This window comes from Cyprinus carpio, chromosome A14 (assembly GCF_018340385.1).
Source record: "Cyprinus carpio isolate SPL01 chromosome A14, ASM1834038v1, whole genome shotgun sequence".
NCBI lineage: Eukaryota > Metazoa > Chordata > Actinopteri > Cypriniformes > Cyprinidae > Cyprinus > Cyprinus carpio.
The window spans coordinates 18,115,177-18,237,072 of record NC_056585.1 but is presented as its reverse complement, the minus strand read 5'-3'; the positions used below and the strand labels follow the sequence as shown (position 1 = coordinate 18,237,072).

Below are 121,896 nucleotides of genomic sequence, written 5' to 3'. Positions count from 1 at the left end.
TTTGGACCATGTTTTTGTGTTATCCAGTGAAGTTTATTCCATATTTAAATGATAGTGAATCCCTTGCAATAGCTATGAGTGAAAAGCGACACAGACCCTCACGGAGGCCACAGCTGGTTCCAACTGGAGCAGAAAATCATCTAAGCTCAGACGGTAGCCATGAATGCTGAAGAAATATGTTTGCCTATGCTGCTGCTTGGACTCAGTGTGAGTGTTTACACAAGAGACAGTGGCACTGAGTTTTTATTTTAATATGTGCGTAAGGTTGTAAACAAACACACTCTAGACCAGTGCATACTGTTGCCAAAACCAAGTTGAATTTCACCTTCATATGACAAAAAGAAAAAATTCAAATGTTTGGTCCCACTTTATATAAAGTGGCCTTAACTACCATGTTACATCAAAAAATAAGGTACGATGAACTAATTGTATTCATATTGTATTGTAAAACACTTTTGCTGCTATTGAGGTGGGATATGGGTAAGGTTGGGGACAAGTTTGGTGGTATGGGTAGGTTTAAGGGTGGGTTAAGGTATAAGTGATGGGTCAACAGTGTAATCATAAATGTAATTACAGAAATTAATTACAGATGTAATTACATGCAGGTATTTTTTAAATATAAGAACAATGTAAAAACATGTATGTACACAATAAGTGCATTGTACCAAATGTTTAATTAAAACAAAAATTTTTATTTTTAGATAAAATCAGCTACAGCATACTTTAATTTTCCTACAGCAAATTACATTGTGTTAAGTAGATATAATAATATATGTATCACAGTTCTGAGTGAAGAATTAGCTCAGTTGGTGAATAAGACCCAACTGAGCGAATTCTTAGCTCAGAACTATGAAGAATAGTGCTGTTGGTTACCTTGGTGAAAAAGTAACAGTTGCAATTACACTGTGATCTTTTTGGTGAAGCGACCTCTTCATCTGCCCCTTTAAACTAGCACGCACGCGCTTCGAGGCTGCTATGCTGTGGGACCTGAGTGCGCGCGCCTGGATGGATTCTCTCTAGGAGTGATCTACCCCCAACCTCTGCTTTTAACAGCGTATTTCCTGCAAAATAACAACAACAAACTTTAAGCGATTGTTTCGAAAAGTTGTTTTTAAAGAGCAGTTTTGTTTAAACTCATTTTACTTAGTGCCAGGTCAATTTCAAATACTTTGTCTGAAAATGACGCTGGCAGTCATCGTTTTTTTTACTCTGTTTACCAGCATCATCGCCACCATGCCTGGTAAGTGCAAACCAATCATTATCTCTTTCTACCCTGTAAAGGACTTTCGTAATAATGTTAATAATACAAGCTTTTTTGTTTGTTTTTGAGTCATAGATTATAATGCATTTGACTAAAGCATTGGGAATGTTGGTTATCTTATTATCTGATAAATAATAAATTTGCAATGGTTAATTGTTTGAAGTCTGAGTGATTTATGTGATTTATATGATTTATGCCTTGGGTACCACACATCTCGAATGAGTCGTTAATCAAAGTTTGGTTAGTTGTGTCTGCAATATGTTTACAAATTTTAAGAAATCTTATCATCGATCGATTGATCTATTATTTATTTATTATTTACATAGATTTCTCCACAAAATGTGTTCCCTATGTGTTGCTGAATGTACTTATCCTCAGTTGAGGTCAGTAAACAATTAGTGAAGGACGCAGTGAGACTTCTGCTGACTGCCTTATCTATGAAGTGTCTGGTTTCTGTTTGTCCTTGTTTGTATGTCATTAGTGTACTCCATTCATATGACTCACTTTTAGAACACATGTATTTACAAGTTAATTAAATCACAAATACTATTATTTTAATTAATAGAAGGTAACATTAATACATGGTCAGTTAAGAATAGTAGTATACGCAATGATTGTAAGCTATAAGAAATAACATTAAGAATGTAATAAGATGATAATGATGTGTGTGTTTTAGCAGCTAGAGAATTTGTATCTCTGGCAGAAAGAGAAGATGCGCTGCTCAGGGATTTGTTTCAGGGGTACCAGCGCTGGGTCAGGCCTGTTCAGCATGCAAACCACTCTGTGAAGGTCCGCTTTGGCTTGAAGATATCTCAGCTAGTGGATGTGGTAAGACAAACAAAAAGATTCATCCTTTTAAAATTTTATTTGGAAGCCCAACTTTAATGGCTGTGGGTTCATCTCTGTCCATGGTTCTGAAACCCAACAGATGGAGCTGTCCATGGTTTTGAAAGCCATTGACTTATGTAGCCAGTCTATCTCTTTATATTAGGCATATATTAGGGGCATCTGAGTCTATATATAGTAAATATTGCCTTACTGCAGGTCCCCTCCTCCATCTTTTTTCCCATTCTCCTGGTTTATTTTACCTCGCTCTTTCTCTAAAAGGATTTTGTTGTTCAGAAGACTCACATGAAGGGAGGCTGAATTATTAACAGAGCAGAGATCATGTGAGCTGTAGCATTTTTAACCGTGTGCACCCTCAGAAATTCACTGGTGTACCATTTCTTTCTGTGATTAATTATGCAAACTGAATTGATAGGAATTCAGCATATTTTGTTGAAAATGTATTTGCTCAGCAAATGCTGCAGGTATTAATTTCATCTCATGTGCTCAAGCATTGGACAGACACGCACACTAACATTCAGCACAGTAGTGATCCAAGCTGATTTGAGCCTAAATGAGCCTAAATGAGTATATTATGTATTCTATGCATAAAACCTTCTTCATTGTGAGATTTCAATTTTGCAAGAATCTGTCAGGTTCAAAATGCATTTTATAATGCATCAACACAACTAATTTGTAATAATAATCACCCAACCTACAAATAAAGTGCACCATCAAGGCTTTGTTCCTCCCGATAATAATAATAAAAAAATGATGACGTCAACTTACTGTTGTTACATGTACACCTTGCAATGTAATTTACTTGATAAGGGCTCAGATGTGCCTTTGTTTGATATTACTGATTTAAAAACTGCCTAAAGGCACAGGTGCCCAACTGCCTTATAATTCACAGTTGTAGGTGGCTTTAAAAGTGGTTATGCTGGACATTTATCAAACGATATAGCCAATGATTTTGAGGGTTATGGAAAATAAATAAGGACAGCTATTATTATACGGGCTGAGTCACCCCTCTCAGCACTGCTCTTTCTCAAATATCTCATAGTCTCAAGAAAAATAAAAAACGAATGACCAGGCTTTTCCTAGTATGGTTGTTTGTTTGTTTGTCAGAATTTGTTAGAATCCAATCACTAGAATTAACTCTTAACTATTAGAGTTAAGACATATATTGAATCTATTGAGTTGTTTATGGCATTATCTTTCTTTCTTCTGTTTATGAATTTAGGATGAGAAAAACCAACTCATGACCACTAATGTATGGCTATGGCAGGTATGTAACCACAAACATCACAGTAAAAATGCTTTGTCTGGGAAATTAAGAATGGGCTATATGTGGTAATGTCTAAATTAATGGTTTAATAATAATAAAAATAATAATAATTTATTCTATTTTATTGTTTTTCAGTTTTTTAAACAGTTTAAAATTGTGCATAGAGGAAAATTATAGAAAATAAATGCATATGATGCATAAATGCACCAGGGTTATTATTAAATGTAAACCAAAACCATAAATTTTTTTTTTTTACTTTAAATTCAATTTAACTGAAAAAAGGTCACTTAATTTATTTACTTATTTTCTTGCTTATTACCTACATACTTATTTTACTTTATTTATTTTCACTTTTATTTCAGATGTTTGCCAGGGAAAAAATTCTCATTTTCATTTAGTTTAACTAAAATACCAAAAAATTATGAAAAAATAAATAAAAAATAATACTAAAAATGATTTAGACTTTTTAACAACAAAAACTCAACTAAGCTATAACTGTATCTCAATGATACTAAAATAAGATAGCATCTCTCTGTGAATGCTTTCTGACATTGACAATAGTACAGTAATGAATTAAAAACTGGAGAAAATCAAACATTGTTGTCGTATTGAATTCAAAATTATAATCTGGGTTTGAAGGAATGGCTGGATTATAAACTGCGTTGGAACCCTGAGAATTATGGTGGTATCACTTCTATCAGAGTCCCTTCAGAGAGCATCTGGCTCCCAGACATTGTTTTATATGAGAAGTAAGTTTGTATGGCAAAATCAGATATAAAACAATAATTCATAATTTTGGAATATTAATAAACATAATTAATCCTGTGATCTTTTTAGTGCAGATGGACGTTTTGAAGGCTCCCTTATGACCAAAGCCATTGTGCGTTACAATGGCATGATCACTTGGACACCTCCTGCCAGCTACAAGTCTGCCTGCACCATGGATGTGACCTTCTTCCCGTTCGATCGGCAGAACTGCTCCATGAAGTTTGGCTCTTGGACGTATGATGGAAACATGGTTGATCTAGTGCTCATCAACCAGCAGGTGGACCGAAGCGACTTCTTTGATAACGGCGAGTGGGAGATTCTTAGTGCCACTGGAGTCAAAGGCAGTCGGCAAGACGGCCACCTCTCCTACCCTTACATCACATACTCATTCATCCTAAAACGTCTTCCTCTCTTTTACACACTCTTCCTCATTATTCCCTGCCTGGGCTTGTCCTTCCTAACAGTGCTGGTCTTCTACCTTCCCTCTGATGAAGGGGAAAAAGTCTCTCTCTCCACCTCCGTCCTGGTGTCCCTCACTGTCTTCCTTCTTGTCATCGAGGAGATCATCCCTTCTTCCTCCAAGGTTATCCCACTGATTGGAGAGTACCTGCTTTTTATCATGATCTTTGTCACTCTCTCCATCATCGTGACAATTTTTGTGATCAACGTACACCACCGCTCTTCAGCTACTTACCATCCTATGTCTCCATGGGTGCGTTCTCTGTTTCTCCAGCGGCTGCCTCGTTTGCTCTGCATGAGGGGAAACACAGACCGCTATCATTACCCAGAGCTGGAGCCTCACAGCCCTGACCTCAAGCCCAGGAAAAAGAAAGGGCCACCTGGCCCTGAAGGAGAAGGTCAAGCTCTGATTAATCTGCTGGAACAGGCCACCAACTCAGTTCGCTACATCTCACGCCACATTAAGAAGGAGCATTTTATTAGAGAGGTAAGGGCTTTAAGAAGTTCTAAGATGAAGGTAAATTAAAAATCAAAAAAAACAAATACAAATAAAAATAAAAATAAAACTAATATATAAACAAAAACTAAAATTCATAAAGTCATTAAACTAAAACGAAAATTATTCATAAATCAAAAAATAAACATTAAACAAATTTTCCACAGTGACAAATTTTCCACAGTAAGGAATACACAGTATTTACACAGTTGTATGGAACAACTTAAAACTTCTCTTACAGGGATAGTTCACCCAAAAATGAAAACTAGCCCATAATATACTCAGGGGTAGCTGACATTCCTCTTTCAGACGAACACAATTGCAGTTATATTTAAAATTGTCCTGGCTCTTTTAAGCTGTATAATGGAGTGAATGGTGCCCCTGTTTTTGAAGCCTAAAAATTGCAAGTCTAGGCCTGAATATGTATCATGCAACAGAGCATGATACAAATGCGCCTGTATTATGGTAAAAAGCAAAACATAATCAGACATGAATAAAAATGTTTGTTAGCACTAATGACTTGTTGGTGTTGACCATTATTTGATTACGAAAATGCAGGTCATGATAGTTATGATGATGATGAACATTCTTTGCCTCTTCCAGGTAGTACAGGACTGGAAGTTTGTGGCTCAGGTGTTGGACAGGATTTTTCTCTGGGCATTCCTCACTGTCTCTGTGCTCGGCACCATCCTCATCTTTACACCTGCCCTCAAGATGTTCCTGCACACACCTCCACCTCCCTCTCCATGACAATTGAGTCATTCCAGTCAAATCCGTCACATCACAAAAGGGAGTTCTACTCCAACAATATTACAGACAATGCACATTACTGTATAAAAGTAATTTGTTCTTTCACTGCGTTAAAAACTCATATTTATGATTTAACATTATAAGATCACCAGCAATGTTAATCAAATGTGATATGTGCAGAGTAGCATCCTTTGTCCTTAGTGATACAACATGCTGTTTACAACTTCTTGTTTGTAGATAATTTAGTTATTCATTCTTAAATTTAAATTTAAGACAACATAAACACTGTGTAAAAAAAAAGAAAGATTTTTTTTTGACCTGTGCAGGAAAAATTAAAATCTCCACAAAATCGGAAAACAGTTTTGTCCATTTTCCTGAGGAGACACAGCTCTGTTTGGTTGTCATATGTTGCTGTCCCGATTCTTATTATACTTTCTTTCCTTTGGCACACATTCCACAATTCAAGCATTCAAACTGAGGAGCAAAAAAACAATACAATTCAGCCAAAAATCACAGCAACTTAATACTCTATTTGCAAACACGTGCAACTCTTGCTCTTATCTTTCTGGTAAATCAAATATTATAATTAGGTTAGAGATGACGAGGGTCACATTACCTTCCATAATAGGTAAAAGAGCAGAGCCATTAACAGCAGTGCAGTCATTATGCTGAAAAGAATGACCCACCATGGGACTCGACTGAGCAAAGCAGGCTTTCTTTCACGAAAAACAGTTAGCTTAACCTATAATAGTCACAGAAACATTATTTCAGTATACTACTAATATATCTAATAAAAATCGTATAAATGTGTGCTAATTTACACTTAACCTTAGCATCAGATTGCTGCATCCCAATATTCTCCTGAGTCCCATTAAGAGTCAAAAATGCATCCAGTACAATATCCAAGTAGTTCAATGAACTATACTCCTGTAAAGAAAAAAACATCTTGTCAATATGCTCACACTGTAAAACCGTCATGTAAATGTTGACAGAATATTCATTTTTGGGTTAACTATTCCTTTAATGCAATACAGTGTGAAAAAAAAAAAAAAACTGAGGAAACCATTTGACAAACCATTTAAGGTTATTTACAAATGCATTTAATTTATCAGTTTGAATTTTGCTTAATATAATCAGTTGGTTTGAACTTTCTACTAACTTAAACTTTCATTAATATTTTAGTGAAATTAACTCAATTCTTATAGTGCAGAGAAAAGTGCAGCAACTGTACCTCAAGAAAAGTATTGTTCCATAAGCGTGCATGAAGAACAACGGCTGTAGTGCTGTTCACTGCCTCAAGAGGGCACTTTATATCCACACATCTCAAGTCATCAGCACATGTCTGGGGCGGCAACATCAAAGGTAGAAAAACATTTGCAAGAATGACAAACTTAAGTACCTTAAAACCTTTGATATATATTTTAAAGACACTAGTGTAACTACTGATAGTAGTGAAAAGAAAATAAAGTAGTGGTCGATGAAACTGTATTAAATCTTTTGTTCTGTGAAATTACCAGGGTTTTATACTTTCTTTTGTTGCCCAAAAAGGGGAAAAAATCCGTAGTGGAAACAAGAGCCTCCAGGCCTGGTTCACGCTCTACTTCACGCCGCCTTCTGGATGACGCCTAAAGAGTGAGCATAGGAAACATTAGTGACCTCTCCAACAATGCCAGAAGTCACACTGTGTCTGAGTCTTAGGGATTTATCATATATCAAATACAGAAAGCTGCAAAGTAGAACCAGTGACAGCTGAAGTTTAATGATCATTATTTAACTTTATATCCCATGAAGGAACCACCTTGATAAATCGGAGTGGGTTGATGGCCTCTGATGGTGTGCAGTGAATAATATTTGTTCCTTGATCCTTGATCTGCACAAGGTACAGGAGCCGTTTTCCCTCCTTGGTTGCTTTTGGCCACTGAATGTTCAGCACAACAGAACCAAAGGACTTCAGAGGCCGACCAAGGTTAATGATCTGACACAGAAGAACATTTGCACAAAATCAGCAGGCTTTAATTGTACTGGACTCGCTATATAAATAAAATATACTGCCAAATACTGTACAGTCACAGACAGAAATTCACTACCTCTCTCTGTGAAAAGCAGCTGATTTATTTTTAACTAAGGTATAAATATGCTAATACACATGCTACTATATGCAATATTTTATTATAATCATTCATTTGTGATGTCTAGTAAATGATAATGAATAATACAGCATAGTAATTCATTACCGTAGCTTTAAGGAGACTGAAATACCAACCCTGAATTCATATTGGACCAAAGAGCCAATATCATCTTCTGATTTCATTGCTTTCTCATCTTTTACTTTTCCTCCAAAGAATAATTGGGAAGGTTTAGCAAGACTACGAAGACAAAATACATCAGAAAAAAAAACCCCCAGCATTCCCTTAATAAGAGAACAGCAGTATTTTAAATCACAAGAACTTTCAATCATAAGAGTTGCGGAATCCACATTAATAATTAATTATTTTTTATATTTCAAACATTTCTTATAATTCATATTGAAAACAATATTCATCTTTGATGAACAGAAAGTTCAAAATAACAGCAATAATTTTAAATATAATTCTTTTGTAGCATTATAAATGTCTTTATTGTCACTTTTGACTATTTTTGTGTTCTTGGTAAATAAAAGATAATTTCTTTCAAATAAAGAAATGAATTCTTTTTATTTAACAATTAACAAGACTTACCCAGCGATTTTCAGATGCATTTTAAAAACAATTTTTGCTTCTGCAACGACTACTGGAATATCTTGAATGCTGATCCTATTGCCAAAAAATAAAAATAAAATAATCAAACATTTAAAATTACAAACCCATTCGCTTGTAAACTGTTTTTTATGCTGTCAAACTTTATATGACTTCTATAAATGCATTATGTTGATTAAGTGTTAAACTAGAGGTAAGATATCATTACAGCTAGAATTGTCTTACGTTTTAAGGGACATAGTCACATTAGTGCTTTTTATGCTCAAGGAAAGCCTTTCTGTGCTAAGTATCAGGAAGAATGAAACCTAGAAGTGTTGAAAAGAACCTGAATTAGGAGGCTGACAAATTTGATTCTAGATTGAAAATGTGCTTGATGGTGTGAGTAAAAATTGAATTATTCTTCATACCTCTGAGTCTCTTTTAAAGGGATTTCCAAGTTGGCAGTTGGCCTGTGTTTTATTTTCATTGGGGTTACACTGCACCTGAGTTTCCTGCACCGTGATAAAAAAAAAAGTTATTTGAAAACACCACCTACGTATATGCAAAATCTGAAACAATGTACACAAAAAAATTAAATAATAAAAAAAAGTACACTTCATTTAATGCATTTCTTTCAATGAAATTAAAATGTTTTGTCAGCTTCACTTTGCTCAGACATTATTCAGTAAAACTGACAAATTGCTAAATATATTGTTGGAGAAGTCTGCAAGGTGTGTGGGCAAAGTTTAAAATGTATAAGAACCAAAACAATTAATTAAGTTTTATTTAGCATGCTAACATGCACCACTTGTAAGTAGTTATCTGAACCTGTCTTTAGTTCAAACAGTTTAATTGAGGACAGTAGGAAAGACTTTACACAGTTGTTTGGAACTTGAGACTCCTCTTAAAATCCAACATTCTGTTTTTTTAGATGCAATAAATGTAGATGCATATGCAATAAAGCCTGATACAAATGTGCCTGTTTTATGGTAAAAAGCAAAACATAATCAGACTTGTCAAGAATTACAAAGAAATGAAATAGAAAAAGCTTAGATTTCTTCGGATTTCAGTAAAATGGGACACTCACACTACTCTTCTTCAGTTCGACTGATGATAGGCGCAGAAATTCTGGAAACGTCACAGAAAGTTGACTCTGGTGTGCATCATCTCCACCTATGTTGGTTACAGTGACCTCCAGGGCAATGTTCTCATCACCAGGAGAAATGACCGGAATATCATTTTCCTCAACATACAAAGATACACCCCATTTCAGGAATGCCAAAGAAGTTTTTTTTTTTATCTTTTAAAGCCTATATTACAAGATGGCCAAAAAATATGTAGCTAATATGCATATTATATGGTTTTACATGGCTAGAGGGTCACATTTGTCTCCTTGTTGGTCTTTGGTGCAAAAGCTATACTGGAGCTGCAGGTTACTTTGACAGATGTTGTCACTTCCACAGCCGGCATTTATAAAGGTGACCTGGGAGACAAAGTAAGCCATGTTTGAGACAAAATATATACAACAACAATACAGCAAGTGAAATGGTAGATTTTTGCAATTTACTTCTGCTTTGGTTGCATTTTCTTGCAGAGTGTTCAAAACTGGCTCTAAGCCAGGGAGGTTTCTGAATGTCTGTTTTAGATTGTTGGACTGCAAAGAAACAGACAGGCTGATGGAAATGATGGTCAGCTTGTCCTGGATATCTCCCTAAAATATAATAAAATGTTTTGCATCGTGAATTCTCACTTGTAATCCTTAAAACCAGCAAATCAGAGTTTGAGTTGACAGTACCAGCAGCCTGAGCTTGGTCTGAATACACTCTTGTTTGCCCTGGACAGACAGTTCCTGGTCTCCCTGTGCAGCCTCAGAATTCACAAAGACCACTCGTGAAGGTAGACCCCTCTCTATCCGCACTGTATCAGCCATTAGTGTGTACTTGATCCCTGAAGAAAGGTGACTATCAGATGCGATTCAAATGCCACAAAAAGTTTCAAGAAATTGCTCTGACAAGAAGGTGTTTGCCCAGTTATATTATCACTAATCAAACACACCCATCTGGAATGACTCATAAAGATTGCTCTTGGACATTCATTATCATTTTGATATTTAAGCATGTGGTATGAAGAACAAAGAATGGACTCACTCAGTTTGTGATTGTATGTAGGTGTCTGGACAGTGTAAGTGAAGCAGGACTGAGCTGTAATATAGCTAAAAGATTTTCAAAATGCAATAAAAATAAGAAAAAAAAAATTAACAACAAAATAATTTAGATAGTTATATAGATAGATTTTGCTGTTATCTCACCATGAATATCTCTTGCAGTCCTGAGCCTTGAAATCAATAGCATTGGGTGTTAATGTTAAGGTCTTTTCTATGTTTACCACTGGTTTAGACTTAAAAACAAATACATTTTATAAATGTAATTAATTATATTAAAATATAAATAATTCAGTATTCTGAAATGTTCAGATCCTACAAAAAACATTTAATTCAAGTATTTTTATAATGTGGGGTGTTTCTGGTTACATGGTTAACCTATCACTTCATATGAATTATATGATTGCAAAACACCCAAACAACATTGAATCTATGATTTTATGAAAGTAGGAAGCATCTAACCTATAAACTTGCACAGTATCTGAAAGTGAACCCACAGCAAGGTCTGGATAGCCATTATCATCTATATCCATGTTTCCAGCCAATGAATAGCCAAATGATTTGATACCAGGGTGTCCAGAATCTAAAACCTATAAACACAGAGAGTCACTTTGAAATAAGTTTCAAATGGAAAAGGGCATAGAAGATCTCCATAATGATTCATGCTGGGAGTAATAATATAATATAATATAATTTTTTTAAAAAAATGATCTCAGAATCTAATGCAAAAATAAAAGTTTATAAATGTGATTCCTTTTACAAACCTCTGGTTTTTTATGAAACCCTGCAGCTGAACCATGATATATGTACACTCGACCCCTCCCTGTATCCTCATTAGGAGCACTCACTGCAAAATCTGTTAATCAGAAAAGATCATCTGTCAGATGCACTACAAGGCTGTGGCCCCAGACTGAAGTAAAAAATAACCTTTTATTCAACCTTGGTATCCATCTTGATCGATATCCCCAATATGTGCCACTGCTAGTCCAAACATGGAGTCCCTTTTCCCGTACAGACACACTGGTTTGATTTGGTTCCAGCGTTGCCCTTTGGCTTGGTTGATATAAACGTACACAGCCCCTCCTACATCTTCATCCATGTTTTTATTGGAAAATTCAGGTGCACCCACAACAAGATCATCCCACCTGAAGCATTGAAGATATGAATTCCCTGATACATAATCAAGTCTCAAAATTTCACAATTACATCCCGTTTAGTCATAATTGTAATTGGTTAAGTGAAGACTCACCCATCTGAGTTTATGTCAAGAATAGTGAGGTCATATCCAAAGGAGGAGGCCAAACCTGGGCCTTGAAGGATGTACTCAGCTTTCAAGTTCCTTATTTCTGCCTTTTCTTCCATTCTCAGCAGCAAAACCTCCCCACTGTGGTTTGAGCGCGGAGCCCCAGCAACGACATTCAGCTCTCCTTTCTTCATTAGGTTCATCCCAGTATCGACAACAAAGCCTGACAGAGAAAAAAAGAAAATGTGTTGATAAATAGATTATATCAGATATAAAAGTGTCATTGCATATATATTTTATAAATTAATTTTCCCCTGGGGTCCACATATTAGTACATTCAAAATGAGTCATTTTTTGCTGCTTAGTTTTAAGAAATGTCTTTTTTAGAACTTCTAAAAGTTGTGTTTTCACAGTACATCAAATTCCTCAAGCATTTCTAACTACTGCATCACACAAGATTAAGCATCTATATTTACAGTAATATACTATTTTGAATAGATCTGCATTCAAGACAGTTGTACTGTAGGTTGGCCTCTGGTACACAAGAGGGTGATCCTAATCACCTAAAAAGCTGCTGATGTCCACAGGAATAAGCTTGTGTTGACGCTGATTATGATCTCCCGTTTCAAAGGTCTCTATAAAGAAGTTATCAACAGGCTCCATGTGCACAATGCCTAGTGTGGAAAAGAGGTTATAAATGATAGACTGTAATACTCAATATTTCATACTTAAAAATGTACAATGAGTTCTATTTTTTTTTTTTTTTACATTTTAATAAAATACCTCCTGCCTATAAAGTTTTGCAGTACCTTTCCAGTCATATGCTCCTGGAGCTCCATAAACAAGATATCTGTTGTCTTTGGAAAATGCTACGGAGACACCTTGTTGACAGTAGCCAAAATTGTGCTTATCTGGTTCCCGATTCTTACAAATTGTTCTTGTGGACTCTCCATCCTTCACCAAGGTAAGGTCCTGTTCCAGGACAAAACATCTGCCCAATAAACGCTGGTTGTCAAAACTCCAATCCTGGTACCTGTGGGCACAAGTCTAGATAAAACAGAACACGACTTTACACATAGTGTCAGGAAAATATTACGCTATTACATGTACAAAAATATATAGATTTATAGTGTTTTCACAATGAATTAGAACTAGCTGAAATTAACAAAACACAAGACATTTCATTACCACTACTTTGCCTCCTCGTCCCTGACTTCGGACACGGACGCCCAGCCATTGTTTTTCTCTAAAGTCTTTTCCAGGATTGTGCTTGGAACGTTCTTTAAGATTAGAATAAGCTCTTTAAGATACTTAAACTTCTTGCATTATTAAATAATCAAGTATTTACATATTCAACACTTCAACTGAATGAGAAATATGCACTAAAGTAATAATAAGTAAAGCACAACCAACCTTTTATATCAACTTTAATGCGTTCACAATCATTAGATTGTGTGAATTTACATCTGTACAGACCTCCAGATATATTGGCATTTTGATTGGGCAATGCTTTAGCACGAGGGGCTCCTATCAGCAATCTGAAGATGCAAGTGATGTCATTTCATTATCAGACAGACAGATAGGCCACCATTATATTTTGTGTAGCAGATGATTATTTAATATTTTAAGAATATTAATAAGTTACGTTATTATTAATGATGTAATGCGGTTATTATACAGTGTTAAGGTTTGAACTGTTGGATATTTAATAGAAAATCTTAATGTAACACAATGCAGTGTTTTTATTTTGTATTTGTCTTAAACATTTATAACTTGTTTAAATAAAAAAAAAAAAAAAGGTTTCTCACACGCGCTCCTCTGAAGGTTTGAGCTGATGATGCATGGCCATAGAAAACCCAAACAAAGTGTCAGCTTCCCCACTCTTCTTCATCACGTTCTGCGTGTCCAGGTTAAAAGAAGAAACCTGCTGTGGCCGAAGCATCCACACGGTCAAGAGAAGAGCCCACTGACTGAACAACATGATGATGAAGCTGTCTGGAGCTGGATATGGACTGAGAGATTGTCATATAATCCAGAAGAAAAACTCTTACTGCAGGAGGGCGAGGCAATGTGGCACATTACATAAACCTTGGCTGATTTACCACCTTAGGGTGGGGATAAGGCCAACTGTACTGTAAAGAGAATTAATGTTTACCTGAAAAGGAAACCTGAACAAATGCCCTTTCATCCTCAATCATTGCCTGGCAGGCGTAGTCACGTTCAAGATAAGAATCAACGTGTTACAGCAGTGCAATTTCAAACGAGAAAGATCAACACGTGTAGCTGGGATAGACAAACAAAACCTTTGTAGGTATGCAAACCACAGAGCCATTGTTAAAAATAGACATTTGTAAAACTTATATATCTACCTCGAAGCCAAATGAAATTGTGCTATTTATCTGAATCATAATGGAAATCTGATTTCTCCGGTCAGAGAAATTACAGATTACACCAACAGATGGCGCTAGATATTTACAGTGTGATGAAGAATATTGAGTTCCGTTTATTTCAGGTTGAATATACAGCCTTGGCCATATAAAAGCTATTGAATATTTACACAGGTGTTAGAAGTAAAATCCACAGTACAGTGAACACGTGTTGATTTTTGTGACAACACGCACCAGTAGCTGGACATAGTTGTTACACTACATGATGTATTTTGTCACAGACAAAAAGTATTTGTTATTAACAGCTTGTTAGCTTTCCAACCAAATTCAAAAATTGTAAATTGTGTAATTTAATTTAATTTATAATAACATGATTAATAAAAATGTGACAACTTGCCCCAACTCAACACACACACACACACACACACACACACACACACACACACAGCACACACACACACACACACACACACACACACACATATATATATATATATTAGTATAGTATATATAATATATATATATATATATATATATCTATATATATTATATATATATCTATATATATATATATAAAGGTTAAAATCTAATGCTTTATAATCTAAATCATTATAGTTGATTCTGGTCTGAATGGATGTTAATGTGGTTGTATTGTGTTCACTTTTTTACCCAACAGCTGTAGCAAAACTATGATTTTTATGTAGCCTATTTAGGTTTGGACAAATTCACAAAACAAATTCTAATTTTAGTGGATTTTTGAACTAGCGCTTTGAAATCATCATACCATACCACTGCTAGAAAAAAAAAGATAACACTTTTTTAAGATTACAGATAAGAAAGTTTAATTTTGTGACAAATTCCTTATGTGACGGCTAGTCCTGGTCTGCATGGCCATTGTTTTTAATCACCATATTGAGCAGCAGTACTTGTCTCTGCACATAGTGGCCATGGTTTGGAAACTTATTGTGCATGGTTTGGAAACTTATTGTGCATCACTGTGGTTTTAGCACAAAGAGCAATAAGGTCTCACAAACTGTCTTCCTGATTATCAACAACATATAATTCAAAAACCCTTAATCTTGATTGTACCTTTTGCACAGCGTTTTAGCATTGATCATATTTATACATTTCCACACACAAACCAACACAGAACAGATATTCCATTCAAAGACCAATACAACATAATTATTTTTAAATGCAATATTAATTTTGTTGCAAATGTAATTTTACTTTAATTTCAAATTAATATATAAGCATAAAAATATTCTTGATTAAGTGCTTCCTAGAGATGACCTTTTTGAGTATTCCCTTAAAAAAAACATGCATTTGAGCACTACTAACTTTAACAGTGACAAAAATAACTATACATCCTGTGGAAATTTTAAAAGCTGTTGCGTCAAGTGAGTTGTTTACTGAGAAACCCACTGAAGATTGTGTAAGTCGGTAGATATGAGTGGTCATGGGTAATTTAAGCGAGGATGGAGGTTACAGGAGGACAGGAGTGGTACAGAAAAACCGCTTAAAATAACAGGTCTCACAGTCTGCACAACACCTCATACACACACTCACACATTTAAGCACAGATGCACTCCTGCACACATACATGCACATAAAAACTCACACATGCAAATCTATTCCAACACTGCAGACTAAACACAAACACAAGTTGATGCATCTATATCTTTGGCACAGATGATAAATTAATGGTCCCAAGAGATACCAAATCTCTTATTAGTGTGTTTTGGAGCCTGAACTAATGATGTTCATACACAGATAGAGGGATGGATTTTTTTTTTACAATTTTAACTAACATGACTATTCTGATGTCTTTTTCTCTTATATAAATTCCATTTAATAATGGCCTGTCTGAGAAACTCAGGACAGGCAAACAAACATAGAAAAGCACTTTTTGAAACACTACAAACCAACATGAGTGTTTCAGCCACTGTGTTGGAGGAGGAGTCTAAGTCTAGACTGAATCTTATCCCTGCCACATATTATTATAAATAAAGTCTACCAGTCCACACTCTGGAGGCATATTGTGTAAATACAAGCATATGCAGGAAAAAAAAAAAACCTCTAAGAGGAAATCTATAATCTCTAAACTATACTGGAAGGTAATTTTATCCACTGGGAAATTACTGAAATTAGTTATTTATTTAGGGTTTGGACAGTATATGCTGCAGGTTATAAGGTGAGGAAACATTCTTAATTCTTTATTTTGTGGAAGAAAACATCCCATACAAAAAAATTAAACAAATTTGAACTACAATAGCTTGCACGATGTAACATACTTAAATATAATTTCTGAGTACGAAATTGGAACTCACTGTAAAAGTTTAGTGAGTTTAGTGCAAATGCTTAGTCCTGTTTAGTCCAGCTTTTTGCTACAGTGGAATACACTATTACCACACAATTATCCATCACTCAGTTGTTGCACAATAAAGTGAAAGTGACGTGACATACAGCCAAGTATGGTGACCCATACTAAGAATTGGTGCTCTGCATTTAAGCCATCCAAAGTGCACACACACACAGCAGTGAACACACACACACACACACACACACACACACACACACACACACCGTGAACACACACCCAGAGCAGTGGGCAGCGATTTATGCTGCAGCACCTCAGTCATGGTATTGCCGGCCCAAGACTAGAACCCACAACCTTAGGGTTAGGAGTCAAACTCTCTAACCATTAGGCCATGACTTCCCCCATAACACATTCATGCTAGCTTTTACAGAGCAGAATAAATTCCATCCATGGCTACATCAGATGCTGAGTGTAAAAAGCACTTAATAAAAAGTATTTGTGCCTAAATCTTATCAGCAAATATGACATTGATTTTGGAGAGTTGTTAGTTGTTAGTCCCCTTCTCTTTCCAGTGTATTGTTTCAATAAGATGCATGTTTAATTTACCTAAAATCAAAAGTAATCTTTCAAATGCATTTTGACTTTAAAGAACAATGACATTTATTTCTTATACTCGTCCTGTTACCCAGCTCGCTACATATTTACTATTAGCAATGAATTTCAGCTTACTGTCCTTTGGAAATTGTATACACACACACACACACACACACACACACACACACACACACACACACACACACACACACACAAACACACACACACACATATATATACATATTTAGAGATATAGCCCTTGTGACGACTAGTTTCCATAGATAGATAAAATAACAGACTCACTGTAAGTACGTAGACTGGATTTAAACTAGAATTAAATAATTAAATTTGCCAATGAGACTTTTAAAATATAGTGGATGATAAATTAATGGACAGGACCAAGAGTAGCAATGAATAACTTAATGTTGTAATAATCTCAGTGGAATATTCACAATAAAATAATCTGATAGATATTTATTCAACTCACTAAGAAGCAGCACGAAATAAGAAATAAGAAAATTAACAGTAATTGGTTAAATACAATTTTGTTGTTGGAGCTGAACAAAACAGAACACCCTGCCTAGTTTGGCAGCACAAACTAATCAAAATGAGATTTAAAGCATTGTTAAAAGTATAGATTCTTCTTTAATAAAGACAGCAAAATCATCTTACCTGAGCACTTGACTGCCCTCTCACTTGGTTGTCTTGTCCAGAACAACCTGTAAAAATAGATGCATTACAAAAATAAGCATTTTCAAAGATAAATGCAATAAGAAAACAAAACACTACCAGACTCCGTTGATATACTCAGACACCGTTCACACATACTTCTCTTGACTATGAAAGCCACAAGAGCAAAAGCAAGAACTCCACAAAGCCCTAAAGTACATGCCAACCCAAGCACTGCTGGACAGAGCCTTTCTTCTGAAATGTATGCACAATAAATGTTTCTAGATTTAGTATGAACACATAAGAGTTTGGTATTCTAAATACTTATGTCACAAAAGTTATTAAATGGAAGCAATGCATGTTTACCATTCTTCACTTGTTTCACAGCATTTTTATTGACATTCTACGGAGTCATTTAGATGATTAAACTAAACTTTTTGACCTACAATCATTCAAAGGGTTTAAAAAATTAAGGAATCTGGATATATTTTAGAAGTATTGTTTTAGAAATGCATAAATATTCTTTATTTTAAAATTTACAGATAAATGATAACCACATAAAAGGATAAATAAAATGTATAATTAACTCATTATAACACAAACATTATTTTTGAATTAGGACTGACAGTCATGCCTGAAATTGTCAGATTGGAGCTGCTGCCCAATCTCTTTGCCCTGAATCATTTTGAATTCATTGTAAAATATGGGATCTTGCAATTTATAAAATGCTGATATGACATGAGGTTGTTGTCCAGTAATTTGCTTATACTAAAAATGAATAACACTACAGAGTCACAGAGTTGCCAAGTGCCACAGTTATGACTTTATTTGTCTGCTGAACACGAGGATGTGCAGTACTTGAGAAAACAGCACAACAATCATTTAAAATGAATATTTAAAAAGTGATATTTTAAATAAAACAAATTTAAATAAAACATGACTTATGCAAAATACAAAGAACATTAACAAATGTCTAAGGAATCATTATAAAAATAATATAATTTTTATTTTTATTTATTTGCATTTTTTTGCTGTCCATTTACTTTATCAAAATGGAAACAGTTTTATTGCAAAGCAGGAGTTCCTTATATGCTTCCTGGACTAACCACACAATCACTCAGACAATAGCCATTGGTTGAGATACTAAAAAAAAAAAAAAAGTTATCTTCTAAACTATAAAACAAAGGTCTGTCAAATTTTGTTTTAGTTCAAAAGTTCAAAACAAAGAACAAAATCATATTTGGTGTAAAAATAATGAAATATAATTTACATTAAGAAGGGGTGAGCCAGTGGCTCAACTTACCCCAGGACTTTTGGCTCAAATTACCCAGCTCCTACCAATTTAACAAACTTGTATCATCCAGCAGTTTAGAGCTAACATCATGCTAACATTATAGCCTCATATTATAATAAATAAAAATCACTTTGAACAGTAAACAGTAAAAAAACCCAGTTTTTTTTTAACCTAAATGTAATTACCAAGTATTCCATGGGCCCCTCTCCATCACAGGGTGAGTATAATGCTTTAATCTTCAAATATGTGGGACCATATCACCAATTTTGTTTAAGGTTGTCTAGAAACAAGGGGTAGCTCAACTCCCCCCGCTCTCCCCTACTCACTAAAAACAGGTCTGACTATTCTCCTATCATATATAACTGTGGTGTTCTGCAAAACAACAAGCTTTAAATGCTTTTGTTCTTACAGCTGAAATTTTGCTCACTTAATGTAAAATCTGTTATCTTAAAAGTAAATACTAACTACTAAAACAAAATACTCATACTACATCAACATTGTCAATATATCATAAACATTGTCAAATATCATACATTTTGTAGGTTTACATCAAAAAATCTGTTTAACTTTAAATAGGCTAGTGATTATTTTGGGAGAAACAGTAGGGAGGGCATTTTCCTCCATTATACCCTACTAGGACTTAATTGGGACTAGGGTTGGGAACCGAGAACCGGTTCTTATTCAGAACCGCTTCTGTTTTTTGAAAAGAACCGGTACCGTAAGAAATTTCTAAGTTTCGGTTTCAAAAACGGTTCCGGTGCAACACGTGATCAAGCCCTGTGAGCAGCCTTGCGCTGGTGTTCTAACGATTCGGCGTTTCCCGTAAAGGATGTCACAACAACCAAATAACACAAACGTCACCCGCCTCTTTAATTACTGAGCACATTTTTTCTAATGACGCACACTCCACAGACACGCGCGCCACGTCATGTCTTTAACTGCCGAATACATGTTTCCTACGACTGTACTGCACTCGCGCCTTTGATAACTGTGCACGTCGTTTTGTCTGACTGTACATGTACCGGCAGCGTGCAGCAACTGCCACAAAATTACATTATATTTGTCCCATATTGTCATTAATATACATACTGACTTTAACTTGGACCACTAAATAAATAGACTGCTATTGTTAGATTATTTAGTGTACAGGTCTAGGGCTGTGACGGTGGCAGATTTTTACCACCGCGGTGGTAATGGACCAACAACCGCCGGTGGCGCGGTGAAAAAAAGCATGTGCTTCAAAGGACATTTGTGTCTACACAGGACATTTGAACTCTGTGTCAGTAACTCATAAATAGAAAGAGTCAGTTTACTGTCGGGGATTTCTCATGTCGTGTCGTGTCCGTCGTGCCGCATCCAGTGTAGAATCACTGATTATAATGAGGCCTACTTTGTCGCGCTGCGCTGCTCGCGTTCGGCAGACAGGGTGTATTTAACTTTCTTATTTAGGCTACTTTCTTGTTTAACTGCATTATTTCTATGATATTTATTTTAGTGTTCAGGCTGCGTATTCACTGACAGAAGTGCTAAAGTAAACACGAGCTGACAAGTTAAATCAGGTGCGTTAGATGAGTGAGACAGTGCTGGACTGCTCCAGGACAGTTTTGAAAATCATTTCAAAAACATGTTCTTAAATGTGACTCATATAAAATATATTGCATGCATGCAACAGTTTTAAGGCAACTTTATTTCGCGCTTTGATATGAAAGGATAAAGGCTACAGCGCGCCAGTGCCTTTGTGCGTGCAATTGAAGAGCACGCGCTGTCAGCACAGTCGCCCTCGCTTGACTCGCGCCTGGCGCTGAAGTGGAGCGCGCGTCTGAAACGTCTCCAGTTCTGCGACTGAATAAATTCAGCTCATGTCAAGAGAAAAAATGACAGAATATATTATATATATATATATATATATATATATATAATATATATCTATATATATATATATATTATATATATATATAGATCAGTTTACTGTTATATATATATGTATATATAACATATATGCTATATATATATATATATATATATATTATAATATATGTGTAAAATAGGGGCTTTATGGAGTGTGTGTATATATGGTTATAAGTATAACAGTTTATATTTCATTAATTTAGGGAAATGAACAAGTGTCTTAGCCCTCAAGGGACTATTTGGCCAACCGTATTCCTGCTTGAAAAGCAAAATGTTATTGATAGTGTAAAAAACATCAACATTGAAGCACATGCTGATTGATGGACTTGCAAAACACTCAAAACATTACTCAACATTACTTACTACCTTCCAGCAACACTACATTCAATGAAGGTAAAATAGTAAAAAAAACATTAATAAAATAATAGTTTATTTAAATGGAATCGGAACCAGAAAATTTGTATAGGCTACTGTAATATATATGTTGAATTTTGACATTGACAACCTTTAAATTAAGTTGACAGTAAGTAATAAACAGTATTGAGCATTGAGTTTTTGAGTATTGTGCATTTTTCCTTACCACTATTTAATAGTTGTTTAATGATTTTAATGGAATTGGAACCGGAACCGTTAGGCGGAACCGGAACCGGAACCGGATCCGGAAAATGTCTAACGATTCCCAACCCTATTTGGGACACAGCAATATTCCTGCCATTAATCATGTTTTTATAAGGAAGAAGTTCAGGTATTTCCAGCCTTGTTCTTCCACTACTTTCCTCTATGTCCTGTATTCCGATTCTTTCCATTTCTTTTGTCATGTCATTTCTCTCCATTATTAACTGGAATGTTCACAAAATGTATCCTTATAAAATGAAATACTTTTACATTTAATGTGTCCTATTCTGGTCATGATGGTCTCACAGATTTTATTATTATTATTATTATTATTTGCAATAAGTAGCTATAGATGCCTTCCTTTTAATTCTCGGCCCCACTATTGTTAGATTTTTGGCAATAAATATAGATGCCTTCCTTTTAATTCTCGATCTTACACTGTTGTTAGACACAGAGATAATGTTAAATAACATAAACTGACGGTTTACATACTGTGTTAGCGCAGTATACTGTACATTTGCCATCATCAGCAGGCTATAAGCAGCTTTCTCCACATTTTTCCATTATTTGTTGTCTCGCATTATAAAACCTCAAATAAACGCAAACGCTGTTTTCCCTATGATGCTTAACAAGTGGTTTACCACAGACACATTTCTCCTGGAGAACACGGATTATAAGAGCACGAGTGACGTTATCATAGAATTGATAAGATTGCGCATGTGCGTAAAGGTGAGGTTGCCATCTTTGATGTGTAGAAATACAGGATAGGAAAAGGGATATATGGATGATGCCCGGGCTCGATTTCCGCGGTACTGATCAGTTAAACCCGCTTTTTGGTTGCCATGTAAGCTTATACCTTCTTTTCACCACTTGCATTTTCTCCCTGTGCTGTGGTGCTAATTTCTCCGCTTTGATGTCCCACCTCTTCCTGTTGTTTTGTTATTTGTTTGTTAGTTTGGGCCTTTGGGTCTCCACAACAGCTAAACCACTTTCTTTTAAATTCAGTTTTGTACCTTGGATCCAGAGTTTTCGTAGTAAGTTTTCCTCTAGCTTACTGCCTTAGTAAGTTCATCCTGCAAGCCTGCAACACAACCCAAGCACATGCACAGAGTCCCAAACCATTGGCTAGTGACTATAATGAGCTGACCCAGATAGACAGAGCCTGGAGGACTTCTTGTTTTTATTTAGGCTCAACGACTTTTACAATATTTCTTGAATCAAAGTTTCAAGAAAGGTTTTTTTTTAAACCTCTGGCCAGTTGTCTTTACTAGATGCAGTAAATATTTATGTATATTTAATGTAATTGATCCTTTTGTGTATTTGTGACTGTTAGAGCAGACTGGTAAAAGTCTTAATTTTACAATGTGATCTTCAAACATTACATCTTGTAAAGTTTTTTTTTTTTTTATTATTTTTTTTTTTTTAAACAAAATATTTTACCTTTTCGCTGGTGTACTTTTTAAATTGAATAAAAGTTTGCAAATTGTATATCAAACTGTTTTTTGGTGGTTGCTGTTCACTATATATATATATATATATATATACACACACACACACACACCACACACACACACACACACCACACACACACACACACACACACACACACACACACACACACACACACACACACACACACACACACACACACACACACACACACATATATATTTCAACATACTGAGATGGTTCTTTGAGATTATATCCTGACTGTCCTACAAACAGCAGTAATGTTCACAAGAAAAGGTTACAGGAAGTATGTGATGTCACAAAAAGTCAATACAGAGGTGTACAGTATAATCTTGCAGTAGTTTATCAAGCTAGCTGATCATTCACAGACTGCCGAGATGATGATGATTATGTGGATATCTGTCATGCTTCTAAGTGAAACGTGTAAGTGCAATACATATACTGTATCTAAATGCATTTCTTTAATAATTATCTTAAATGGTAACTCACCTCCAATTTTCTATTTCCATTTTATTTCTATCTTTCTCTATTATTTACATGTTATTTCATCCCTTTAGAGAACTTTTATCACATAATCATTTTGAACAAATGATTGATATAAATTTAATGAGGGCTGTATTCTTCTGTCTACTGCAATAATTTTAATCAAAGAATGTATTACCTTAAACTAATGATTTTCTTATTTACTCTTTTTTTCTCCCCCTCTCCCTACAGACCCAACACATTCTAATCTAATTCATCAACAACAACCAGATACGATAATCACAGGTTCTCTACAATGTCACTCTGCACAACTTCACACTCCGTTGCTTTATTCTGATGGATCACAGTGATCCAATTACTTGGTACAAGCAAACTTCTGGACACCAACCACAAGCTGTTGCAATGGTGCAGAAATTAGCCAAAACTCCTCATTTCTTTGACAACTTTGAATCCTCACGCTTTAGCATTGATACAGACACAGAAAAATGTAATTTAAAGATTTCAAATGTCACTTCATCGGATGAAGCAATGTATTACTGTGGCTGGAGAAAGTATGAAACTTACTTTGCTGGAGGCACATATTTGGCCTTTGAAGGTTTGTGTTTTATCCTTGAGAAGTAAATTTATTGAAGATTTAAAAAATGTAGTCTACTTGTTAAAATTTCTTACGACATTATTTTTACATTGAAGGGGGAAAAAAAATCCCCAGTAAATGAATGCATTTGAAAACTGGAATTCTATGAACGTAATTATTTGTTACATATGATTATTTGCAAAAGTATAGTCCACATTATTTTATATTCTAAAATAAGACCTTTGCTTAAACGTGTATTTTATATTTCAGATATAGTCCTCTGCATAAAATGTCTCCATGTCTGTTTAGGGGAACATAACCACCGATATGAATCCAAGGTGTCTGTTCTTCAGCATCCCGTATCAGAGTCTGTGCAGTCTGGAGATACAGTGACCCTGCGGTGCTCTGTGCTGTATGAACACAGCACCACAAATATCAGCATGTTCTGGTTCAGATCTGATTCAGGACAATCCGTTCCAGAAATCCTTTACACTCATAATCATTCTAATCAGTGTGAGCCTGATTCTACACGGAATTGCACATTCAAACTGTCCAAAAATATTAGCAGCCAAATGGACACTGGCACTTACTACTGCGCTGTAGTCACCTGCAGAAAAATTCTGTTTGGGAATGGAACAAAAATAAATATGGGTAAGTGCCTTATTATTTTCTTCTTAGGTCTTAATATTTTGTAGGCAACTAAAATAAGTTTTTAAATATTTCTGTATGCATTTTTAATGGAGAAAACATCTTTGTTGTATAAAACAGACAATACAGAGCCTCTATATGCATATTCAGTAAATATTGGAAATGTTTTCATTTTAATTAATGTATAATGTAAGATTCATGTAAGTCTTTTCTATGTTTAATATGAATCATGAATGTACATCTCTGCAACCGACACTTTACATTAACATACGCACAATTTGTTTTATCTTACTGTCCTGCAGTAAAGCCAGTGGATCCTCTCGTGATTATCTTGGGTGTGTTATTGGGCATTTGTGTGGTTGTGATCACTGCTCAAGCTATTTTAAGTTTTAAAAAGGAAAGATACTACAACAGCAAAGGTGAGCTTTTTGAATAAATTTGTCTACTTAAAAAAGGGCTTAATTTAATGGGCATAAATGAAAATCACTCTCTTTGTGGGTAATGTAAATGAGATTAAAATGACTAGTTAAACACACTTGCAAAATGTTTTAAGAATGTTTCTGCCTGATCTGAATTATTAAAATCTATGTGGTAATATATAGCTTTTTTAGTTACCTGAAAGGCTTCCATTACAACAGTTTTTATTTTCTTTCAACCAGAAAAAAGTCTACAAGACACTGAAAAAGAGCATCCCTCCAGTCAGGTGTGTTTCATAAATTAATTTCAATTCATAGTGTATTTTTCCAATTTCAAAAGTTCTGGTTTTCATGGCAGTATTAATAAAGAACTTTAAAGAAGTGCTCAAACCATTTCATTTATAATCTGCAAAGGAGCAGAAAAGTATGTTCAAGTACTTTATCTAATGTCAAAGAACTTTACATACACGCAAGTTTACAAATGACCTTTTTCACAAAATCTGTAAATTTACTGTTGCTTGGATGTGGTAAAAACCCCACAGACGTAGCAAAATCATTTGCCTTCTCTTCTGTTACTGGCCATATTTCTAACATTGAAACCTTGAGGTTACGCATAAAATTATGACTTCAGAATCATCCATTCATGTGAAAATCATCTGAGAATTAAACAAATGTAACCTGGCTCAGAAAAAGAAATCTTTGTGGGAGTTTACTTGGGAATTCAGGGATAATACAAGACCTCTTCAAATTACAAATGGTTGCAGGGCTGTGCAGAGACATTTGGAGGGGCAGGTCCTCAAAGTATAAAAAGGGCACATGGAACATAGCTTTTAATAGGGCTGTGTTATAACTCCTTGCTGGTATGTGTATTGAAACAGATGCTTCTGTATTGATACAACAACAAATGCCGTGAAGCAGGTTTGAAAAAGAGACACAGAACAGAAAAGACCATTTTAAGTTTAAATGTTAAAGAATTGTTTTTTTTTTTTTTTTGCACCTCTTAATCTCTCTGGATTAACTCTTAATAAACTCTGGAATTAGAAACTGAATTATTTTATTGATATTATTATTATTGAGTGTACAGGAATATACAAAAAAATAAAAATAAAATAAAAAATTGCCTTGACAAAAGGGCACTTTGGGCCTCAAGGGGAAAAAGGAATCATATTTTGTGAGCAAAACAGGTACTATTGGAATTAGCACCCCAAAATTATAAAGAAACAAGTATTGGAATTAATTTAACAAATATGATGCAGGGCAGTGTAATTTCTTATTATTTAATTATTAAACTTTATTTTTCAATCCGTATTTTCTATTTTTAAGTGTACATTTAATATTAAATTATATTAAATAATAATATAAAAAGATTTTTATTTTTTATTTTTCTTTTAATTGTGTCTTTCTGTCTATCATGTGTTAATCTCATAGGACCATGATGCAGTGACGCTGAGTTATGCTGCTTTGCATTTTAAGGAGGGAAACAACAAAAGAGTGCGAAGGAAAGGGCAAACACCTCAAGACAGTGTGTACAGCCAAATCAACAACCCCAGTGTGACTGACCATACTGTGACTGAGTACAGAAGGGTGTAGAATCTATTAGACAGCAAATTTAACTACACTTGCTTTGTATATTGATTCTTGTGATTTATTTACTAACTGTGTCTTTCTGCAAATTCCATTACTGCATCTAATTTTGTAACAAAATTGTGTACATACAACATTTTTGAATTTATACAATTGTGATTACAGAAGAAAAAAAATTATTCCCCCACCATCCCACCCCCACAAATTTCATTTAGCATACACTTTTAAATGGAACATAATGTCATAACACATTTATTCAAATTGTAGATTCGACTGAACAAACAATGTTGTATTGTCAAAGCATATACAGTGCTTACACAAATATGTTTTATTAAAGAAATATTTTTATTTTTTTGACCAAGATGTTTCATTCTCTAATGATCTTCATTATTGGGCGTCACTGTCCCCTCAGGGTTTGATCCTGATTAGCTCAAAAGCTGGATCTATGACTCTGTTTAAAAAAAAGATAAAAAAATTAAAAATAAATATATATATAAAAAAGAAAGAAAGAAGAAGAAAAAAAGGTTAGTACCGAACCATATATATATATATATATATTTGATTTTTATGAAGTTTTATGAAGTTTTTGTTCCTAGCAATTGGAAAACTTTGTATTTATATAATGTCTTTTGATTGCACAAACAGCAATTTGAAAAGCACAAAACAATTACTTTACCTTTGAATCAGACACTTCAATATGGACAGGTATGTGTCTTCTATGACGCTGGCTAGGGATGGAAGAAACTGGACATAAAGCTATAAAAAAGATATAAATAATTTTTTAAACACTGATTAAGGATTGCCTTTCTAAATAATATAAATCAACAACAACAAAAAATCATTATTGCAAATATGATATATATTTTATATAATGTTGCTGTTCATACAATATTTGTCAAAATATGGTCAATTTACAGATATAATATTTGAGGTTATAGGAATGCAGTATAGCAAAACAGACCCTTTTGTTGTTTAATCCTGATGCAGAGAAATATGATCCACACAGCACATATTCCAATAATGTTGCACTGAAAGATGACAACTGCTTTAAGATAATCTCTGTCTGTTGGATCTACAGCTGAAAAACAAACAGAACAGTGCAATTGTTTAATATTAATTTTATGACTTAAAATCACTCTTACAACATGCCCACCAAAGAGCTTAAGAAATTTGAATGTATCTAATTTTGTTTTCATGGGAATAAACTGACAAGTTCAGTAATACAAACACAGCCAATTTAATGTCAGCAATTATTTTTGTTTAAAATTGGGACATAATTTCATTTTAGCTCAAAAGACAAGAAAACAAACAAACAATCACCTGCAGAGTTAAAGGATGATACATTTAAAAAAAAAAACCATTTCCAAACTCAATATCAAAGCAAATCTCCACTCCTCAGTAACAGACTGCCTCGTCCCAGTTACTAATGTTAATGATACTAAGATAAATTATTTTCTTTGACCTGCTGATACTGAAGCGTTTGTTCAAATACCCTTTATGAAAAATGGGATCAACAACTGCTCCTGCCTTAACTAGCAAATGGCTGCTGGTCCTTGATTTGCTTGTACCAAAACATGTCATACATGCTGTAGTTTTCTGCGAAAAAGCACTGCAGAGTCACGTTGGCACCAGGGTCAACTGGGATAACAGAGTCAGGCTGATGGAGAACTGTGCAGTGAGTAAAATCTGAAACAAACAAACACTTTAAAAAACAAGCCACTGATTAAAATGCATTGAAGTATTTTTTTTCAGGTTTAAAAGTGTATGCTGTCCAACTGAAATATTTTGGCAGGCTAAAATGTCATCACACATATTAAGATAAAGTACCACAAATGCCTGGATAATCTTGACAATCATCATTTGTAGCACGGCAATAGTTTTGAGACAGTATAATGCATGCCTTTGCTGCTGTGGGCTTCCTGTTCTCACAGACCTTTCACCAGGCCTTGGTCATTAGTCAAGGTGTGATGGAGGTGGTAAAGTGAAACCACAAGTTTCCACTGTACACATCTGTTGCTATTTTTTTATTTTTATTTATTCTTTAAGTCTGAAGATCCTAAATCTAAAATGAGAACGGTACAACAGTTGAAAAAAAAAGTTGATCATTTATTATTACTGCTAACAAGGTTTCTTTACCATCTAGCCTGGGACTGCATATGAATTTTATCTATTAATTTAAAATTAAAGTGAGCCCAGTTGCCTCACTGAAAATAAACAAAGGCTGACATACCACCACCACATATTAAAACATAATCTTAGTATAAAAAATTCTTGCAAGTGATATTTTTAAGAATGGTGTGAAAAATTGTATATATAATTTATTCTGTAACTGTGATATGAGCACATACTGCATATGTTAACATGTCTGTCATGTCTGTGGCAGCTTTGAGGTCAACCATTTTTTTCAACCGTTTTTAATTTAGTGAGTTTTGCTGCCCCCATAAGGTGAGCTCTGAGATTGCAGGTAACGACAACCCTTGGTTAACCTGTGGCAGGGTCACCAAACTCGGTCCTGGAGGGTTCAATTTAGCTCCAACCCTAATTAAACACACCTGAACCAGCTAATAGGTCTTACAAGGTACACTAGAAACTTCCAGGCTGGTGTGTTGAGGAAAGTTGGAGCTAAACTCTGCAGGACACCAGCCCTCCAGGACCAAGTTTGATGACCCCCGATTTATTTTGTTACCCCTACCAGTACAAAAACATGATCATTTCAGTAAGAACACATAACATTTAAGTTTAAACAGCTTTGAATAGACCTGTTTAATTGCAAATTAATATGAACATCATTAATACATTAAACTTTGCGTTGGCCTAGATGAATTCAAATTTTCAGATGCACATAAAAAAAGATCAACACACAAGAAAACAAACCTACATCACATCAAAGATTACTTCACACAAAAGTTGAAAAAAAAAAATGCTATGTTTTGTACTTTTGACATCAACCAGTTTCTTTGAAGTACATACTTCTCATGTAAGTAACCACATATATTATATATATCTGGAAACCAAAAAAGTTTAATCTGTTTATTATAAAACTATACATTACAGATAGACTTAATGAAAATTGAGAGAGAGAGAGAGGGGGAAAAAAGCAGAATATATCACCAATTTTAGCATATGTTTATGATGAGGTCTCCTCTTTTTTTAACGTTTCACAGCAGAGTACACACACTCAATGGGTTTCACTTCTGACTGTTCCTCACACTCCCTTTTCTCACTGGAAGAGTATTGTGTGTCATTTGGAACCTGCAAGTAAACAGTAAATCTGTTCAGTAGTATGAGGCTTGAATATAATACAAAAAGAAATGAAACATTTGTGAATTATGAACAGATATAATGTATTTATTATAATAGATATTCACAAATGTTTCATATGAAATAGAGAACTGCTTGTATTTCTTCTTGTATATTTCATATTCATCAATCACATCGAGATCTTTGAAAACAAAAATTGTAAATAATAAAAAAGTTTGCATGTGCTAAAATTTTTACCAGGTCATCTGATTGCTCAGCCTCAGTTGCGGTTCCACTACACCAAACAGCAATATAATTATCTTTAAAAAAGAACAGAAAAAAAAGCATATGATAATTATTGCTATTTTTTATTTTAATAATGACATTTATTTTGTAGTGGTGATAAAATAAAGTTACATACTGTAAAAGTTCTGGCACGAGTCTCTGTATCTTGTCATGCAAATAAAGTAGATATTTACAGCGAAAGAAAGCAGTAATGCATTACAGAGAATTACGATGATAGGAATGTAAATGTTTCCATTGCAATAACCTAAGACATAAAAAAATGTATGTGATTAAAATGATGAAAATAGTTTCATACTTGCAAAAATAATCATATTAAATTGAAAGTTATCACAAAGATAGATGGAAAATAATAACTGCTTGAGTAAAAGGGTTTCAAATAAAACACATCCCCAACCTGTCTCACATGTCCCAGCATCTGAAACAGAACATAGGTTTGTCAAGATAGATAGATTTTTATATAAATACTTCTAGAATTAAATTTTTCCTTACCAGAGCTGGTGACCTGAGAGCCTAAAAAGAAAACATATTTTCTTCATAAGCAAGTTATTTCTCATACACAGAATGTTTCAGCCCACTTATAAAAACATTTGTAATATATAAAGTATAAATAGTGCCTTTATATGCGATATGTAGTGCTTATATAATACAAATATTATATACTGAGCCACTGGTCTGAGAGCCATCTATCAGTCCAAGCGTAACAATATTATGTTCTAAATGTATAATGTACCATGAATAAATCTTTACTTTGTTTTCCTTTTGGTCTAAAGCATTATAAGATGATACTTACAAACAAAGCTCAAAAGTAGAAGAACATAGAAAAGTCTCATATTAAAGATGCGTAGATGTCCAAATGTAAGTCAAAACTTGAAACCCCATCCTTTTTCCACTCTAGACGAAAAGTTTCATAGCATCACATGACTATTAGCTGTATCAGACCAAAATAAACATTTATGGAAATCTAATATTAATACTAATAATGCATTTAAAAAAAAAAAAAAAAAATATGATACCAATAACATGCTACTGCTCAACGTGCTAAACATAACCCTAAAGTTTTATAAGTGAAAGGCATGTTTTTAATGGTCATTTTGTAAAAGGACACATCAAACCCACAAAAAGGAGGAGTGTTCTCTGTGATGACCTATTAAATCTTAGCATGAGGTGCATTTTATTTTTATCTATACAAGAGCAAGATCAAGGTCAAACCCATGTAGCACAGCACAAAAAGACCACAAACAAACAAACAAATATAGAATAGATATAAATAGAAACTATTCAAGAATCAATATAGCTTTTATTGTTTGCTCTAAATAAAAATGAAATGCTCATTCATCTGTCTCAGATGTTTTCTGTTTATTCTTATACTATCATTTATTAACAGTATTTTTAATTTTTTTCTGTTAATCCTGCCTGAAATACCATAATCACCATTAAAAAAGTATATGTTTAAGCCAATTCAAAGAAGCACTTGAGACACCATCAATGCTAGTCTCTCTTGAAATGCAATGGGAAGCATCTTATTAGCACTTCTAATTTTTAGTATATAGACAAATTGTTGAGGTGTGGTTGTTAAACCTCTGACAAAGGCAGCATAATTTTACCTACTATATTCAGAAAGCCACAGAAGAAATACAAGCTGTTCCTGTTGAATGCTTTCAAGATGAAAAGCTTGAAAACATGCAGGATATTGATCTACATGTATCTCTCTACACACACACACACACACACACACACACACACACACACACACACACACACACACACACACACACACTTTACTTGCAAGACCTATGAACTGACAGAAATTATGAATAATCAGCTATAGTTAAAGTCACATTAAAGATGCCTATAGCTTTACATCTCAAATTGAAATTTACATGACTTTAGTTCTGAGCTCAGAGACCGTTTTAGACGGATGTTGATTTATAAAACATTTTTGGGGAAGTATTAATATTACTACAAGGCACTATTATTGCACATTGAGTGGTACCACTAATTATGGCCTCTAGATGGCAGCCTAGCTTTTTCTTGTCTATTTTACTGTACAATTGGCTTGGCAGGTACTGACAGTCCCTCAGTTCACACAACTGATTCATCACATTTAAACAGTCTAAACGTTTTTCTTTTAAAAGTTCAAATGTCCAGTGCTCAGTCAGTGCTCGCCTCTTGGGAGTTTGGTGTTACAGGAGAGTTTTTCTTTCCTTTGTCATCCACAGGGAACACAGAGGAAACAGCCTTAAGAACTCTAGCCCCCTCTTTGTAACCCTCTCCGAATATTAATACCCATCAAATCCTGCTGGGAATATTTCCCTCCTTTCCTGGTGTCGAAAAGAATAACTTGATTTTCTTATTGCATTCCTCAGCCTGCTGAACTAACAGTGGTCTGAGGCCATATTAGGGAGGGTGAGGAGCGTCAACTTTCAATTCCCATTGAAAATACGCACGCTTCTGGGGTCAAACTGTAAACACATAGGGAAAAATAAAAAATTATTTATTTCTTACAAAAATATTATTAAAACACACTTAAATGAGCACCAAAGTAAAAATCGGAGCATGCAGTATCTCAAATAAACATGTTGTCACATTTACAGATTTTAACGAGATTTGTATATCGGCTCACAGGAGGTTTATAAAGACCTGCTGACTAGTTTTTGTTGGAGTCTAAAAATATATTATCATCAAACAGAAATGCCATGTTTACAGATCATCTGTAATTTGAAATGATACACAATGTGTTTGAAATAAAAGTTTCCTTGACTGTAATTAGCAAACAGTGAGACTGCACTGACATAGATAATGTTACATAATACTGCAATCATCAGAAAGTAGAGCTGAATACATACATACATACACACAAAGCACCTTTTAATGGCAATACAACAGAAGCCCTTACCCCCTTTCCATTTAGTTATCCGTCTATTTTCCCTGACATTTCCTTGCATCATTTCTTCACATATAAAGTTGCAAAACAAAAACAAACAAACAAGTAAAAGAAAACACCACATCTTTGCTAATTTCTTGACATTAATGTTCAGAACACATTGTAAACAGGGCAACCAGTATGTTTAACACACATCATCACAGTTTCTCCAAATATAAAATATCTCTGCTCTACTTCCTGTGTAATGCTTGGCTTTTGAATAGCAGAAAGGTCCAAGTATTGTTCTTGGACTGTTAGCACTTGCTCAGGTTGCCTTTATTCAGTGTTATTTGTTTTTGCACTCAGAAGAATTGAGGTCCACTGCAGCTCTACTGAGTGTGAGACATTGTCCTTGACCTGAGACATTTCAAGGTAAATGGGCTCCATCAGAACAGTATGGTTGTGGTCCTCAAGTGGTGGCCCTTAGCTCATGAGAACTGAGGCAGCAGCATGGGTAACCTGATGGTAACCTGCTAACACTGGTAATGGAAATGCTGGTGTACTTTTCCCTCCATGTGTGCATGGGAGTGTGTGTGGGTGTGCATGTCTGTGTAGACCTTGGTATAAATCTTTGGTGGACCGCTGAGAGCTGGGGGCCCCATTCCCATTAGTCTCTGGTTGGGCAGGTCAGGGTTGGTGCCGTTGGATGAGCTGGGCTCCTTGTCTGGAATGTGGTGGTCTCGATAGGTCATCGGTCGGGGAGGCAAAGCACTCTGGTGTCTGCGGCTGTGGCACAACCAGAGCACGATGGCTCCTACTATGAGCAGGGCAGCAGCTGGGATCCCAATAATAAGTGGCCAGGGAAGACCGGGGCTGATGTGGCGGAGAATGATGTCCTTATCCTTCTTGGGATCTGCAAACAAATAGAGGCATTTATTCACTGCTACACAAAAAAGTTACATTTCAGGTAAAAATGGCAGCTTTGGTTGACGTAACTATATCATAAGAATATGGTAGCAACATTTTCGTTTTTACAAATTGAACTAATATATATATAACCTACTAAAGAACAAAAATCTGTTTTATACCTTTTAAAATATTGATAAACTCCAAAGTTCAACAAAGTTCATCACAAGTTGCATTTCCACAAGCTGAGGTAAACACTATATATATATATATATATATATATATATATATATATATATAATATATATATATATATATATATATATAAATGATATATATATATATATATATAGTACAGGTCAAAAGTTTGGAAAACATTACTATTTTTAATGTTTTTGAAAAAAAGTCTCTTCTGGTCATCAAGCCTGCATTTATTTGATCAAAAATACAGAAAAAAAAATGTAATATTGTGATATGTTATTACAATTTAAAATAATTGTTTTTAAATTTATTATACTTTAAATTATAAATTTATTTCTGTGATGCAAAGCTGAATTTTTAGGATCATTATCACATGATCCTTTAGAAATCATTCTAATATGATGATTCATTATCAAAGTTGGAAACAGTTCTGCTGCTTAAATATTTTTTCAGAACATGTGATACTTTTTTTAGGATACTTTGATGAATAAAAAGTAAAAAAAAAAAAAAAAAAAAAAAAAAAAAGAAGCTATGTGTTTTAAAATATAAATATTTTGTAAAACAATATACACTACTGGCCAGTAATTTGGGGTCAGTCATTTTTTTTTTCTTCTTTCTTTTTTTTTTTTTTTAAATAAAATCAATACTTTTATTCAGCAAGGATGAGTTGAATTGATAAAAAGTGATAGTAAAGAAAATATATTATTAGAATGTTTTTTTTTATTTTGAATAAATGCAGTTCTTTTGAACCTTTTATTCATCAAATATATTAGACAGCAGAACTGTTTCCAACACTCATAATAAATCAGAAATATTAGAATGATTTCTAAATGATCATGTGATAGACTGGATGTTACATGTGACACTGAAGGCTGGAGTAATGATGCTGAAAATTCAGCTTTGCATCACAGGAATAATTGTATTTTTTTTAAGTATATTCAAATAGAAAACTATTATTTTAAGTTGTAATAATATTTCACAATATTACTGTTTTTTCTGTATTTTTGATCAAATAAATGCAGGCTTTGATGAGAAGAAGAGACTTCTTTCCTTATATATGTATATACAAAAATATCCAAACTTATAAACACAACAGCAAACACACACAAACACACACACACACACACACACACACACACACACACACACACACACATACATATATGCATACACACAAACACACACATAATTATTATTATTATTAATAACTAATAATTCTATTCGTTTTTGTACCTTTTTCCTTGAGAGTGAAGGCACATAATGTCATACAAAAACATGACACTAAAATAATGCAATAATCATTTATCTAGCAACATAAGACGTAACGTTAATGTGCATAAATGATGAAGAAAAAACAAATAAGAAACTGTTATTTTAATGAAAAGCCATCAAATGTGAATTGTCACACAGGGAATTCCAGGAATCTCAATTTTGTAATTTTCTTTTTACTGTAAATTAAAAGATGACTTGTTCTTTCTCATTTCTAAAAACTGTAAATTATTTACAATAATGTACTGTAAATTTACTTAAATTGACTTTTTCAAAGAATATAGTAAGGGAACTTACAGTGAACCAATTAGCAGGTTTTTACTGTAGCATTTTTAGTCTTTTATCATTAATATTATGATAATTTTTACAGTGAATTTTAGTGCTGTAAAGAGAACTAGATTTGAGTGGCGAATTACAGGAGCTGACCTGAGAGAACGGTGAGGTAGGCGCTGCGAGAGTTGTAGCCCATGGTATTAGCCCCTAGACAGATGTACATTCCAGCATCCTCGTCACGTGCCTTGACGATGGCCAGCTTGTTGAGGTAGGAACCGTCAGGTCTGGACCACACGTCCCCAGTGGGCAGCACAACAAAGTGCTGGCCTCCTACCTCCAGTGTGGAGTTATAGCGCCCCTCTGTGCCCGGGTCAACTCGCTTCAGCCACTGTATTACTGGCTTCACATCACTGTGGACCTTACACTGGAAGGAAGCTGTTCCACCAAACTCCACAGTTGTGTTGACAGGATGGGTACCTGTCAGAATGGGTTTGGAGTTGGTACGCTCTGTGGAGAAAACAGACTGAAACTTAAAGCAGTGTGAATATTTTGTCTAAATGAGATTACCTATGCACATCACATTTGTAAGTGATTATGGTGTAATTGTAAGCAGAAACAGTGAGTGGAACCATGGCATACTGGAAACTTATTAAGCTGAGATGCTAATATATGACATAAGTCTGACCCGCAACATTTCCTGATTAATTTATTCATATTCTACCAACCCTTTTCTTTCATCTCCAAACTATCCATATCAATAATAGTAGCAAAACATTTTAGAATGTGAACTATATATTTGTATAAGATTTAAAATAGTATTTATTATTGATTATATATAATTTTTAACATTTTGAATTATGTATAATTTGAATATAAATATATATCAACAGATAAATTCAAATGTATATTATATATATAATTTCATTTTATTCAATTAATATAATACTGAATTAAGTGGCAAACAGACTCTAAGAAATATAGTGTAAATATTTTTAAAGAAAAAACATTTCACAAAAAATATAGATATATAAAATTATATATAAATATATAAAATATTTCTATATATATATATATATATATATATATAAGCCACATGTAAATAATCACGAATATACTTGCATTGGATAACAATATATCAATATCAATTATTAAAATGACAATTATTATAAATTATTATTATTGTTGTTTACATTTAATTACTAAAAATAATGCAAACCACAAACATTTGTTTGTTAGGTTAAAAATTATATATATATATATATATATATATATATATATATATATATATATATATATATATATATATATATATATGTTATTTAAACTCCAATTTGTTAATATTATTATAATCTATATAAATATGTAAATAAATAAATTTTAATATTCAACTAATTGTGATTTAATTTTTCTACAAATAATAAAAAATACAAAATTTTTAATTATATATTATTAACAAATGTATTCCATTGCTAAACATCCACTTTGGGTTCCAAACTCACCAATTACATCCACTTTGTAGGTGGCATTGATATGGCCAGCTGCATTGGAGACGAGACAGGTGTATTTGGCACTGTCCTGAGGCTGCAGGTTCTTCAGAGTCAGCGTCCACTGTGGGCGTTTACTTTGGTGAGGGCTGGGCAGCCTGCTCTGGTCTCTCCACCATGAAATGACCGGTGTTGGATTGCCACTGGACAGACACTTGAGACGCACCGAGCTGCCAACGGGCTGCTCTAGCACACGCCTGCGCATCTTTGTGGGCTGAGTGAAGCGTGGCTTCACTGCGGAGGAAATAAAACATTTACAGCATGAGGTTACAGCTGGATGACAAAACATATTCTGTTAGGTAGTAACACAACAGTGATGAATTGAAGCTCTTTTAGGATGCGGCCCCGTTCTGATGACCTCATGCACTGAGTAACGTAGAGTGAAAGATGAGGAGGGTATGTATCAGATGCGTACCCCATGGCTCTCCGGTAGGGTCCTTCAGGGTGAGATCTGCGTTAGGTTCTGCTTCATCTGGCTGAGGCTGGTTCTGAGTCACAGCTGCATCGTCTGAAAGACACAAATAATGATTCATGAGAAATATTTGCTGTTAAGATATTCATCACGCTTCACTTCAGTGTTCAACATATGCAGATCCAAATAATCAATAGGAATTGTGGAGGAAAGCGATTTTTAGAAATGAATCATTGTGCATTTCTACCTAACTGTAACATCAAAATATACAGTGGCCCTTAAAGTATTCAGACACTTAAGCCTAGTATAAAAAAATGCATGAATATTTTCACATTGGATAACAAAATATCAAAAGAGTGAACTCAGCGAAACTTTAATACAAAAATGACTTGCTGACAAAAGATTTCAGGCAAATCTCTGCTACTCAGTGAGCAATTTAAATGTCAGCTTGTTTCAGTGTTAATGGATTAAATTCAGTATGAAAATGCTTAATTTTTAAAGCAAAGTGAAACCACTAAAACTTGTTTAAGCACCCCAGCCTAACTTGTCAATTTAAAAATCCTCATGATTTCAGGCATACTTTAAAAGATAGTTTACATATTGGTCCATAAATCAGTGGTCAGATGTTTCTCTAGCAATATGAGCTCTTTCATCTTCATACCGACTATTGATGTCTGCAAATGGTGTCATGTAAAGCATGTTGAATAAGCGGGTCAATGCAAAGGCCAACACTTGGCGAGATTTATATTGTAGTGCTTTGAGAGCTAACAGAACCTCTCTTTGCCGAAAAACGACAGATTTCACTTGGAGATCAGTGGTGTGTGAAGGATTTGGTGTTTTGTTTCGGAACCGGTGACATTTCAGAACTCCATGGGAACAATAACCAGGCTGAACCGACAAATTATTTTAGATGGGATTGTGCGCTGGGGGTGAACAAACACTGCTATATTGTTTCTTCTCTCCGGTTTCCACATTGTTTAAGACACAACACCTTGTTGACTTAACCCTGGACAGGAAACCAATTAACTGACTTTAACCTAAACTGTGCAGACAGAGCTGAGAGCCCTGCTTTGTTTGGGATGAATTTCTCTGACTTGGCTCACAGGAATGCACAGAGAACCATCTCACTTCCCTGAATGCACAGCAGACCGATCATCGGCAAACACACAAGTGTGTACATGAACCCAGCACAACATCTTGATGTACACAAAATTACTTATTCTGAGCAATCCCAAATCAACAAGCCATGAATCAACACTGGCAACAAATGGTTCTCACATGGGTAGGTGATGAAACTACTTAATAAAATGCCTTATGAATACTTTCCTTATGAATACTTTCCATCCCCAGTGGTTGGTACGGCTAGTACCTCACTTAGAAAGAAAAAGTGAAACCAAACATTTTACAAGGTTGCTGTTCTCTCTTCCATGATGCAGAGGTTAAAGCCCATAGCAGTGTCAATATGATTTTGGTACCAATATAAACATTTGGATACCATATACAGTACACTGCTTGGTGGTATAGTAAAATGTTTAAGTAAAATAAGCAATAAATTGCAAAAAAAAAGATCTTCTAGGTGGTACCACTGGTTAGTAGATTTTTTTTTTTAAATGTTATGCTAACACCACTACCACCAACATTTGATAGTTTATTTGAAGTATAAAATTTATCCAACAATGTATTTTTTATTTATATATATTTCACTTACAACTTTAAACACACTTGACTAAAATGATTATCATGGTCTTAAAAATCTTTTGATATAAAGGAAAGCTTTTAAAGTTGGTAATGGCTCTTCAGCTAGGAACGCCTTCAAACTCCCTGTCTCTCTTTCTATAGTTGTTGCTGTCCTGAGGCTGTGTGTGTAGCTGCTGTGGAGTAAGCACTGCACCTTTGTCCCTGCTAATCCTCATATGCTGAGCTCAGGCCTTGCATATTCAACACAGACAACCAGGCCAACGCAAGCAGAAGTGCTTTGACCGGCCTTCAGTCCATTGTTACCTTTGGCCCTGGGGTGTAGGAGCAAAAGTAAGCCATTGCTACTCTATTCAGCAGCAGCAGAGTGGAATCAGTGGAGCTTTATATGGGCTAAAGTAGTCTTACTGAGAGCCCGACCCCAAACTCCCTGTTCTCTGGTCTGTGAAGGGCGAGTTCTTTAAACAGGTGTCTAAAAAGACAGGTTCTTTCCGACAGAGCATTCTTTGGCTTTATGGGTATTACTGTGCATGGTTCTCATGGAGTCATTTCACAGTTCACACATAACTCTCAGTGATGTTTTTGCGCCATTAGGACAGGAAAATAGCAGAAAAGGAGCCCTGAAGCTCTGGAGGACAGGGGGCTCCTTTTCCATTGCAGCCACATAGAGATACATTTAAAGAGGGGGCTGCCTTGAGAAGTAGGGTTTGGTACAGAGAGGTCCACATGCAACCCCGCAGCTTGGCTTACAAATGATCTTCATGTGGACTGAGTGTTAATAAGGCTCACATGTTATTTTTTTCCAACCTGGACGGAAAGCAGCGCCTTCAAAAAGGTTCATTCTCCATTCATACCTGTGTGAGCAAATATACATTCCTGTAGATCTGTCATGGAGAGCTCCACATGCTTGGAAAAAAATCAAAGCAAAACAAACATGGAATAGAAGGCGGGCTGAAACGTTTCTACTGATTTTCAGCGACATCTAAATAAAATAAACATCAAAGGAAAAAAGGTCTTGTTACCTTTTTTTTCTATCACAGATGTAATGAAGATTGAAGATCCTGGAGAAACTTACTGAGACGTTTGGCTGAGAGTGATGCTGTGTTTTTAAGGTAATAACCTATCACTAACTAAAACCATGTCTGTTCCAGTAAATCAAAGGAACACACTGCCAATGCTGTTTACTATAGTGAGATTATAGTACTCAGTAAGTTCATTAAGGATGGAAAAGGTATGAACTGGGACATGTTGCGCTTCTGAGTGCTTTTCAGTCCTTTTGCACTCTTCCAATCATTTTTCTCTTGGTGAAAACATTACAACGTTCTTATCTTTCTTGAAAGAAACACGCTTATGTGTTTTCATGTATTCAAATGTATTCATGGAGAGAGATGAGAGGGAAATACAAAAGAATAGACTGGACTGTTAAAAAAGCAAGTGCTTTTCCTGCCAATAAAATTAAAACACAAAATCAAATCAGATGGGTAATGTATTTCATGCCTTTTGAAATATGATCTGGCACTTCTATTTTTTGATAGCTTTACACATACACCTCATTTCAGTTTGTATATTTGGCATATCTCTATGTGTTGACTGAAGAGGCAAATTAGGGACGGTTATTGGATTCACAGCAGGGAAAGACAGATAGAAGCAGAGGAGAAAGGGTAATTAGAAGTCTCCTTGTATCTTTTATAGAGCCATAAGTGGTTTGCAGCAACAGTCGTATTGCGACCCGGGAGGAAATTGGCTAAACCTTCTCTGCTGTGAGTGGAGTGCGCCCGGAGCATCCTGCAGAGGGCCCGGCTTAGCTTCTGGCTCCTCTAATGAGGTGGATGAAAGGCTCTTTAATGTGGCTTTCTGATGAAGGTGGGTAATTTGCATCCTTATAGTTTAATTAAAACCTTTGCTCCCCCTGCAGCTCAAAGAAAGCTCAGTTGTACGCCAGGAAACCAAAGCCATGAAGTGATTAGGTTCTGGTTTGAATTGCACATATAAGGAAAGGCAGGGTGGGCATGAGATGCATCAGAAAAATACTGGAGTCAAAATATTTAGTGCATTTACTGGATGGTATAATTTGACATAAAGTGGGTTCTAAAAGTTATTTTTTTCTGCAATGTTCTATTTGTCCTAATGTCCTAATGGTTAGAGGCTCGAACTCGTAATCCAAAGGTTGCGAGTTCGAGTCTTGGGCCGGTAGGAATTGTAGGTGGGGGGAGTGAATGTACAGTGCTCTCTCCCACCTTCAATACCACGACTGAGGTGTCCTTGAGCAAGGCACCAAACCCCCAACTGCTCCCCATGCGTTGCAGCATAAATGGCTGCCCACTGCTCCGGGTATGTGTTCACTGGTGTGTGTACACTTTGGATGGGTTAAATGCAGAGCACAAATTCCGAGTATAGGTCACCATATTTGGCTGTATTTCATGTCACTTTCACTTTTTATATATATATATATATATATATATATATATATATATATATATATATATTTAAATGCAAATTATACATTACTGTTCAAAAGTTTGGGGCCAGTAAGATTCTTTAAGTTGAAAGAAATTAATACATTTTTCAGCAGGGATGCATTAAATTGATCAAAAATTATAATAAAGATATTGTGTTAAATGCTGTTCTTTTGAACGTTCTATTCATCAAAGAATCTTGAACAACTAAAATATTAAGCAGCACCACCAGTGATAAAAATAAATTAGTTGAGCACAAAAACAGCATATTAGAATGATTTAATAAGGATCATGAGACACGAAAGACTGTAGTAATGGCTCCTTAAAATTCAGCTTTGTCATCATAGAAAACAGCTATTTTAAATTGTAACAATATTTTACAGTATTACTTTTATTTTTTCAAAAATATAAAATCTTACTGAACCCACATTTTTGAAAGGTAGTGTATACAATTTGAGTTTCAGAGTTAAATTTCCCTTTTTATTTAATGAAAGCTAGTCATTCTGACCTAGAAATAGTGCCGTTTTTTTTTAACAATAGGATATAAAATGAATAAGAAATATTAGTTCGTAATTTTTTTTTTCTTCAAAATATTAACAGTTTTCAACATTATTAATTCCAGATTTTATACTTTGGACTTCATTATAGGTGTGAAATGGTAATCTAAAAAAAATAAAGTTTCTAAATAAAGGAATTGTCTAAAGCACTATACAAAAAAAGGTGATGAAATATGATCAATATTATTATATCAAAATATAATACTATTATTATTAAATCAGCAGAAACTGTTTCCTCATCTTACATTTTCATCTTAATTCCCTCATCATCTGTTATTTTATGCCCTTGTGCTGCTGAAGTTACAAACTGTTGTTTCTCAGTTATGCTTCTCACTTCTCCGCCTGAACTCATTCTTATGTGCCATTTCAAACTCTGTATGTCTCTCTATTCAGCTTAATTTCATGTGAGTCCAGACTGGTTTCAATTCCATCAAGCAACCTTTAATCTTTCCCTTTTTTCAACCATGACTTTTCTTCAGCTACTCACAAGCATGAATTCATTTGTGTCGATGTGTTTGGTCTTTGAACTTGCCCAAGCTTATTTCCCTACAATAAAAGAAATAAAACAAACACACTCTTGAGAGCCTAAGTTGTGAAGCTCTGTGTCAGATTACAAGTAATCAGAATTATGAATTACATCAGTGTTACAGAGACGCATGATCAAATTAGTGCTTTAAAAGCATTTTCTAGTGCTTATGATGGTTCTTGTGATGTGTTTGACATCAGACAAATAAATTCTACTGTATTCTAGTCTTTTCTTATAAGATACTATTAGTCATTCCACAAAACGGGTACAAAAAAAAAATACTTCACTCTGCATATTAAAAAGTATTCACAATGAAAACAAAATACATGAAAATAAAAGCTAGCATTTAGCCAAAATCTATTATATTTTAAGATTTTATAGTAAAAGTAATAATAACTTCCAGGTCCCAGTCTCCAAGTCAACCCTGCTACATCATATATTCACTTCTATAAATTTAATTCTATACAAACAAACAAACAAACAAACAAAAAAAAAAAACAATTCCATAAATAATAATAATAAAAATAAGATAATTTATTTTTAAATCACTTTATGTTGTGTTATGATTGCCAGCAGGGTACAAACAATCTTAAAATTACAATATAATTACAAATTAAGTGGATATTTGTAGAATTATCAGAATTAAATTCCAAATTTGTTAGGAGTGCCTTTTTGAAGCAATAATATTATGTAAGGACAATCATACATATACAAATACATATAAACTGATTAATTGCTTAACTTAATTAATGGATGATTAAACTAATTATATATATATAAAATCAATCAAATATTTTACCATTCAGCTTATAAAACTGGTAAAAGTGCCCATTTAATAAAATGGCCCAATTCATGTTTTTTCCCCCTTGGACTGTTTAAATAGGAGAGAAGCATTTCCCAAAAGCTGTCGTGTTAAAAAAAGGGTAAATCAGACTAAACATAAATACTGCAGCAGTGAAGCTGTTCTGCACTCAGACCAGCCATGGCAAATTAGTAAACGCACGTCTATTGGAATGGAAAAGAGCTTGTGTTAGAGTTAGTAGCGGGAAAGGTTATGAGCAAATCATCTTGAATGAATGAACATCAGTGCTGAGATTCCCACTCAAGCCAATCCTGGCCACGGTGGCATGACCCAAAGACTGGAAGGCATATCCACGCTGTCTCAAACTTGCCACCCCTCCCTTATCCCACCTACCGTGTCCCTCCGCAGTCTTGGGTTGGCTTACGAGTGTAATTTTGATACAATTATCCATTTAGGTGAGGAGGATGCTGGCTAAACTGCAACACATGTAACCCATGGCCTGCAAACAAAGAACAAAAGGCCACTGCTGGAAGCTCTCCACCAGTCCCCTCATAAAACAGGCAGCCCAAACCACCGTCTGAGTAGAAGCCACAGTCTCCCTCCGCTGCGTCCGTACACAGTACGGCCTCCTATATGATAGGTGAAGAACGCAGACAAGAGGGAGCCAATGCCCGGGAACCAGGACTCTACAACAGTACAATTGTGAGCAGAGTCTGTTACTTTTCTCTACTACACTCACAGATTCATACATCCAACATAAATTTAAACTTTCTCACAATATAGACAATTGCATTAAGGAGAAAAGCGTAAGTTCCCTCACCCTGGACTCCTGCGGAGCAGGGCTGTGAGAAAACAATGCTGGCAGTGTGTGGAGCTCTTTAGAAGCAGCAGGGGTGCAGGGTCTGGGACCACTGCGGGGGAAAGAGGGAGAGGGCCCAGGTGCTGTGGGACATTTTAAAGTACAGCGTTTTATGACACGGAGGCAGCCTTGACTCTGACACTTTAGTGAATGTGAGAATGGTCAGTGTGAGAAGGTTGTGAAGCATTTCTTCAACAGCTTCCAATACCTTCTGGTAGACAACACCTTTACTGTGACCTTTAAAGCCCAATATGCCATTCTCATTCTTCATCAAACCCAAATTCCCAGAGTCCCCCGTGCCAGACTGCAAAAAAGCACTGAAAATGTGATCAACATTGGAGAGCAAGTTAACAATCCTATTACAATGCCTTAAAGCTGTAAAGCTGCACTAATCTCTGTCTATATTTAAAACTTGAGTTGTTGTTCTCATGTACAATTGCAGACATGATTTTGAAAAAAATGTGTTTCTATTTACGCATGTGAAGAGCACAAAGACTTTTCGGCGACTGTGGTCAGGAAAAACTGAAGGCTTAAATTATAGCTGTTATCTCAGCTTAGGTTTATTGCCAACTGATTACAACAAGCCATCAGCTGCCTGATTTGATAGGGGCAGAATATCAACTAAAACCTAAAATTACACTTTCATGAGGAAATAATTGGGGTATAGATTGCACACACATTAAAATATGAGGGCACGCTTCTGCCCGTGCTTGCCATGAACGCAAATCCTGCTACAGATTAGACTCGCTCTGATGACAACAGGTGCTATTGAATGTCACCAGCTTCCTCTCTCCTCTCTCCTAGTCAGTCCTGGCTAGAGTTCCCCTATTGTGTTTTTGTTGTACATTAATTTACATTAAGTAGCTGCTTAAAAAAAACTGTTAGGTCTAATTTTGTAACTCGCTATGCTATCAGATTTAAATTATGACAAAACCTTTCTATAACAATTTTATTATTATTACTTTTACTCATCAGTGTTTCATGCACTCTGACATGCACATTATTTTTTCTGAATTTCTGAAAATTTGTGCAGTAATGCACGCCAATTCATTAATTCTGTCCCTGAAAACAGCACATAAGAGCTCAATAGCATACTGTAGATAGAAAAGAAAACTGATGGCAAAGATTTTTAGTTTTTTGGTACGAAAGAACTGGAAAAATGTTCTGTTCAAATGTTTCACTTCTCAGAGATGAAAATGTCAGATTAGAGATGGTAAAATAAAATCAATTTTGCTTGAAAGAGGCCTAGTTAAATTTTTTATGAACATTTTCATAAAAATGAAATATTTTGCCTCACCTTCATGTCATTTAAAATCTTTATGACTTAGTTTCTGCTGTGGAATGGAAAAGATGACACTTTGAAAAATGAAAAAAAAAAGACTGTTTTGTCTGTACAATGAAACTATGTGGTCAAGCGTTGTTCTAACAGTGGAAACATTCTTCAAAATATCTTCTTTTGTGTTCAGAAGAAAGAAAGTTACACAGGTTTGTCACAACATAAGTTTTTGATTGAATTATCCCTTTAACTCGGCTGCAGGGTCTACTAATCTTTACTGAAAACAATGACACTTCTTAACCACTCTCCGGTTAACTAATAGTGGCACTCCCCTCAGCAAAATTCACAGCTTTAAACACTCAAACACTGCAACCGGAGGTTCTAATGGGCCTTTTGTTCAGGGACTGTTGGTCATTGCAGTTAATGACTTTAGTAAACTTTACAGCTATATTCCAAAGGGAGTGAACCAGTCCAATGCACCATAACTCTGAGCTCCACAGAGCTCTCGGGGATGAAACAGGAAAACAGCAGGCTGCCATCACTCCCCATACAGGAGGCCCAGAGCAAAGACATCAAGGGGAGAGAGCCCGAAAACACTGGGTCAGCCAATTAGTCAGCTGCCTTGCTCTGAAGAATAATCAAGCTTTGCATCTGCACACTAGTTGCCTCAACTGCCTCCCCAAATGTGGCAAGCTATACAGGAAGAGCCAAGGGCTTCTGGGCCCTCCAGGCCTCTCAACTACACTGAACCAGTTCAGATTTATGGCAGAGAAGGCGGCAGGTCGTCTCTGTTTCGTCTCCCTGTACAGAACATTTTGGCTGGAAATGCCTGCCCCACAGTCCCTCAGCAGTCATCAGGAGAACCACACGCTCAAAGCTGCAAGGATCCAACACAAACCCCCCATTGCTCCAATCAGCCTCACAACAGCTACGTGCTTCTGCACATTATTTTCTTTCTCCTTCCATCCATCCAGGTAGGTGTGCATTAATTTCCTTTCCTGTCAGGTTCTAGTGGGAAAAAAGTCTCCACTACCTAGGTAAAAGTACCAACATGGTATTAAATTACGGCCTACATAAACAACTGCAGGTATTGTGTGACAAACGATATGAAGCCACCCTTTGTTCTCTAGATTTGATAAAGCAAGACGGCATCAGTGCCATATGCTCCAACAAATGCTAACAAGTCATAAATTTCCATCAGCACAATGCTCTCTTGTGCTTTTTTCAGTTAATGTTACGTTCATGAAACCATGGCTGCTTTAAAGTACATTGCCAGTCATGTCAGTTTTGTCAAATATGATTTGGGAGCAGCTTTACATGAGCCCGACTGCCTAACTGTGCCACAATTAGCCTTTTGTGAGGGCATCTGAAAGCTGCCCTGCTCTTTTTGGACTGCAGCTGAAAGCTCATACTTCAGCTCTACTGTTTTGAGATGCCATATGTGTCATTAACCACCTAAAACATTACCTCAAACTGTTGTGCGTGTGCAATGGTGCAGGTTTTGATTAAGCTTGGAAGACTGATGTGCCCTACAAATGCTCTGGGTGAGCAAAAGTATAAAAAACTGAGATATAAAGGGTTGTGGTGCTAGTGTGGGAGGCAGTCTTTACCAATTACAATGAGTGTGAAGTTAAGGGCGAGGCTGCCAAATCCATTGGTGACGCGGCAGATGTACACGCCAGCATCTTCCAGTTCCACTTCTTTGATTTTCAGACTCTGCTTTAGAACCTTGTAGCGGCTCCAGCCTGGATGCACGTTCCGCCCATCCTTCACCCACAAGACCAGCGGAGGGGGGTCACCCTCCACCGGGCATGGTAGTCGAATCGTGCGGCCCAGTTTTGCTGTCTGTCTGTCCTCTACCTGGCGACTCACCCATGGAGGACCTGGAGCAAAAAACATGGTCTTACGTAACAGCACAGCAATTCTCCATTTTACATAACAAACAATAACCACACACACCATATGAGCTTAATGCAAAAGTGCACATTAAAATTAGAAATACTGTTTTCTTTATGTTTTATTTCTTCATAAAGGTCACACACACACACATTTTATTGTAATAAAATATACACTTTTTGAGTGTTTTGCTTTAATGCAAAAAAATAATAATTATTATAAATTTTTCTTGAATTAACATTTTCTGCTTTATTTAATAAACTGTATACAGTATGTAATGTTCCAGTACCAGGAGTTAAGTTTTCCTCTGTTTATTCTTGGAATACTCGTGCTATGGGAAAAGACTAGCAAAGTATGTGAAGATTCATGCTCCCTACAGACTAAAATGTTCCTTTGCAAGTCTTATGGCACAATAAGCACAACAACAACACAGCCAAAAATGTCATGGGGACAAAATCTGTGATATGAAGACTTTTTTTTCCACCAGCTCCTAATACAACTTGTCTCACAAAGAAATGTTATGAGGGGGAAAGGTAGGCACAGGCATTTTATGGGGAATTTCTTTCCTTGCATGCACAAGGTCCTTTTCATCCCCTCCTTGCAGCTTGCAAAGACTCCCATGAGCACTGCTTTCCATTTCCTTTAGACTGGCATGTGTGTACGTTGGAAGGCACCTCTCATTCATGGTACTGGTACTGTCACATCCTGTTGCTGCTCTAGCAGCTGCTGTGAGAACCACCAAGATTATAAACTGAAAAATGACACTGACCCTAAATGTACTTTTTCATTCTTTTTTTTCCTTCTTCCCTTCAAGTCTCTCTCCTGGAGTGAAGTGTTTTCACCTGAAGTTGCTGGTTGCCATCCAGGAAAGTGCCATGAGAACACGTTGGAGGGAAAAGAAAAGGTTGTTTTGGTGCAGGAATTAAATTACAGTAAAATCCAGAATGTTAGACTGAGAAGGGCCGAGAATGGCAGAAAAATTTCTCTCTGGAAATAGAGCAGAAAAAGGTGGAAATGAACATCACAGCTGGAGAGAAGTCTTTGCTAGATTAATCATGCACTTAATTCACAAATGTAAGTGTATAAAACAATTGGTGGCTTAATAAACATTTGTGAGGCTTTGGAAAGGAAAACAGTTGTGTGTTTATAATGAAGATTTAATGTAATTGGTGGGCTCCTTGAACAAACAATGGATCTTTTCACTAGCAGAGAGGAGAGAGATTGCATGAACCATGTGAGATAGATCTGATGAACCTGGTGGGTGAATGAATAGAAAAGAAGTGGGTAACTCTTGAATGTTTGCTTAAGGATATTAAAACAACCTGGTGGATACCATAAAGCAGAAGCTGAAATAGCTCATTCCCTTTCTATCCACAGGCCACGCTTTACACACAGCATACATCACGCACAGATAAAGAATGTGTTAGAAGAAAGATGTGACTCAGAGAGACTCTGGGAAAGAAAGCTTGGGACTGTCATTTAAAATTGCTTCCTTCCATCATGCACAGCAACTATTTGTCACAGAGCCGTGTCTAAACTGACCGAAAAGCTTTGATGTGAGGCAGAGAGAGGCGTCATACGTGCTGACAGACAAATATTGCCCATAACAGTGGAAAAGACAAAAGATGACTGAGGCCACACACACGCCCCATACAGCAAAAACATGTCTGGTTGAAGCTGATGGCAGACAGGGTGGCAAAAGAAATCTCCTACACGAGGTGAAAATAAACCCACTGTGTGCTGAGAGATTATTTGTCTTTGTCTTTTTAGGCAGAATATTAAGTATTTTAGATTAAGGTAAGGGTTTGTTGTTTTGCACGCAGACAGTAATGTATGCTTAATCACAGCATGCTAAAACACTTGTAGAAGTTGCATCTCTGAATTCATGCCCTTTGCACCACATTTAAAATAAATATTAAAGCTAACATTACAAAAAAAAATCTATAAACTAGCTGATATCAGTAATTGTAATAAATTAATACTCTTTTACCCAATATCTGTGTATTCTAAAATAAATAATTTTGGTGCTAACAGATTTAGCTTAGCCACACTAATGTGCATGTCACATTATTGGTAACAATTTTGAGTCTCTAGAGTCTAGACAAAGAAAATGAGAGCAAGACAAAGAGAGAAACAAAGAGAAAGAGAGACATCATCTTGCATCCATGTGGAGGCTTTGAATGCAATGCATTTTTGACAGACCTCCCAGGCAACACCCTCACCACATTTGTGACAACCTTGAAGACAAGATCAATAGACTGATGCTCCATAAAGTTCATACACATTTATTGCCACCCTGACTGTACAATAAATGACTACAATGACATGAATCTCTCATTACTGTCTGCATCTATAGACTGGACTAGACACATGACCGGTTAAATCTCTACTATGTCAAAAAGAAGTCCAAACTATGTGAGTTACTAGCTACCAAGCATGCACTCGTTCACTGGCCTGTTTCGTCTCAGACATCTTGATATGTTTTTTTGATTTCTCAAAGGATTTATGAACAGGCCTTACAGACCGCAGTGGAAGTACTTTGAAGCCTGGGCAGCCTCCACAGCTTTAGATGAACATCACTGGTGTCACAGGGAGAGCTTCAAACGGACCTTGACAGCATGCTGCATGGATAAATGATTAGAATTGAGGAAGTGACATGACCATCAAAGGGTGTGAGGGATAGAGAAAGAGAGATATGCCGCGTTTCCACCGAAATTACCCGGAATATTTGTACCAGGAACTTTTTTCCCCAGGAACTTTTTCCCCCCCAGACCTGTTGCTTTCTGCATTTCCACCGTGGTCTAAAGTACCGGGAAGATTAGGCAAATAGTCTGGTGACGTAGGTCTGCACGCGTTTCTTAATACAAAAGCCCTGTCCCAAATGGCACACTACGGACTTGTGGACTTCCTCAGAGTCCACACTTTGGTGACGTCATGTAGTGCAGAGCTATAGGGCCCTTGGCGCGAGTCCACGAGGGTGCATTGAGAGGTATTTTTGGGACAGACTCGATCGTCACGCCGGAAATAACGGTTTGGTTGTTTTTTGGTTCTGGGGATATGCTGCCTATGTTCCATTTGAACTAAGATTACAATTTTAACATAACAAACATGTGCGTGAGTTTCAGATGAATTTACAGGTTTAAATATAAATACTAGGTTTACATATGACTCAGTAAAGCCCTGACATTCGGTTCTATTTATTTAATGAATCATAATGTAATCGTATTATTATGTTTGAGATATCAAATCAAATGTTTGTATAAACTGTAGGTAACAACTGGTAAATGTACTCCTAGGTCATAAAAACCGTAATGATACCTACACTTAAATATTTTCTTCTCAGCCATGTCATCAATTGCTCTTGAGCGAAATCTCCTCCCATCCGTTGTCTGATTGGCATTTCGCAAGGATTCCTGGGTAGTTAAAGTGTGCGAAGCCTGCATCAATGCGGGCTTCGCGGAAGAAGGGGTGCTGCTGAGCACACTTCAGAGTGTTAAAATGCTGAATGGGACGGCCTACGGACTCATAGACTCGGCGAGCACGCGCAATTTAAGTCCACGAGACCGAAAGTCCACATGAAGTGCGCCATTTGGGACAAGGCCAAAGTACGCTGATTTTGGACTTGCAACCTCGGTAGTTCGGACTTTGCGCATTCGAGTGTGATGTCCGCGACGACATAAATCCGGTAATTCTGCAAACAGCAGCGTACTTGATAACATCAGTCAGCTCGCCTTGGCTACTGCAATTTTCCTCAATGTATATTTACAATAAAACAAAATAGGATATAAAATACCACTACCTCCTTTCGTTTTCATTTGAAGATAATAATAGCCGCAGAAATGTGCTTAGTTCAGGGAAATGTGTATATATACAACAATTACAATGAAACGAAATATTATATCAATTTGCCTTTTTTATTTTCAGATAAGTTGAATACAGACCAAAGATTACCTGTTAGATTTACTCAAAATGAATTATATTTTATGTATAACCACTAAAGAGACATCAGAGCCAGCGGCACATATCAGAAGGACTAGCCGAGTTGAGAGTGCTCTCCGCGGATACATGATCACAGAGCTCCCGCTGATCACGTGGAGCTGATCGTCTCCGAAATCGGTGAAACACATTTTTAAATAGGTGCTGTCTTTATAAATAAACCACAGATTTGAGTTTTAAACAACTATACTCCATCAACAAAAACAATCAAAATAACATTTCATGACATAATAACAGTAATATTTTGAAAATTATCCGAATAAATGGTGGTTGAAATCACAATGCTGCGTGAACTCAACCAATCAGCATGTTTAGCGCCCAAGTCCCGCCCCCGAAAGTTCCGGAACTTTGAAAAAGTAATACCTCGTCAGCAGGGACTTTCTGAGGGGCATTCTTTTACCCAGAACTTTATTTAGTTCCTGGTTCCTGCGGTGGAAACACATCGAGTACCAGCCCAAAGTCCCTAGTTCCTGGGTAAAGTTCCTGCGGTGGAAACGTGGCTATAGAGAGAAATAGAGGGGAGTGTGTAAGAGAAGAAGGTGCAAGAAGAAGACTGAAAGACTCGGATGAACAGTCCAGGCATGGCAGCCAGTTAACTAACTGCCGCTGTCAAAAGGACACGTGTACACAACATATAACAAGCCCAGCCCATTATGAGAGCAAGAGACTGCGCTGCACATTTCTGTCAGCATTCCCAGGGATTATTTCAGCTGTAAATCACCTGCTGCTGTTACAGATCTGCTCAATGTAGCCTATGACCGCATTTAAAAAATATTTAGTAGGAACTGAATAAAACAAATAATAGCATTTTAATTAGCACATATTAATATATTTCTAACATTTCAAGGTGTATAAATAAACTTATATTTTATGAACAAATAATAAGTTAACATTTTTTTTTTAATCTTTTTACTTTTAAATATGATAAATATGATACTGTTTTAAATATGATATATAATGCATTGACTGATGTGAAAGGAATAGAACACCCCAAAATGATAACTCTTTCATCATTTAGCCTACTAATCCTCATGTCATTCCAAACCTCTATGACTTTCTTTCTTCTGTGCAATGCAAAAGAAAATATTTTAAATAACAACATGAGAGTGAATCGGTGATGATTTTTATTTTTGGGTGAACTATTCCTTTAATAAATTTAACCGTATTGTGAAGTGTTACCAAATAATCCAAAAAGAAACTAAATGCAATTCTTAGTATGTTGTGAACATTGTTTTAAAAAAATGCATCTAGATGTTCTGATAAAACATTTTTTTTCCTCTATGAAAAATACAAATAGAACTGGCAGCCAATCAGAAGGCAGCTTCTGCCAGGTCATCTAGAGTTTGATCTACCACTGTCATGTGATCTACATAGCAGCTTTATCTTCTCTTATGATGAATCTCCTGAAAAAGTGGAGGAGAGCTGCTATAGGACTCAGCATGTGATCAGTGATAGAGACAGATAGACCAAACACTGCAGTACTGGTCTTGGCAATGGAATGTGACTCTTTTATCAGGAAGAGAGATAGTGGGCAGAGATTAAGGCCTGATGCTGTTTGCACAGAGCCTCCTATGCTGACACAAACACAGGATTGCTAGGTAAACAGGTTCACTAACACTTCTCCCTTTTAGTTCTGGTAATGTGAACGCAGAGCTCTGGTTCTGTTCACAGCTGTTCTTCGCCACTGCTCACAGCTGTCTCTCTACTGTGTGTAATCAGATCTTGAGCCAGACTTTGTACCTCGACCAACTGCTGCCTCTGGAGCCAACCTAACTCAATAAGGCACTGCCGAAGTCTGACATCATGTGTACGATTCCACACAAACTTCCTTGTAGATTTTGGGCCGTTCTTTGTGCCCTGAAGAGGACACAGAGCAGCTGCCCGTCATCCACTGACCCATTAATTAAATTAAACACAGCGAGGGCCAGGCCACCTGGTCTTACTTTGTCTTAATTCTGATTAAGTACCAAATTTAAATTAAGCACCAAGAGGTTGTAAGTTTTGCATTTGCAAATTTTATTTTATTGCTATGTTTAAAGTTGAAGTGTACATTGCCATTCAAAACTTAAAAGATTTCTTAAATATTTTAAAAAGTCTCTTATGCTCACAAACACTACATTTATTTGATCAAAAATACAGTAAAAACTATGAAATATTATTAAAATTTAAAATAACTGTTTTGTATTTTAATGTATTTTTAAATGTAATTTACACCTGTGATGAAAAGCTGAATTTTCAGCAGCCATAACTTCAGTCTTCAGTGTCACATGATCCTTCAAAAATCATTCTAATATGCTGATTTGCAGTAAAAAAACACAAATAAACAAACATTTCTTATCATTAATATTATTGAAAACGGCTGTGCTGCTTAAAGGGATACTCCATCACAAAATGAAAATTTTGTCATTAATCACTTACCCCATGTCGTTCCAAACCCGTAAAAGCTTTGTTCATCTTCTGAACACAATTTAAGATATTTTGGATGGAAACGGAGGCTTAAGACTTTCCCATAGACTGCCAAATAAATAACAGTGTCAAGGTCCAGGAAAGTAAGAAAAGCATTGTCAGAATATTCCATCTGCCATCAGTGATTCAACTGTAACATTATGAAGCAACGAGAATACTTTTTGTACATGAAGAAAACAAAAACAATTCCTCTTCTCTGTCTCTCACCAAATCACTGTTGCGCCATTTTGACAATTCTGAGCAGTACGCAGGCGGCTTACACTCTTCTGTGTCAGCCACACCACAAGGATACGTTTTTTACGTGTATTTACGCTTTGGTTTGAATGAAAACAGCGCATCGTTGCAACACGGCTGACACAGAAGAATTGGCAAAATAGCGCTATGCTGATTCAGAGAGACACAGAGGAGAGGAATTGTTGAATAAAGTCGTTATTTTTGTTTTCGTTGTGTACAAAAGTATTTATTTATTATAAAATATATAAGTTTTAATGTAGTTAACTGTATGATAGCTTTACTTAAGCTTACAACAATAACCCTGTTAAGCCCATTTGCTAGAAAGGGGCTGATGTCAAGGATCTCAGATGAACCCCTGACATTTAAACTGCTGGCTGGGGAATTTGGTTCGAGATTCTCCAGCCTCATCAAGCTCGCCAAACCCTCATCCTGGCAGAGATCCATAGCTGTATATGCACCTAAATTTTCGCTGTCTGTCATCAAGCTGCCATGCCATTTCAACAAAATGATCTACAATGAAGGATATGTTAGATTATTGCTAATGGTTTCAAACCATAGATTGCCACCATATATACAGTAGAAAGGGCCCTATTCAAGCATGACTGTTGTTTCATTCTGGGGTATAATTACAGGGAACCAATATATATTACAATTCATTAAGGATACAAAACTGATCTGAGATTTTTCTTGCTCAAGCTGGCTGAAATTATGATGGTTATCGGCATTGTTATTCACTATTTCAGACCCCCCAAAGTGAGGTTGCGATCAAACAACCTCAGAAACCCAATGCAGGACAGCATCTCCAATTTCTCCAGAGTAGGACAGCATTCCCTATTTGTTTCCTCCTCACATGGACCACCAGCAATTTGGACCACAGGGAAGGGCACTGCAGCATGCCAAACCCACCCTTATAAATAGAACCACAGCTCTGAAGGGTTTCAGGGGTAATGTTGAGTAACCTGGTCTCCAGCACCTTAATGAGCACCTGCTTATTAAGCTTGGCTTTTGTGTCAAAAAACCCGGCTGACAGCCATCACACGCAAGGCCTCTAATTCTTCTTTGGCTCTCTTTTTGCTGCTTCTTTTTTTCTGTGTTTCTCCCTCTCCTTTCTTTCTCATGAGTGTTTACATATTGAGTTATGCCTTGCAGCGTGAACTACTGCTGTTGCAATGACACTAACAGAATCGCGTGCCAGAGCAGACACAGCTGTTTGCAAAAGACAAGACTACACACAACACATTTGCCAAGCTCATGTTATTAATCACATCTGACCCTATGCTACATTAAGAGCACAAAAAGTTCACCCATTTCCTTTTATGTTCCCTTTTATTTTCCAGATGCTGAAACAAACTTGAGGTCACTGATCTTTGTTTATGTTCCTGCTCTCAGTGCTTTTCCTATCCTCAACCTTTGACCTATTGCAATGACCCTAGGAAAAGTGCACCCGAGTTACCAATAAGTGTAAAAAAACATTAAAAACAGCTAGGAAAAGAGGCCCTTCCATCCAAGTTTTAAATTCCTGGAATGCTAGAGCTCACAAAATGGGATCTTGGATTCGCTTTGTGACAGTGAAGTGCATCTCTGACAGCTGAGGTTGAACCTGGTTGTGTTGGACACCTGTAATCCTGTAAAACACAAGCTAATCCTTCTTCTAAACAGGGGATAAAGAAACTCCCAAGAAGCCTCCTGTATCGAAATAGTGAACCTCCCATTCAGAGCAAATTGCACATGATGAACGCATTGGCCTGGTCTTGCATGGGGACACTGCTCCAACAAGCTCAGTCCACTGGAATGGGGAGAACAAAGGTGGGATGGCAGCTCTCAATCTCTCATTCAGAGCAAGTTGCCCTCTCCCACCTGTGCAAACACTCCAGCTCGGTATGTCATATTACATAGACAAGAAGGGGATGAAACACGGTTGAACTCCCTGAACTATTCAAGCACTGAAACTTTTTAACTAAGCTTAGATTATAAAAAAATGTTCAAAGGCTTGGCATGCTTCCTTTGTGTTTTAATACCTCCTCCATAAATACTGACACTCAAAGAGCCGTGTTGACGCAATACAGCACCGACAAATGCAGCTCATTAGCCGCTTTGTTTACGCAAATGGACTTTTCACCCACAAAACCGATGGCTTTTGTGATGGGAGTGCACGTTTAATATAGATCACAAACTACAAAGAAAAGCCCTCAGACTTCAGAGGAGGATAATGGGCTAATGGTTCTGGTTTGCATCTGAGATGAAAAAATATGGGGTAAAATACAGCATCAGTTTTTTTTTTTGCCAGGCTGGGTTGATGCTGTCCTGACATTAATGTTCTAGTGTGTGCATGTGTTTGGACTCACTGCAGGACCTGATATTATGAACATCGTGTTCAAATTTAACAACTGCACTATTTCCCGATTGAAATGTGCTGGTTAACTCGCTCAGCATTTACAATGCCAAGGAACCGACGCACATGTGCATGTGTGTGCACGTACACACACGCAGACAGCGGTATTTGCCAAATAATCCTTTTTTGAAACATCAATTTCCACATAGGTGCAATTAAACAATACTCAGCAGAAAAATGTGTTAATAGTGAAATCATCTCCATCAAACATCATAATTATCTCTGAAACCAGGCCAAATTACAAACACATGTACACATGCATGCAAACACACATGTAATATAAAGTTCCTCTCTAAAGAACTCCATACTGACATTTCCAGATTGTTTTTTTTTTTACGTTTTCTTTTACAAGAGTGCCACATTTAGCTGATACAGTCTGCAGTTCTTTCAGACAGACAGGCAGACAATAAGTCTGTCTCCAGTGCACACAGACAGACAGGTAGATAAGAACAGCTCTGGTTACAGCTGTTTGTATCCTTAGGCATTTTTAACTCTGTGCCAAGTACATAATTTATCTAACACAGGATACATGTACAACTTAGTGCTAGGTGCAGTTCATTGAAATTACATAAATGTGCTTGTAGTAATATGCAAGTAAAGTTATTGATCATTTATAAAAGGAAGGAATAAAAATAACTACACCAAAGATGTTCTACATTACAGAGATGCATCACAGTGAACATACAATATGGATGTCCAGTCTTACCTTGTAACTATCAAATCTTATTTAGGCAATTTGCATATGCACACATGTAAATTTGATGGTCTACATCTGGTTGCAAAGCCAATAAAATCTAAATAATGTATTAGCAATATTAGAATGATGTGTGGTTTACAAGATTAAAATTTTGGTCTCTTCCTTACACAAATATCCTATGGCTTTAGAAGACTTGGAATATAGCACACAAACACTGACTAGTTTTATGCAACCTAGGTGCATTTTTTGTAATTTATTCAGAGCTCACCATTCATATTTTGCTAAAGTTTGGAAGAATATAGTGATACAGGTTTGGAACAACATGAAGGCGAGTGTAAATGTTTACAAAATGTTTAATTTTAGGTGAACTATAACACGGTAAAAATGATGGTAAAAAACTTTTTGAACAGAGGTGAGAGTGAACAGAGTCTTAAAGCCTGTTCACATTGATAGCTGCAAATATAACTATAATTAATAACTATATTAGCATCCACACCAAAGGACAATGACATTGTTTATTATAAGTGTGCACAGTTTTGATGCTTTAAATCCTTAGTCAGCTTTTTAAAGTCAGGGAGATTCTGATCGGCTGTCAATGTTTTTATCGTTCATTAGCTGGGAAAAATCGTTATGAAAGTGATTCCAATGATATTGTTCCTCTATGTCACTATTTTTATACAGTAGTTGTGGTGTGAATGTCCCTATTCTTATAGAATTTTGAATGATTTTTAAAACTAAAACTATTTTTATAGTTGTAATCTTTGGTGTGAGTGGGGCTTTGCTGCTTTTGGTAGCTTATAATAAATTGACCAAATATTTAATAAACAAACACATAAGCAGCACAGAATTTGTAGAACTTTGTGAATGACAGCCATTATAATTCTGCATTTAAATAAAGCCAAGGTCTACCAATCATTCAAAGCATAATATATGAAGCAGCCTATGCTTTTCCATTGCGTTTGGCTTCTTTGTAACTTGGTCAAAGCAGTTAGAGACTGACGCCTGCATTACTGTTGTCCTGCAGAGGCAGATCACAGACACAGCATGACTCCAGCAGAGCTGCTCCATTATCATTTGTTTGATAAGCAGGGCCCACCTGCAGAGCTGCATTATCTGTCTAATAAACCCAGAGATCCTGACACCTGCTGAGAGACCAGCTGAAGGGAAAGCTGCACAACTGAAGCCTGTTTTCCCCGTTCTTATCAAAGCTATCTGTACTTTAAAAGGTAGATCATTGAGGTAAATGGGGCATGAGGGCCAACATCTCCTGTTTACAACCCCAGAGTCTGGAACTGATTTAAATATCTGAGAGTAGAGAAAAAGAAACCCTTTTCTGATGTTCCTGTGGCTGCAAATAAAAAATATACCACGTTTTACTGTATCTGACCTCTTTAAAGATTCCAATCAAGGCCATGACTGTTGGAAACACATTTCTGTCTTTCATCAAACTCTACGACCAGTAGAGTGCGTAAATCGCAGAGGTTTATTTATTAGCTTTGATACAGTTTGTTTCACTTCTACTTCAAGCACATGCTCTGCAGCAGCAATCATCTGCCAGATCAGATCAAATGTCCAAAAAAAAAAAAAAAAAAAAAAAAAAAATCAACAACAGACAAACATCAAGCTGTGCTGCTCATAACAGCCAGGTGTGGTGCCACAAGAACTAATTTTCTTGGGAGAAAGCTTCTTTCCACCAGCAGGAAAGTTAGTGAGAAACAGGAAATATCTGACTGCACGAGAGAACAGGGATGCAAGAGCATTTCTCAAACTGCTATGTTCACACTTTGTCTGAGCTGACTGCTGTGTTTGTGTGTGTAAGGATTGCTGTAGGAGTGTCATGCCAATCTGAGCTGACCATACTCATACAAACCAACGAGGTACTGAGATTAAAACAAGCCGCCTACACTAGTGTACACTTATCCCAGCTGTGATTTGATTCTTGAAATATTCAAGATGTAAATGTAGGCATTTTCACATATTTAGGTGAATAATGACAGAAAAATCTGAATGACAGAATCCTGGTCAAAGCTATGGATTACATTATATAATTCTATGAATTATAGACAGGAATATATTTTAATAATTATTAAATCAAATAATAAAAACACTATATTGAGAAAAAATAAAAATCTGCATGGCTGCTTTTCAACAGGATTTTTATAAGGAACAACCAAAAACAGCCTCCCAAAAAAACTCTTGTGTGCCTTGTGTGTATTTCTGTAATTATGTATGTTTATAATTAAGTATGTACATTTCGGAAAATGTATTATGTAACTTTTGTTTATCTTGTATTATCAAATCTAGTGAAAAAGTGACATACATCGGTTAAATATGTATAAAGGGTAGACTTAATAAGCAAGGCTTCTGCCTACACCTTTTTCTGAAATTATGTTCATTTATTTTTTGTGAAAAGGTGTCTGTGAGGACCGAAATAAACAGAATTGAATTGAACTGAATTGAAAAATTGGCTGAACGGATGATTCAGTGACTACAGTGATGGATGATTCATAAAGTCTGTTTTATTCTTGAATGAATCACCAATTTTGAATAAACTGGTTGATCTAGTGGGTCAGTGATTCACTTTTATGCATTTTTTTTAGCAGACGCTTTTCTGACACTTTTCTATTCACTTAGTAAGTTGTCGACAACTACTGAAGAAACAAAGTAACCTGCAGAAAGAATCACTAAAAAGCCACACAATTAATGAAAACTGAATAAAATAAAATAAAAATAAATATAATGAAATGAATATGGTTTCTGTAAAAATCTACATTAATTACTTAAATAAATTTCAGAAATATTGGTTTTCAGATGATAAGTCAAGATTAACTGACCGCTCAGTAAATATATTCAGCGACATCTATGACCAATGGCAAAATCTCTCTGCATCTCTTTGCACTTTATCTTACACAAAAATGTTGTTTTTTTTTTATTATTATTTTTTTTTTACTTATTTATTTTAAATAAATAGAAGTCGCGGCCTAATGGTTAGAGAGTCGGACTCCCAATCGAAGGGTTGTGAGTTCGAGTCTCGGGCCGGCAGGAATTGTGGGTGGGGGGAGTGAATGTACAGCGCTCTCTCCACCTTCTCTCCATGACTTAGGTGCCCTTGAGCAAGGCATCGAACCCCCAACTGCTCCCCGGGCGCCGCAGCATAAAATGGCTGCCCACTGCTCCGGGTGTGTGTTCACAGTGTGTGTGTGTGTGTTCACTGCTCTGTGTGTGTGCACTTCGGATGGGTTAAATGCAGAGCACGAATTCTGAGTATGGGTCACCATACTTGGCTGAATGTCACGTCACTTTCGTCACTTTCGTATACTTTCGTATTAATTTTATCTCCAGATAGTATTATACCAACTTCATTTCTCACAAGTAAAACAGGTACAGGCAAATAAAGTAATATTGAAATCTTATCATATAAGATATCTTATCAATCTTTCCTGAATATAATCAGGAAAGACCTGCTCTGCTCAATCAGTTTTTTCTTTCTTTGTCTACAATGAAGTCATTTATCTGCTCTTCCAGAATTCTAGGGAAACAAGTGTTTGTCACAAAATAATGATCTTGATACACAGTGCCAAAAAGTCACTGGAAACACATCCAGTAACTGTCTTGCCTTAAGCTCCATATTGTGTTTCTCCACAACATAATAGTCACTTCACCCAACAATGAACCCTCTTAAATGAACAAAGTGCAGTTGTGTCTGACAAAATCTATTAAAGCAGTTTCACGAAGGGTTTCCTCAAACATTTCCGAATTGTTTATTGAATGTTTCAGCTTGAGAAATCTCACTGTTTTAGCAATTTCACCAACATACACCTCATTCAGCAGCCACAGAGAAGCTGTTTACTCACATGCTATATATCTCACTCCTGTTTCCCTTATTCCTCACTTTTAACACACAGAAAACTGGGGCCCAGAATTCCAAGAATGGCTGATAGTGGAAAAGGAAGAGCAATCCAAGGACAACACAGATTAGGAACCCCCTCAAGAAGAGCTCATAGCACACAATGTCAAGTCAACAAATGGACCAACAAACAGAGAAGACAATGGATTGTTTACTTAGTAGAGGCCAGGCTCTGATTTGTAGATTAACCTGGCATTCTTATGGGTGCAATAATAGTAATCACCTTTAACAGAGTAAACACCACAGTTAACTCATCCAGATTTATTATACCAGACCCAATAATGTTGTTTCAGATAATAGTGACATAAATGAGACCATAAATGACTAATCCACCATAAAAGATAAACAGGACTGGCATCCCAGTATGAGTCAATGCATTACATTTAAAGGAATTTTAATCTAAGATAATACAAGATAAACTAAGATATTGCACAACACACACAAATGGCTTTTTCTTTTAAATGCATTCATTTATTTTCCTCTAAGAGACAGTAAAATGTCCTTTGGGCTCACAGCAGGATGATGGCACATGTGGAGAAGGTCCACACCATTCTGAATCAACTCTCCGATACACAATCTCCGGCACAGTTAGTTAGGCTTTGATTTATGTAAATTTCTTTTCAACTTGGCAGGGAACACTGAATTATGTCCCTCTAAATTTCTGTTACAGTTCAAGGAACAGGGACCTCTTGTTTGGTCCGAGACACCGCAGTGCAGATATAGATGTCGGACTTCAAAAGAATAACTTAGTGTGTGACTGCGGTTAGTCTGCTGTGTCAGTAAACACAGAACATGGCCGGCCCATTCCCCGATGTGCTTAAAGTAGTTAATAAAAAAATTGGGCCGCAAATGGTCACTTTTTAATGTTTACACCATATAACAAACTAAAATTGGTTCAATAGCACTGTAAAAATGTTTTATAGTTCTACTACAATAACATCTTTGATTTCATCAGTGGTAACAATAATAATTGGCCTAATACTTGACTCATAATTTCTACACATTTTTATCGTCAGTTTTAACTTCAAATATGTTGAAAAAGAAAAAGTGCATTGAATTTCTTACTACAGAATATTGTTTACATTTATTACAAATAATAATAATAATGCAACAATTAAATTTCAATTAAAGTAAAGTATAGTTTTACAGGGAAAAACACATTCACCCCCCCAAAAGTCCTGTGTAAAATATTGAAAAATTTGGTGCTTTTACTGATGTATTTATTTGTAATAATATTAAACACTTCTGGGTTGTTTTCTTGAATTTCTTTTTAAGTTGAAAGAGCAAAAGCTCAAGAGGTAAAAAGTGAAACATACAAATAATGATTTTCTAAAAGTTACACTTAAATGCGTTATTTATGAGCCAAGAATATAAAATCCGCATTAAATTTAGCTGGTATCGTCAAAGGAAATGGCCTCTAATTATGTCTTAATGAATGGATAAAAGACTCGTAATAGACAACATGACTCACCTCTCGCTTCACATGACAGCGTCACGATCAAAACCACAGTGAGAAAAGTCAAGCTTCCTCTCTCTGGAAACATTTTATGAGGACCCGCCACTAAAAGAAACCATGAGAATCATAACGATGGAGTTTTACACTACATATAAACTGCGACTCGAAAACACACTAAAACGCAGCGGCTTTCCTGATGATAATGAGCGCGTTAGTCGCGTCGCGTTTAGGAGTTCGTTTGCAAAGTAAATGCATAAATCACACCTCATATAAATCACACCTCATATAAATCACACCTCATAGTAATATAGATCCTGATGAAATGCAGTGTTACGGGTACTGAGTAGCTACTTACATGTCCGCCGAAAGCGATTTAATATTACGAATTAATCAGTTTCTTATAGAGCGATATATAGACGAACACTCTTGAGCTGCAAAGTCTTCTTTGAAATGTCTTCCGATTTATCAGTATACTGTCCAGGAGAACAAAAGTTCAGGAGTACTTAGGTTCCACTCGCCTCTTCTCTTGACATGACCCGTCAGCATCCCTGACCGTGAAGAAAACTGAAGCTCTACAGCTGTGAGTCACAGCAGCGCTTCTCCAAGCCAACATCTGGGGACCGGCAGAAATTAAACACGAGCGCCCCCTGTATGCGGACAGATGCCAACACTACTCCACTACACCTGTGTGGGGTCCATGGCAATAAATAACCATTAGAGAAAAACAACAAATCAATTAGACTTTTAGTTAGATTTTATACTAAATGCTTTTTTTATACTAAAAGCATTTTTAAATCTGTATTTGCAACATTTGAAACATCTCAGCAAGTTCAGTTACAAAAAAACTTGCTGTGTGTTTGATTGGTAGTCTAGTCTCATTTACCTAAAAAAGCATTACCAGCACCTTTAAAGCAAATTCAATAGATAACTGCTATTTATTTAACGTAAACCATGTTGCGTGTGACTTTTTATTTTATTTTTTATTATTATTTTTTAACTTTATGGCCTTTGACCCTCTTGGCCTACATGTTCAATCTTAACCCTAATCCAAGTCCATCCACCTCTGGAGTATGTTCTGAGGCAGAGTAGGGTTGGTTTATAGTTTATTACATCTCTCCGCCACTAGATGGTGCTCAAACTATGCGTGATATCTCTAATCTCCATCAGAACTCCTTCCCCATCAAAATACATTACATTTCATATTCCTGGACCGCCCTGAAGAGCTTAGATAATTAAAAAAATTAACGTATTGTAATATTTTAGCCTAAGACCAAATTTGTTTATTTCATTGGCTTTTTTTGTGAGGGTTGTATAAAAAAAAAAAATCCTAGATTATACTGAATTCTAGCTTAAACAACAAACACCAAAAACTCTAAAATGTTAAAGGTATAGTTCACCCAAAAATGAAAAATCAGTCATTATTTACTAATCCTTGTGCTTTTCCAAACCTGCATGACTCTCTTCAGCACACAAAAGAAAATATTTAGAAGAATATTGCAAGCAAACCGTTTTGGTGACCACCGACTTCCATTATATGGACAAAAATGTCTTCCTTTATGTTCCACAGGAGAAATAATGTCCATATAGGTTTGGAACAGCATGAGGATGAGTAAATGACAGCAGCATTTTCATTGTGGGTGAACTATCTCTTTGATCTGATTCTAGGAGACAACGTGTTTTGACTGCAGTTTTGATTTTCACAAATTGATTTTTTCACTGTTGCTGACTTTTCAAGAACTGTTATGTTCAACTGGTTTGCTCCATTTCTATCTCAGTAGCCGTGCAATTCAATATTACTGCAACCTCTTCATAAATCAAAAATGAGATTCTGTGGTGTGCAGAAGCTCATGGGGGTGGGGGAAGGTGCCTACGGTTTCCTCTCCTCCTTCCCTTTCCACATGATGCGGATTCCCAAAGCGATCTGGCGCTGGATGAGAAACCTCACATTGGTCTCCCACCACCCCCGTGGCCCCCTGGCAGTCCTGCTCAGATATCTGGGATGAAGATGTCCTCAGCATCCACCCACTCTGTAGTCTGATGGTGGGAGGTGATTTAACAGTGCTTTGTAGCCATAGGACAGTCTGGCTCATTTCCTCTCTGGCCTCATGCAGTTTTCTCCTTGTGCTTTTTGGATCGGCCAAAAAATTGCGTTTGGAGTTGTATGACTCTCAGCAAGTGGTTGCATGGCTTGGCACCTTACAATCGAACACAGACACACATGCACACACACACGCACACACTTATATTGTCTGGCGTTGTTACAATGGTGTTTAAATGGCTTTTCAGAGGTGTTTTGGTAACACAAATCACATAAGGCTGACTAGACACTCACTGAAAAGAACTATCTGCTCTCCTGACATGTTCGATTGAAACTCTGTGGCAATACAGCACATAGACACACTGAAAGGAAAATGTCATAACTACCAGACGAACACAATAATTTGAGCTGTTTGAAGGCATTTAAAACCTTGGGTTTGATTGCAGACTGATCCAAATTATCACAGGCTTGGTAAATATTGACAGTGCTCCCACCAAGACCACCTGAGAGAAACTTTGGATTGCAGCAGCTGAAAATCACCAGACAAAGGCATCTTTCTAAGTGAGCTAATGTTTTATAATGTAGAGAATGAGCAGCCTTGGCAGTGAGTGTGACAGGAGCTGCTGTTCCATTTAAAGGTGCACAACTGATTGATGGCATGAGATGGCTTGAAATGTTCTCTCCCATGTTGATGCGTGAAGTGTTTACTTGTAAAACAAATAAACAAATAAAATGCGAGAATAAAAGTGTGACAAAAGATCAAAGCATCACATATCTCGGCTTGAGCCACTAAGGAAGAGAGGGAATGCAGGGTAAATCAGGTTAAGATATTTGAGGCGCAGATAAGAGAGACTTGAAGATTGAAATCTCTGCAGTGTGTCTGTGCATGCTTAACAGCAAAGTCCAGACAGACATAAAGTGCTCTAATCTAATACACTGTTCATCATGTAAACCAAACTGAAATATATAAAATGTTTGCTGTTTGTTTATGTGCTAAATTTGGATATGCTGACATTTGTTTGACACACGCACATATATATATATATATATAACACACACACACACACACACACACACACACACACTTTTTTTATCAAATAAATGCAGCTTTGGTGAGCATAAGATAATTAAACAAGCAAACAAATAAATGTACCAACACTAAAAGTTTGAATGGTAGTTTATATAACTTCTCTAAGGTCATTTGACAATATCAAAACACAGAGGGACAGAGATTAAGAAAAGGAATTATATCTCATAATCTACTTGGGTTCAAACAGTAAGAAATAACTAAGACAGAGTTAAGAAAAAGGCAGTAGCATGTGTTTGTGCATGTGTGTCACTCAGGGCAGAGAACAGCAACTCTCATAGTTTAGATATAGTCTTAGCTTCACATGCTGGGTTCACAGGCGACAGGTGTCTCTATCTGCCCTTTGTGATAAATCTGAACTTTACAGAGCTTTACTCTCATCCCCAACAAACCCCCTCCTGTGTCCTCCATATACACCCTTCCTTCCCTTGTTATGATGATCTACCTCATGTTGAGAGTCGCTGGCTGATAAGCATTCCATTTTGTCTTTCAACTTCTGAACCAGTTATTTTTTTTACCACAGTTTCTGAAAAAGGTCTCTCGCTCACATTTAAACATTGTCCTTAACTTCAACTTCACTGTGTCCTCTTGTTTGCTATATCTCTTCCTCTTGCATTCTTGCTCCATCGTTCATGCATACACAATCCTGATTAAAGAAAAAGAGAAAACATTCAACAAATACACAAATGTGCATGAATCCATGCAGCAGAAGTTAGTTATGACCTCAAGAGCTCTCATGCGCTTGACCCGATAGCTGGCATAACTCAAGTGGGCCATTTTACTTTCTTTTTCCAGTTGACACTTTCATTATGAAAACTCATTATGACTAGTTTGTATTGGGACTAAGTGTAGCATTTGGCAGATTTCAAGTGCTCGTTCTGATTGCTTTAATGTGATGAGGGAACAGCATGAGGATACAGACTTTTCTGTAATAATTAATTTGCTGCTTTAACGCTCATCTTACACCTCAAGAACATTGTTCATATTATTTATGTTCAGTATATGCAATCATTTGTTTCAAAAAGTGAAACAAATGTCTTCTTGGTTTTCCCTTCTCTATGTGCATGAAGACTGTGCCTTTTTTCAACATACCATTCATTTAGTACTGGACAGTGTTCCACTACTGGACTTTACATAGATATAACAAGAAAAACCAATAGAGACAAGACTGAGATGAATTACAGAAAACACACACCCAAAGCAAATTTCTTTCATAAACAGACAAGGCAACAGGGGTAAAACCACAAAATAACAAGCAAAAGACATCATACAGCAGACAGCGCATTTATTGACAATTTATAGTCTATCATCCCACCAGTAGATGGCACTGTTGGTCCATGTGGCGATTTGTGAGTTTGTAAAGTCTTGTTAACCCTTTTTCAGGGCTGCAGACACCAGGTGCATAACTGGGCATTTATACCAGATTACCAGTATGTTCTTAGGCAGAAACGCAATAACAGAGACAGAACAAAACGCCAGAGATCCTCTAGATTAATAGCTTTGTAAATCTCAAGCACTTTTTTACCTCATGCCATTTAGAGAATGTGAGATAATAAATGACTCTAAACCCATAAATAGTTGGTCATGTACAATGAATGTGGAGCTATCTCTTGAACTAAACCCTTTCGTTTTTTCCACCTTGAAAATGTAATGTGGGACTGAAAATAAAGCAAAAGTCTGGACCCATCCGCCAATCTCTCTGCTATCCCAGGTTTATTGGAAAAACATGCTTATGGTGACATTTCTGTAAAATTATATTATGTTGCTTCAAGCAAGTTTCATGAAACTTTCAAAGTGGAGATTTCCAGTGAGTGGCACTAAAAGCATTTCTGTTTTATTCAAAAAAGACAATTATGAACGTTTTATTACATTGGTTGTACATATTGCAGCATTTTGGAAATGAAATGTCCTATGAATGGTGCTAAAAGCTTAAAAATAAGGTACCAGCTACACTAAACCCTACCCTAATCCTAACCTATACTGTCAGCAACAGCAAACATGAGATAAAAACACAATTGCTGAAGTAACCATGTAATTTTAACTTGCTTCTACAAGTCTTTTCTCTCTCTCTCTTTTCTCTTTTTCTCACAACTTGTTTTTCAGGACACATAACCGAGCACTGGCGTGGTGTACCAAGTGAGCTGCTGAACTTTACTGTGTCAGAAAAGCCATAAATATGGAGCTGGTCATCACAATGTATATCACAATCACAAACATCACAATGTACTAGGTTAAAAATCATGCACTATGGTAGAAACATTTTGAAGTGGTAACATAGTATTGTGCCAGAAACCACATTAAAATCTTTGACAAATTATCTGCCCCTGTACTCATTATCTGTGTGAAAAAATAGAAGTTTCTGTCACAAACAGTAACAGAGAGAGAACCAAAATGCAGGTGAATAATAATAATAATAATAATAATAATAATAATAATAATAATTATTATTATATGGGTTTATCTGAAAGAGCAAACTCAGCAAAAAAGCCCAATATAGTCAAAACAATTAATCCATGGCCAGGCAACAGTCACAAGATGGCAGGAATATCTGAACAGTGGCAAAGGATGCAAACTGAAGTCTCCAGGAACAAGCAGATGTGGAGGCTTGGAGGGCCAGAGTCAGGTAGGATGGAGATCCAGAAGACAAATCCAACAGAACCAGGCCTGGAGAAGAAACCTCAGGTTTCCAGGCAGGCCAGGAGCATAAATCAGAATGAAAAAACCCGGCAGGAGGTTGACAGAGATGGAGGGCAGGACAGGCAGAGAATCCTGGAGCCAACAGGAAAAAACTAGATTGGACAAACTGACAGAGAAAGACAACTTGATGCTGAGAGCTCAAAAGCAAACAACAATCTGGCACAGAACAACACACACAAGGGGAATAGGTAGGGCAACAAATGAGCAGGGCAACGAGCAACGACAGGTGAGGCAAATAGACTAGTAAACAGGAGGGGGCGGGCAAAGACATGACAAACAAAGGAGCACATGGCAAACAAGTCAGAAACCATGTGCTAGTTGCACTTGACAACCATAAACACCAACAGAAAAGGATAAAACAAGGCTGATCAGCCTGGAGTCCTGACAGTTGTTGGCTTTTGACTGCCTCTAGTAATCATTTAAGCTGGAGACGGCAGTGAATTTCATGCATAGGTACATATATAGGTTTTTGTATTTTTGCAGGTTTTCCCAATGAGCTTGAAGCAATACACATGATGCAAAACTCTGGACAAAATGTATGCCCTTCTGAATGTACAGTGAAGACTTTGGATGTAAGATCTATAGCCATCACATGGATGTCCAGAGGAGACCAGGTTTGCACATGTAGTGTGAAACAAGATGAGATATGAGAAATATCTACCTAAAATGACTTGTGCAGCACATTGTGTTGCTGCCCCTTTGCACATTTCTTAGGCACCAGTTCTGTATATACTATACAAGACCATTAGTTATCTGCTGATTTCACTTCAAGGTTTAAAGCTGCACAGAATTGAAATGCAGTGCACTTGCATACACGTAACAAAAGTGTAATTTAACTCTTCTTCAATGCTGCATCTGTTTATCCCATTATTTTTGGTTAAACTAGAGCAAAAATGTTCTCTTCATGATTTTAGCTTCAAAGAAAGAGCAAAATAGGTCCATATTTTCAATTGACAGAACATAGCTGATGATAAAATTTCTTTCAAAAAGACTATGCAGACAAAAGCAGCAGCAACAGGATACAAAGTTTAGCTTTGATAGCGTTTCTTGAGCGTTGACACAGGCGATTGTTAATCACTCATATATTAACACTGTGGCATTTGTCTTTTCTCTGGATGTGATGGGAGTTTTTCAAAGGCTGAATCTCAAGGCTGGACACTGACCTTGTCAGATGACAGCTCACAGAAATCATGGCTTGGCTGCCCTTACAGTTGTTGAACAACAATTGCAATATGTGACTACAGCATGTTATACATTCTATTTATTTATTTATTTTACTGTTTTTAATAATGATATCTGTAATCTATTTTCAAAATTACACAAAACTGCTGGTGTAGAATTGGAGTAGGATGTACTTTCACTCAGGAATTGCTAGAAATTCACAATTAATTACAAAAAGAAATGGCAAGTAACACACTGAACACATTTTAAGCATGAAAGACTGAAATAGTATTTTCTTATAAAACATACTTCAATAATATTTGTTTTATTTAGAGTAAGTCAGCCCAGAATTTGGGTTTGCACAGCTAAGTAAAAAAAAAAAAAAAAAAAAAAAAAAAAATACAGTAACAATTAAGAGTAACTGGGTATTGGTATTGTTAAATTAACATAAATATTTCTATTGACTGCATGTGTTGAGTAAGTTCATTAAGCAGTCTGTAGTAGTTATATGTTAAAGTCCATCAAAATGTAATGAAATAAAAAGGCAGGCAGCTGACAACTGCTGAGTCAAATAAACTAAATTAAACATGTAAAAGAAAGTTAATTGGGTTACCATAAGTCTGCCTGACAGACTCAGGCCCACAACAGGAAATTATCTGGGATTAGAGCCTTATAATCATTCCTAGAAACAAACATACACACACAGTGTGCTAAATATGAAAAGAGAATGCTTTGTTTACTGGTGACTGAATGCATCCGCATACAATTGCATGTGGTGACCAAAACAACCAGGCAGAAGGGAATCAATACAATGTTTTGGGGGCAAAAGGGCTTCTGTTTTGAGACAGTGTATGGTTAAAGATCTGAGTTGGTAACCTAAAGGTCACATGAAGAGTTGCTGAGCTCCCTTTTCACTGCTGAGCCCACTTAACCACAGGCTGCTCTGAAGGAACTGTCTTTGCATTAAAAATAATTTGGATAAAAAGCATTTGCTAAATGTCAAATAGCCATGCTGAGCACAAATCCCCAGTGCATAAAATCATCAGCTGGATGCCAGTTTGTGTACATCTATCAGATAAAACAGTCCTATCTCATCTGTAAACACACTACACCAAGTGCCTAATAACAGCCTCTAGCCATGACAATGATCACTTTATGGCATGGCAAGACAAAATATTGTATTAAAACGTTTCATTTTGACTTTTTATGCAAAAAAATAAATAAAATTAATTTGAGTGCCATCATTCTTATCATGAACAGCCCACCTAATGCTATGTCTGTGTATTATGGTGTGAACTTTTCTGTCCGCACCTTTCAGCAGATTACACCGTTACGCCAGTAAGTTAAACAAGTGACTGTCTATGGTGAGTCAGTGATTCATTCACTGCTCAAATGATTTGTTCAAAAACACTGATTCATTCAGGAATGAATAAAGTGTTTATGAGTGAGATGATGAATGATTCACTCAATTTATTCACTTGATAAAAAACATTCAGAGCCAATCAAGTCCAGTCAGTTTTGAGCTTTTATAGTGGCAGATGACAAAACTTAGAATAAACAAAAAGTTATTGCCCATTGGTGTGGACACAAATATAGTCATCATTATAAAATAAAAAATATGGAAAAACAAAAATTACACAGCTAATAGATCAATCAGTCAGTCAGTCAATCAATCAATCAATCAATCAATCAATCAATCAGTCAATACAGTGCACTTATATCTGAAGAAGAATTATAAGTAAGTGAGATTTATGTATCTTATTCTATGCCATTTACACTTTGATACATTGTATATGGTTGGGCAAGAAGCTGGATTTAAGAGTGTAATTGGATTTAATCATGACATGCACAAGCTAAAGACAAGCACAGGAGCCAGAATCAAGACCATTCTTCCTCATGCTGAAGAGGCACCAATCAGCCTGCTGTGTGGTGTTTCTCTAAAACACACATACACACACAAATGCAGGGATACACAATCACGTACATGCATGAGCACAGTCCTTTTTTCGCTTCTCATTTGTATCATCAGCTTAATGACTGGATTGGGCAGTTTGCCTGAATCACTCTCGAGCGTAGGCCAGAGTGCCGGTGGCTTTATTAACTTGGTCTGTTTCCAGGCTTCCCATTACCAAGTCTGGCTGTAATTCCCATCCCATCCCTCCTCACCACTCCACACCACATCACCCTACACAACCCCATCCACTATCATCACACACCCCCACACCAAAAAATAAAAAAACCCTGCGGATACACATACAAGAGAGATACAGAGGAAAAGTGTGTGTATGTGTGTGTGTGTGAGAGAGAGATAGAGATAGAGAAAGACATGACTGAACTGTGCAGTATATAGCTATATGGTGCAGTGAGACATGCCTGGAAAAGCTCTTTGTTTTTTCTCCAGCAGTTAGAGTCTAACTTTGTGTTTCTCAGTCGCTCTATATCTACAGAAGAAATTCAATAAGTTTAAGAGTACAGTGAACACACACTCAACCCCAGACAGTTTGAAAGTTATACAGTTGTGTCGGTTCTTTCTGTAAGTAAACCCAATAAAAGTTATCTTTTACTAGTCCTCTGTGAAAAGCCTTTGCTTCTGTTTTTATTATATTCTTCGGGCTAACAGTGAGTCAGCACAAACTAAAAGTTTTAAAAAATCAGATGCTGACACTTAAATATTGATAGAATAACAATAGCACAAAGGCTTTATCCCTCCCACTCCATTCAATATTTCAAGCCTGTAAAAAAGGAGTCGCGGTAATATGTAATATGCAGTGACTATGATCCAATATCAGGTGTCCATCCAAGAGTTTTTATTGGACAAATGGTCCTACATGTAGTTGGTATATGTCATATTAGAGTTATATAATTTTGATTTGTATTTATTTATTTTAATACTGAGATATATTATTGGAAGGAAACATGAACAGAGTCAGAACATCTAGAACTTCACCCACCCTGGTATCTTTGATAGTTAAGTACATTAGTACATAAAAATGTATAAATTACATACAAACATGCATAAAACAATGCCAGTTCAGAAAAAGATGATATATACACTATTGTTCAAAAGTTTGGGGTCAATAATATTTTTATTTTATCTTTAAAGTCTAGTATGTTAAACACCAAGGCTGCTTTTATTTGATCAAAAAAATACAATAAAGACAGAGATATTATGAAAAATTATTACATTTTAAAATAAAAATGATATTACAATTTCTTTTTAAATATACTTTAAAATTAAAATTTCAAAGCTGAATTTTCAGCAGCCATTACTGCTATTACAGTCTTCAGTGTCACATAATCCTTCATATTTCGTTCTAATATGGTGATTTGCTGCTCAAAAAACATTTCTTATTATTTTCAGTATTGAAATTGGTTGTGCTGCGAATATTTTTGTGGAAACCATGATAAATTTTTTCTTTCAGGATTCTTTAAAAATAATTATTTGAAATAGATTTTGTGTAAAAGTCTTTAGTGTCTCTGTGGAACTGTTGAATTTAATGCAACCTTTCTGACAAAAAGTATTAATTTGTTTCTTTCAAAAATATCTCCATTAAACTTAATTGTTTAATAGGCATTACCACATAAACAATGCTACTTCACTTTCAGCCATACAATACCCTATATCTCAGCAATGAAATAATAACAAATTATCTTGAATGTCATATCTAAGTGGTTATAAAATTCAAACAGGAACCCATAATTTGTAAAACTCCTTCTTTTTCCAATTAACTATATGTTTTATACTTTTCTAAAGCAAGATGGCAAGACATTTCATTAACCCACTACATAGATGAAGGTCTTTGGATACCTTGATGTTTTAAAGCAATTACTTGTTTGGTCTGTAGTAGACAAACATCCATTAGCTTGTGCTTCCATTAACCACACAAATTACAGGGTTTATATGCAAAAAACAATTTGTTGTCCACAGAAACAATCTATCCAGTTCACAAATCAGTTAAAAAACCTCCTTCTTATACGCTCCCACAAAGTTGAAGTTGTTTTAAACTGTGATGTTTTTACCCTACGCTATACCACATTGTACTTTGGTACAGTATATATTCAAGCCCCATATAGCACCACATCTGATAACATCATTGGAATTTTTGCAAGGCTTTATTCCTCCCACTCCATTCAATATTTCAAGCTTGTTAAAAAGAGAGTTGCGGTAACGGTTAGTATCTAATATGTAGCGACTTTGATACAATATCAGGTGTCTTAAGTGCCAAGTCTGTCAGTTAGTTTAACAAACATTTAATTATTGCCTGCTAATTTGCTTCTTCTCCTATTTAATGAATACCTATGTCTAAGCGATTCTATGTGATTCATGGAATTGTCATTCTAATTATAGCCATCTTCTGTGCCTTGCCGGTTAAACAGAACAGTAGCTAATCCTACTCATGTTTAGTGTTTTCACATCCATCTACATTGACAGTAATAGGTTTAGAAGTGAGTGCTCAGTACATGATGTAAATTCTCTGGCTTTCATTGTGCAAGTATTCGTCATAGACTTTCTTGTCTTTGCCTTGGAGCGTCTCATTCCACAGACCATACTAATCAATGATGTCATTGTTGACCTTTAAAATCCCATAGAGTCTCTGGCTGAGGGTCTCTGTCTCTCCATCCATCTTTCTGCCTCTCTAGGCCAGCACACGCAAACAAACATGAATATGCACTGCACAAAATACTCCTGAAGTTCTTTATGATATGCCAGTTTGAGTCTGAGAGTAGACCCGATCACCATTTTGGATCCCATCATACGCAATACATACAATAGACTGACAGAGATGTAATTGCTTTGTTTATTAAAATGTCAAAGACGGTGTCAACATATTGTGCGATTTAGCAGATAACGCGGATATCAAAATCCCTGTATTGCCTGAAAGCAAACATTAATCACTGAATGATAAGAAGTTAATGGGATTCACAGGTGACAGTGTGGACACCTCCAAGCAGCCATGCTGAAATGAGACCAATATCAGCTTACAACAGACACACACTCACACATATACACACATACAACACATGCAATAAATCTTATTACGCTGCAGATAAACTTTAATGACAGGGAGCAAAACTTGTATTAAGGACCACCTTTAAAAAGTGCAATGGAGGGAAACCCACAAAAACAGCCAACAAATAAACAAAACATGACCTTTTGACATTTACAATGCACAACACATGACTAAGTTTTGTGCTGGAAGCCCTTTATCCTGTTAAATCCTCTACAAACTGACCAACAAGTCCACAATATAAGCGGTATAAGGGTTGATATATTGTACTATGCTAAAACATGGTTGACAAATGAAGATGTTGGAGAACATTTATACAATGACATTACAATTTCAATACTCTCTGGGTTTTCTAAGTTGGCCAACACAAAGCTGCTTGGTTTGAAAGTGACTTCTATGAACTTTATCACTACAGTATTGACAATTGACAGTGGACCTTTTTTCTTTCTGTTTTGTGACTGCACCTTAAAGGAATAGTTCACCCAAAATGAAAATTTCTGTCATTTATTCATCCTCATGTTGTTCCAAACATGTATGACTTTCTTTATTCTGTGGAACACAAATGACGGTGTTTTAAAGTATGTTGGGAAGTTTTCATTCCCATTGATTTCTCTTTTATGAACACTAAAAACTTTTTTAAAATACCCAATGTTTTCCATTGTATGGACAAAGAAATACAATGGAAGTCAATGAGAACGAAATTGTTTGGTTACCAATATTTTTTGGTTACAAATTTTCAAAATACCTTTTCTGAGTTCAGCAGATGAAAGAAATGCATACAGGTTTCGAACGACATGAGGGTGAGTAAATGATGGCAGAATTGTTGTTTTTGGTTGACCGTGTCTTTAACAAGCATTTCTATTTTTTTTTCAGAAAAGTTCTGATTTAGTTGTAATCTGTCAGCTAATGTGATTCTGTTGGAAATCATTCCATAACATATTATGTCATGGTATTCCCATCTAAAACATCACTTATTATCCAAGCTTCCGTTAGAATAGTTTTTTCTAAGGGTCTGAACAAAAGCATTTACTATGCAGTTCTGTGAATATGGAGAGAACAGAACTAAGACGGTCTGTTTCTTTGATGGCAGCTTAAGCCTTTCACATGGACTGATGATCAGCCCACTCAAGCAATAAGCCATCACAATATCATTTCTCAGGAAGTGAAGGGGAGGAGACTAACCTTCAGAAACTGCTTTCCTTTTCTCTTTTCTATTCTCTAAGCTTCTCTCTTTCCCTAAGCCTCTCTCTCACTCTCTCTCCTTCCTCACGCTCACGTAAGTGGTATGATTGACAGTCGCTAGGATGGGTTTTTAATGATGTCTCATAGCACATTAGGCTGATGGGTGTTAGACTGGGACAATGTGACCTCCTCTCCTTTTCTCAGCACCTGAACTCTCTATGCATAACACACATATGCTCCTGTATGTGTCCACACTCATGCACACACACAAACCACAAACTAACTTCTTGAACTGTATTGTGCACCCCATTTCACCTCAAATGACCTAAATCTATATTTGATTGAAATGTTTTATTCTCTATTCCAGTTATCTTAATGACAATCCATTTTCTGGGAATATGCCAAGATAAAGTTTTTTTTTTTTTTTTTGATGAATAATCACTCTAATCAAATTATAAATCAGATTCATTCCCCTTCATCAGGCTTGTTCCCCAACGGTGGTTCAGTGTCGCTCTGCCAAGGGTTTGTCATTCATTGCTTCTGACTTACAAAAAGGTCACATTAACTTGTTTGTACTGCTGGCAATCAAGCACTGAATTCTGTATGGGCCAAAGTTAGTTTTACTCCTTGGAGCTCCAAAATAAGATGAGAACAAACCCAATTCTCCTAATATAAAACCTAATGAACTATTCAGCTGGTTTCAGATTAGGGCAAAACTTTACCTCTTTCACCCTAGGAGGTCTATGATTGTTTTAAATGGAAGAAGTAATGCCTTTGGGTTAAAGTTCTGGAACTCTTTGACGTTTTCACATCAATTTTGCAGTTTGGAGTGACTTTTGAGTGATAGTTTTAAAGTTTGTCTATGCCATAAATCTAGAGGAGCTATATTTCCATCTTTGAGATTTGGTTTAAAGGAATATTCCATTTCAGTACAAGTTAAGCTCAATCAGCAGCAATTGTGGCATAATGTGGAATAACTTTTATTCAGACTTTTACCCCTTTTTTTCCTTCAAAAAAAAGGTAACACTTTAATTTTTATTTTATTTTATTTTATTTTATTTTATTTTATTATTTTATTTTATTTTATTTTATTTTATTTTATTTTATTTATATTTTTATTTTATTTTATTTTATTCTTATTTTATTTTATTTTATTTTATTTTATTTTATTTTATTTTATTTTATTTTATTTTATTTTATGGACCAATTCTCTAATTGACTTGCTGCTTATATTCCTAGCATACTGGCAGTTTATTAGTACTTATATAAAGCACATATTAATGCTTTATTCTGCATGAGCATATTCTAGACCACGGCCCCATAATGTAACATCTACCTTACTAACTATTAATAAGCAGTAAATAAGGGGTTTGTTCAGGGAAAACTCAATGAATAATGAATATGTGTTCCCTATTCTAAAGTGTTACCAAAGAATACTTTACAGATAAATAACACACAAGTTCTAACATAAGAATTAAGGTAAATGCCTAGTAAAATTACACGCTTCCCTTTTTATTTTATTTTTAAGAATCCAATAGACTTGTTAAAGTTATTTTTGTGGGAATCAACATTTAGCCACAAAGGCTGTTGATTGATCTTAACGTGTTTTAAACCTGGAATACTTCAGTGTAACGTGCAGAATAAATCTTCACACTTAATTGGCTTTTCACACTAATGTTGACAGATTACTTCAGCAACCAAGTGTCTATAAGAAAAGACCCAATAAGAACATGACGGACATGTCCTCCCATTTAGGGATTCATGAATAATTTGATGTATAACAGTGATTGTACTTCATAATTGCAGCAATAATGTGTGTTGTGTGTTTAGGTTGATTTGACAGTTTTCAGAGGCCTGGCAGGTACTCTGCAGCTGTGGAGCAATTCCCAATCACAACACACTCCATTACTCACCCTGTCATAATTATGGTAACCGTGATTTTCACCTCAAAACCAAATTAATCTCTTATTTCACGCCGGTGAGCTCTTAATCAATTCAGAGACACTCCGTTGTTGTGATGTGCATATGAGTACTCAAACATTTTGAATATGTGTGGCGGATACATTTGAGTATTGATGTGCATATGTTGTGTACACGTGTACATGTGCTAGTGCATTGCAATGATGTGATTTCTTTACAAATTAAGTAATCAGTTTCAGGGTGTTCTCATTCTTATTTGTAGGTATTCATATGTACAATGTAGCTACTGTATATTTTTTCTAAGTTTGAACAGGCACTCAAAAACCAAAAATATCATCATGTTGACAGAGTCAAAATATTTTATGCATATACAACAAAGGGAAGTTTGTGGATAGCCTAAAACAAAGACAAATCATATCAATATCAATATCTTTATTATTATTATTATTAGGAAGAAGAAGAAGAAGAAGAAGAAGAAGAAGAAGAGGAAAATGCATTAAAGAAATGTATACCCTAAAACATGCAACACTTCCATCTAATATGCCATTTTGAAGGTTTTGTTAATGGTGTTGTTGTGATTGGTTTAGTTTTAAGTCTGTATGTGTATTCTGTATCTTTGTATGTATACACCACCTGTTCTTGTTTCACAAGGAAAATAAGAAACCTTCACAGGCTGTTTTTAGAGAACTGATAACAAACAGGTGTTCATTTCATGTGTATATGATAGAAAGACCTTTTTAGTGACAAATGTATTTATAAATGGGAAAAAATAAGTTATATTGCTTAATTTAATTATCATCAAAAAGCACAAACTATAAAACATTGCTGATGCTGCCATGGCATTAACATTAACAGATCTGTGTGTATGTCACAATAGTCACAATCATTAGTGTTACATTAGCAAACTGTGTTAAGTAAATGTCATTGCATTAACCTAATTCAATTTATTTATTAAAAATAGAACATATGGTTTAATAAATCTCTAACCACATCTCTAAATTTGTTCAGAAATTAAATAATTTACATGTTAGGTGCTGTCAAAACATGGATACGGAACGCCTTTTTGAAGTTGTAAAAAAAGATTATTCGAATATGTTTTACAAGAAAATACTACTTCACTTTTCATGTTTATTTCAACATGATACTTGCGATTCTTTTTTAATTAATTGTGAAATTTGCTAGCAATTTTTAAGTGAAAACTGTTTCAGTAGTGTAACTATACTGTAAATATACTGTAAATATCTGTGAATATAAATTAAGATCACTTTGTTTGTTACCACCAGTGAAGAATTTTTTTTTGTTCATAGGGAAATATATTTTAATCTATGGCTCAACCAATTTAGCCCATCAAAAACAACAACAAAAAACTTTTATTTAATAGAAAAAAGCATAGTGCACCTTTCAATTGTTTTGTTTGCTACATTCATGCTGGTTAATCTGTGTGCAATCTCATTGCTTTGTAGTCAATGTATTTGTATGGCATTCAGCGTCTTATTTGTAAATGCTCATCTTTGTAATTCAATCTATTTTTATTTTTTGGCTCTGCCATTTTTTTTTTGATGTATGAATGGTTTTGATCCAGCCACAGTCTGGTTATGTTCCTACATTCTTTCTCAGAGGGCCACAGTAATGACTACCCTGGTGTACAATCAAAGTAAAATGATTATGCTTTATATCCTAAAAAAGCCTTGCAAGTAATGTTAAAAGATAAAATGCCTCATCGCCAGCCCCTTCATGTCTCTAGGTAGCCAGCAAATGCAGTTTTCACGGCTGCCGCCTCTTAAATGTTTTCTTGCTGATGACTGTCAGAAAGAAAAACAAAAACAACAACACCTAATTAGACCATAAATGTGCTCATGGGACAAGATATCCCTCAAATGACATTGGGAGACTGCTTACAGTTTGTTAACATCAAAGAAAGCATACTTTAGCCAAACCGTCAGCATAGAGCTGATTTCTGCTAGTAACAGATTTACATATTCGTGCACAGAGGTCAAATCTATGTTAAAGACCTCTGTGTAAAAAGATCTAAAACTGCAACCCATGTAACGAGGGCTCAAGTGCACTACCCACCAAACCAAGCTACCAGGTAATTATCTGATGTGCTAGCAGACACTCAAGAGCAGGGATCTCCAGCCCTGCTCCTGGAGAGCTACCATCCTGCAGACTTCAGTTCCAACCCTGCTCCAACACACCTGTCTGTAATTATCAAGTAGCCCTGAACACCTTGTTGGTTCAGGTGTGTTTGATTGGGGTTGGAGCTGAAATCTGCAGGACAGTAGCTCTCCAGGAGCAGGGTTGGAGACCCCTGCTCAAGAGAGATGTTTAGCAAACAGCCTGCATGCAATAATCGACAATGTATCTTTATCTTCTATCATACAATAATGCTGCTGTTTGTTTCCTTACATGCATGGTATAGTAATATTCAAATGTCACCTGCCAGGCTCGGCAGGAGAGCCCTGTAAAGACAGCCACCAAGCGTGATGAGCGGTAATCACTGAGAGAAACTGAGGAGAATCAATATTCCAAAACAGACAGCGATTTTTCTGCATTAGCAGCTGACAGGGTTGATCCTCATTAACCTTGCTCACATAACTACATTGTTCAACTGTGAAACGAACTGTCAAAAAGCACAGCAAAATAAAAATTCATCTCCAAGTCACAGCAGAACAACACTACACAGCTATCTTGCCTGCTAGCACAACAACATTGAAATTTTTTTTCATCATCAAAAACATATCGTTTTAGTACTTAAAAGGAGAAGTCTTGATTTTGGGGGAAAAAAGACTTTTAAAACATTGCTGAAGCATTGTTATTACATTGTTGGCATGTTCTTTTTTGAAACCTCATTTCCACATTCACACAGACATCACCAAAATGCTTCTGCCAAATGCATCTTTAAAAAAAAAAACAAAGTACTTTCCAACAGAGGTTTCAGTGAGAGAATGAGAGTAAGACAGAGATCAGATATGAAAATCCACTGCTGTCTTTTTTTATTTATTCATAACTAATTCTGAATTCATAATGTCACAGGCTATATGATTTAAGACAAGAGTTTTTCTAACATAAGTAACTAATAATATTTATCTAAAGACTTTTTGAATTTATGAGCACATTTGAATTGAAGAATAAAATGGCAAAACACACATGAAAATAAATATGATAACAGATGGATTTTGTTTTTAACCACGCAATCTTTGCAGTTTTTGTTTTCATACACCTTCCCATTCACTAACAGAAACATATTCCATCTAAACATAAAATCAGAAAGAAAAGTACCCAGAAACCCATCAGACAAAGGCTGTTTATGATTCAGGGGCCACGTGGATGTGTGGAGGTTGCTTTTCACGTTAGAGCATAAAAGGAAATGGCTTTGAGTTTATCTGAGCTCTTTTCTGTATAGAGGAATTGGAAAGGCCTGCCATTTTCATCTCCATAAGAATTACTAACCCTAAAAATGAGGCAGCGCTCCTCCTGACACAACACTCCATCTTCATTTGGACCACCCTTGCAAAACAATTCTGCAAAGCTGGAGAAGAATACTTGTGCCTGAAGGACACGACAGCTTGTTCCATTAAAAGCCACTGTGCGGCGTTTGAAAAACTAGTTTAATTCAAAGTTTGATTCCACTGCACCTTCACACTTCAAGCCATTAGATATTAAGCTGTTTAATTTATGGATTATTCTTTCAGAGCATTTGTTTGTGAGACACAGTCTGTTTTTCTTGGCTTCAGAGGCTGTCTGAATACCCAGGAGGATTCTACAACCTCAGGAACTTCCACTTGGGAATACCAAAACTCTTTCTTCTGCAAGATTAGTGAAACACAAATGAGGCAATTCTCAAAAAAAAAAAAAAAAAAAAAAAAAAAAAATAAATAAATAAATAAAATTTAAACACAGACAACTGTCCTTAAAGGAACAGTTCACCCCATATATATATATATATATATATATATTCAATTTTTCTCAATGTCAATTTGTAAATTAACTTAGATAAGTTTAAGCTAAAGTACTAAAATGGCCAAATTAAATAAAACTAAAACAAACTTAAAATTAAATAAAAATTAAACTAAGACTAATTAAAAATATAAAAATAGCTAAAGAACAACAAAACTACTAACAATTACATTAAATGTAAAAATCTAAATATTAATAAAAATAACTATAATAGTATATAAATAACTTTAAAATAACACTAGGAGAAACAGGTCAGAATTGAAATCAAACCACTTCTGTGAACTGGATCAATTTATTTTTTGCAAACATTTAAATAGATTTATTCACAGATAGGAAATTTCTACTTTTCTAATGCAATTTCTGTCAACTTAAATGTCAGTATGTTCCACAAACAAAGATACTGTACAACTTGGACTTGGAATATACAGCATAAATCATATGGACCCTTTATGGTGCTGTTGCATCTCATAGCATGGAAAACTCTCTGCAAAATTCTCTCCTTTTGTGTTTTGTACAAGAAATAAAGTCATACTGGTTTGAAATGACTCAATGGTGGGTAAATGATGACAGAATTTTCATTTTTCAGGTGAACTATTACTTTATACCATTGTCTTTCAGTATGTTGCTTCCCATTCCCATTTAGTCTAAATGAGTCTCAGAAAATCTCACTCTATAGGTATCCGAAGTCATAAACTGTTCGCGTCTGTCTCCCGTGGGACTGATTCTCTGACAGTCACACACATATACATATACACACTTGCGCTTATACACACATTGTCACCACAGTAATGGAGTTGTGGGTTCTTGGCAGCTGAGACAGCGTATGGCAGCGAGGCGATTACGGAAATGAAAAAGCTCCATCTCTGAGAGGGGCCCGAGGCGGGGGGGCAGGCCAGGGAAAAGCCCCTGGGGGGGTGATTTGATTTGGGAGATGATGTACAGCCGTAAACTGATAATATCACTCTATAAACTCTGCTTGCCTTTCCCAGCCTGCACTGCTATTTCAGACCCCACAAACCATCCAGCATTCACTCACACAACTGCAAACGCACACACATGGCTTTTGGTGGCAGTGAGATCTAATCATGATATAAATCCATTCATATGTATATTTTTTGGAAGCGAAACTGAGTTTGGATTGTATCTTTCATCCTTTCTTTGCAGGGATTGAAAAGAAAATCTGTATTCAAGGGACATAGACGGCTCTGATTTAAACCCACTGTTCATTCTGCTTTCTGCCTTAGCCATTATTTGTCTAGCTTTATGGCATCACATTTTTTGTGAGTTCGTATACGCACATGTAAGTGTTAATGTGCACATGTGTGTGTGTGTGTGTGCAGAAAAAGTAAACCTTGAAGATCAAGACCGAGGTCAGATGGCCCACTGAAACGTGGACACCACTCACATGGAAATGTGATACACATTACTGGTTTCATTTCCGAGACTTCATGAAGACTTGTACAACACATTACTGAGCCCTTTTATGAAGGCTGACTGTTATTACCCTCCCACAGTCACTCACAGTTGGACTAGTTTTGAAATAGAACACGGTGAGTGCTGGTAGTTTATGCGTGCTGTAAGTATGTGTAATAATGCTCTCCATGGGCTCTGAGCACTGCCTTAGATCATGCAAGAGCATGCACAATGTGATTTACTAATGCAATCTCACCGTTCCATGCAAACTCTAATCAAGTAAAAGGGGTTTAAGTGTGAATGTGTGCATGACCGTGTGCTTACACGTCTAGTGGAAGTCCTAAAGCACAATCCGTAAAAATTGTTTCGGTATACTACATATGTGTAGTTATGTTGCAAATAAAGTTAAAACAGATAAAGTCAGTTATTAATGTACATAACTATTAAAAATGGGTAAAAAGAGAGTGGTCCAGTATGGTGCCTACCCTCCCAGTGAGCAGCTGACTTAAAATTGTTATATAAATTTGTGAGTGTATGGACAGCTGCTGCTGAATAAAAACATAAAAAACTTTGCAAAAAATGTGTGCTAAAAAAGTGGTCTAGAGCACTGTAGAATATTGAATTAGTATGTTGAGCATCACAGTTTTAAATACAATTGACTGACAAAAAATGTATACATAAATTCTATAAATGAGTTATCTTTTTTTGATCTTTTGCTATCCCTTGCTAAACTGTCATAAAAACCAACACACACACACACACACACACACACACACACACACACACACACACACACACACACACACACACACACACACCTGCATGGAAACTTCATCTGAAACTTCCTTTCTGCATTTCTTTCTTTTTGTATAGAACAAGGTAACATGGATTTCTACTATTCATTTTTTTTTCTTCGAGAGCCACAGGTACCCCATTGACCCTCCCTGTCCTTTCAGTCTCTCTTTCCATCTCTCTTCCTCAACATCTTTTCTCAGGCACTGAATCAGAGGCATGCTATTATCCTATAAGGCAGAGTAGGAGAAGGGGAAGAAGGTCACCAGAGACCACTTGCAAGGATGCAAGGACATCATGTTCACATCACCTCTTTTATCTCTTTTTTCCTCTCTTCTCCACTCTTTAATGGAGTCTTGCTGCATGGTCTGGCAGGGAAATAAGGATGGACATGCTCGCATGTGAGCAGATGCAGCCCCTCTCCTACTCCAGTACAAAAAAGGATAAGGTCTTTTCACTAACCTGGCCTCCCTGCGAGCTCCTAGCACACTCTTGTCCTCTCTATGTCTCTTCCTTTAAAGTGGAGAGGAGGGATCATTACCTCTGAAATGAACTGAATGCTAGAAAGGAGAGCAGAAAAAACGGGGACAGGTGCTCCAGTTCACTTTTTTTTTCATCCTCTCAGTTATTACAGAATACCTCAAGGCAGATCTATCAGAGATAGAACGAAAAGAAATGGAGCTGAGGAGAGAATTTCAGCAATGTGGAGAAAATTACACAAAGTAAAAAAATACTCATCAACACACTACTGATTAGAACAACCACTTTATGAAGTTTTTTTTTCAATCCCTGTAATATGGAAAAGATAAAGTAACTTCAGTAGAGCTCACATGGTTTCATCAACTTGTTTTCTGGTGCCATTTAGGACTTCATTACCTCTTGAAACACAAACACAGCATCACACTTGCAATCAACCCTTACTATTGTGTGCATTCATGAATTGTTTTTTAATGCTTTTTTAAAGCTTTGTTGGGTGTTAAAAGTTATGTTTTATATCTGGTTCATAATCAAGTGATGTCTTGGAATATATGGTCCTGGATTTTCTATTCAGTTATTCTTTTTAATGAATCAATCAGCCTGATTCATGTCGAGCTAATGAGTTAAGTTGAGATCAGTCTGAAGTTACTGGAATCAGTTTAACTGGTCAAATAAGTTAAATGAATTATATATTATATATCACAGTTACTAGATTACTAGGTTTATCAAATGACAAACTGAAAGGATATTATGCATTTTACTTTTTTTTAATTTAATGCTGAATCCTTCAACCAAACACGTTCATTAAATTATTCATTTAAAGCTGTAGATCAACTGAATTTTGGTCTATTATATTCAGAATTATATTTTAACCAAATAAAATTTCCATGTTAATTAAAAAAACAAACAAAAAAAAAACAAAACTAAAAACTGAATGCTGAGCTCAATGTGAAGTCTTTGAACCTGGACAACTCAAAAGACTTCACAACTGATTTGTCCATGAATTTAGAGCTAATTTATATTCTTTCAAAACATACATTTAAAAACTTTTCTCAAGTGTCAAGCTAAAAAGTCTCTTATTGTCACAGGCATGCAATTTTGGGCCTCTCTAAGATCTCCCATTTTAGAAATAGGAACCACTTCTCCAAAGTGTCCAAAGAAGTGACAAAATGAGGTTAATAGATATATAGATGGACAGAGGAAAGCACAGGAGAGTAAAAGGCTTTAAGAGGACAATATCTGAACAAGCACCTTTTGAAGTAACTACATTGGTCATTTGATCAGGTTTTTTTTTTTTTTTGGCAATCTCACAAAATATTATCACATTTATATGCAACGATGCACCAGAAACTGATGAGAACAGCATTAAATGACATGTTAAAACTCTAAATAGTAAGCTTATTATTAATGTCACAAGAAGCACATCATTAACAGTATTTCCCCTGAGCATGCTGACCTTGGGCTGGGGGGAAGACATTGTTGCCATGGTGTTGTGACCTTTGGAGCTTCTTTAGTGGATTTAGAGGTTGGTAATGGCTCAAAAGGAAAGAAATTGTGCTGTGTCATTAAATACATTACACAGAGAAACAGACATAATTTGATGCTTTCCAGGTTTAAAAATAACAGCGTAATAGAAGACAAATTACAATGGACACAGACAGACAAGTGTTTACATACACTTTCAGTGGTGCTGCCATGATTAGGACAATGCCTATAGGCTACAGACTATAGATGTTGCTTAAAAATATAACCCAGTTTTAAAAGGTTTGACTTTTTCTCTTCCATGAAACACAAACTGAGAAATTCTTAAAGGCATAGTTCACCCCCCAAAATAAAAAGTGTGATAAAAAAGAGTGACCATCAGTTATCAGAATTTCTCCTTTTGTTTTATACAGATGAAAGAAAGTCACATCAGTTTGGAATGACATGAGGATCAATAAATGATGACAGAAGTCAAATTTAAATGCAAGGCATACATTTCATTTCATGTTAATGTCATAAGTGAAATTTTTAAAAAGTTTCATTCACAAGCTGTCAAATGTAAGACAAAAGCAAGGGCTTTATATTTTTATTTTTTACTCAAACTCCTGTCACCTTGGTTAACATTTCTATCAAATATTTGATTTCAGTTTGTGGTTTTGGTTGTGTATTCATGCACTCTATTGTGTTCTTTGTTTTTATGTGAAATGCATTCACTATCCACAATCTCAAGGTTTTCAACGTGACTCACAAGCTGAATGTGGGAGTTGATGTGTAGCATGCAGTCTGTTTTAGCAGAACCTGCGAAAGCATCGGTGTGTTTTCAGAAGGCATAAAAAGGCCTTAGCAATTAATAAAGCAAAGCCTTATTAGCCATGAACTTTTTATCTCTCATCATTCATTTATATATCACTCTTCTAGTGTATACAAATACAGCCTGCTAAAATGCTACTGGATTTATTCAAACCAATAGTAAAATTAAATCCACAGTTTAAACACTTACATTTTCATGAATGTTGAATGTTATTGCATTAGGTAAAAAAAAAAATAAAAAATACAAAACTAAATAAATTTGTAAGAAACAAATCCATCATCAAGGATTTTTAATTTTAAACTCTTGCTTCGGGCAAAAATGCCAGTCCATAATCTATAATAATGCTTCCGCCAGAGAAAAAGTCCATCTCCTGTTGTCCATCAAAAGCCACAGACATAATTTTTTTTTTTTGCTCATAAACAGTGCTTCATCTGTGCCTATTTCGCCTATTTATCTCCTAATTCAGACAAGACAACTTTTTCCACTGGAGAAAAATGTTAAAAATGTCCTAATGATGAATTTGTTTCTTACAAACATGCAGCTTTTCACTCCAAAATATGTGTTAATATATTAATGGGCTGGAGTCATGTGGATTGCTTGTGGATTATTGTGATGTTTTTATCAGCTGTTTGGACTCTCATTCTGACGGCACCTATTCACTGCAGAGGATCCATTGGTTAGTAATGCTAAAGTTCTCCAAACTATCCCCTTATAAAGAAAAAAACCAACATAAATCCTGCACTACCTACGTCAGAGGCTATTTTCAGCATTTTTTACATTTTGGGTGAACTGTTCCTTTAAGTGTCCTAACATGTTTTGGAGTCACTTTGTAAGCAGTACCATAACCATAGCATTTCTGTTGTTAATGAGGATACAGATCCAAAGCAAAGCAAAAAAGGAGTGAGACCAACTGCTTACATGCAGACGATAAGAAATGCAAGCTCATTACACTCAACTGAAAGACAAATAAATCCACCCAGACCTCACAATATTAATTTTGATTGTGCCATGTATGGTAATTTGACATTTTGGAGTGTCACACTGACAGAAGAAAATAAGGCAGTGATTGTGGTGCTTGTTAAAAGAATAATCAAATTGATATATTTTTGCCCTATTTATGTGATTGACGTGTGCCATTGTATTATGTTCCTTTACACTTGAGAGAAACAGAGCGCTGTGGGAAGTACAAAGCGTGTGCTTGCATGCATATGTGTGAGCCAAGAAAAGCAGATATTATTTAGTTTTCCTTTTTTCAAAATATATTATTATCAACAGCAAGTGATACATAACAAATGTGTGGGTGCGTTTTCATTAATTCAGACAAGGAAGAACTAGAGGCTTCCTGATAATGGCTGTGATAGCTGATCCTCTGTGCTCTCTGCCCTCTTTGTGTCAGTGACTGGGCGAACAAAATGTCTGTATGGATGAAGGAGAACAAAACCATTTTCTCTGCCTTGCATTTCTCTGTGTTTATGTTATCCTCTGCAGAGCAGCATTTATGCATCTGTATCCCATGTGAAACGGATGCTGAATATGAGCATCTCCATCAAAAAACTGCAGCACAGAATAGGGTGGACAAGTGATGGATTGTGTTCACTATCCTGTGTGCTATGCTTCTTGAACTCTGGTGGTCAATAAGACATCTGCTATCTTTTTATGCAGTTTCACTTTGATCTTAAGCCTAGAATGCATTTTGAAGTGCATGTGCAGAACAAAGCTACAATTTTTCCAGAATACAGTAAAAATAGTAATACTGTTATTCCTATGATGGCAAAGCTGTATTTTCAGCAGCCATGTCAGATGTGTAAGATGCACTAGCTCCAGTCACTGTATCTACAAGAAACTAAAAAAACAAAAACCGTACTAAAATCTCACTTGCAAAACAAAGACTTTAACAATCTCTCACCAGTAAGTGCATGTGCAGAACAAAGACTGTACTAAGCTCTCACTGGTTATTCTAGGGGTTTCACATTTTGTTCTCAGTGCACTTTATACAGATTCACTCAGCTAGTTTGAATTAACACACATATAAATAAATGGGAAAAAAATAATTTTTTCTACAATGACATACTGTATGCGACTAATGTATGGGTCTGAAAGTGACAGTTTAATTTCCAAACACTGGCTCCACCATTCATCATTACAGTTAACAGCACAGCCTGCAATCATCTGTCATCATTTACTCATCCTCAAGAATATTGGGCTTCACAGATATTTGCTGCATGGAAAAAAAAAAAAAATTAGTTCTTCAAAATTTCTTCTTTTGTGTTCCACAGATAAGAGAATGTCAGATAGGTTTGGAATGCCATGAGGGTGAGTAAATGATGACAAGTTTTACTTTTGGGCGAACTATCCCTTTAAATATGAATGTTCTATTAAGTAGTAAGATTGTACACTATCTGAAGGTCTTTGTGATTTGAAGTTCAAACTGTTGCATGCTGAACATACTTGGAGCAGCTGCAGTGACCCTTGAGAAACACTCTTTAGAACCAGTTCTTTGATGAAACGCACCAGCATTTACAGGCCATCACAAATAGTGCAGGGAATGGTTGATTCTCAGGTTGCACGGTCCTGCTGCATACCCATCATCTCTCTGTGAGTGTGTTTGTATGTGTGGATCAGGTTTAGCAGACACTCTGCCAAATGACTCCACAAAGATCACCAACATTGTGAGGAAGTTTAAAAAAAACCTCAATAAAAAAAATAAAAAATAACACAATAAAAAAAAAAAAAAAAAACAAAAAAATTATTTAAAAAAAAAATATATTTAAGAATGGGGGTCAAAAACATCATTAGCGTCAAATCAAAAGCTAATTTCTGCCACATAAGAAAAAAATCATGCTTTGGTAAATAACAAAAGAAAAAAATCATGCTTTGGTAAATAATAATTGCAAGATAAATAACAAGGTACTAAGTCTTAATTATGACATAAAAGTCCAAATTTTGAGATACTAAATCATAATAATTAGAGATTATTGAAGAGGTTATGAAATGAAAATGTAAAAAAACAATGAGTTGAAAAGTTAAAATTTAGATAAAAAGTCAAAATGATCAGATAAAAATAATTATGACCAAAACATTTATGACATCAAGCTGAAATTATGAGATACTACGACAGAAAATGTTGTGACTTTTTAATCTCGTATTTCTAAACTTCTGTCATAATTATGATTCTATGTCATAATCATGATATAGACTTTTTTTTTTCTCCTTGTGTGGTGGAAATGGGTTTCCACATTAACACATCTCTCTCTCATTACTTCCTAGCTAAAGACTGATGCTAAATAACAGCACTTGGCCTATTGGGGGCAATGTTGCTCTTCAACCAAGAGAACAAGGTGAATGGGTGAGCAAAAATGAGAGGGAAAGAAAAAGAGAGACTTCATATTGACTGTCTATTACAAATGACTGGAGAGGAAATGATATGCGTTCAGACCTCCCTGCAGTCTTCACTCGATATACACACACATTGTATACATGGCATGAAGGCTCATAACAGGGCACAGAATTTTTACCGAGAGAGAGAGAGACAGATAGATCATGGAGTGTAAAGGGAAGACACAAAATAGGTTCAAAGCTACACACTTGTTAAATCAAGAGAATGACAGTTTTGGGGCTCTAAATGGTGGTCCTCATACTACGGGTGAGTTAAATCAAAAACAATAACGAAAATGGGTTTAAAGTAGTGAGTTGATAATGACAGAAGTGACCCGTCGACACGCAAAAAGTACTAAAAGAGAGAGAAAGAGGGGGCGAGATGCGAAGACCTAAAAATGTGAGGAGATGACACGGAACTGATGGTGTGGTAATAAAACTGTCAGTGCTGTCACACCTGTGCTCCATAAGGCAGCTGCAGCACACTGGTGTTGCACAGAGAAAGAGCAGGAGACGGTGAGAGTGATTCTCCTGTCATTCTTTCTGCTCTCCCCTTGTCTGCTACCTCTTTTTGTGTCAGCACTTACAGGTATGTGCTGCTTTCATAAGAGCTCAGAGCAGAGAGCCCTGCTGTCACACGGAGAACATCATGTTCACACGCTGCACACATTAGCCACTGCTTCACACCCAGACATGTGAGAAACCGTCTAGCCATTTTGCCTATTTTTTAGTTTCTGAGATTTGGGGTGAATATACTTTCTTATATACAGTTTTAATTTGAGTTATTTGCAGTTTTAACCCAACATAACTTATGAAAAGAATTTCTGTCCAAGTAATTCTTAAAGCTAGTTTAAGGTCAGTAAGTTACATTACATTTTCAAATCTATTCAAATAGAAAACAGTTATTTCAAACTGTAATAATATTTCACAATAATACTGTTTCCACTGCAATTATGATCAAATAAATGCAGCCTTGCTGAGCATAAAAGACTTCTTTTAAAAAATCCTACCGACCCAAACTTTTGAACAGTAGTACATTCTTAGATTTTTGCCAAACAATCAGAACACTAACCTGCCCTTAACCCTAATATCACAGTGTAATTCTGGTTATTTTGTTCCAGGAACAATGTTTTGAAGACTTTTCAGCTGGCTGACTAGCTTAATACTAGATTGCCAGGCTGGGAGACCAGCTTAAACCATCTAAGACTGGCTTAAACCTGCAAAACAGTTGTTGTTTTTTTTCTGCAGGGAAGGTATAAACGTCAACTTTTGAGTGAACTATTCTTTAAGTGTCCTTCTCAAGTTGGCTATTGAATGAAAATGCAGAACAAGAGGAATATGATATAACTCAGGATCAAAGGTCACCCTTAACAGAGACAAATGAGGGAGTTCACTGCTTGGAAACCCCACTGATAATAACAAAAAGCAACAAACATAGATAAACGACTGTAAATAACTCTGTATACGTGAGCTGCATGAGTACAACTAGGCACAAATGGGATGAACATTACTTCTGATCGACCGGACGACACAATTACAGACGATTTACCTGCTAAGATGAGAGGCGTGCTCGTAAGTGCTTCTGGGTAATGACTTTCAATGTGACTGACATCAGTGGTGACTCAAGATGACATGGGCTTTGCGTGCCGTCGCTGGGGTAACCTTCTCACAGGTTCACAAGTTGTCATGAAGATGACAGTTCATTAACCCATAAAACCTGAGGACATAACAAAGCAAACAGTGATCTGATAGATTCTCCTGGACAGGAAGGAACAGAGCAAAGACATCGCGGATGGGGCTGGATGTGTTTACACATTGATCTGTGTTTGATATCTATTGACAGGGGCGTAGCAACCATTATAGCCAACATAATTTTTAGGGAGATTTAAAAAAAATTTCTCACTCTCCATTTTCATTTTTACCAGTCCACAAACTTGACAACTGGTGGTTTCAGATTCTGTATGAACCTTCACTGTATGAAGAGAGTGCTTTAGTTGTATTAAAAATGTGGGAGAGCCACAGTGATGTGACATACAGCCAAGTATGGTGACCCATACTCAGAATTCGTGCTCTGCATTTAATCCATCCAAAGTGCAAACACACACCGTGAACACACATCTGGAGCAGTGGGCAGCCATTTACAGCAGTTGGGGGTTCTGTGCCTTGCTCAAGGGCACCTCAGTCGTGGTATTGCCGGCTCGAGACTCGAACCCACAACCTTAGGGTTAGTCAAACTCTCTTACCATTAGGCCACGACTTGCTTTTCTATCTGGACAACCTTCATTCAACTCATCATGCACATGTTCTACACAGTTAGTGTGCTTTATGTTGCCTTAGAAATGGAAAATGTCATAGTTTGCATATCTCACTCTAATCAGACTGAAGTACACAACACACACAAAAGCTCTGCACCCATTCAACTGAGACTGCGCTCTCATATCTCTCTCTTTTCCTCCCTCACTCATGACTAAATACAGTAGTGCATAGAGTTCCTCTCCTGTAGGATTTGACAGTGCAGATGACACTTTGCCTGTAGCTGTGCTTATGTTATTTTCTCCCAAAAGGGCGCATTGAAACGTGACACCCTCGACTGGCTGTGTGTTTTAAGTCTAAATATGTGCTGAACGCTGTCATGCATTAACCCTATGCAGATGCTGTATGACGGTCCCAAATAAAGATCATTCTTATTCTCTGGGAGACACCTAGAAAAAATACCATGAATAATGGATCTGAAAAATCCTACCTGTGTCTGAGTGAAAAGTGTGATGTTTACTGAAAGTGAATGGTTTTCCATCCCCAGTTCTCACTCTCTCTCTGTCTCTCTCTCACACACACTGCCTCAGTCTCAGATCAGAGTTAGCCAGGAGGGTTGTCCCTCAGTCCCTCCCCTGTGTCTCTTAGAGAGACATTCGTCCCAGAGCAAAAAATTAAAAGTGACTCTCTTCTCCATACAAACAGACACACTTCAAACGACTTGCGTGAAGGGCTGAGGTGAAAGACTTTGCAGTATAATTAAATGGGATGAAGATTTATTCAGCATTAGCTTGTGAATAAGCATGCAGTTGCATTCATACGTACCGCCTGTGCAAAGGATAAACAGTCCCCCTCTCCCTGACTCACTAATGCAGAGCTGTGGCTCTTTGATGTCCCTCCCTACAAATGAGAACTGTCTTCCCACAGGAGCCGTTTACATGGCAGACATCTTCAGTAAACATGTTTTGAAAGAAGAGTAATGCATTTTAAAACACATTATTGTTGCCAGTGTAGTTTGGACACATTGAAAAAAAAAATGTAATCAAATAGTATTTTTTAATTCATTTATTCAATTATTATTTTATTTTAATAATAGTAATAATAGCCTATGTATTCTAAGTGTTCTAAAATCTTACTTTATATTATTAAGGTAAAGACATTAAAATATTAATATCAAATATGTATTTTGTAAATAACTTGAGAATAGTATATACTTCTGTATCTACAACAAACAAAAATAATAATAAAATAAATTCAAACATACTTATAATAATACATTCTTTATATATTATTATTATTATACACAGTAGTGTAGAAAGTTGGCTGCTTTTATTAAATCAAAAAATAGTAAAAACTTTATAATATATATATATATATATAATATTTCAAAATACAGATACTTTCTTTTCCATGATTTAAAAAAAAAAAATATATATATATATATATTTTATTAAATGCATTCTTGCTGAATAAAGTACACATTTCTTAAAAAAAAAAATAATAATAATAATTAGCTTAAGATTATTTTCTTTGTAACCACAAATAAAACCACGATGAAGAGTGTTTTAAAGTTTGGAAGTGTGTAAAAGTAAATAAAAAATACTATACAGTGTTCACACACAAGATGGTTTAACTACAGTATAATATAATGGGCTGGCAAAGTTTCTCTTTGGCACTGATAGTCTACAAGAACTGAGTTGCACTTAACAGTTTATAGGGATGTTTACAAGCAGACTTCCCTTCTGTTCCACTCCTCCTTTCAATGTCCCTCTGCTTACCCGGTCCTCATTGTATAAGGTGTGTGTGTGTGTGTGACAGCTTACGGCTGTGTATGTGTGCATGTCTGTGTGGAGGAGTTTTAGAGGTGTGCCGGTTTCTTTGTGGCTCCAGTGACTCGTCTAAGCTGTAGCTTTATGATACGTCTGCCAGTGAGCAAAGCCATCACTCCCTTTTTAATCCCACTGAAAAATTGTAAAAAAAATGGGAAGAAGCCTCACTGATAGAAAACAACATACATGCGTGCGCGAGCAAACACACACACACACACACACACACACACACACACACACACACACACACAAACCAAAACAGGAAAAAATCTTCTCACACACGGCGCTTTATTTGATCACTCTAAGAATCCGTCAAATGAAAAAACATGAACGCAAACAAAAGAGGCGAGAAGCATTTGTGTGAGGAAGCTGATTGAAAAGCAAAGACAGATGTCTTCATCCTACTGCAGCTGGGCTTACAGTGCTGTCAGCTCTAAGACAGGGCGAAGATTACTGTCTCCTGGACAAAATACTGAAGGAAACCAAGGGAGATGTAGGTTTTGGTTCTGGAGACAAACATGCACACCTCCTGTAACTTAAAACCAACTTATTCAGTTTAAGTGAAATTGAAAGGAGCTGATTTGGAAATGGAGAATATGCTCACCTGAGAATTGTGCAGAGGACTCAAAGCGGTAAACAGTTTAGTGTAGTGCAAACATTGAGGAAACACCTACACAGACACAAAGAAAAATCTTGTTCCCTCTGTCCTGTTTTTGCTTGCGGGGTCTGGAGGACTGAGAATGATAAACAGTTGTACACCTGCCTTTGATCCAAACAGCACTTTCCCAGCAAATCTAATCTTAGTGGTCAATAGTGATTGCACAGCAGATGGTCTTACACTAAATGCTGGGCTTTTAACCTTACTTAACTGGAGACATTGACTGAACGCATTCCCCCTGTGCAGCCACAACTATTTTACTAAGCTTCTACTTAGAGCTAAGCAGAGAATATCCATGTGTCACTCACATAACACTGACATCTCATTATCTCTTTTAAGAAATTGCAACATAATAAGCAATAAACCAAAGGCAGCACATTACAGTGATTTTTCAATGGTTAAGGGATGTTGCTGGGCATGCTGTGGGAAGTAAATGTAGCGCAATGTAATGTCACTGCTCTGATGAAATGCCACCGTAATTTAGTTAATTAGCCAAAATGGACACAGGTTATGGTTGCTACGCAACGTATGCAACCTGAAGCATAAATATAAAATTCTATAAATGTAATCTATCTATCTATCTATACACATACATATGTCTAAAGCTGTGCATACAATTTTTATTTATTTTTTATTTATTTATGTAAATGTAAATGCCATGAATACATATGAATGTTAATAAGATCAAGTTGCATTGCAAGTACTTAGAAAAACTTTTTTGTGGTGTTGCTTGCAAGTACACCTCTAACACAGGTGAGTCTGGCTTAAGCTGGAACAATAAGGAAGCTTCATTTGAGCTCTCTGAACCTCAGACTGCCGCTGAAAGTGCTTCTGCCTCCAAGCACAAAGCCTCCCAGGGAAACCTCCTGGCCTCCCATTGGAAATGCGGCTTGATTGAGTCATCCGCCTTCGAAAGGTTCTTAGCGGGTAACCCAATCGGATGAGACTCTCCAATTTTCCATCCATCTTTTCTACCTATACCCCCCCCCCACTCCCACGCATGATGGCCAAAAGCCCAGGGGTGCGATTTCTGCTATTCGCCTCTATTCACACGCTAAGACCTTCAAGTCGGTACCTCTGGGGAAAGAAAGAGAGAGAAAGTGAGGCTGATTTGAGCTGGATGAGAGGCAGGATTTGAAGATGACCTGTCTACTGCCGATGGCGTGTGGAGGGATGTGGGTGGCTTGGCGCCTCTGCTGTGCCTTTCAAGTTTCTGTAAGCAGAGGATTTAAGACTGGAGACCAGGGGATTTGAGACTCGCATCCATCAGATCATGTTGTTCGCCATTTAGTAAACCAAGATGTTATTAATACGCTTGACTGGGGGTCAGAGGAACAAATGTGTTTGAATTAAAACAACATTATAGGATGCCTCAAATTTGCTCTGTTGCCTACAATCCTCGGAGAATGATGAGGAACTGAGTGATGTGAAGAGATATGAGAGAAGAATATATCAGCTCTATTCCGACTCCCTTGTAGCTTTAATAATGGAATGAATATCAAATGTTAACAGCTGCTGTGCAGGGGCAGTCGATACAAACTGGATCAGTGCCTGGCAACTGCTGTTGTCCTGACACGGGTGAAAAGAGAGCAGGGCCCTCATTCTGCACAATTATAGGCCACAGATCAGCTTAGCAATTACTATCCTAGTGAGGTCATTCGATTTGAAGCTAGAGAAGAAGAGAGGAACAAATGAAAGAAGAGGGAAAGAGAGCGAGAAAGATTGGCAGATGATAAACACTGGAAGCTGAAATCTAATAAGAGCAGAAGACAGAAGAGCAATGGCCATATTTGGGTGTGTGGGTCAGGTTTGGAATACACTGAGGAAACTAAAATGTCTTCAAAAGGATAGTAAAACATGAAATTGCCAAGTTAAAACACGCTGTAAGCAATGTTAGCTTTTCTGGATGACAAATGTGAATTAGACCCCCCCCCCCCCCAACGTTGTAATCAGAAATGCAGGAGCTTGAGATCAGATGAGATCACATCATCTCAGTGTTTTCAAAGTTGTCAAAAGCAACAGAAAAAATGTTATTCTCACACAACAAATACTGCCAAGTGAACAAACAAAATGATTGACAGGTAGAAAGCACCTCAAATTCTAAGCAAAACAATATGACTGTGGCCTGATTATAATAAATAATGATAGTATAATGTAAACTATCTATCTATCTATCTATCTATCTATCTATCTATCTATCTATCTATCTATCTATCTATCTATCTATCTATCTATCTATCTATCTAAGATTTTTTGAGGTAAATTGCATATTTTGCATTGACCCAGTGTACAGCAAAATTTGAAGTGAAAGCAGTATAATTATTATACTTCACACTGTTCGAGAGGGTTCAAGTAATTTTGTGCCGTTTGTTCTGGCAAATTTTGCTCAAGGTTGTCCAGGTTTGCTGGATGATGCTTGGGCTCTGCAATTTATTGTCACAGCCGGTGTATTGCAGCCACTCTTAGACATTCAACTTGCCCTTGAGCCACTCCGATATTTTAGGATCACAAATTGGCATTCTCCTCCCTAAAGATGAGTTTTCTTAGAAGCGTAAGATTTTTGTTTCAGCAGATGGAAACAGGTTTTCTTGCAGCATTTCTCTTTGTTTACAACATAATTTTCTTCTGCTAAGCAAGCCCTGTGGCATGATGCTATGAGCAGTATAGCTTTGGCTGCTTGCATTTCCCAGGTTACATCTCTTTGAGTCTAAAAATAATAATTTTTTTAGTAACATCTCAAGTACACCATAGACTTACAGTATAATTAACAACAAAGAGTAAACAACAATTTCAACTAAATTCCAAACAAAATTCCCAACATTTGGACCACAAAGTGGCAAATGCAGTAAATATGATACAGGTTTGATTCAAGGAATAGTTCACCCGGCCCATAGATAAAAATTAGCTGAAAATTTACTGAACGTCAGGCCATCCAAGATGTAGTTATGTTTGTTTTTTCATCAGAACAGATTTGGTGAAATTTGCCATTACAACACTTGCTCAGTGAATGAATGGTGCAGTGAATGGGTGCCATCAGAATGAGAATCCAAATAGCTGATAAAAAAAATCACAATAATCCACATAACTTCACAGTAATCCAAACGACTTCAGTCCATCAGTTAATGCCTTGTGAAATGAAAAGCTGTCTGTTTTTAGGAAACAAATCCATCAATGACTGGGGGTTAGCAATTTTTAAATTTTTGATGAACTATGTCTTTAAAACCACAGTGATAGGAGAATATTAAAGAAAATAAGCACATAGGTTAGACCTAGGATAGGCAAGAGATTTGGTCCTAGAGAGCCACTGTACTGCAGAGTTTAGCTCAAATCCTAATCAAACACACCTGAACAAGCTAATCAATGAGTATGTTTACATGGACATGAGTAATCTAATTATTTAGCTTAGTTTTATGATTAAGGTGTTTACATGAGTTGCTTTTAGAAGATTCCTTTCATGTTCCCGTTTTACATGTTATAATACATAGATCGGTTAATGGCACACGTCATTATGTTCCCACACGACCCCATCTGACATTCCCTACAGAATTACACGTATCAACATACAGTTCGTTTTCTGTACTATACGGTTTTGGGTGTTTCATTTTTAATTTTACAAATGCTTAAAGTGCAGTTAATTATATGTCATGCTATACGTGCAAACAGATGACGATGGATAAAAATGTGCTTTCTTGCTTGAAGCCATGCTTTTTTGATTGCCGTCAAATGGTTGAACACTGCCCTATGTGTATCCTGTTTCAAAATGCGGCAAAAAGTACTATACAATGGTAATAGTGTGATTAAGGTGTGTACATGTCTTTACTGCACTTTAATAATGCAATTAAAATAGGAATACTCCACGTCTTAATTCCATTTGTGTTTACTTAGAGTATGACTTTAAATTTATTAAGGTATTCATTTATTGCGGTCCATTAAGGTAATCAAAAATCTCTGTTTACATGGTACATTCTTAATCAGAGTATTGTATTAATCGTGTTAATATCGGATAATTGTTGTCCATGTAAACGTACTCAGTGTCTTCAGGATTACTAAAGCCAAAGCCACTAGAAAGCAAGCTTGCAACCTTTAGCCAAAAAAGCATAATGGCTAACGCTAACGCTTCCACTTTGCCAGTACGTGGTAAAGGAGACCAGAGGCAATTTTTTGGAATGGATGCCAATGGAGGAGAGGCTTCACTACGCTGAATAAACAGCTTTTTAGAAGAAACAGCTTATTATTTAATGAATTGGCAGACTACCGGTTAATCTTCATTTCTGTGGCAACTCTAACTACTAAACATAGCGCTTAAATGAATCTGCAGCGGTCAGGTGGTACAAGTCAGAGCTCTCAGAAAACTTCCAGCCTACAAGCTGTAATTGCAAGGTCTATGAGAACATAAACGCTTTTTACAAGTTGAAATCTTGTAATTGCATTAAATCTTGTAAATCTTTTTAAGGGCTGGAGCTGAACTCTGCAGGACAGCGGCTCTCTAGGACCGAACTTGCCTACCCATGGTTTAGACAGCAGAAATGTTCTGTTAAAAAATCAAAAGCATTGAAGCTGTTTGCTGGATGAGTATCTTAATGTGAAAGCTTTTTAATGGTTGAATGATTTTATAATATCACATTATACATAATATTCTTACATTTCAGTTCACATACATTTCCTTTTCATCAAAGTGATAATAGCCAGTCAAAGAACAATAGATATGCCCTATTCTTCAAACAGTAAATAGCATTAAGAAAAGTTATTCCTTTACAGAGTCATGCTCAACTGCTGGTCTATAAAACACTCAGAAACAATTTTGATCTGGCTTTAAGAAAACTCTACTGTTGCTGAGGCATTTGTGAATTTTTTTCTTAAAATGCTGTTTTGGTTTAGGTTATTAAGCCTATTAGGATGCCGTGGGAAAATCCCAGGGGGAAAAGATGAAGCGTTGTTTTGTGTGCTCGGCTGTTTGAACACTTTTGTTATACACTGGTTTTCATTAGAATGCATTAAGGTCCCTATTATACAAAAGCAACCTAATTCAGGCTATAAAACGATACCCCGTGGAGCTCAGGTAATAATGCAACGCTGAGATTCTTCATTAGCAACAAGACAGCAAGCAGCCATAATTTATTGCATGTTAAAATGCGGTTCGTCTTGAAAATATTTTAAGATGTCGTTTATCAAAGAGTTTGTAAACGGCTGCATTCAGGTTTGAATGCTCGATGGTAGAACCTTATTTCCATTTCTGTGACTGGAGGGCAAAGACGGGGCGAGAGAGAGAAATAGATGGCAGACACATCGGGCTGTTTCAGTGCAACTTTTTAATTATCTTTTATGCTGATTTTCTTCATCAGGCCTTCAGGACAAGAGAAAGCATCATAAAAACAATTATAGAAGTGTTTGTGTTTTTCTTATCATCACAGAAATGCCACCGCAGGGCCCGATTCGTGCTCGCTCTCATTTATACACCTCTGTGGCGCTATGCAATTCAAGCATGTTCTGCTGGGGACGGGAGACGGTGTTTAAGTGTCCTTAGGAATTTCTCTAGAGTGCAAGCCCTTTTCAAAGGAATTTTATTAAGACATATCTGAGTTATTAAGAAAGCAGGCACAAAGAGTCCACTAAGCACATACATTCATAAGGTTTTATACGTTTAAAACAGACAACGCTGTATTTGTTTCCTTCAGAAACTATCGAGCTGCTGAGGATAAGGAACAATTCACATTCTTAAGCCTTTAATTTTGCCAACAGGGACATCTCTCTCTTTCTCTGATTCCAGCTATCTTTCTCCACTTCTCTCTCTCTGGTGAGGTAGCTGTGCTCTCTGTGATACTGTATGTCTGTAGCCTGCAGTGGAGCCGAATGCCTGAGGTAAATTATAAAGCGAGAGGTCTGGTTTGGGGCTTTGTGCTTGAAGGGCAGCAAAACTTCTGAAAGAGACTCAGATGAGTTAAAGTACATTTCTCCAGCTTTATACTTCAGCCTAAGGCATATTTTACAAACGCACACAGTCATCAGGAGACATATGCACACATACTCAGGAACAAACATCAGCAAATGCCCTAGACTTGGAGAATCATTATTGCAGAAAATGAAACTGCTTAGTTGTTACCTTAAGGCAATATTTCTACCTATAAAATATTTTACCTATAAAAATACTTTTGTTGGTGAAACCTAATGTTATCAGGAAAAAAAAAAAAAGAAAAAGTAAAAAAAGTAATATGTATATTACTACAGTACTGTTCAAAATTTTGGGGTCAGTTTTTTTTTTTAAGAAACTAAAACTTTTATCCAGCAAGGAAGCATTACACAAAAACGACAGTAAAGACTTTACATTGCCACTACTTAATTATATTAATCAATTTATTTCAAATATATTTCAAAGTTTTTACTTTCTATTTATTAGAGAATCCTAAAAAACCTATCACATTAAGCAGCACAACCATTTTCAACATTAATAATAATATTAAATGTTTCTTGAACATCAAAACAGCATATTAGAATGATTTCTGAAGGATAATGTGACTCTGATGACTGTAATTGCTGCTAAAAATGTAGCGTTGCCATAACAGATATAAATTATATTTTAAAATATATTACAATAGAGAACATTTATTACTGTAGTATTACTGTTTCTACTGTATTTTTTAATCAAACATGCAGCAGGTGACAACAAAAGACACCTCTTTTAAAAACAAAAAAAAAATTTACTTTTACTCTCCAAAAATCTTAAGAACAATAGAAAAATTTTAAGAATAATAACTGGCATTTTCTTTATATGAAATATTACATTCATTTTAAAAAGTATATTATTCACAATTGTCTTTGAATTTTAGAGAAGCATCTTTAAGCCTATGCAGTTCTAATCAATGTAATATAAAACTATTTTGTCAGGTAACCAAAATTTAACCAAAATTATATTATTAAATTCAAACTCTGAACAAGGGTTGAATAAAAAGAGATAACTGCCGAGTGAGATGAATCACATTCCTTTGAGGAGCTGCTTTTATACTGACAGCATCCACATGAAAAGTTTCAATGTACAGTTCATTTCAGTGAAGACACTGCAACAACAGCATCAGACATGATTAGTTCGAAAAAAGGGAATTCACAAATGTCTGGAATTAATCTTTTCAGCAGTATGTGAATTATTCACTTTCTGGGTGAGACCGTTCTGCACATTTTAAACCTAGAAATTATTATTACACATTGTGCTAGCACCACATTTATTACAATAACAGCAGTGGGCTTGAGAAGTCAAGCAGTGGGTGGCAATGGAAGTCAATGTCCAGCAAAGGCTCTTGATTAAAGAAAACGAATAGGAAAATATAATAAACAAAATGTTCTGATTTTGTTTGTGGGTGAGATGCAGTTTCTTTTTACAAATACTGCTTTGTTTTAAACACATTTTTTTTAATCTTCTAATGGTACTATTACAAAAACGCACTACCGCCCCAATACATCGATATTTGTGGGGTGGCATTTCCTGAACAAATGAGCATACATGTTGTTGAGCTTGTTCTGAGACTGGACACATTGTGAATAAAGAACAGAATCTGAGATTTGAGAGAAACTTACCTTCTGACCTCAGTCTTTCTCAGCTTCAGCAGAATCCTTGAAACTCGGAAGTAATTAATAACTCAGAGTTCTGCTGTGCACGGATCTCTTCCCAACCTTGGAAGAAAATGGAAGGGAAAAACAAGTTATGAACCAAAAGTGTTCAGCACTCCTCAATAGGGTCTCATGGCAAGAGGCAATAAATCAAAATACACAAAAGAACCTCCAAACACAGGGTACATTATGTAGATATGTGCATTATGTTACTAGCCTTGACCTGCTACATATAACTCTGTTTGTAAAAATATTTCTGCCTGCTTGAATAAAATTGATTATGGTTCTAGGAAGTCACCAAATCTACAGTCTCGCACCCAAAAAAAGCTTTCATCCTTACCACTGGACATCACTATACCAAACAATGACAACAATCAAGACACAGAGGTGATATACAGTATGTATCTTTAATAACAACACGTCTTACAAAAAACAAGAAATCAAAAAAAAAAAAAAAAAAAATTAATTACAACACCCACCACACCACATCATTCACCAATGAAGTAAGTCAGTGCTGAACATTGTAATGGCACTGAATGATTCACTGAGTGAGGCTAATTCAAAATGATACTTCCAGTGTGAATTTGAGGCTTTTCAATGAATCGCTATGACTGAGTCAGTATAAAGAATTGGTTCAGTATTGAGTCTTTGATGTATTCGTTGTGTTCGTTCGTTTGAGTGTAGCATCTGACTAAAACCACATTTTGAAGCAAACAAAGGCTGCATCTGAAATCCCATTCTTCGCTACTATATAGTAGATGAAAAACCGTATGTTGAACAGAAGTATGTCTGAATTTACAGTATTCATAAAACAGTGGTTGAAAAGTTCCTGGATGACTTCTGGCAAGATTCTCAATTGCGTATTTAATGGACACTTTACTATCCCATGAGGCCACAGGTGAGGATTTGTGAATGGCAGTGAAGATACGCAACTGACACTGGTCTATCATTTTAGTCACAATATGGAGCCCTGATTGAAGGAACCGATAAAATGAAGTGATCGCTTCAATCGATTTAAAACTAGAATAGCATGGAAAGTTAGCAGCTTTTAAAACAGTATTGCTTTAAAAAAGTATTGTATTCTTTTTCTCAGACTTTAAGCTCTTGTTTTGCTCCGCTTGCTTAAAAAACAACCTCTTGAGACACACACATACACACACACAAACACACAGAAATATACTTTTTATTCGTTCTCATTCAGTCTTAGTGACATCTCTACAGCAGACTTTATCTTCCCCTCCATATGTCAGAGTGAGGCAAAACATATTACAGCTGACACTCACACAGACTATCATAGACCAGTGCAATACAAAAGAAATGACTTGGGAACTGTAGTGATGGTTTTTGAGGGTTATATTGCAATATAGCAATGATTAGAAAGAGATGAGAAAAGTTTTTCAAAGGGCTTTAAGTATTGTAATAACGTAACGCCCCATAATTCCCATCCAAATCAAATGCAAATCAAGAAGTGTGTTTGCATTGCTGCAATACTCTTGTAGATTTATTACCCATTTCAATCACATTTCTTGAAGATTTATAGTACATGTGTTGATTTAGTGCATGTACATTTATTTATTTATTTTTATCTTTTTTTAGTAACAAGAAATTATCCAGGAATTTAGTTTAAGTTGGTGAAATGCATGGAGTTCACCCACACATGCCATCTAAAACTACCAAAAAAACAAACAAACAAAAAAAAACATGGTCAGAACAAAAAAAAAAAAAAAAAAAAAAAAAAAAAAAGGCAACATAAACACTTTTACCAGAAGGTAGATCTTTGCCCTGTTTTGTTTTTGTTGACGTTTTTTCCACAACTTTGAAAATTAATACAAATGTATTTATTAGTCAATACTAAAAACATAACATGATTTATTAAACCCAGTGTGTATGTGTGTGGAACACATAATCTTCATAATCACATAATCTTCATCATAATTCATAATTCATAATCTTTTTAATGACATTTCTTGAAGATTTATAATGCATGTTGGTTAATTTTTTATTAACAAGAAATTATCCAGGAATTGAGTTTATGTATATGTATAAACATACATGCACACACACATACATATAAAAAAGTTGCAGAGAAATCACGCACTGTTGTTTATTATTGGATATAGATTTAGCAGTTATCGGTCAGTGCCTCAGATCCATTTCCAATTCTTTCATGTAGCTCATTCTCAATATGTTTACTGTTCAGTTAAATGATGGTGCATTGTGGATGACTTAGTCATCAGTCTGAATGGGAATCCCTGTACTCATTCTTCTCTCCTTTTATCCATTTACGCTCTACCCATCCGGGACCCAAGCTCTCATGGGCGAGAGGGCTTTGAAGAAGCCTGACAGCATCGTCTATCACACCAGTGTTATTTACATTTAACTATGACTGATAAAGGGATAACAGAGGGAGGGAGGCAGACAGACAGCAGAGAGAGAGAGAGAGAGAGAGAGAGAGAGAGAGAGAGAGCAGAGAAAGTGAGAGAGCGTTGGCGGAGAGAGAGAGAGAGAGGGAGAGAGAGAGCGGGGAGAATTGAGAGGGGGTCGTGGAGAGAGGAGAGAGATGTGAGAGAGAGAAGAGGTGAGAGAGAGTGAGGGAGAGAGAGAGAGAGAGCGAGAGAGAGAGAGAGAGAGAGAGAGAGAGAGAGAGAGATGTCTGTATATTCTGACCAGACAGAAACGTATTTTCACCTCTAAACATATCCATTATTCCTTGTTTGGTCACTTATAGAATTGTCTATGCTTGAAGATAATCCACACAATAGCACATTCGCCCCACTGTTGTTTTCCTTTTCACTCGCAAACTGTCAATACTAGCCATTATTACAATTCAACCGGCCACTCAATTCACTTCAGTTGAAATATTTACCTTTTCTGCTTGATTCCCCATTTTGACTTTTTCACTCCATCACCCTTTAATGCTGCCTCTATGTCCCACCAATAGATGGCACTGTGGTATCAGAGTGACATTTCCAACTTTTTCATCTGAGAACAACAGCAAAAAGTGGAGGAGTGTAGCAATTGATATGAGGGAGAGGGCTGAAGCAATGGAGAATTGAAATGAGGGGTGTAGGTTTCACCAAAAGCAATATTCAGTTACAAATCTATTACATAAGACTACTAATATAAGCCTGAAAGGTAGAGACACCATTCTCATTTGAAACAACGAAAACTTAAACATGCCTAAGCTGGTCTAATGGTCTTCCAGCCTGGTCAGGATAGTCTGTTGGTCAGGTAGTCTGGCTGATTTTAGGGCTGCTAAGCGCAGGCTGTGAGACCAGCAAACCATCTTAGGCGTGTTTATGGTGCTTTGTTAGCAAGACTGCACACTATGAAACTGTCTCTATCTACAGATACACTGGAAACCCTGAAACCCAGTCTGAGGTTTCTTGAGAACCAAGTCAGCATATTGGAATGATTTCAGAAGGATCGTGTGAAACTGAAGACTGGAGTATTAGCTGCTGAAAATGATTGAAATTATATTTTACAATTTCACAGTTTTTACTGTATTTTTGATTGAATAAATGCAGTCTTGTTGAGCGTACGACACTTTCTATCTACTGATGCTATAGAAACCCTAAAACTCTTTCAGTTACAGGGCAGATCAGAAACAATTTGGGGACCAGGTAACAGTGTGAGACTGCAAATAATAGGTAAAAGGACACTGAAGTGCCTAAACTCAGCTAAAAGTATTGACAGGACCTTCTGTAGTTTAGAGTATGTGGTGACATATAATGCTGTGTTTTAGCTTTGTAAGGATCCACCCGCCAGCCCAAATAGCAGAATCCAGCAGCCTGGTCAAAGGTTTAATGCGTATTCGGTCTTTTACTTGCACTTCTGAATTTATCAGAATTTAGTGTAAATTTATTCTAGCTCCGTGTTCAATCTGACTCCAATTTCATGTGATCACTCAATTTAGACAATGTTTCTATTTAAATACTGATCACAAAGGTTGATTATGTATCAATTTTGATATTTGATTATTCCAGACTCACTATACTTTCAATTATCCGTTCACTGGGGAACTAATGTCTCTTTTAAGTCTCACGCTAGCTTCACGTGGATCTTACGATTACAAACTCGCCAGTCTGAGGTTAGTCAGAGGATGTAGGTAGACTAATACACGTTTCGCCTGCTGCCTACTGCTTGCTTATGACAAAAGTGTAGTTTATTTAGTCTTTTGCCATACAACTTGCTAACAGCAGTGATAGACAGAAATCAGAAAGTCTCCGATGAAGTGCCTACTGCTCCTATCATTCTCGAGCCTTCAGTTTGACCTATCCTGGTCATAGATTTGCGGTAACAAAAGCTCCTCACAGTTTACTAGTCATAATGATTTCAGAAGAGTTTAGGATAAATCAAATATAACAATTTATTATCAGTCAGGTAAAATTGTATCATGCCAATAACATAATGAAAACAATTAGAAGCCAATTTAGAAAGGATAGTGTAATTGTAAATCACATTGTAGTTGTGTTGCAACTTTGCTTCTGCACAAAGACACTGTAGCCATATGGGGAACGGCCAAGTGTTCCATGCAGGAGGCACACAAATTTAACATAGTCACACATGTAACAGTTATCCTAATTTAAGACACATGGTCTAAAATGCATAGCAAAGCACTCAGGTGTTTTAGAGAATAAACTTAACTAGCCAATGTCTACATGTAGTAGCACAAACAACTATACAGTGTGCTCTGTAGGCACAATGTGTTTAACACAATTACATTTTTTGAATAAATAATAGTATCCCTGACTTCAGGAAGATACATAGTATGGAGCATATGTAATACACTCCACACTATGGGCTTTCTGGCAAAAGAATCGCCCAGTAGTGTTTTGTCACTTCCCTTAAATACGCAGACCAGATAACAAAGAAATCTTCAAATCAGTTGTAAAAACATAAAAGACCTTTTGGTTTTTTAGTTTCCCGTGATCACATCAGGGTCACACCTGGCTGGAGATAAACATTCTCAAAGACCCCTAAAGGGGGACACTCCCCTTCACAGCAGAACACAATTCTACAAAAGTTTTCAATCTTTCTCATAATACAAGTGACTACTTTGAAATTGAGACCATTTTACCAATCGCACAGAGACCTTTAAAATGATACCAAACATGAAAAGTGTACAATCATGAATCCTGAAGATATAGTAAATGTTTCATGTGAGAATAGTAACTTGAGTTCTTGGCATTTCTCTGTCAACTTTTAGTGACCTGGACCATGTACCCATGGAGAAAGGATGGGTGAAGGGATCAAAGAGTAAATGGTCTTTCTTCTAGATCTTCCTATCTGATCAAATCATTGCGAGAGTTCTTGAATGTTTGGCTCCACGAGGAGATCAAAGCCCATTGTTTTGATGCATCTGCATTTGCATTGCGAGAGTTCCTGAAAGTCTGGCTTCACAAAGAATTCATTTCATAAGGAAATAATTTCACTCCTTACAGCTTTCGTGTGAGTTTCGCTCTCTGTCAGGGGGAAGCTTCGGGACTCTGTGTGACCCGCCTTCTCGTGACCTCTTCTAACAAAATATTGACAGAGATCTCTGTCACCTGCCCACATCAGGTATCACTCAATTTATGAGTGGGCTTATGTCTGTGTGTTTGTGTATTGATGGTGCTCACAGGAGGTCCCTTGTGAAATCTCTGTGCTGGGTCACTAAATGGGTTGCGCCAACTCACTTTGAACCCGCATGGCCCATATACCTTTTCCATTAGTGCACCAGGCACTGAGTCAAATTAACTTGTCCAGCTTTTTTTTCTGGCTTTCAGCTGAATTCTGATATGCCATTCTGATATGCCTCTAAATATTGGCCAAAACTAAATATTGGCTAACACTTAAGTGCTTTCATAGCTACAAACAACAGGGATAAACAGAAGATCAGTGTAGACCACCAGTTATTTTGTGATTTGTATGCTGCTGTCCAGGATATTTTAAAGGTAGTTCACCCCCCCCCCCCCCAAAAAAATAAAAAAAATAAAAAAATCTGTAATTATTTACTCACCCTTATGTTGCCCTAAACCTGCATGATTCTTATTCTGCAAAATATCTATAAACATAACAAAAAAAGATGATATTTATAATTTTTCTTTTTTTTTTTTTTGTATGCTACATATTATGAAACTCTTAGTGTATAGACATAAACAGTCAAAAAAATCTTCAGATTTATTTATACATTACTGTTCAAATGTTTGGGGTCACTTATTTATTGAGTTATGTATTTTGTTTAAAAAAAGAAAATAAAAGAACTTAATATTTTTATTCAGGATGCATTAAATTGATGAAAAGTAATATTTTATTAGAATGATTTCTTAAGGATCATACGACACTGGACACTGGAGTAATGGCAGCTTTGCCATGACAAATTAATTACATCTTAAAATATATTTATATAGAAAACTGTTCTTATGAAAAACTGCAATAATATTTCATTATATTACAGTATTTTTAATTCAATAAATGCAGTCTTCCATTTATATAGAAATATAAAGACTTCTTTATATATAAAGAAGATTCTTAAACTAACGCCACTTAGCACATGCATATGTACATACATAAATAAGTGAAAGTGATGTGACGTGTAGCCGAGTATGATGTCCCATACTTAGAATTTGTTCTCTGCATTTAACCCATCCAAGTGCACACACAAAGCAGTGAGTAGTGAACACACACACACACACCGTGAACACACACCCAGAGCAGTGGGCAGCCACGTGCTCACTCTACATTCACTCCCCCCACTTACAATCCCTACTGAGACTCGAACCTGCGATCTTAGGGTTACATGTCCGAAACAAAGCGCTTGTTATGCACTCCCCCCACTGACAATTCCTGCCGGACCTGAGATTGGAAATGCCGGTGGCGGGAGTGCATAACCAGCACTTAACTTATGTATATGTGCATAACTTATCTATACGTATGTATGTATTTATTTATTTAGAACATTTCCTTTAAGACCACAGACTATTATTGAATCATGTAAAAACATATAGCTGTGCACTCTGTGTGAGGGTATCTGTTTGAGACTTGTGGGTCCCAAGGTGCTCAGTACGCCTGTGTGTGTTAATTTACTGTTAACTACCCTCTTATTCACAAATTAAAACTCAGCTAATGAAGGGCCAGGCTATTACTGCTTTCTGAGAAATATCCTTAGAGCCAAAGCAGCCCTACCGCCCTCATTTATGAATTAAACCGTGGGAGTGCGTGTACATGTTTCTGCAGTTTGCACTTTAAGTTATCAAAGGCCTCTACAGAATATGACATCAAGAATAGCCCACGTTGCAAAGGGACCACCATTTCTCCTAATCGCCTATCCCTTCAAATGATCTAAAGTCAGTTCACACTTAGTAGTTGAGTGGTTTTTCATTCTTTCTCTCGCTCTTCTTGACTAAATTTTAAATCTGTTGTTATTGACTGAGCCTGGAGGTCTTTGAGTTTCCAAACTGGCCTCCAGGGCTTCACAGGCAGTTGGCGGGGTATATACCTTAGTCAGTGTATAGTGTCATATTTCATTTTTGACAGAAATGAAAACTAGGCTGTGAAGGATAGAAGTAAATTGCATTCAACAGCTTGTACTGTTGTTTGACAAAATAAAAATAAAAAAAAATTATGCACTGTAAAAAAATGTTATGTGCTATCTACAGTATTTAAAAGGTAAAAATATTACACAAAATATGTTTAAGTAGTTTTTATGGCTTGATTTCTTTAGTGGAATCTACCTGAATAAATCATGTTAAATCTCCTAAATTATTTAATCTTCGACCTTCACTGGCATTAGCTACACACTGAACAAAAGCATTATGCATCATATTGTTAGTACATGCAGTTATCCACAACCTAACCATAGGCTCTTCTGCACAATGGTAACAATAGAAACTACAACATAACAGAAACTCTTTCAAATGGCAAACATAATTGAACATTAAACATTAACAGATATTTCCCTTCACTCAAAAACACATAAAATGCACTTAAAGGTGCACTAAGCAAATTTTGCTAAACAATATCGAAGCACCAAAACAAACACGCCCATACTTCAACAGGTCATCGCCCCTATTTTGATAACTCCGCCCCACACGTACCTACACAACCCTGGCAGCGACGATGGTGGAATCTGCTATGCCTGCCAGCCTAGGGAATTATGTCATCAATAAGTGAAAGCGATGTGTGTTACTATGGTAATTTAACATAAAATTCATCGTAACTCACCTACGAAGACTATAGATATCTCAAAGGGACTTTGTCACCTATCAAGAAAAAACAAAGCAACCCCTGCGTTCGATTCCAGGCCTTCCTGCTCCTTGAGTTCTCTCCACTGCTGGAAAGTTGCTCCAATATTTACATGGGTCCTACCTCTTGCTTGATCGTAACCCTTTTTTTAAATGTTTTGTTCCTCCGAAAGGTTCCTCTTTTTTATCTGCCATCTCTCACTATTTATAGTCGATCTGTTAACATCTGTCCTTTGCACTTACTGAGTGCTCTCTTCTCTCTATCATTACTAGACAGGAGTGTGTTTTGGGATTCGGTCTGACACTGTGGTCAAAAGCATTTTCAAATATTGCTTATGCACCTTTAATTTCAATATTTACTCTAAGTTTTAAGTGGTATAAGGTATCTGGAATTATTCACAGTATTTTGAAGTGCTTATGATAATAACAGTGTGCATCTTAATTATCACAATATACCGTATTATTGATTACAGACATATGTCTACTAAAGACAAAATTAACAATTAACTTGCACACCTGCAGGTAATAGATAGATGCATAGGAAAATATACCAAACCAAGGCCAAATACAAAAATACGTACTCGGTTACTAACGTAACCTGGTTCCCTGAGATACAGCAATGAGTACTGCATCTGCTAAGACGCTATGGAAAAACGCTATACATCTGTCCTTGATGTATTTCTTGGAGAGAAGTGGCTTCTTTGCTGCCTTTCTTGACACCACGGCATTGTCCGAAAGTCTTGGCCTCACTGTGTGTGCAGATGCTCTCACTCAAACCTATTGCCATTCCTGAGCAAGCACTGCACTGGTGGGGGCACGATTCTGTAGCTGACTCTTCAGGAGGAAGAATCCTGACTCCTGAAGACTTCTTCACTGCAGTCAAACCTCTCTCCTTAAAGTTCTTGATGATCCGGTAAATTGTTCTTTCAGGTGCAGTATTCTTTGTAGCAATTTCCTTAAATGTGAAGCCATTTTGATGCAAAGTGATGATAGCTGCACGTGTTTCTTTGGAGGTAACTATTGCTAACATGAACACTATGATTGGAAGTGCTTCTTCCCTCCTTTTATAGCAATCAGACTGCTCTTACAATCTATTAAATATGATAGTGATTTCACCTGACTAGTACTCATTCACATTTTCATGTGCTGCTGATATGATTAATTAATGTTAGCTGGTCATTTTGTGTCAGGATCAAAAAACAATGAAGCTTTTAGCAATTATTTAAAATGCATCTGATCACTCTACACAATAATCTAGAAACAATGTGAATGAACCCCACAACAGCTTAAGCAGAAAACTAACCAAAAATCTAAATTTATAATAATAAAACTCAAATCCTAAACCCACAACAATTATAATTCCTTTCCTTTTTTGTTTTCTCGTTATAACGACTTAATTTTCTCGTTATCTCGACATAACGAAGTTCGTTTTCTCGTTATAACGACATAATTTTCTCGTTATCTCGACATAACGAAGGTCGTTTTTTATAACGACATGAAAGTTTTACTGTTGCTATAGTAACGAACTCAACTTTGACAGGCATCTGATGGACAGCCATGCAGGCGCTCTTACTGTAGCCTATATTTCAGCAAATTTTGCTTCGCCTAGGTAATAATAACGTCTACAATACTGTATAAATAAAGGCTGATCAATCACTGTTGATTTTTTCCAGAGACAGTACAACGAACGTTTTGTTTTTGTAATTAACATGTTTAAATGGCAACACCGCGCCATTAGAGCTGCTTGGATTAAACTCACTTTTAATTTTCCCTTTATATGAAATAAAATTATATATAATTTGTAATTTGTAGTAGTCATTATGTGGCAGATATCATGTGTGTTATAAGCTTCTGTTTGGAAAGAGCGTTCATGTGTACGTGTAATGTAGGCTATGTGTGTGTGTAGAAAAAAACCATTACAACATTACAAAACAAAACTGAATTAAATTAGCCTATGGATTTTACATATACATCATATTTCTCATCAATATGGTTAACAATAAAGATTAGTAATAAGGAAAAGAAGCACATCAGCCTACATCGTTAAATCCCGTCCTACTGTAGATAAACAGAACATCTCCGCTTATTAACTACCTAATCATTGAATTAAAATTAAATTTAAATTAATCATGAGCCTAAAAGAAGCACAAATATAATATATATTGGTGCAAACAGAATACAGTGATGTCAAACTTGGTTTTGATAAGCATTGATGAAACAAAATGCGTTGGTGAAACTCATGCATCTAGCAGGAACTTAATACACAAAATATTCATATTGATTCAAGCATTTAACATTTATGAATTAATTAAATGTCAGTAATAAACAAGACTGCACAAATTATAGCGATCACGAGGAAGGTCCGCGTACAGTAAAGTGGATAGTATACAACACCCCATCAGTTATATTCAGGTCTATAGTGCCACCTGCTGGCGCAGTTTTGTAAATTCTTAGAGAAAATTCGTTATTTCGAGATAACGAGAAGATTAAGTCGTTATAACGAGAAAACGAACTTCGTTATGTCGAGATAACGAGAAAATTAAGTCGTTATAACGATAAAACGACCTTTGTTATGTCGAGATAACGAGAAAATTAAGTCGTTATAACGAGAAAACAAAAAGAAAAAAAATTATAATGCATGGCCGCTTAGAACTTCCGTAGTATAAAGACAAAAAAAATAAAAAATAAAACTAAAACCGAGGACCAGCTTTGGGAAGTCACGTGTTAAATCATTATGTGATTAACAGTCACCATTCCAGGAGGAGCTTGAGTTGCACATTGTATGTCTTATTTGTATTCCATGGATACACTGACCTGCAAACTTTGCTTTTGATTTAATCCACAAAACAAGACCGGTCTTACATTAATTGTCTGAAAGGTCGAATCAGAGCTTCCAGTACAGAAAGTACAGACAAAGTGCAGACACATATATAATTTAAGGCAATAAAACACAAATAACAAAGCAAATAGACAATAAAAAAATTAAAATAAAAATAATAATGATAATAACAATATAGAGAAAAAGAAAATATCAGTAGATAGAACTGTGAATGTGCATATGTGCTATTTACAGATGAAAAGTTTTGATTAGTTAAGTTTAATAAGTTAATTACACACTTACAGTCCCGAGATAAGCTATTGTTTGGGTGGAATATGGCCTGGGAGGAAAGTGTTCCAACCACTTGTTGGTTTTTTGGGCAGTTAAGGGTGGATGAACTTATTCCAGTGTGCCCCAGGGCTTCATGCCTTCTTAGCAAAGCACAAAGTGGAAAATTCACACTGAAACGGTCTGAAACTGATCTGCATATAGGCTATATGTGTAGAAGTATGCATAATGGTTTGTTTACATCCTTTTACATTTGGTAAGATTATTAGAATATGTGATAGCCTCTGAATAATATGTGTGTTCATTCATTCACGTGACACATTTTTCTTTTATATCTTTCTGTTGTTGTGTCCTGTTAGCCTGTCTGTGTCAAATGAAAATCCAAGTTGACATTGTGGTATTGATTTCCTTGCAGGCGGATAAAGGATTTTTCTGATAGGTGATTGCAACAAATGAAGATTGGATGAAGATCACACACACACACACACACACACACGCACATACACAACTGTAATCTCACAAACATGCACTTAGACACACAAAATGTGGATTACAGTTATTAGTTTGCACCTGTGGCAAAATCAATAGGCATACACTCAAACAAGACCAGGAGTACAGAAACATCCTCTCATCTCAGATGTTGTTAACTAAAGCCTGTACTCTTACATTTTGAAGATTAATCACAAATAAGTTTGATTTAAACCTTGCCAGAAGACAGTTAAGCCTGGAATGAGTGTGTATATATTATATAAAATGCATTATGATATTTGGCATGACTATGGTGTTCCTTTCCTGTGCATACAATACAATGCTGTGAACAGACCAGGGATGGACTGGCCATCTGGATGTTCTGGAGAAGTCCAGAACGGCCGTCCATCCTTTATCCATGTCAGATAAAGTGACGTTGACAGCCGACAAAAGAGGGCGCCAATGCAATCTATTTTTGCTTATAAGAAACCGAAACTGCCGTATACGGCCCAAAGTGTCTTTTAGTACGGCCCGCTGGATCATTTTAGACTCGGATGATCAATTTTAAAATATTTGAAATGTAAGTCACGTAAAGATTGCTTTCAGTTTAATACTATCTCCAACCAGGAGAGATCGCTAGTTTCCAGCCGCTCTCCATATTAATTTCAGTGTAGTAGGACGTGCACTCTAATGTAAACATTCACTAACATTAGCAAATAATAAATGAAAAACTGACCATGAAAACAGCATTTTCCAGTCAAGATGGTAAACAGATTATCTTTTTACCAAGTTCAAGGGGAAACTTATATGTTTGGAAATCTGTTATTTAAATCGTCTTCACAACACTACAACAGGAATGCCAGAGTTGCACTTGCCTCAAATTTCAAAGGTAAAACGCATTGTCAACAAAAGCTTTTTGCCAAATGCATGACAGAAATGTTTGAACTGAACTATGTTCTTAGGGTTTAAATTTAAGGCCAAGTAAACTCTAAAATGAAACAAAGTCTTAATTATTAGAGGTCTTAAATTTGGGGACAGAAAGACAAAAATTGCAATATACATTAGTATGTAGATTAAACTTCAAAATGCTATGATTTCACTGAATAAACTTGAGCGCTGCACGTTTCAAAGGCAGGCGAGCTGCTTTGTGCTGCGGTTGCCGGGGAAACTGCTATATTTCTGCAGTTCCGAAAGTGAAACCTGCTGCTGGCGGAGAACGAATTTGCTTCAAGAAGCCTGTCTGCAATTTTTGCTACATATTTTTAAATGTGAACCAGTGGATCGCCAAAAAGCTAATATTACGTATATGCTCAAACACTGAGAACGAATTTGCTTCAAGAAGCCTGTCTGTAATGGTGCCTGTTGGTTTCTACTGTTAATTGGTCGCCTTCTGTTGGTGGCTTTTGTTAAAACCATTAAATCCTAATGTAATATGTCCCAAAAACATACTACATGATACCATTATTTAATGGTTTTAATGGTTAAAGTTGATGGCTTGTAGTGGTATTTGTAGTGGAAATCATTAGAATTTCTGTGATGGTTTCGATTGTTTTTATTAGCAAGGTCACCATGGGTTTTGTGATGTTATTTGGCATAAATGCGACAGAATTGCTGTTATAATGTGAGATTGTAGCGACTGTTTGCAGTTTTGGTGGGCCTATTTGGGAGAAAATCCAGGGCCGTTTTTCACTCCCAGTCCATCCCTGGAACAGACTGTACTTTGCACAAACTGTTCTTGACAATTTAAGTTCACAGTGGGGCACTGTGGGAAGGGAATATATATATGTTGTGTAAGACTTGGGATAGCTACAATCTGTTGAATTCATTGTTAAAATAAATTTTGTGAGATCGCGATGAACAAAGAGTGATAGCTTTTTAGTGGTTATTATGAGCGCTCTTTGCAAGCTTTCGTGAATGACATCTACATATTTTTCTGGGATTCTTTCTCGAAGTAGCAGTGTTTGACATGGTGATAACCATAGCAATAGACGGGACACAATATGTGAAAATGTGCATTAAGACTAGAGCACCCTCACTAATTTCAGAAGCACCCTCAGTGATTATTTCTGGAACCTGGTTGATACTTTTATTGTATAACTATATACAAAAACAACAAAATACAAATGCACTTAATAAAATAATTTAATAAATGCCTATTTACAATGTAAGCACTTAACTAAAATAAATATTAATAAAATAAATAACTATGGAAGGCTGACTATAATCAGCTTGCTTCCATTTAGTGAGAAAAGCCTACTTTTCACCTGAATTAGAAAAAAAAGCTCCTCTGGTCTTCAGTGATGCGAGGACAATGTTTGAGCATATACGTAATATCTGAGCGAGAGCAGAGCCAATTCATAAAAGAACAATTCATATTTAAAAGCACACGTCCAGTTTTGTGTGAGTGAAGGAAATCCGCTTGCGAGTGGAGATTCGTGCATTACATGGATCTCATAATATTATGCGCTCTTGACATTGTCATTAAGATCACGCTATAGAAACCGCCAAAAATTAAGTATAAAAAGGAGAAGAAAGCGGCCCTACAGTAGGTAGCTGCCCACACATGCCAGGATCCAGAAATTTAATAAAAACAAGCTTATCGCAAGACATCTAGTAGGGGGGCACCTGGGCTGGTGCCACCCCTGGCCACCACATAGACCTGCCCCCTGAAAACAAGAAAACAGCCAGTACACAGGCTCCAAATTATTCACGATTACAAATGAACTTGTCGTCTAGGTTCACTCTTAAATGCGTCTTCCAAATGAAATGCATGTGTCACATCACAAAAAACGTAAATGAGAAAATAAATGGATGTAGAGCTCAGAGAGGTGTCTTGCAAAATGAATCTCCATTTGGCTCGGGGCCTGCAGGTCCCCTGCCAGCCTGGGAGAAGGTGGGGATATTTTATTCATGCTATCATCAGGAAGTTTTCTTTCTCTCTTGCTAATGCTATGCCCCTGCATTTGGCTTCTCAAATGGTTGAACAAGATGAGGCTTTGAGAAGAAACACTTCAATTTGTACATTCTAATTGGACTTTTTTGAGGTGGTCTACTCCTCTTCTACTGCTGTGTATGCATGAGGCAATGAGGTGTCTGTTCTGCTATTTTCAAAAAGAGCCCTTGATATTCCTCACCCTTTCTGCCTCTCTCATCCCAGCCTTCATTTTCATTTTCTATCTCTTTCTCACTTTCTTTCCCGCTGCATGTCACAGCCTGAGTTTTGGAAAAGGGTTTTTTCAATCTTTCCACAATAATTACACCACTTGGTCTCCATCTCTTCACTTTCTTTCCTTCCATCTGCTGTGTCTTTCTCAGTGGGGCTGAATATTGCTTTAGCAATCATGCAACCGGAGAGACTGGAGTCTTACATTGTTCTTTGATGGCTCTGCCACAACTAGAATGAGTGTGCAAGAGAAAAGATGTTGGTTGTGTTCAGAATAGCATACTACCATGCTACTCGTACTACTGCTGAGATATGTATGTAGTATGTACACTGTGCACAGTATATGTGAGTATGAGCAATATACAACAGAGCACACTGCATTTGACAAAAATATAACATAACATGTAATTCTGAATAGCAAGCTGTTCTAGATCTCCCGTATGCCAGAAAAAGTAAGAGTAGTAAGCCTTATATAAAATATGACAGAAATAATAAGTCTTTAAAAAAATAAGACAGAGATAGTAAGAGTAGTAAGCCTTAAAAAAAATGTATATATAAAAAGTCTTATAAATGTTCTTTTTTTTTTTTAAATGACAGAAATGGTAAAAATCAGAATGAGCTTTATTCGCTAAGTGTGTGCAAACACACAAGGAACTTGTTGTGCTTTTTTTAAGTAGTAAGCCTTTAATAAAATATGACAAATAGTAAGAACAGTATGTTAGTATGCTACTATAAAATATAATATTTATATAAATATTAAGATATGAAAATATGGCTGAAATGTTGTATGCTAGTATGTCATATTACAATATGGCAGAAATAGCAAGAGTATTTTTCATAGTAGTGATAGTATGCATTCACTGAGATTCTGAAGAGTACATCCTTACTATCCCATGAGGCCTGGAATACAAGTCCTCATTGGTGGAGAGCACCAATGTGTGGATGCTGTACTGTTTGTCACATGACAATGCCAACACAGTGGATGTAGTATGTCTTAATTGTATTAAAACTACACATATTGAGAAGTAAGTTCTTCCTCAAATGCAGTGCATACTATGACAGGATGCAGCTACAGAAACACAAACATACTGACAGATAAACAGAGAGATATAAAGTATGGGATGAGGTGGGCCGGAAGATGACTACCCACCCCTCCCTACTCTTCCTGCAACCAAATGGGGGTCATAGCCCGGGCAGGTGGTACTAATTATGGGCCTTTTCAACAGAATCCAATCCAATCAGTCTAAATGCAATCAGTGCTCGGTGCTGAGTGATCCTTGATCCTTCAATCCCCCCCCCCACCCTTTACTCATAGCTCACTCATGCCAGGATACCCAGAACTCTGTAGTTAAACATAGGTTGTCATATTATTGACTTACTGATTAAAATAATAAAGTAAATAATTTCACTTCAAAGACTCTAACGGACAAAACAATACATACAGTGGCTGTTATGTGAATTCTACTGGCATTGTAATATAAACATCACAATGTGTGATGATGTACAATAGGGAATAGTTTTTTCACTACAGTGAATGACCTTAAAAGGCTCCCATGATAAGCTTTTATGGTTCGTATGTTTGTGAGGGACAGAATGTGAGAGTTTGGCATTCATTTTGCATACACATCTTGTTCTTTTTTGCTGTTTTCCATGTTGTTTCTGCAACACTGATAACGACATACATTTAAGGTGTTAAATATTACATTTTGGTATCAGTATGACTTTTTTTTTTTTTTTAAACAATTAATATATAGATATATATATATATATATATATATATATATATATATATATATATTTTTTTTTTTTTTTTTTTTTTTTTTTTCACAGTGGACACATTAAATGAAAGTACAGACCTCTTAATGTCACTCACCCCTGGTAAATTACCTGAAAATGCATGCTTGGAGACTAGTTCCTTTGACCTTCCCAGTAAAACTTTTGCAATTTCATCTTAGAGCAGCCCTCTGCCATTAGGCCATTATTAGGTCTTGTCAAAGACATTTGGAATATTTATATATGTTTTTTCTTTATGGACCCTTCAGTGTGAATAACAAATAAGAAATAAAAAATAAAAACTACACACCCATAGTAGCATATCTGCACCATTAAACAATGTCTCTTTACACAACTTGTAGGTATGTAATTCTTGTTTTTATCCATAATTGTTAACCCAATTGTTAACAATATTTATATAAAAAAATATGTCTATCTATATACAGTAAACACATATCTATATAATATATGCAACTACTGCGATTTTGTTGTAGCAGGTCTCAAAGGGATAAAGACCAATTTATGAAATAGCAGGTGCAGGAAGGAGAATGAAGGAGGAAAAGAGATTGTGGTTAGTTAAAAAGGGCATATTTTCAGATCCTCTGAGTATCTCATGGCATGAGATATGAGTCTAATAAAGGTTAGTTTCTATGATATAAGTATCTAAAAAACCTCTTTTTAAATGTACTTTACAGATCAATCTATAGCAATAAAATTTCATTAGCACTTTTAGAGTTAAAAATCAAATTTTTTTGAGTTTCAAAGTGAACATTTCTTCTCATTAATATCCCTCAAACCTCACAACGTGAACACACACGATCAAGGCTGCGTCAGAAACACACTATGAATATTTATTAATATTACATCACAATCTAATGAGTCAGTTTCACATACTAGGCCAATGTTCACAAGATTTCATCATGTCTGTGTGCGAGAACTCCAAGCTTGCTTCCTGTAATAATGCAATGCTCCTTTCCTAATGTGGAATAATAAAATTATGCATGGTATTCGCATAACAAATCCCTACTCCACCAATTAGTTTAGCCGTGCCATGTTTTTGGCTTCGTCTTTCTTGTGCATTATTATCATTTCTATTTCCTCTCTTCAGAAAAGCACTCCAGTGGCCCACGGCTAGCATTCTCTGCAGTTTCTCTGTTCGACTTGAAGATTCCACACAATAATAATAAACCCACTCTGCATAACAATGAGGTCAGAGTGCATGCATTACATCCATAATGAAAAACACTGCTTTAGTGTGTATGTGTGTTTGTGTGTATGTGTATTGAAATACGGAGTGTGACAACTGGAATACACCGAAGCAGTTCTGACTAGCCGTTTTATCTGTTAACCTCATGTAAATGTCAGCATTTAAAAAGCAAATCCCCTTCTGTGATATATGCTAAAGCATTAATATGACAGCCAAGCAACTTTCATTATGTCAGATGATGATAAATTAGGGCCGGGGACAAAGTATTTGCAGGATCATAAACTGCAGATTCCTGTAGTCAGATGTTTAATCTAGTTGGACGTGTGTAAAACAGCACTGAGGTAAAAGTGGACGACCATGGTCAAGACGAAACCTTAGACTGGATTCCACTGCAGGCCAAACGTTGAACTAATACAGAGTCATTCATGCCACATCTAGCTATGGACTCACTGTGACAACAGCATACTGTAACCTTTTAATGAGTCATGCGGTCTCACAGTACTTTTTAACATTCATCATCACAATACCTGTCATATGCAGTGACATCTTTGTGTTATATGCGCACACACACAGTTGGGACTAACACGTCCATAATTCCTTGCAACCACCTTGTGAAAATGAACCACAAAGTGTGAGATGCGCTGTCAGAGCAGAATGAGTAATTACTAGAGTGGGAAAAGTACCTGTCTGAACACCCACCTGCTTGCCCACTGCTGAAAAAGAGAGACCGACAGAAAAGGAGAGAGAGAAGGGGAAAAAAACAAACAAACTGGAAAGAATAAGGTTCAGAGTGTTGGAGTCAGTGACTGGAGCCACTCAAATGAACGTGTGACAGGACAGCTGTCAAGTCCTGATAAGCAAGGAATTGCATTTTGGCAGTCAAAACATGATTGTTTCTTCAGCGTTTGATACAATGTGAAAATGACAACCCAGACCCTGGCTCGCACAGAAAACACTGACAATTTCTGCATTGGCACCCCTGTATTCGATGTGTGTGTTTAGGAGTGTAATGAAGCTTGAGAGAGACAAAGCCAAGTGGCTTTAATACAGACACACAT

The 121,896-nt window shown here is 36.2% G+C and overlaps 4 protein-coding genes across 6 annotated transcripts; 2 read left to right on the top strand and 2 right to left on the bottom strand.

The window, feature by feature from the left end:
* The first annotated feature begins 966 nt into the window (after positions 1–966).
* Positions 967–5,848, top strand: LOC109101507 (neuronal acetylcholine receptor subunit non-alpha-2). 2 transcript variants are annotated; one of them, XM_019114868.2, is made up of 6 exons: positions 967–1,240; positions 1,941–2,089; positions 3,330–3,374; positions 4,014–4,123; positions 4,212–5,088; positions 5,701–5,848. In XM_019114868.2, the coding sequence occupies exons 1-6, from the start codon at positions 1,180–1,182 to the stop codon at positions 5,845–5,847; spliced, it is 1,389 nt and encodes a 462-aa protein (XP_018970413.1). In that variant the 5' UTR covers positions 967–1,179; the 3' UTR covers position 5,848. The 2 variants fall into 2 exon arrangements, with proteins under 2 accessions (XP_018970413.1, XP_018970411.1); XM_019114866.2 differs by having other exon boundaries at positions 1,938–2,089.
* Positions 5,849–6,179: 331 nt separating this feature from the next.
* Positions 6,180–14,040, bottom strand: LOC109101506 (integrin alpha-6-like). The gene is made up of 25 exons (XM_042770092.1): positions 13,774–14,040; positions 13,379–13,503; positions 13,154–13,245; positions 12,775–13,012; positions 12,529–12,639; positions 11,972–12,188; positions 11,662–11,867; positions 11,487–11,578; positions 11,184–11,312; positions 10,870–10,958; positions 10,709–10,773; positions 10,357–10,508; positions 10,129–10,272; positions 9,929–10,044; positions 9,649–9,805; positions 8,990–9,073; positions 8,808–8,887; positions 8,565–8,639; positions 8,111–8,213; positions 7,646–7,822; positions 7,362–7,472; positions 7,079–7,189; positions 6,676–6,774; positions 6,464–6,589; positions 6,180–6,321 (listed from the first exon to the last, which is right to left on the bottom strand). The coding sequence occupies exons 1-25, from the start codon at positions 13,944–13,946 to the stop codon at positions 6,274–6,276; spliced, it is 3,120 nt and encodes a 1,039-aa protein (XP_042626026.1). The 5' UTR covers positions 13,947–14,040; the 3' UTR covers positions 6,180–6,273.
* Positions 14,041–24,024: 9,984 nt separating this feature from the next.
* Positions 24,025–27,328, top strand: LOC109102044. Its single transcript, XM_019115371.2, has 5 exons — positions 24,025–24,300; positions 24,589–24,930; positions 25,230–25,346; positions 25,587–25,630; positions 26,772–27,328. The coding sequence occupies exons 1-5, from the start codon at positions 24,042–24,044 to the stop codon at positions 26,931–26,933; spliced, it is 924 nt and encodes a 307-aa protein (XP_018970916.2). The 5' UTR covers positions 24,025–24,041; the 3' UTR covers positions 26,934–27,328.
* Positions 27,329–31,631: 4,303 nt separating this feature from the next.
* On the bottom strand, positions 31,632–63,739 carry LOC109087054 (fibroblast growth factor receptor-like 1). Of its 2 annotated transcripts, XM_042770090.1 has the most exons (7): positions 63,512–63,738; positions 63,172–63,261; positions 47,723–47,995; positions 37,945–38,037; positions 37,485–37,763; positions 36,139–36,492; positions 32,212–34,249 (listed from the first exon to the last, which is right to left on the bottom strand). In XM_042770090.1, the coding sequence occupies exons 2-7, from the start codon at positions 63,242–63,244 to the stop codon at positions 33,870–33,872; spliced, it is 1,452 nt and encodes a 483-aa protein (XP_042626024.1). In that variant the 5' UTR covers positions 63,245–63,261; positions 63,512–63,738; the 3' UTR covers positions 32,212–33,869. The 2 variants fall into 2 exon arrangements, with proteins under 2 accessions (XP_042626025.1, XP_042626024.1); XM_042770091.1 differs by lacking the exon at positions 47,723–47,995 and having other exon boundaries at positions 31,632–34,249; positions 63,512–63,739.
* Positions 63,740–121,896: the final 58,157 nt, after the last annotated feature.

Coding starts and splice junctions, on each gene's coding strand:
- LOC109101507 (XM_019114866.2), top strand. CDS start 1,180: ATGACGCTGGCAGTCATCGTTTTTTTTACTCTGTTTACCAGCATCATC. Junction 3,375..4,013: donor CTAATGTATGGCTATGGCAG/GTATGTAACCAC, acceptor CTGGGTTTGAAG/GAATGGCTGGATTATAAACT. Junction 4,124..4,211: donor GACATTGTTTTATATGAGAA/GTAAGTTTGTAT, acceptor TGATCTTTTTAG/TGCAGATGGACGTTTTGAAG.
- LOC109101506 (XM_042770092.1), bottom strand. CDS start 13,946: ATGTTGTTCAGTCAGTGGGCTCTTCTCTTGACCGTGTGGATGCTTCGG. Junction 13,504..13,773: donor AAACCTTCAGAGGAGCGCGT/GTGAGAAACCTT, acceptor TTGCATCTTCAG/ATTGCTGATAGGAGCCCCTC. Junction 10,774..10,869: donor GACTGCAAGAGATATTCATG/GTGAGATAACAG, acceptor AAAATCTTTTAG/CTATATTACAGCTCAGTCCT.
- LOC109102044 (XM_019115371.2), top strand. CDS start 24,042: ATGGATCACAGTGATCCAATTACTTGGTACAAGCAAACTTCTGGACAC. Junction 24,931..25,229: donor TGGAACAAAAATAAATATGG/GTAAGTGCCTTA, acceptor ACTGTCCTGCAG/TAAAGCCAGTGGATCCTCTC. Junction 25,347..25,586: donor AAGATACTACAACAGCAAAG/GTGAGCTTTTTG, acceptor TCTTTCAACCAG/AAAAAAGTCTACAAGACACT.
- LOC109087054 (XM_042770090.1), bottom strand. CDS start 63,244: ATGTTTCCAGAGAGAGGAAGCTTGACTTTTCTCACTGTGGTTTTGATC. Junction 37,764..37,944: donor CCCTACCGGAGAGCCATGGG/GTACGCATCTGA, acceptor TTTCCTCCGCAG/TGAAGCCACGCTTCACTCAG. Junction 36,493..37,484: donor CTACAAAGTGGATGTAATTG/GTGAGTTTGGAA, acceptor TTTTCTCCACAG/AGCGTACCAACTCCAAACCC.